Source organism: Caretta caretta, chromosome 7 (assembly GCF_965140235.1).
Source record: "Caretta caretta isolate rCarCar2 chromosome 7, rCarCar1.hap1, whole genome shotgun sequence".
Lineage (NCBI taxonomy): Eukaryota > Metazoa > Chordata > Testudines > Cheloniidae > Caretta > Caretta caretta.
The window spans coordinates 35,933,823-36,078,001 of record NC_134212.1 but is presented as its reverse complement, the minus strand read 5'-3'; the positions used below and the strand labels follow the sequence as shown (position 1 = coordinate 36,078,001).

General features: G+C 41.2%; 1 protein-coding gene across 2 annotated transcripts; it reads left to right on the top strand.

The window, feature by feature from the left end:
- Window positions 1-42,852: 42,852 nt before the first annotated feature.
- On the top strand, window positions 42,853-109,788 carry HDAC11 (histone deacetylase 11). Of its 2 annotated transcripts, XM_048858466.2 has the most exons (11): window positions 42,853-42,957; window positions 46,375-46,523; window positions 50,647-50,747; window positions 62,787-62,813; window positions 68,998-69,114; window positions 78,882-78,924; window positions 82,845-82,921; window positions 84,721-84,783; window positions 88,670-88,766; window positions 102,586-102,764; window positions 106,686-109,788. In XM_048858466.2, coding segments are annotated over exons 1-11 (1,098 nt in total). In that variant the 5' UTR covers window positions 42,853-42,955; the 3' UTR covers window positions 106,929-109,788. The 2 variants fall into 2 exon arrangements, with proteins under 2 accessions (XP_048714423.2, XP_048714424.2); XM_048858467.2 differs by lacking the exon at window positions 62,787-62,813.
- The last annotated feature ends 34,391 nt before the right edge of the window (window positions 109,789-144,179 follow it).

Here is a 144,179-nt window from a genome sequence, read left to right as displayed (position 1 = left end):
AATTTAGGATTCTAATTTCCATTGAGTCCCATGGAATTTAGGAGCCTGGCAACCTACTTAAATCTAGTCTTGTTTTTCCCTGTTCCAGTAAAAGTCCACAAAAATAGTAGTATATCCTTTTTGGGGTGGGAGAAGGTATTCTGGTATCTTCAAGTATACTATGGTTTATTGAGTAATTTAATTAGGTATATGGAAGAATGGGACCATGTTTTCAGTAATGGTGTTTATTTATGTAGAGTATAGAGACATTTGTATCCACATGTATGTTTAAAATAATGTTAAATCAAGTGTTTTATTTCAAATGGGAAGTTAAAATGAGAGGTATGATTCCAGCATGGACTGTACAGGGAAGCTGTTCATTGTGATTCTCAACTGGTAGTCTAGCTGGGCTGCTAAATTAGTCAATAAACAATACTTAGAAGGTGCCAAAAGGTTTAAAAGTACTATGTAAGTGCAAAGTAGTATTATTAAAAACTTCATCCATTAAAAAGTTCATCCATTGATTACAGAATATCCCCATTCGGCAAGTGAAATATTCTTCTACATTCTTGGATCCATAACCTCCAGTCCATTCAGCTTTGACAATTTCTCACTGTCCTCCATATTTCCATCTTCACTGACTGCTGATACACTTAAATATCAGATTTTGAATGTTATGTTTAATATTTTAGGCACTTCCAATCTGTTTTATTAAAGGTCATTAATACTGGTGTATACCCCAACCAGATTGTTGTGTTCCTTTGATGATTTATTATTACCCCCTCCCTCTTCTTCTATTTGCATTCTCTCAATATCATGCATTTGTTCACCTCACCCCTCGCTAGAGGAATGTTCTATTAAGGGACATTCTTATTTTAAATGTAAGTTTCATACTCACCTTTTTGACAACCTGTTTTTAAGTCTTTTTTTTTAGAAAAGACTGCTGTTCTGTGTTGTGACTCAGACTCTGCTCCTGAAGACTTGTGCATGCGCTTAAAGTTAAACATGTGTGTATTTGTAAGATTGAGCCCTGAGTATTTCCACAGAAGTAATCTATTTGTGGAAGTACGGATAACAGGATCAGGCTCCATACTTGCTATTTCCCTTATATGTATATTAAAACTAATATGTGTAGTAAATATAAATGATCGGTAAGTGGTACAACTAATTTCCTCAGCTGTTAGGTGAAGGTCTGGACACACTGAGTGGATTTATGATGTAAGGTATGGGTCCAAATTAGTCTTCTTGTAAGATTAGTCATATGACATATGCCCATGTAGTGCATTGTAATAGAGCCGGACTCACCCAGCAGTGTGTCCTGCTGGTTGTCCTTGGGAATTAGCTCATCAGCCTTTGGAGCGCCATCTGGTGATCTGCCTTACCCCTAGCCCCAGTCCCTCCCAGGACCCACTGCTACCCCCTGGCAGTAAACCCCTAACAATCCCTGCGGGTCTCCCCTCCCCAGGGAACCCCCATCCACTACCCCACAAGACCTCACCTCAGTCTTGGCTACTGCCAGTCATCGCTTAGCCCCGCTCCTCAGGACAGACTGCAGTGGATCAGCCACTCAACACAGGCAAGGGGGCTTCGACCTGCTGCCTTGGTCTACCCGTGGGCTGCAACCCCAGTACCTAATAGGCCCTAATCTAGACCTCACAGCCTGGGGGTTTCCAGGCCAGAGCTTCCCTGCCCCCAAGGCCTTTCCCCCCTCAGCCCTACTCCAAACTAGGTATTCCCTCAGGTCCCTGCAACCAGGCCCTTCCCTCTCAGAACACAAAAGACTCTGGCAAGGCTTCAGCCTTGCAGCCTCTTTATAGGCCCAGCTGCAGCCATTTCCCCAATCAGCCTAGCTTCTCTTGCCCTCAGCCCTGGCTCTCGCCCAGGGCTGGCTTTTAAGCCCCACAGGGCCAGAGCTCCAGGAGAAAAAGGTCAGTCTGCTCGGGCTGCCCTGCTGGTTGGAGCTCCTTCTCCCTCCCTTGAGCTGATGCTGGTTGGAGTGATCCTTCCCTGGATTGCTGCTGATGCTGCTGTTGAGTGGGGGGGGCCTTGCCGGCCTGCAGGGAAAGAGCCCCATTCGAAAGACTAAGCCTTCCATGGCAGGGGCTGCCCCCACTGCCGCAGCCCTGCCACCGGCTGCAGCATCCCTCCCCACTGTTCCCTCCACCAGCACCGCGGAGGCCCCTGCTCCGGCCCCCCGAGTGTATGCCCAGGTGGCGGCAGACCCGCCGCCATCTACTACGTCATCTCTCCCAACCACTGTCACTGTTGCCATTCCTAGCGGCCGGGGCCCCTTCCCCACCTTGACCAGGAAGCACGGAGTCCGTTGCCTCCTGATGCCCGCCTCGCCCCATGCAGAGACCTACGTGTGGGCGTTGGCGAGGGAGGTGGTGGGGCCCACAGCCATCATGGCAGCCTCCAAAACATATGGCAAGGTTGTCTTCTTCCTTGCCTCGGAGGCCGCCGCCCAGGAGGCGGTGGAGAAGGGCCTGGCGGTGGGGGGCATGTTCGTCCCCCTGTAGCAGCTGGAGGACCTGAGTGCTCATGTAGTCCTGACCTCCTTTCCTCCCCAATGCTGCCCTGCTCTACCCTGAGGAAACCAATCTCCATTATCAGCCCTTTCCCGCTGGGCTGCAAAGACCCCGCCCTCTGTCATGTCCTCTCGTTCTGCCGGCAGGGGCAGCTTCAACTGCTGCCGGCGGCACGTGGCGAAGAGGCGCTTGAGGGGTCTTTCCTGGTTCCCTACGAGGTCCCCTATTAGGGGGCCCACTACTGGGTGCATTATTCCACGGTGGAGGCCTGGTGCTACCTCTGCCAGGTGATGGGGCACGTCCAGAGGGACTGCCCTTTGGCCCGACATGGAGGAGTGCCCGGGACCCCTGAATCCCGGCAGGGCGCCGGCCCCATCATCGCCAGCATCCTTGGCTGCCAAGCCCCCAGAGCCGCCCCTTCTCTTTCCCAGCCCACCACTGCTCCTGCTCGGGCCCTAGGGGTACCTCCCGCAGTACACCCAGATGAGCGGGAGAGCCCCATTTCTGCTGCATGCACTCTGGCGGAGCCCGTAGAGGAGGGTGTGGTGGGAGTATCGCCGGGCATGGGAGAGGGCCCGCCCCAGAGGGAATCTGCCCCGCCCCCGCCCCCGTGCTGCCCCACAGTTGCCTCCCCGAGTCATCATCCCTGCCCCCAGACCCAACTCCTGTTACTCAGCCCGCAGACAATGCCATGGAGGTCTGGACCCTGGTACAGGGAAAGCGGGGCAAGCGGAAGGCTCGAGCTCCGATCCTGCCATCCGATGCGGAGGCCCCCCAGAAAACCAGGAAGGGGGGCACCGCTGCCGAGCCTTCCGCCCTGCCCATGACTGCATTCCATCCACTGGTGCCGGCTGGGGAAGATGTGGCAACACTGGAGAGGAGCGCCGCCCCCTCAGTCGGGGTCCCTCCCCACGGAGGCCTCCAATAGAGCCCCTCCTGCCCCTTTAACATCTGAAGCCCCTGCGAGCCCCGAAGCGAGCATCACTCTGGGTGCTGGCTGGGAGGGCCCCGGGGTGGTGGGAGGTGATCTCCCCTCCATCTATGAGGAGATCGAGGCCCTGTGTCTGACCCCAGTCACCCAGCGGGAGGACGACCCTCTGCCAGCGGGCCTCGACCTGAGTGACCTCACCCCGGCCCCCCGTTTCCCGTGCTCCCTCCCCATAACCACTGCTTCTGCTCCCGCCTCCGAGGGTCCCCTGGACTCTTCAACCTGCCCGGTTGCAGGTGGCGCTCCGCTGACGGCCGCCGAGCCTGCTGAGGCAAGGGCCAGTGCCTTGCGGCTGGGACCCGAGTTACCAGGGGTATCCCCCATTGGCGTGGGGCAACTGACTTCCTTCCCGGGCGGGGGCCCCACTGAAAATTGCCCACCTCCTGATGCCATGGCTATTACACCTGACGTTGAGCCTGAGCCCGGAATCACTGGGGATCCCCTCCCCATTCCTCAGATCCCTGAGCCAGACTAAGGGGAGCCACCTCCCGGCAGCCCAGTTATTGGGGCCCAGGATCCTGCCTCTGTCCCTCTCCCCGACCTTACTCCTGACCCCGTCCCTATCCCCTCCACCTCCCGCAATGCCATTGCTGCTCCTGGGGCTGTCTCCTTCCCTTTCCCGGAGGGTGACCCCCACAGAGCGGCCTTTGTGTTTCTCTGTCCCGACCCACTAGGGGCTGCTATCTTCCCTCCGCCTCTCCCCATTGAGCCAGGGTCTGAGGCGGGCCACGTGGCACCAGCCCATCGGGCGCTACGTCAAGGGTCCGCCCCTTGCCTGCCCATCTTGGTGGGCCACGGGGCTGTGCCAGGGGCCCCACCGGAGGACGATGGGGGCCAGAGGCCCCCCCCCATAGGCTGCAAGAAGAGGTGTGGGAGTTTCTGAAGACATCCCTGGCTCCCGTAATAAGGTGCAGCTTGCTCTCCAGCGATGGGGGGACTTTCATCAAATCCTCCGCGAGGGCCCTCATGGGGGAGGGTAAAAGGACTGGGAAGCAGGGTGCCACAACTGACCACCAGGCCCGCAGCTTCTGTGACTCCTTGCTCACCTTTGGGGTAGGTCACGGTTTGCTGCGCGGCCCACTGGGGGCCGTGAGTGTCCCTGCCAGCAAGGATCCCCCCCAGCCCTCCTCATGGCACCTATCACCTTTGCAACACTGACCACCGGGGACTGTAGGATGGGTCTTCGCAGGTCCCAGGTGCTCCCCTTCCTTCAGGAGGGAGGGTACTCTGTGGTTTTCCTGCAGGAGACCCATACGGATCTGGCCACCGAAGACAGCTGGTGCCTGGAGTGGGGGGACAGGGTCGACTTTAGCCATCTCTCAGTTCGTACGGCTGGAGTGGTGACCCTGTTCTCCACCGACCTACGGCCAGAGGTGCTGGGGGTCGCGGAGGCTGTGCCAGGCCGCCTGCTGCATCTCCGGGTCCATATGGAGGGGCTCGTGGTCAACCTCGTTAACGTCTGTGCCCCAACATCGGGCCCGGAGCGGCTGCGATTCTATCAGCAGGCATCCGCCTTCCTTGGCTCCTTGGATCCCCATGTGTGCCAATCCTGGGGGGGACTTGAACGCTGCCCTTGAGAGCGGGACCACTCGGGGACTGAGCAGAGCCCAGCTGCTGCGGACGTCTTCCGGGAGATTGTCGAACATCACTCCCTGGTGGACGTCCGGTGCGACCATCACCCGGATGATGTCTTGATGTTTACTTATGTCTGGGTGGAGGCCCATCGGTCGTGCCACTCCTGGTTGGACTGCATCTATTTGTCACTGTGACAGGTGTCGGTTGGTCCTCCGAGCCCCTAGCGGCGATGGAGAGCAATGGTCTCCGTGGCAGGCCTCGCCCCACCTCCTGGGCATTGGGGAATTAGCAGGAAGGTGTGCCGGCCGGAGTCAGTAGCGCGCCCCTCAGGCAGGGGAGCGCCGGCAAGAGTCAGTAGCGCGCCCCTCAGGCAGGGGAGCGCCGGCAAGAGTCAGTAGCACGCCCCTCAGGCAGGGGAGCGCCAGCAGGAGTCAGTAGCGCGCCCCTCAGGCAGGGGAGCGCCGGCAAGAGTCAGTAGCACGCCCCTCAGGCAGGGGAGCGCCGGCAAGAGTCAATAGCGTGCCCCTCAGGCAGGGGAGCGCTGGGGTAGGGGAACGCAGGCCCACCCAACTCCACTACGTTCCAGCCCAGGGCCCTGACAGTGGCAGGAGGCGAAGGTCCCGCCGCTGGGTCAGCGGGGCGGTCCGCGCCCGCTGACCAAACACACCCACCCCTCGGTGTAGTTGGGCCCCTGGGCTACTTCCTATCCGGTCTCTCTCAGGCGGGTCGCTCCGGTCCCTCCATCTCCTCCGGGTATTCCGCTGCGGGCAGCTCCAGTTCCTCCATCTCCTCCAGGTATTCCGCTGCGGGCAGCTCCGGTTCCTCCATCTGCTCCGGGTATTCCGCTGCGGGCTACTCCCGCTCCCCCTCGGTATCGGACTCACGCTGGCCCGGGCTGCAGTCCGGCCCCTCCAGGTCCTCTGGGTATTCAGCGGCCAGCAGCCCTGGTTGCCACAGGCCTTCCTCCTGGTCAGGCTCCTCCTTGCCGAGGGCTTTGCCTGGCGAGGGAGCAGCCAGCCGCCTGTGTCTGTCTCCCTCCCTGGTGCTCTCCTCCCTGGGCAGAGGGCCCCGCCCTTTGTACTTCCTGTCCCACCCTTCCCCTTCCGGGGATTGGCGGAAGCTTGGCCTGGCCCCGCCCACTCAGGCTCAGAGGGTGTCTCTTTACCCTCTGGTTCGGAGGGGAGCCACCCTGGCTCCCTACAGTCATGCTTCCACCTTTCACAGTCCCACTCCTCGAACATCCAGCCAGCCCTTTTTCAGATCACCACCGTGATGGCCTCTCTCTGAGCGAAGAGGCTGGGGCCAGCCTATTGGCATTTTAACAACAGCTGATGGAGGATGTGGGCTTCATGGCATTCTTCCGGGAGTTCTGGCTGGCCTGGCAAGGGCAGCAGTGTGCTTTTCCCTCGGCACGGCGGTGGTGGGACCTGGGGAAGGCGTGCGCCCGGCTCTTCTGCTGTGACTACACCCGGGGCGCCAGCCAACGGAGGGATGTGGTGATAGAGCAGTTGGAACGGGAGGTCTTAGAGCTACAGAGGCATCTGGCCGCCAGCCCTGAGGATCCATCCCTTTGCGTGCCGGGAGAAGCGGGAGGAGCTCCAGGCCCTCAATGACCATTGGGCCCGGGGTGCTTTTGTTCAATCCCGCATCTGCTTCCTTCGGGAGATGGATCGCGGCTCCCGCTTCTTCTATGCCCTGGAGAAAAAGAGGGGGGCCAAGAAGCACGTCACCTGCCTTCTGGCAGAGGACGGCACCCCCCCTCACAGATCCGGCAGAGATGTGCGAGAGGGCCAGGACCTTCTACGCACACCTTTTCTCCCCGGATCCGACCGATCCTACCACTTGCAGAGTGCTCTGGGACGGACTCCTGACAGTCAGCGCGGGTGACCAGGACTGGCTAGAGCTGCCTCTCTCTCGCTCTCTCTCTCTGACCAAGTTCTCGGAAGACCTCCGCCGCATGCCCACCAATAAATCTCTGGGCATGGACGGGCTGACCGTGGAGTTCTACCATGTGTTCTGGGACATCCTCGGCCCAGACCTAGTCACCATCTGGGCCGAGTCTTTGCAAAGTGGGGTCCTCCCTCTCTCGTGCAGGCGAGCCATGCTTGTCTTATTGCTGAAGAAGGGGGACCTCCACGACTTACAGAATTGGCATCCCGTCTCGCTCCTCAGCATGGACTACAAAATCATAGTGAAGGCCATCTCACTGCAGCTGGGGTCCGTGCTGGAGGACGTGATCCACCCAGACCAGACCTACACCGTCCCGGGTCATACCATCTTTGATAACCTGTATCTGGTCGGGGATCTCTTGGAGCTTGGCTGTAGGGATGGTCTGTCATTCGCCCTCCTGTCCCTGGATCAGGAGAAGGCATTCGAAAGGGTGGACCACAGGTATCACCTGGGTACTCAGCGAGCGTTAGGCTTCAGATCTCAGTTTGTGGGTTTTCTCCAGGTGATATGCACTTCCACAGAGTGTCTGGTCAGGCTCAACTGGACCCTGACCGAGCCGGTCAGCTTTGGGCGGGGAGTACGGCAGGTGTCCCTTCTCAGGCCAGCTGTACGCTCTGGCGATCAAGCCCTTCCTCTGTCTCCTTCGCAGGAGGTTGACGGGGTTGGTGCTCCGAGAGCCAGAGTAGTGGCTGGTCCTCTTGGCGTACGGCGATGATGTGCTCCTTGTGGTCCAGGACCTGGGCGACTTGGCACGGGTGGAGGCTTGCTAGACCGTGTACTTGGCGGCCTCCTCTGCCCAGGTCAACTGGGTCAAGAGCTCTGGCCTGGTGGTCAGGGACGGGTGGCAGGTGAGCTCCCTCCCACCCGTGCTTCAGGCCATCCGGTGGAGCGCAGGTCCGCTGCTCTATCTCAGCATTTATGTTTCTGCCACGAATCCGTCTCTGCCAGAGAACTGGCATGGTTTACAGGGCAGGGTGATAAAGCGGCTCCGGAAATGGACAGGACTACTCCGGTGCCTCTCCCTTTGAGGGAGGGCACTGGTACTCAATCAACTAGTCCTGTCCATGCTCTGGTACCAGCTCAACACCCTGGTCCTGGCTCTGGGCTTCCTCGCTGACCTCCAGGCAGTGATTCTGGAGTTCTTTTGGCCAGGACTGCACTGGGTCTCTGCAGGGGTCCTCCATCTCTCCCTGGAGGAGGGAGGGCAGAGTCTGAAGTGCCTACGCACTCAGGTCCATGTCTTCCGCCTCCAGGCCCTGCAGAGGCTCCTTTATGGTGCAGGTAGTCCGGTGTAGAGAGTACTGGCGCACACCTTCCTGCGCCGATTCCGAGGTCTCTGGTACGACCAGCAGCTCCTTTATCTCGATCTGAGAGATCTTCCGTGAGACCTCTCTGGGCTGCCGGTCTTCTACCAGGACCTCCTCCAGACCTGAAAACTGTTCTCGGCGACCAGGTCAGCGGCGGCCACCGAGGGAGCAGATCTCCTCACAGAGCCCCTGCTACACAACCCCCAGCTCCGTGTGCAGGTGGTGGAGTCCCCCTCGGTGCACCAGAGGTTGGTCCTGGATGAAGTCAGAGTCGGAGACCTCCCGGATTATGACCAGGGAGACTGGCTGGATCCCCTGATGCTCACTCAGCGTATGGGGCTCTCCAGGCCTTGTACTCCCTGGCACGTACTTCAGGAGGTGAGGGCCGCTTTGCCACCTGCTGCTCGGGCTTACCTTGACTGGGTCCTGCATGAGGGCACGCCCCACCCACCCTCCACCCCAGGCCCTCCGGACCTTTTCATTGGGCCCTTGCCCGGTGGACCCAACTGGTCCCCCTGCCTCTTCTCCGTGAGCCGGCTGTACGACTTGCAGCCGGTTCATTTCCAGACTGCGCCAAGGAAACACCTATACATGCTCGTGCTCTACACCCTTTACTTCCTCACCCTCGCGTCCCACCCTGACACAAAGTGGCAGGACCTCCTGCCACCTCTAGAGGGTGAGGAGTCCCGGTGGGCCAGCCTATACTCCACCCTGGTCCCAAGGCCCACCGGGGATATCAGCTGGCGGCACCCTCATTGGGCCGTGAGCTCGGGTGTGTACTTGGCAGATTTACCCCTATCCCAGATACCTGCCCCTTCTGTGGTGTGAGGGAGACTCTGGCACACATTTACTTAGAGTGTGCCAGGTTGCAGCCCCTATTCCGGCTTCTCACAAATATTCTGTTACGTTTCTGCCTGCACTTTTCCCCTCACCTCCTTCTCTATGCACTCCCAATCCGTGGCCCCACAAAGTCACGGGACCTCCTGGTCAACCTCCTCCTGGCCCTGGCTAAAAATGCCATCTATAAAACCAGGGAGAGGAGGTTGGCTGATGGGGACTCCTGTGACTGTGGGGCCTGTTTCCGATCCTCTGTCCATTCATGTATCGGGGCAGAGTTCCTCTGGGCGGCGTCCACTGGCTCCTTTGATGCCTTTGAGGAACAGTGGGCGCTGTCCAGGGTTCTCCGCTCGGTGTCCCCGTCAGGCTCCCTTCTTTTAACCCTTTGACCCCACTCCTATCCCTGTTATTTCATTAGTTGTCCCCCAGAATCATTTGGTTTCCAGGTCCTGTGGATTCTCCCCTTAGGCTGGGGGGGGGTGGTCCTATAGCAGTGGGCGGGCTTCCACCCGCCCACTTCCCGGAACCCAGTAGGTACATGCATAATGTGGTAAAGATCACGATCAAGACATACGCTTTTTCTTGAAGAGTGGCAACACAGAGCATAGGTGGGTAAAGAGGAAAAAATATCAAAACAATTAGTGGGCTAATATTCATCCTTCCCATTATTTATACTATTACTAACGTTGGCTGAATAGTCATAACAAATAATATATAAGAAAATGTTTACCTTTGTCATTGTTCACAGAATTCCTGAGACTAGTGTTTGTTTTCTCAAATTTAATCCATAAAATAGTCTATGAAATGATTTGAGAAGGTTATTTATAGCTTGGTATTTGAAATCCAAAATAGCAAACTGAGTTGCTTAGTTGTGATTGGTCACAAGTTACACTGTATTGGTGTTTCTGTTCCCTAGCTCAAACCCTGATTCATTCAGGAAAGCATCATTATTCGGCCAAACGCACATGTTTAATTTTAAGCATGTGTTCAGCTCCCATTAAGTATGTGCTAAGTCCTGTCCTGAATCAGGGCCTGGAAGAACTTAGCTCCTATAATCATGTGAGTATGGGTGTGCTCACAGAAAGCAAATTTAAAGTTCACTTTCCATGAGTATTCTAGTGCGCAGCCCTAAAATTCACTGACTGTGAACATAGACGTCCATAGGACAAATACAAAAGGTTTTAAGAATATGGTAGAAGATTTTTGTTTTAAAATTGAATGTTTATATAGATGTGTGTACAGAGAGATTCCCACTCCCTCTGCAGCCCCTTTTAGCCATGTGAAAGCATTGGAGCAGCTCTGAGGGGCCCTAAAAGCCCTGGTTCCAACTTAGTAAGACAGCCATAAGACTGCCTTCGAGGGACCTCTCTGCAAGTCTATAGGGTATCTGGCTGGAGCAGGTGAGGCTACAGCTACCTGCAGAGATGCTGGTCACAGAAAGCAGCCTTGTGAGACAGCTATAACTTAGAATGGCTTTCAGGGCTGTCTAAATTACACCAGAGGCCTGGAGCACCCCAGGATTGGGGAGGGGTTAAGGTGACTTAAAGATATCATAGTGTTCCCTTCCCCCTGGGCTACGAGTTTTGGTGCAGCACAGAATCTCCCCCACAATATTTATACAGGCATGCAGTATAACCTGACCTCTCCCAACTATATTCCATTTGCTCAGCACTTTTTATTATAACTCCCAGCTTTCAGTTGCTTATGACTTGGTTGGAGTTTTACCTTTTTGAGCTGAAATTTTACAGGCTTAGTCTCTTCATGAGGGATAATTATTTTTTTAAGCTTGATTTAAAATGGTTCAGTCATTTTTGAGTACAAGTGAAAATAGTCAGTTTTGCTGTAGTCTCCTCCCCTCCCCCACCTCTAGAGCCTGAGGTTTTTGAGTTGAAATTTGGCAAATTTCCCAATCTAGCAAAGGACTTTTTAAGCACATCCTTAAGTAGTGTGACTTAGTGTTACTCTACCATGCCTGTTTTGTATGTATTGCTCTATACTGTATATCAGGCCAAATTCTACTTGCTTTACTCACACTCATAGTCCCATTTATGGTAAGGCAGTTTTGAAATCAGTGGAATTAGTTATGTGAATAAGGCAGTTAGTATTCGGCCCATTCTGTCTGAACAATGTGCTATATTTTGTATGAATGTTTTGTTAGAATTAAAAAACAAGTCATGGAAATAATTTCACACCTGAAATTTTAGGCCACAGATTGCTCGTATACAGAGGCACATTATTCTTAAAGTCCAACAGTCCTGATATAGAAATATAAGAACTTTGTAAACAGTTGTGGGATCATTGCCAGTGCCACATGGTTGCACCAAGATATATGAAATCAGAAGAATTATGTAGGTTCAGAAAGGTAAGGATAATTAGTTATATAATTTTGCACAATATCCTATGCAATGCAGGTGGTCAGGAAGTATGATTGAACAAAACAGTTCCAGATCCTGTTAAATTTGAAAGACTCAAGATTGCCAGACCTGATTTGCCTATTAAAAATTTCCAATGTGTACATGCCACTAACTGTAATGTGTAATTCATATGCCCACTTATGTAAGTATATATTAATGTTAATTACAGTCAATGTGTAAGGAATTCCTAGGCTTTCATCAGCTTCCATTATGTAGATTTAAGGAAAAAAGATCTCATTCCTATGTAAATATGTCTTTTGAAATCGCTTTTCTTTCTTATGAGACTTTCATTCACTCATTCATTCAGTGAATGGCTCATTAATGTGAACTATAATCTGCATTGACAGGCACAAGGCCAAAGCAGTATTATGTAACAGTTTGAAAAGGGACAACTGTAAACAACCTATTTTAATAGCTGTAACATTTACACTAGAAAGGTAGATAAACTTGAAAGTGAAAAACGTTTATTTTTATCTGATGATATCCTGTTTTATAGTTTCAGCATTATGACTCTCATCCTGAATAATTTGAGAAGGTTTTACACCATCTGGGAAATTCTTGCAAGTGAAATGGATTGATATGATAAGAATACAGAATTAAAAAGAGAGAAGTTTCTCTTTTGGGACCTAATTCACCATACTTTGCACTCACCCAAGACTTCCACTGGTATCAATGGGAGATTTGGCTGTGCAAAGAACGGCAGATTGGGCCCCTACTTCACTGATTTGCTAATCAAGAGTGTTCCTTTCTTGATAATTTAAAACAAAGTAAACCCAATGTAAATCTAAATTTACATTCCTTATTAACATTAACTGAATGCTATAATTTAAATTTTTATCCACTTCCTCCCTTATGTATGGGGATTTATATATTTCACTCAAGCACCTTGCAGAGATACTTGTTGGGAAAAGCTAGGTAGAAATAACCACAGTGCCCAGTTTTATAGCTTCAATCGATCCATCATTAGATCTCTGCAAGCCTGAAGGGATGTTCTCACAATTCTTCAATAGTCAAATGAATGTGTAAAAAGTCTTATATAATAAACTGCTTATGCTAGCTTGATTAGCTGGGAAAGTGACTAATAATTGCAAAGGGAATGTGTTGCTTTATGCACTCTGTTTTTTTTTTCTTTTTTAACTTCTCATTATCAATATATATTTCAGTGTAGTAGTGAAAAATAATTCCCCAGTCCTACAATGAGAATGATGTAGGTGGACCTGGGCATTTGCACTTAGGCACTCTGAAGTCAAGAGGTCTTCAGTTGGATGCAGGAATCTGCCACCACAGTTCTCACTGTGGCATTAGGGCCTAAGTTATCATAAGATAACTAGTAAACGTTAACAGCTGGGACTCATTATATAGTTTACTCCTATATTATATAACATTGGGCTGACAGAAATAGTCCTTTGAAAACTATGGTCTGTGGTCCACTGGAGATCAGTGCAGCACTTTTACATGTTCCACACACTTGCTTCCCAGCGGTGAGGAGTGCACCATCATTTAAGGAGTCCATTTTGGGAGTTGTAACCCAGGATTTCTAGATGCTTTTGTTGAGTAACTTTAAAAAAAAAAAACACCCACTTTGTACCCTATGTAACTGCTTCGTGTCTTTTTTCGGCCAGTGTTTTTTTGGTGGTAAATCTGTGATTACATTTGTGTAGGACCACAAAATTGTAAGGGTAGCACACACACACAGGATGACAGAACCACACTGCAAAATGAACTGGAGAAATTAGAGCAGTGGAAAAAGCGAGCAGTCAGGACTTATTTCACACCAAAAAGTCCTGTACCTAGGGAACAGAAATGAATAGAATAGGTACAAAATGGGGAAGAGGGTGTTGTATTACTTTTATGTATCCATTGCATAAATGACACTATGTGTCTTTTGTTTCCTTAATTCTCTTTTAATGTCACTTTCATGTAACCAAGCTACCAGTCAGGTTACGGCAGGGAAGGTGTAGGTTCAGGATCAGGAAGGGAGATAGTCATGAAATGGTCTGTCAAAGAAATTGCCTGCAGTACAAAAAAGTTTGTGAATCAATGATATAAAACAAGTTACAAAAGAATATCAATGACACAGATTCACTGTAGACTGTAAACTTTTAAAGGCAGGGATTGTAGAGTTCTGTTTGTTTGGTAAAGGTATCTTTCTCTTTCGTAGCCCCATTGCAATAAAAATCTGCATGCCTCAAACATTTAATGAATTTGTTCTCACAGCAGTTATGGAAGCATTATTATCCCCATTTTGCAGATGAGGAACTAAAACACAGTGGAATTAATCGACTTGTCCAAGGTCTCACAGCAGGTCCGAGGCAGAGCTTGGAAATTAACTCAGATCGCCTCAGTCCTGGTCCAGTGCATTGACCACAAGGTCATCCTTCCTCTAGAACATTTTGGGTCCTGTATAGAATAATAATAAACTGTTGTACAAAATAAAAATTAAAATATTAGAATGGAAAGAAACCCCTAAAAACACAAAACCTCGAATTTCATACCTACAAAATCTGAAAGGAATACAGACATGATAAAAAAAATTTGAACTGTTCCTTATCTCTTACTGAAATAACACCAGAGATTACTAAACTAGAATTTATTTTTTAAACCTGATTTGCTTTTAACCACTGAAATCTGCTGTTAACTTTATGCAGACATCTGCCAATAAAACGCAGTCTTTCAAAATGTTCATGGAAGTTGAACACAAAAGACTATGCAATCACAGCTGAGAGACACTCATTTAAATACTCTGAATATTCATGAATAGTTTTGCATTATTCTCTCAGCTCTTCTTTGGTATGAAATTTAAACAACAAAAAAGGCATATTGGCTTTGAGAATGTTGATTAGCATATTTTAAAAAATTCATATTAATAACAAAATTTTAAAACCCACAACAATTCTTCACACACTGAACTGTTACCCTAAAGTAAAATGTATTTTAAACATTAGCCATATCCTAGAGGTTCTGCTGATGTTTATAAAACATTCCAGGTTCACATTATTAGTATCTCCAGTGTCAGCAGAATGCAGAGATTAAACTGCTGACTTTTATAGGGCTTGATGGTAGGCAAGGGACACCTAGCAACTTCTTGACAAAAGAAAAAAAGGGAACAGTATGAATGTAACTTTTGCAGCTTATGGAAGAAATAAAATGGAGATAGACATAAGTTATACTCAATTTCCATGTTTGCCATTTTGTTAAGTGGAACCCTGTGAACAGAAGCTGGATTTTGTTAGGGGATGAGATGGGAGAATGGGACTTAGCTAAATACACCAAAGTGTTTTAAATATTGTACAAGAGTTTATAATGAATGGAGAGTAGGTGTAGATAGCTCATGTTTGGGCAATGATACAGTTTCATTTCTCCTAGCAGGAGCCGCGCCATGTCTACTGGTTTATATCAGCAATGAGCATTCTAATATATGTTCGAATTTACAGTTCTTTGCAAATAAAGTGCCAACTTTGGAAAAGTGCTGAGCACCTGTAACTCCCACAGAAATCAGTTCTCAAGATATAAACATGGAGCAGATATCACCAATATTAGTTGTAAGTGAACATCAGCATGGTCTTAAGTAGAGATAATCCTTGAGAGAAAATGCCAGCTTGGAACATATCTGGATTTTGCAGCTTGCCCCAATAACTATTTAGATTGTAAGTCTTTGGGGGGCAAAGATCATCTTTTTGTTCTGTGTTTGTACAGCACCTAGCACAGTGGGATCCTGGTCTATGACTAGGGCCGCTAAGTGCTACAGTAATTATAATTATTGTCAATAATAATATTATAATGGATAAACTTCAGGCCATTTGAAACTGAGATCTGAATTTTGCAGCTTGGGTCCATCTTTAGACAAAAGACAGTTTTCCCTGTGATAAATTTGACCTAAAGTATATATTTCCCTTAAAGAAATGCATATTAATCTTGTATCAAAATTCTAGATATTTCCTTGAGAAATTCTACAGTGGCCAGAATGAACTAAATGACTTTGACAAGGAGTCATTCCTTGCCAGTTCTGATAATAGCTACAGTAAACAATATGAATGAAATGCATTTACAAGTTTATTTCACCTAGGTCAGCTTCTACTTTCAAGCTTGATTGGCTCTAAATTCTGTAAGCAGGCCTGTCAAAATTAAATACCTTAAAGGGCTTTTGAGGCTCCAAAGGTCACCCAGCTACCTAACCAGGAGCCTTTAATAACAACTTCAGAGGAAATCTGCTTAAGAGTCTTTAAATAGTTCACTGATTCCAAAAATAGCATACAGAGCAGTAAGTAGAGAGATCCGGAGATAATTTCATCTTTTTTGTGTTAAGGTATTTTCAGCATCTTTAAGTATAGGCTATAATTTCCAAACTAAATTGCCTAAAATTACATAAAATCAGTGACCTGGTTTTCACAATTCCCACAGAAGTCAGTGAGAACTGCCGGTGCTTGACCCCACTGAAAAGTCAGATCACCCACAGAGTTGGTCTTTCTGGGTTAGAGCTGAAACTAGTCATTCTGCATTTCCCCTGCCAACACTGTCACTGTCATACAGGTAGAAGACCAGTGAGACCATCTCTACACTACAAACTGTGGTTGACGTGAGTTATGTTGGCATATACTGACACAGTTAGTATATCGCTCGTGTGTGTACATACTTGATTGCTTGCGCCAGCACTTCACATGGTCACCAGGAGTGCTTGTGTTGATGCAAAGTGTGGTGCACAGTGAATAGATATTCCAGGGTACCATGAGCTGCCAAACAGCACAGTGCATTCAGGGATGTTTTTGCAGTTGTGGCATAGATATGAGCTGTATAGGGAACACTGGGAGCTGGAGTCAAGTGCCCTTCAAGCAACTTGCTCCATCCCATAATGCCATCCCTATCCCATGATTTGTTGCCTTTTTTTTTTTTTTAAGATTCCATGCAGCACAGTTCAGTGTCCACCGTCTCCGACAGAAGCCTGGAGCCCGCACAATTCTGTATGGTTTTCTTGAATGTTGAAAATACAGGATGCCTGATTCTCCAGTATTATTAGAGCCACAGGAAGAACCACAACAGTGGGAGACATGATGATTTGTCTGAGGACATATTGCTGAGGGACATAGGAAAAAACAGTTCATAGTCAGTGGTGGTGTTCACCGAGCAGCGTCAAATGGTGGAGTACCACATCTGGGCCAGAGAAATGAGCACGGACTGGAGAGATTGCATCATAATGCAGGTTTGGGTCTAGCAGTAGTGGCTGCAGAACTTTTGGAAGTGAAAGGCCACATTCCTGGGTCTGTGTGCCAAGCTCACCCCAGCCCTCCAGCGCACACATAGCAGAATGACAGCTACATTGTTAGTTGAGAAGTGAATGGTGATCACGTGCTGGAAGTTTGCTGAATTGTTATCAGTCAGTAGGAAATTATTTTGGAGTTGGAAAATCCACAGTGTGGGTCATTATCATGTAAGCGCGTAGGGCCATTAATCGTGTCCTGTTACGCAAGACTGTGACTCTCAGCAATGTGCAGGACATAGTGAGTGGATTTGCAGCCAGGAGGTTCCTGAAGTGAGTGGGGTGATAGATGACACTGGCATGCGTATCTCTAATTTTGCACCAGCCCACTTTGCCACAAGGGCTGTTTTCCTATGATTATGCAAGTGTGGGTGGATCACCAGGAACACTTCACCAGTATCAGTGTGGGCTGGTCAGGGAATGTGCATGATGCTCACTTCTTTAAGAACACAGGGCTGGTCAGAAAGCTGGAAACAGGGACCTATTTTCATGACCAGCAGATTACCATTGGCAATGTTGAAATGCCAGCCTACCTCGTGCTCCCCTGGCTCATGAAGCCATACACTGGCCACTTGGACCGCACTAAGGAAAGATTCAGCTACAGACTCAACAGGTGCAGAATGATGGTTGAATGTGCTTTTGGTAGATTGAAGGGAAGCTGATGGTGTTTACTACAAGATTGCATCTCAGTCAGAAAGCTATCCCAGTGGTTATAGCTGCCTATTATGTGCTGCGTAATATACATGAGGCAAAGGGAGAAAAGTTGCCACTAGGGAGGATGATGGAGGCAGAGTGGCTCGCTGCTAAATTTGAACAGTCAGACACAAGGGCAATGACAAGAGCCCAGCATGGAGTGATGCATTTGTGGGAGGCTTTGAAAGGGCACGTTAATGGTCAGCCATATTAATGTACTGTGCTTGGCTGTGCTTTGGCCCTGAAGGTTTGTGGGCTGGTAGGAGCTGTGTCGTGCCTGGTGTGCATTTAGACATATAATACAATGAACCAAAGAATGATTGTGTTTTGCTGTACGTTTATAACCATTCCACTATCTTTCACTGAAACTATTCATTATACCCAAGGTTCTTTCCCCTGAATCAGGCTCGCCCAGGCTTGACTAGCAGGACTGGTTAGAGTGGCAGAATCTTGAATGTATCCTGACTCAGGGCATAGCTGGACCCTGTGCTGCATGTCCCTCCTCTTCCTCGCTATTGACAGCAGGGGTCTGTGACTCTGGCTCCACCAAGGTATCCAGGGTGACCTGCAGGATGCAGGTGGGGTCTCTGCCAAATATGACATGCAGCTCATCAGAAAAGCAGCAGGTCTGTGGCTCAGCATCAGATCAACTGTTGGCCTCCCTGGCATAGCGTTATGTTTGTTGCAGTTCCTTCGCTTTCACCCAATACTGCTGCTGCTCCCTGTCATACCCCTTTGCCTGCATCCCCTGTACAATCTTTTTGTAAAAAGAAAAGGAGTACTTGTGGCACCTTAGAGACTAACCAATTGATTTGAGCATGAGCTTTCGTGAGCTACAGCTCACTTCATCGGATGCATACCGTGGATACTGCAGCAGACTTTATATACACACAGAGATCATGAAACAATACCTCCTCCCACCCCACTGTCCTGCTGGTAATAGCTTATCTAAAGTGATCATCAAGTTGGGCCATTTCCAGCACAAATCCGGGGGTGGAGGGTGAGAAAACCTGGATTTGTGCTGGAAATGGCCCAACTTGATGATCACTTTAGATAAGCTATTACCAGCAGGACAGTGGGGTGGGAGGAGATATTGTTTCATGATCTCTGTGTGTATATAAAGTCTGCTGCAGTTTCCACGGTATGCATCCGACGAAGTGAGCTGTAGCTCACGAAAGCTCATGCTCAAATAAATTGGTTAGTCTCTAAGGTGCCACAAGTACTCCTTTTCTTTTTGCGAATACAGACTAACATGGCTGTTACTCTGAAATCTTTTTGTAGATGTCCATTCTTCTACATCTGCTCCGCAGCTGGGCCTGAACAGCATCTTCTCCCACAGGCCCAGGAGATCCAGTACCTCCTGTCTCTTCCAGGCAGGAGTGTGTCTGGAAAGTGTTGCCATCATGGTCATTTGGGCAGCTGCACACAATAAGGGAGAGCTGCTAGATGTGGTCTCCAAGCTGGGAAGTCAGCAAAAAGCATTTTAAAAATATATGCTGTATTTTAAGGAGTTTGGGGTCTCTGTGACCTCGGGCAGTGGAGTTCACAGTTACGACTAAAGCGGTCAGTTTTGGGCATTGTGAGACAGCTGCTGGAGGACTGTTAGGGCCAACATAGGTCACAGAATGTCTAGACTCACACTGCATCAGCCATGGCTCAATGCCATTTGGGGAGGTGGTTTTACTGCATCACTGTAATGGCGTGGTAGGAGACAAATCTGAGTGTAGGCACATGCATAAATTGGTCGATGCAAGGCAACTTAAATTGCTCTAACTTTGTAGTGTAGACCAGGCCTAAATCAACAGGCTGTCAGTTTTCAGCATAGCAGGAGGTTAATGTTGGGTTGTCCCAAGGATCTGTATTATGCTTGGTATTGAATGTATTCGTTATTATCTGGAAGAGAGGAGGCATGGGGAAGGGATAGAACAATGAGTTTGGCAACATCTGCAGATGACAAAATTATTTTGGGTACATCAGTACGAGGGGAGACTGTGAGAACTTCAGAGAAACAAAACTAAGCAAATGGGCATCATGATGGTTTCTGAAATTTAGTGTTTGACAAATGCAAAATAGTGCATATTAGAAGGAAACATCTAAACTTCTCCCACACAATGCTATGTTCTAAATTACATGTAATTAGGAAAAAGACCATCACTGTAGTCAGTTCAATGAAAAAGTCTGTTCAGTGCCTAGCAGAAATCAACATAGAAACTGTTATCATACATAAAGAACGGGATAGAAAATGCTTAGAATATTATAATACCATTAAAGAAAAGTTAATGGTGTACCCACCTCTAGAATTCTGTGTCTTAGTTCTGGTCATCCCATCTCTCATGAGAGAGAACAGAAATGGAACATGGTCTAGAGATGGGCAATGGAAATAATTAGCGGCATGGGAAGACTTCTGTATGAGGAGATGGAAAAGATAGTATATATGTTCATTTTTGAATACTTTGGCAATCCTGATAATACTGATTACCAAATGCAAAAGCAAGTGACCATACAGACCTGAAATTATACCTGAAATGTTATAAAGAAAAAAATGGGTTTACAATGAATAAATTGAGTTTGATTTTAAATTTAGTTTTGATGTAATTTCTACCCAAAGAAAGTATCACTGGCTAACAAGAAACTGAGCTATTAAAAGGAATCTGGAATAATGGCTGAATCTAAGATGAAGCCTTTTGTTTTCATACCCCTAAACAACTTTTTTTCAAAGGGATTTGCACTTAAGTTTCTAATTTTGGCCTATCTCTAATAACAATAGACCAAATTCTGTCGTTGACTTTCTCATGCAAGTTGCAATGATTTTGACTTTGGTGGGACTAACCTCATGAATTGGCCCAATATTAGCATAGCTTACAGCTTTAATGTTCCACCCAATGTCTGGAAAGCTCTTTGACTTCTTCAATTTAAAGGAGCCCTAGAAGTGCAAAGTTGCCTTATTTAAGTGAGTATCTGACAATTCATTGAGAAATAAAAGATGATTTCAAAGCTACTGTACAGCATGTGGAATCTCTTCGTGAATTACTTTGTCCATGTCTTATGTGCATTAACGTTGTAAATTAATTACAAGAATGCCAATCTTAGTTCTGTAACAATAAAATGAAATCTCACACAGAATCTCAGTGGAAACTATGTTGTACATAGGCCTGGTTTTGTGGAAATTTTTAGGTTGACGAAAAATTTGTTTTTCAGTTATTAGTTTTTATTTGACAAATATAGTCTCTTTGCTTATAATTCACTGTTCTAACAGCTCCCAGCTTTTGATTGTTAACTATTATTTGAATAAAGATTTGTTATTTATTTGAATGTATGAGCCTCTGGGCCCAAATTAATTGACGTAACAGGCTGAAGGAAGAAAAAAAAGGAGTGAATTATTCAGTAACATTTGGCTTAATTACAATCAAACAACCCTTTCAAATTGAAAAAGTACTTGGTTAAAAGTGGAACACAAATGAGATTTTTCTTTATAAATAATTGAATATTCATCAGTGTTTTAACTTTAAAATTCCACCATTCAAAAAACAAAGACTAAAATATCCATATTGTAGTCTGCATAGCTTGAAATTTGCTTTATTTGATCCATTTCTGAACACATTCTTTTTGACTTTGTGCGGTTTTTTCCAGCACAGATCCTACACATATTTAACTTTATACACTGTGAGCAGTCTCATTAAATTGAGTGGCTTTTGTTAAAAAGATATCTTGTTTGGCTCCTTGTAGATTTTTTTTCTCCCCATTAGCATGTGTGAACCCAATCTTGCACTGAGCTATGTGCAACTTCAGGAGTTAGCTGGGATGCAGAGCTCAGTGCAGGTTCCAGGCCTGTATTTTTAAATTGGTAAAATTTGCATAAGAATTTGAATACCATGCTATAGCTCAGTCTCCCATTCCACAATTCTAGATCTATTTCTAGTAAAGGATATATTTTAAATAAAACAACTCAGTAACGGATAAGATTTCCCTACAACTTAAAAACAGTCTTTAAAATAACAAAATTCTTTACTAGAGAGGTAAATTGTGTGAATCTTTTAACTTCTGTTGGTGAAAGAGATAAGCTTTTGAGCATCACAGCTCTTCTTCAGCACTATGGAGCTTGAAAGCTGTCTCTTTCACCAACAGAAGTTGGTCCAATAAAAGATATTACCTTACCCATCTTGTGTCTCTCATATCCTAGGACCAACATGGCTACATCAATGCTGCAAAAAACCCTTTATTAACATTTTTCCAATAATTTTCCAAATTCTTTTTAAAAAAATCATATAATTAAAATTCAAGGCACTGATCCTGCAAAGATTTATGTACATGACTAACTTTACACATTGTGAGTAGCTCAGTGAATTGCTGCATTCCACATCATATCCTTTACTAGAAGCAGAGCTAAGATTGTAAAGTGAAGCACCCTTGGGAGCCGGAGATATAGCTTGTTATTAGAAGGAATATGTAAATACTGTCAGTTTGCAATACAAGCTTCAATCCTATGCTGAGGTCTGCCTGGGCAGACACCTGCACGTAGCTCATTGCAGAATCAGGGTTGCACAGGCTAATGAAAAAAACAATGCTGCAAGAGCCAAGCAAGGCATCTTTTAGCCAAGCAAGTCACCTTTTCGAAGATGGTATCTGAAACAAACGTACAACTTTATTTTTTTTTAATGTTTCCCTTTTTTAAATTTAAAAAAGAATAGCTTTAATTTTTGTATAATATTTTTCTTGACCAAAAACAAAACACAAGCAGAAATAAGCTCAGGCCTTCATTATGAATCAGAAATAGGATCAAAAGCCCAAAATAAAAAGGGCTACAATCAAAAGGATCATAAACCCAAATTAAAAAAAAATCCTTTGTAACTCTCCTTTAAGGGACGGGTAAAGTTCTTTTCTTTTTACATTGTGGGTTAACCCTCTAGGTTCCACTATTCAAGAGGACACTACAAAATAGATGAAAGACTGAAGGGGGGACCTGTGCTGTGGCCACTTTGCACTGGTTATGCCAAGGAAAAGTGGTTGCCAAGCCCCATCAGGGAAATACTCCGAATTCAGAGAGCTTCTCCTATGAACACAGAGCCAGGACAGACAGCTTGAGACCACCCCTTGCAAGAGCCACTGGCACAGGAGGGATTCTAGGGGCAGCCTAAGGTAAGGAGGGACACGGTTGATGCATTCCTGTGCTTTGGGTTTCTCCAGCCGATAGGAGCCAGTGCAGCTGAGACACAAGCTAGGGATGTCCTTAGGGCTTTATTAATATGCACTGGAGCTGCACTGACAGATTTACAAAGGGATTTAGGTAGCTAAAGATGCAGATAAGGACCTAGTCAGGGCCAGATTAACTCCCCTGTGGGCCGGGTGCTATTAGATGTTGTCGGGCCCCTGTATACAAGTCTTTTTCCTGGGAGGGTGTTTGGTGCAGGAGGGGGCTGGGGCAGAGGAGTGGGGTGCAGGAGGGGGTGTGGGGTCTGGGAGGGAGTTTGGGTGCAGGAGGGGATTCTGACTTGGGGTAGGGGGTTGGGCTGCAGGAGGGGGATTCTGATCAGGGGGTTGGAGTGGAGATGCAGGCTCCAGCCAGGAGGTGCTTACCACAGGTGGCTCCTGGCCGGTGGCGCAGCAGGGGTCAGGCTGCCTGTCTGCATGCCATGGCCCCACGCCGCTCCCGGAAGCGGCTGGCTGCTAGCATGTCTCTGCAGCCCCTGAGGGGAGGGGGGCAGCAGGTCTCTGTGCGATGCCTACGCCCACCAATGCCACCCCCATAGCTCCCGTTGGCTGGCTCCCAACCAATGGGAGCTGCGGGGACAATGCTGGGGGTGGGGGCAGCGCAGTGAGCCACCTCCCCCACCCCTGCCAGGGGCCCCAGAGAGGTGCCAGCAGCCAGCCGCTTCCGGGAGTGGCATGTGGCCACGGCATGCAGGCAGCCTGCCTGAACACTCCTTTTAGCAGCCCAGAGATGGCTGCCTGTGATTTAATTTTGCGGGGCCTCCCTTGAGCCAGGACCCTGGGCTGCAGCCCCTAAAGCCCCTGCCTTAATCCAGCCCTGCACCTAGTGGGATTTTGAAAAGCACCTGGGTTAAGCGCCTAACTTCCATTGACTTCAATGGGAATTAAGTGCCTAATTGGCACCTTTGTAAATCCCACTAGGCACCTATCTGCATCTTTAAGCACCTAAATACCTTTGCAAATTTGGCCTTCAGAAGTCACCAGCACAGGGATGAATTTGGGCCTAAAGGGCCTAGTCCTATCGACCTTACTCCGGTAAAACTCGAATCAAAGTTTCTAAGAGTTTAATTCCCACCTGTAATATCTACTTTAACATAGACAGGCTGATTTATCGGTAAAGTGTTTGATGGTTGCATAAAGTCTGTAAATCTAATAGAAAATCCAGCTGCAGACCTCTCACAGTTCAGCAGGCCAATCTGCATTGCAAACCTCTGAAATCTGGCTGTATGTATATAAGGAGCAGTCTCTGGATCTATTGAACTGGATACTCAACAAAGGGAGGCATCTCCAAAGTCTCATATTTGTATTGAAAGAACCACCTCCCTCCACCCAACACCAGCTCAGCGTGAGCATGCCGAGATAAGTGAAAGAATTAGCACAAAACAAATCCAAAACATATTGTACCATCCGGAAAGGACATAGATCTGAGAAAACATTAAACATAACTTAAGGCTGAAGCAGCTAGAATAACTTGTTCTCTTCAGACGCTGCAGTTTTGTAAACACTAGGGAGTTTGTTTGTAGTTACTTGTGATTTACATTTGTCAGCTAAATCAGAAATTTAAATACAAAATACAGCATACGGATTTGTGATGTCCTCAGGAGGATGCTGGGCTTGTCACAAATGAATGATTCTTTACGATGAGATAAAAATAATCTGTGACACAGTCTTGCTCCAATGTCATTCAGGTTATATTTATTTATTTATTTAGATTTATTAAAAAATTAAAGTGGGTGCTTATCCAAAACCTTAGTCACCTCTTCACAAGACCAAAATATATTGCAAGGTGCATCTGTTTGCCTGGGCTGTTGTGGAAGGTAGGCTTTGGTGTGGGTCAGCTTTGTTTGGTGGGAGGGGGAATTTGGTTTTTTTTATGTTTCGAAAGGGGGTTAGGCTGCTGAATGGAAACTGCTCTCGTTTTGAACTGGTGTCTAAATAATAAATAAATAGCATCTTACCCCATGACAGCCACCAAAACTTCAACCCCTTAAAAAAACCACACACACACATCTGCCAGAATTAAGATTACCTGTGCCTCTGGGGAATTAAACTGTAAAGTTCTAGCAACTCTCTGCTCAGCATTTGTGAGCTGCAATTTTTCAAAGGTTTATAACTCGGTCAAATTTTGGTGGGTTTTCACAGGGAGGGCATTTCAAGTCAGTGCTCCAAAGCATGGGGGGGGGGGCAGTAGAGCTTTTCAAAGGAAAGCGGGCCAGAATTTTGTAACATGGGCAAAATGACATTTTTCATTCGTGTCATTCCTGGAAGCAGCTGACCTGTTTTGGCTGGCATTAAATATACAGAGATATAGATTTAGAAAATTCTTCTGCCTGAGGCAAACATCTGTCATGGAAAATTTAATCCCAAATGGTTAGTTTGGCAGAGTTATAAGCAACTGAAAACAGAGTCTTACAATGGGAAGTGTCGGGCAATCTTAATAATAGGTGGTGCTACCGGCTCTGCCTAAAATACATATAAGATAGTGAGAGCATTATCTGTTCTCTTCGCAGCCTTGTTAAAAATATGGAAGGTGCATTGTAAAGCAGAAAACTCCTAAGCTGCTGTTTCTCACACACTGCCCGCGACCTACAATGTACAAATACAGCCCCAGATATTTGAACGTAAAAAGCTCCGGGGGGAGGGTGTTGTTGTTTTTACAACTGAAAACCTAGGCTCAGTGTTCTCTGCTGCCTCACTTGGGAGGCGGGAGAGCTGCAGCTCAGGTTACACAATTGTGTGGTGTTATTGGTAAGGCCCCGTGGATCTCATGTTTTGGTTGGTTGGTTGGTTGGGTTTTTTTTTAACAAAATCATGGAAGTGTCAAGGGCAGGAGTTCGGGTGACCAGACAGCAAGTGCGAAAAATCGGGACTGTCCCGATAAAATCGGGGCATCTGGTCACCCTAGCAGGTGTTGGAACTTCACAGGATCTGCCCAGCCCCCGAGTCCACTCCCTGAACTCCTGTGATTTTTCCCGGCAGCGGGGAGGTGAAAGCTGGTATCCCAGTTTCCACCGCCCTGCTGCGGTTGTGGCTGCTCATGGGGTTTTAGTGAGCCAGTCCCATATCTGAGTGCGGGGTGGATAGGTGGTGAGCCAGTCCCATCTCGGGGAGTAGGAGGTGACTGAAGGCAGGAGCGTGTCGGGGTGTCTCACCACGTGGGGCCTGGCTACCACTCCTGCTTCCTGACTGGCCAGCCAGTAGGGAGAGTGGGGTGGCACTAACAATATACAGCAATCAGGAGCCCCAGGCTGGCCCACCCGCAGCTTCTCCAGGCAGGCCCAGGGGAGACACCCCAGAAGCTGAGACTGTAATCTGCTGTTTGGAACATGAGCAGGTGTATGAGGGGGCCCTGCCCTGGCAGGGGGATCAGGGTGAGACCAGGATCCAGCCCCCTACTGGGCAGGGCCCCCTTCACCCTCCTGACCCTCTGCTGGGCAGGGTCCCCTTGCAGACATGCTCGTGCTCCAAGCAGTGGATCCCACACTCAGTTCCTGAGGTGTCTTCCCTGGACCTGCCAGGGTCTGCTGTGGGGTGGACTGGGGCAGGTTTCCTAATTGCTATGCATTGTCAATGCTGCCCCTCTCGCAGCTGGCCGGCCAGACAGGAAGCAATAGTAGCGGGCTGGGCCAGATGGCTAGCACCATGTGGTGAGATGCCATCCCTCACTCCTTGCAAGCTGCCAAATTAGCTCAATAAATCAATTTTTCCAACAGTGTGTGTGAGAGGGCAGAAGTGGGCATTTGTGCTTCTTCCTCTCCGCTGTCAGAAAAAACAGTGTTGTGCTTATTTCTTATTTCAGTCTGTGAAATTGTGATTTACTCATGGCCTTAGTCATGGTACAGGTCTTCCAAGGTCCTCAAGCAAAGCCTGCGAAGTGAGCAAATAATATTTAAAGTGCCAAAATCATTAAGTTGCCGTATCCTTCCCCCATCACAGTGGAGCGGCTGAGTTAGTCAGATTGGTAGGGGATAGACAGTCCCTGGGGTCCTGATGGGTAGTTGAGGATGGGAGGTTTCTACATTGTTTCCTTTATGCTGGCCAGCAGGGAGGTCACCCGCTGCCCCCCTTTCCTTTCATCCTCATATGCATGGAAGGGGGGTTATTTAGGTCTGTGTCCCCCTGAGTAAGTGTGTGATTGGCCAGTATGAGGTTGGGGGGGGGGGTCTTGGGAGATGATTGGTGCCCGTATCAGTCCCCTCTGAAGATAAAGGGTCCCTTCTGAGATCAGGAGGCTGTTTGGCTCCCACAGAGTTGCACCCACCCATCTTGCTCTTACTGTGGATAGTTCCCTGGGTGGATCTCCAGATATGCTATGGGCTTAGCCAGAGTGCCTTTTTTAGGGGGTGAGAAGGGAATTTACCTCTGGACAAGTTAGGCCCATGTTAGGTTGTGTTTTATACCTTCCACACAGCAGCCCGGAGGCCTGGTTGGTTATTTAGGATTGCTAAAAGGAACAAACAAACCAATATACTTCTCAAAACCTTTGTCTCAGTTTGTGTCTGGCATCCAGTGCAGATAGAATAAGTGGGTGACTAACCCATGGGGTGAACCTGAGCATGGGATGTGGGAGGGAGTGGCACTAAGTCTGATTGATTTGGAACAAGTCTAGGGGTCTTGTGCAGACTGAGTCAATCTCATGGGCCACCCGGCAACTGGGCTTGATCCATCTCCACTGTCACAGACAGCGTAAGCTGCATTAGTGGAAGAAGCTGCATGGAAGAGAATTAGGCTAGGGAGAGAGTAGGCAGTATCTGCATAGGCAGCTTGCTGTTGAGCACCCATAGGAGCCCATTGGTGGAAACTGCCTGGAAAATGTTCTGCATCAGCATATGTCTGGGTATACCACATTTGGTATGGTCCTGGCCTGCCCCAGTTCACATAGCAAGGTTGGGGTTGTAGACACTTGGTGTCACTGCAGCCTTCCCACCTGCTGGACTTCTTAGCAGCATCCTGGGTTTCTGCATTCTGCATCCTAGGTTTCTGTGCCACCAGCTAGCACAGCCAAAGGATGAGTTGATTCTACTGTGTCTAAGAACCACTGTGACAGTAGCACCGGAGGAGAATAAAGTGTATATTCCAATCTGATTTGGCAGCCCTTTGTCACAGTGAAATTAATCTTTTATAGGGTAAGAACAAATTAATGGTTAACTCTGAGACAGCAGTAGATACTGTCATCACTGCCGTGCGGATCAGAGAGAAGAAGCCAGGTGGGGAAGAGAAACGGAAGCCTATGCTACGCAGAGGGTCGCAGGCAAGGAGCTGAACTTTATTACCAACTGGTATTTTTCAGCTTTCCTGTAGGTGACAGAGCTAAGTCATCAATCCCCTGCTGATACCTTAAAACACCACAGGCCACCAATCAAGATGATGTAAGCTGCAATTAAACCAGTGTTAATACAAGAATTGCTGTAATCACTGTAACTAAATGTGTGGGTGCTAATTGCTGGTCATTGACGTACTTCAGATGATGAGCAGCCTATTAACCTCAGAAATGCAGAATGTGTATTACTTTCATGTTCTGTGATCAGCACGTGTCTTTGTTAAAATAATTTCCTGTGGAATAAAAATGAAGATGAAATGAGCAGTTCCTTCCTCTGAGCAATAAGAAAGATTTTGCTGGGATATTTGGAAAACGTGTGGGTTTTTATTTATTTATTTAATGATGTTCAGATTGATCATAGTGTGGAGAGGGGGAATTTCCCTGTCTCTAGTGAATTTCCATTCCCCTGCCTGGGCACTGCAAAAGCCTCCACTGCATTTTGGATTGCATGAGAATGCACCAAATCTAAGTCTTCATGAGACTCTCATCACTGTAGTATTTGAGTCCTTTACAAACATTAACACATTTATCCTCACAGTGCCTCTATGAGGTTTCATTTTACTGATCATAGAATATCAGGGTTGGAAGGGACCTCAGGAGGTCATCTAGTCCAACCCCCTGCTCAATGCAGGACCAATCCCCAAATTTTGCCCCAGATGCCCCCTCAAGGATTGAACTCACAACCCTGGGTTTAGCAGGCCAATGCTCAAACCACTGAGCCATCCCTCCCCCCCGAGGAACAGAGGCATAGAGATCACAGCCCAGATCCTGGTGTGTAGTATGAACAGTTTGTTCTGTAGTGTGGGTTGATTCTGGAATTAAAGCAGTGTACAGGGATATAGTAGCTACTACACCAGCGCCCCTCCCTATTACTGTGGCTTCTGTATGCATTTCTGATCCCTAGCTTCCCTAACAGCCTCTTGGGTGTATCTCATGTAACTTGTAGCCATCACTCAAGAATTGTCCTGTCTACTCCAGCCAAAGACTGCAAGCAGGATGCCGAAACCTCATGGTCAGTAGTATCAAAGTACACTTATAAAAAGGCTGCCAAGTACGATTCAAGAATGTAATTCTGAAATATTCTTAAGGTGTTCCACTTTTTTCACCACAATGGGCGTGGTCCTCAGGCTCTTTAAGTACTGAAACTCTGTAGTATTCTCGTACAAAAGCAGGCCCCATGAAAGAAACTCTATACAAGATATTGCATGCATATCCTAGAAAGTTTGGTGTAACAGCTGCAACCATGTTAGCATAGTTGACTCTCTCAATCATACTTTTGTCACCTCTATAGTTTAATGGGCTAACCTCTGAAGCTATAATTGGTGCATTTACTTAGCAGAACTGGTTGTAGGGAGCCACCGACTACACTGGCTACCTAGTTGTTTTGAGGTTCAATTCAAAGTATTGATATTAATCTATAATGCCTCATATGAATTAAATTCCAGTTACCTGAGAGCTGACCTCTTCCCAAGCTGTTCCATGACAGCTGAGATCGGCTGAGATGTTCAAGCTAACAATGCCTAGATTAAAATGTGTGTGGGCTGCTGATAGGGAAATTCAACTGGAATGCTCTTGATTCTGGAATTAATTTCCTTTACTGGTCTGAAACACTCAAGAGTGGTGACTTTTAGCACATGGCGTGAACCCCATCTGTTTACACAGGCTTTTGCCAAATGGAATGTGATATATTGCTGTAAAATCATGGGCTAGTTTCTTTATTTATGTTGACTGCTCAACTAAATGTTGATATTGTTTCTGCATAAATAGCTGTACATCTCCCTGAGTTATTCTGAAGGGTGCATTTTTATAAATCTAAAAATAAGTTCATAACAAAATATTCAATAAATGGTGAATGGATTTGCAAATATTTCATGTGTGTACTTTGTGTGGTTGTGTTCGCTTTCATCAGCACTTCATATTCTTTCCTGAATCAGTTATTTTTCTTATTTCAGTTGCAAATGTTATCTGAGACGCTGGTAGTAGAAAATTCATGCACCTCAACGTTCTTTTTGTATTGGGTTTTGATCTATTAAATCAATAAAGTAATTGCTATGTATAATTCTGCCTTATACTTTACAACCATATAGGCTTAATATGTTACATCTACATTTCAGGTAGGATTCTTACATTGGTTTGAAATGTATGAGCCATGTCCTCCCCAACATAAGCTTGAGTGTCCTCAGACCATTGACAGTAATCTTTTAAGGGATGTAGTATCCCTTCTAGAGAATGTTGTACTGCATAGAAATGTGTTATGTGTACATAGACATCTTTCCAGTGGTTCATGTTAATCTTTTCTCAGAAAACTTTTGGGTTAAACATTTGAATATCTCTTTCCCCACAGTTTGATACAACTGGGGTTCTACTAAACCACTTCTTGGTGGTGCTGGAAGTGCACTGTAAAAGTTCACTTCCTTTTATTTTTTCAAAGCTTTGATCAAAGGGAATGATGTATGTTAATTCCTTCTGAATAAGAAATGCATCTGAAGCTATACGGAAAAAGGGAATTTTGGAATATGGAATTTAATCCTTATCTTTTAGATTAAGAAAGGGTAGTCCTTTTTGAATATTTTACCAAAATTTTACCACATTTTCGATACCTGCTGTATACCAATCACCTGAGTTTTAATATATAGAGTTGGAAGTTATAGGAAGCTATTTTACATAGGAGACAGAAGTTGTATTTTACTTAATTCATCAGCTTTTTCCTATTCTGTATGCATAACAAAAGAATTACATAGCTCACCATTAGCAAAGGCACTATGAGGTAAGAGTGGAGAAAATTTCAGTGTAACTGAGTTTATCTGACTGTGTATTATTGTTTGCATTTTCTCATGTCTGAAAATTTAAAAAAACGTACACACTGTATATGATGTCTTTCATTCTGATGAATACCAAAGTGCTTCATATACTGCAGTATCCCACTGTGACTGATACTGGTTTTCCCTAAGAAACATATATAAATTTCTAAATAGGTTTGACCATGTATATCTATGTGAAGACAGATAAATCAGAGGTTACACATATGTGTGTGTACTTGTGTGTACTTATTTTGTCTTATTAAACTCATTTCATTTCCCTTCTTTGCATACCACTGCCCCATTAACTAGTTAGTCATGCTTGTAAAGTGACTTGCAAATTAACACTTGATTTGAAAACTTGTGCTCATTTGGAAAGAATTTCATTCCACTAGAAGCAATTTTAGCTGTCTCACTTTCAACAGAGATTTACAGTGTAAAGCAGTGAATCAAATCTTATGACTCTGTCTTCATGAGATGGTCTCCTTAGGGCCTTTAGCAGAGACTTAATCTTAGGGAATCTAAAATGGCTATAGTTCTATTTTAGATAAACCATAGCTGAATTTAGTGTAGTTTTCAAAAGAAGAATGAGGTCTAACCTGAAGCCATAAAATGGTAGTTAGTGCTATCAGGCTGTATTGTTTTAAAAATAGAGAATTTCAGACTAGATGAATGTCAACAAGGGAGGCGGATATAGGGTACTTGTAAGTAAAGATGAGACTATGAGAAGAGTAATGATGTCTTTGAGAAGCATCCAAACTATGCATTTCCAGCAGCTGTGTGCAATACTAAGGTATGAAATCTAGAGCAGCTTCTGAGCTATATAAAACAGATCTTTTTCTGCCCTGCTGGATTATAGAAATCAATAATTTTACATTTTCTACATACCATGGAAATAGGTTTCTGATCTCAATCATGTCACCACATAATAGATAAAAGCTTTCAGGATCAAAGAGATTAAAGTAGCATGGTTTTCCAAGATGTTGCTCACTAAAAGCTTAATTAAAGCTTCTTTGGAAATTCATGTAATGATGTGCTATGAAAAAGTTTACAGAAAAAATATCCTATACTTTGTCTTATGTTTATGTTTTCTTTATTAATGATCTGGATGATGGGATGGATTGCACCCTCAGCAAATTTGCAGATGACACTAAGCTGGAGGGAGCGGTAGATATACTGGAGAGTAGGGATAGGGTCCAGAGTGATTTAGACAAATTGGAGGATTGGGCCAAAAGAAATCTGATGAGGTTCAACAAGGACAAGTGCAGAGTCCTGCACTTAGGACGGAAAAATCCCATGCACCGCTACAGGCTGGGGATCGACTGGCTAAGGAGCAGTTCTGCAGAAAAGGACCTGGGGATTACAGTGGATGAGAAGCTGGATATGCGTCAGCAGTGTGCCTTTGTTACCAAGGAGGCTAACAGCATATTGGGCTGCATTAGTAGGAGCATTGCCAGCAGATAGAGGGAAGTGATTATTCCCCTCTATTCAGCACTGGTGAGACTACATCTGGAGTATTGTGTCCAGTTTTGGGCCCCCCACTACAGAAAGGATGTGGACAAATTGGAGAGAGTCCAGTGGAGGGCAACGAAAATGATCAGGGAGCTGGGGAACATGACTTACGAGGAGAGGCTGAGGGAACTGGGCTTGTTTAGTCTGTAGAAGAGAAGAGTGAGGGGGGATTTGATAGCAGCTTTCAACTACCTGAAGGGGGGGTCCAAAGAGGATGGAGCTCGGCTGCTCTCAGTGGTGGCAGATGACAGAACAAGGAGCAATGGTCTCAAGTTGCAGTGCGGGAGGTCTAGGTTGGAATATTAGGAAACACTGTTTCACTGGGAGGGTGGTGGAATCTCCATCCTTAGAGGTTTTTAAGGCCCGGCTTGACAAAGCCCTGGCTGGGATGATTTAGTTGATGTTGGACCTGCTTTGAGCAGGGGGTTGGACTCGATGAGCTCCTGAGGTCTCTTCCAACGCTAATCTTCTATGATTCTATTGTAATCTAAAAATCCATTGCTTTCTTCATATTTCCTTAAAATGTATTTTATCCCTCATATTACTTATAGCATATTTCTTTACTCTACAGATGTTTCATCTGTTTTATACGTAGATCTACCTATGAAAAATCTGATACCAGAATCTAGATTTATGATAATTTTACAATAAATTCCCTTTGATAGAACTCAAGGACACAACTCATGAGCCTGTGAAAGTTTCTTACATGTCATAATTTAAAAAAAAAAGGGCCATTCCCAAGTATTCCACGCAAAGATCTGAAGAGCACCTTCCTCTGTGTCCATAGGAAAGGGAATGAGGTCCCCTTCCTATATAGAGGAGACCTGCACCTGTTTCAGGGGCATGATAAAGTCTATTGAAGTCACTCCATTTCCATTTTTTGTACTGCAATCTGGTAGTGTTTGTGACATATATGGCAATTTCCTGCAATATCCTGGACAAACCTTACTGAATTATGTTTAAGTATCTTAGGAGTTCATGTATTAAAAAGGGAAATGTTTATGTTTTATGTGGAATTGTATGTAACTTATTTAAGGGGAAGACATGGCTAGTGTAAACCCCATGAAATGCTATGAACTCTTTAATAACACTTTTTAAATGTTATGTTAGGACTTTTTTAAACAATGGGCTAGACAAGAATGAACTTTTGGTTGAGTGGATTTCCTAGGGAATGCAAATTTCCACTTCTAGACCCAACCTTTTGAAACCACGCCCTGAGGAGAAACCCACTGTCTATGATGGGGGTTCTCAAACTTCATTGCTCTGTGACCCGCTTCTGACAATAAAAATTACTACACAACTGCAGGAGTGGGAACTGAAGCCTAAGCCCGCCCAAGCCCCACTACCCTGGGTGGAGGGGGCCGAAGCCTGAGCCTGCCAAGCCCCGCCGCCCGGGGTGCGAGGGTCAAAGGCCAAGCCCTGCTGCCCTGAGTGGGGGGGGAGGGACAAAGCCCAAAGGCTTTGGCCCCAAGTGGGGGGCTTGTAACCTGAGCCCCGCCACACAGGGCTTAAGCCGTCGGGCTTGGGCTCCGGCTCTGGGCTCAGGCTTTGGCCCTGGGCCCCAGCAAGTCTAATGCCATCCTTGGTGACCCTATTAAAATGGGGTCTCAACCCCCTGTGGGGTCCCGACCCACAGTTTGAGAACTGCTGGTCTATGAATTACCTATTCCCAGATCAAAGACCTAGGCTGCATAAAAGAGGGACTAAACTTCTCATGAGTGTTCTTGTTCTGAGCAAAAGGTGTTATGAACTTGTAACCAAGAAAAACACCTACATGTGGTTTGAAGGACTATTCACAGGCCAGAGCTCGTTAGAGTTAGGGTGATCTCTCTGGTAAACTAATTAGCACGTTTGTAGGTTCTTTTATTGTTTACAGTATGTTTTCTCTGTAATGTATTTACCTTTAGAATAAATATGCTTGCCCAGAAAGGGCTGTGTTGTAACTTAACTATGGGTAATTATACTGTTTATAGCCGCTGAGGAGAAGGCAAAGCAGGCCTGCTTAGGCAGTCTGACTTGCTGGGGAATTCAGTGTTGTCAGGGAATTGTGCAGCCTGGAATTACCTAGGTCAGGAGGAAGAGAGATGAGTGTCTCTGCCCACTTGGGCAAACTGATCCCACTGAAGGAAACCATCAAGGGCTTCCAGGAGATCCTGGCAGATGCCTACAACCACCTGCCGGAACAGGCCTTCTACATGGTGGGCCCCATCAAGGAAGCTGTGGCGAAGGCAGACAAGCTGGCCGAAGAGCACTCGTGAGCAACTGGCTCCGTCATGCCTCTCCCCCACCACATCCCCACCCAGCTCCCCAGGGCCTGAGCTGGAAGTCGTGTCGTGTCTGCAGGGTATATTTAAAGTTTATAGTTAAAGTTTCCAATAAAATATCTATTTAAAACATGGTGGGGGGAGTTACAGCTGGGGAGGTGGAAGCCTCACAGTAGATGCCCTTGCTGGACCATGGAGGGGATGTACAGGTGCAGTTACTCTGAACTGTGACAGTGTTATTTAGTGTTTAAAGAATGAAATTGGAAACCGTGACTCCTAGGTTCTGTTCCTGGATCTGCCACAGACTTGCTTGCTGTGTGACTTTGATAACACACTTGACTGCTCTCTCACTTGGTTCTCTCATGTAAAATGAGTGTTTCAGTGCTTACCGAGTGTACCTCCCAGCTCTGCTATGGAATTTTGATGCATGAATATAAGGTGCTGTATCCAGTAAGTGCTGATTAATCCAACGGTCATTTCTGACAGTGGATTCCTAATGCAAGTATGTTACTTGGAGGCTGACAGGTAAACCATTTACTCTAATTCTAGAAGGCCTAACCACCAAGAACAGTTTCATATTTTCATACTGTCACTAAACTGAAGGTTGGACTGATGGGAGGCTATGGTATGAATGAGGGGAAGGGGGCAAAAAAAAAAAAACTTGGAAAGCAAAGGTGAGAAAAAAATCTAAAGAAATCAGGGCAGATGCAGGAAGTTTTTTGTGTTGTGTATACATTTGGGAGACATTCAAAGTAACAGAATTTAGGCAAATTCCGGCTCGAAAAGAGATAATGGGTGAAAATAATTACACAATTGCAACAATTCTTAATTTGGCACTGCTATGAGATTGCCCAGTTGCTTCAAAATACATTTGTGGGCTGTTGGGAAGGTGACACAGAAGAATAGTTTTTAGCAGGGGTTAGTGCTTATGAGATACATAGTTCCAAATGTCAGAAGGCTATGGAATTTGCCATAACAGATCAAACCACTGTCTCAGACAGTCACCTGGATATTTCAGATGAAGTTGAAACTCCTCTTAATGCACTTACCTGAAAACTGAAAATCCAGGGATCCACACTTTAAAACTATGAGAGTTTGAGAGGCTGATGAAGATTTCTCATAGAACTCATTATGCTTTCAAAAGCATGTTGTCTCCAAAGGAAGATTTTGGTCTTCCAACACTATTGTTATTAAAGTAGTACTGATATTATTATATCCTATTATAATTTGGAGGTTGGATAGATAGAGTGAATGGATTTGATATTGGCAGAACCATCCTTATATTTTTGGGAGGTCATAACTTATGCTATCGCGTACAATGCATAGTTTTAGTCATATTTTCTCTATCTGCAGGAGCAAGATTGTTTTTGATGGTTGTGATGGGGTGGGACTCACCACTGCAGCGCCCCCTGCTGGATGTCCCAGGGATCATCTTTGCTAGCCAGTGTGCCCTCTTCTGGTGGCGTCTTGCCACCACCACTTCTGCTCCAGGGACCCACATCACTCCCAGGACCACCGTGTCCTCTTCATGACACAGCCCTCTGCCTGTACTGCACTCTGGGCTCCCCGCTTCCAAGGGAATGTCACAGTCCCTTAATCCAGCCATTTCCTCAGTGGTGAGTGGGGATACCCAGGCCCATCTACTAATCTGGGCCCAGGGACCCTGTAGATGGCCGCTGCTTGCAGCACCCCCTCTGACTCCTCAGTAGATTTCCCTGGGCCACTTCCTCACAGCCCCAGAATCCTCTTTGTCTTTGCCTCAGGGCCTCAGCCTGCAAATCCCTGCAGCCCACCAGGAGCTGCCTTTAGGTCCCTGGGTCTCTCCCTGCAGAACTGCTCTGTCCAGGGTGCTTGCTACCTTAAGCCTGCAAGAGAACTAGTCCACCTCCCTCCACAGGCTCCAGGGAATAACTGAAACTGCTCTGCTCTGAGTCTCCAGCCCTTCTTATATGGGCCAGCCCAGCCCTGATTGGCTGCTCCTCACAGCCCCTCTCTGATTGGCCACCTCCTGCTCAGTCTCCCAAGGGCTCTATTAAACCCTTAGAGCCCAGTGTGGGGTAGTCATACTATCACAATGGTATTTCAGATCATGCAAGTGAATCTGTGCAAATAGAACCCTGTGCTTATACAAAGCCCCCTTGAAGTCAATAGATGAAGTCAAGACATATAATCTGAAATGGCTTTGATGGGGTTCCATGCAAACACAGGAGTATGCCTACATTGGCAATGTTGGGCTCATAAGTGAGCAAAATAATTTCTCTCTGGAAGTGAGATGTTCCTTCTAATGTGCCTTTTGTGATTTACAGTATGAAATTAGTGATTTCCTAGATGACTGACCAAACCTTGAGAGTCGACAGGCTGATGGTTATTGATGACAACCATGATATATGCCTGTGCCTTCAAGTACATTGTAATTAATGAAGTCCTTTACCATGTTTTACTTGTGTGATCCAAAACTATTCAACTTGCACCTGTCTCAAGAGAAGCAGAACTGAATGGATGGTAGAGACATCAGTTTCACAGATTACATCAGAATATGGTGCAAGTTGGGTTGCAATCCACCTATTTGCTTATTTTTAGCATGTATCTGGCACCCTCCTTCCTGAAGGATCCCAAAGTGCTTTACAGACAGTGCTGTTATTCGTGATGTTTCTATTTCTAAGTATATACAGTTCTCCTATAGACAGGAGACATAGATTCGCAAAAAGTAAAGGAGTACTTGTGGCACCTTAGAGACTAACCAATTTATTTGAGCATAAGCTTTCATGAGCTACAGCTCACTTCATCGGATGCATACTGTGGAAAGTATAGAAGATCTTTGTATACACACAAAACATGAAAAAATGGGTGTTTACCACTACAAAAGGTTTTCTCTCCTTTTCTTTTTGCGAATACAGATTAACACGGCTGTTACTCTGAAACCTGAGACCTAGATTATGTCCCAGCTCTGTCTCTGATTTACTTATTAGCTTAATTTATTTGTGGCTCACTTTCCTTATTTGTAAACTGGAAATTATACTTACCTTCCTTTGTAGTTTCCCAATTCTCTTGTCTTGAAAATTCTATTTAGAGAGGAATACTGAAGCATGGAGGAAATCCAAAAGTCCATTGTCTGTGATCCTTGCATAGTCCATTTCCTATGGATATATTTTTGGGCTACTTAAAGAGTAAGCTATTCCCTTTATACATGAAAAGAACAGATTACAGTTTAGGCCCCAATCCTGCAAACACTTACATGTGATTATTATACTACCATGAGCAGTCTCATTGACTTCAACGGGGCTACTCATGGTAGTAAAGTTGACATGTGCATAAGTGTTTGAGGCTTTAGATTGTATGTAAGCTCTTTAGAGCAGGGGACCATATTTTGTACAGTGTGGGCTTGTACAGTGCCTAGCACAATGGGGCCTGGTCCATGAATGGGACTCCTAGGCACAACTGCAATACAAATAATACATAATCACAAAATTCCTAAGGTATAAATACATATTGAAATGTAGAGAATTATTAACGTCATTGCAAAACTTCCTAACCGAGGAGTTTGTTAAACAGTGTATGTCTTTTTTAAGTTAAATGTATTTATTGACCGCCTCTCATACCCTGGCTGATGCTAAAAAGCACCAACTTCCAGCAAGTAAGACCAGTTATGAAACTGCATCTTCATGGAGGGTTCTGTTCTTAGAGTGGTTCAAAAGAGCCCCCTCCCCCACGATCTCTATGTAGTGTTAGAAATGCCACTGTTATAGCCACAAGTGATAGACCAAAAGAAGACGGAACCGTTGGCAGGACCTCTCTATGCTATCAGCTCTGCTGGTGGATAATCCTAGGGATTTAAAAAAAAAACAAAACAAAAAACTATGCAAACCACTGTGGAGTGGAGCAGAGCAGAAGGAAAAATTAAAACAAAACCAATGAATTTCAGAGCTAAACAGAAGTTGTGGGAGATATTCCTTCACCGGGTAACTTTTTGGAAAAAGCTGGGAACTAAGTAAAACTTTCATCTTTGAGAAGTGTGGAAGGTGTCTGTGTAAAGATGTAGTTCAGATGAGCATGATTAACGGCAAATAGTATATGGGGAAAACACATACAGAATTCAATAAATAAAGAAATCAGCCTGAGTGTAAATTTGTTCTTAATTTAATTTTGAAAGCTAATTTATATGAAAATAGAACAGTTAAATACTAATTATATATGTAGCCAATAAAACAAATAACACTCAAATCCTAATTAGCGCTAAACATTAAAGTCATTAATAAGAAATAAAAGGTAGATATGAATGAACTAATGTTCTGAGGCATGTGCATAAGAAGTCAACATGAAAACAAATTATAATTAAAAGATAAAGTTAAAGGGATAAAATGTTTTCATAGGATAATGGTTTCCTGGTGCTAAATAAATACCAAGGTGAAATCCAGGCATCTGTGAAAACTAAATGTCAAGTTACAGCCAAGATATTTTAAATTGGAGACATTTTCCAGTACTCTCATAGAAGCACATTATTTCTCTTCCACCGAGAAAATGATAAATCTGTACTTTAGTCATTTGGTTTGATGGATATTGTTGCCATAGTTGGACTGTTGTTCATGGCTGTATTATTGATTAGCTGTGTTTGTACAGAACAAATTTGTTATGTGCATGTTAGAATTTGTTTTTTTACATTAAATTAAGTTATTGTTTCCCTCTCATGTATCAGGTAACTCTGAAATTAGCAATGGCTTGAATTTCCAAGGGGCCTCAACTTAACAATTAAATGTGCACCTCATGCATGCACGCAAATTAATAATGTTGGTCTGGTGGCAAGATCAGGCAATTGGTCTTCAGGCTCATGGGATGAAATCCTGGACCCACTGAATTAAATGGGAGTTTTGCCATTGATTTCAATGGGATCAGGATTTTCCCCCTGGTTTCTATCCCTGGATCTGCTACTGACATGTTGTGTGACCTTTGGCAAGTCATTAACTTTATCTGCCTTCACAATTTATAAATTGTGAAGCACTTTGAGATCCTCAGATGAAGAGTGTTATAAAGCTGTCATTGAAAATCTGGGAAGGATAAAGCCTTTATTCAACATCAGAAATGCACAGTGGGTAACTGACATACTTATGAAAATCCTAATATGGTTTTACTTCTCATCACATTAAATCAATTACTTTTATTCTGTGATCTTTTATAGTTTCCTTAATCCAGTCCACAGTGTAACCTTTCATCTTCAATTGATCTTTCATAATTCTTGTGTGCCACTAAAAGTCCAGTACCGAGTCCCAAGTGTAAGAGATCCTTTAAAAACAAACAAACAAACAAAAAACTAACCAAACATATTCATCATTGAAGTCCCATTGGGTGACAGCCTTGATACTGTCTATAGCCTGTAATTTTATACTGGCTAGTGGACAAAAGCACTACTGCTCTCTGCTGGCTGAATTGTAGCTGTTTGCATTCATATACATGATTGCTTCTCCTCTGACTATCTGGATCACAATGGGTAAGGGCCAATATAGCCCCTATTTTCCTTTAATTTAAGCAATAAAACATGAATCACAGAACACCCAAGTGGAAGTCATTCACGAAATACTTAATCTTTATTAAAATAATAAAGCTAGAGTCTCTCTCATCCCACTTGTATACATTGTGATAACTAACCTGTTTGCTACTGGAATGACTCACTGCAAAGCATACCTAACAATAGAGGCCTGAGATCTATCCCTATTGTTGAGAGTGCAGCCAGAGATGTATTACAATATCATGATGCGTTTAGGAATATATAGCATTTGTTATGCTGCACTTACCGATTGGCAAAGCAGATCAAGTCCCCTGCCTCTAGCAATTGCCAGTAATGCAACGTGCAATAGCCTGTGCTGGTGGGTGCTAACTCTGGAGTTCAATTTGTAGTTGCTCCTCTGCACCTCTTGTTCTAAAGCACTTCACCCTCCATAGATGCTGTCTAGCAATTATTTGACCTACCAGTGAAATGGCAGCTCTCTAACATCTCAAGAAACCCACACAACTTAGCACAGAAAAAAGAAGGGAGAATTTAGGTAGCCGAGTGTAATAATCTATCTTGCAATTTGGCCAAGAATTGTAATACCCACAAGTAGTGAGGACCTCTGTGTTACATCTCATGTAAAAGACAGCACAGTGCCTTCTAACCTCATGCAGGGCTTCAGACAGAGACAAACACTTACAAGATCTCTATCAAGCATTCTTACAACTACAATACCCACCTGCTGAAGTGAAAAAACAGATTGGCAGAGCCAGCAGGGTACCCAGAAGTCACCTACTAAAGGACAGGCCCAACAAAGAAAATAACAGAACGCCACTAGCTGTCACCTTCAGCCCCCAACTAAAACCTCTCCAGAGCATCATCAAAGATCTACAACCTATCCTGAAAAATGACCCCTCACTCTTACAGATCTTGGGAGACAGATCAGTCCTCGCGTACAGACAGCCCCCCAACCTGAAGCAAATACTCTCCAGTAACCACACACCAAAAACACTAACCCAGAAACCTATCCTTGCAACAAAGCCCGATGCCAACTCTGTCCACTTATTTATTCAAGTGACACCATCATAGGACCTAATCCCATTAGCCATGCCATCAGGGGCTCATTCACCTGCACATCTACCAATGTGATATATGCCATCATATGCCAGCAATGCCCCTCTGCCATGTACGCTGGCCAAATCGGACAGTCTCTGTGCAAAAGAATAAATGGACACAAATCTGACATCAGGAATCATAACATTCAAAAACTGGTAGGAGAAAACTTCAACCTCTCTGGTCACTCAGTAACAGACTTAAAGGTGGCATTTTTCAACAGAAAAGCTTCAAAACAGACTCCAACGAGAAACTGCTGAGCTTGAATTAATATGCAAACTAGATACCATTAACTTGGGTTTGAATAGAGACTGGGAGTGGCTGTGTCATTACTCATATTGAATCTATTTCCCCATGTTAAGTATCCTCACATCTTCTTGTCAACTGTCTAAATGGGCCATCTTGATTATCACTACAAAAGTTTTTTTCTCCTGCTGATAATAGCTCATCTTAACTAATTAGCCTCTTACAGTTGGTATGGCTACTTCCAGTGTTGTCTGTATATATATATATATATATATATATAATCTTTTTACTTTTTGTTCCATTCTATGCATCCAATGAAGTGGGCTGTAGCCCACGAAAGCTTATGCTCTAATAAATTTGTTAGTCTCTAAGGTGCCACAAGTACTGTGAGCTCGTCCTGTTCGTGGAGGAGCAGTGTCACGGCAGCCGGTCCCATGCGCCCCGTTGCCCCATCCACTCTCCCGTTGCCCCCCCTCGTGCCCCGCTCGTGTGGCAGGACAGGGTGGAGTTTTTGGGGAACATTGCGTTGGGATCAGGAAAGCAGGTCGGCTGTGGGTGCCGGCTCCCGGGTCCCGAGGAGAGACGGGCCTGCCCTGCGTGTGATGCTCTAATAAATCTGTTAGTCTCTAAGGTGCCACTAGTACTCCTTTTCTTTTTGCGGATACAGACTAACATGGCTGCTACTCTGAAACCTGTAGTAACTCAGGGTGACAGCCACTGAATTGCCAACAGGAAGCATTTAAAGTATGGCTTGGAAAGTCACCCATCCAAGTACAGAGCAAATCCAGCCTTACTGTGTAGAGTGACAGGCAGGGGCAGTAAAACTTCTGCTGGCAGCCTGAGTGGGGCTGTGATCTCTGTGTGACCCTTTCCTCCTGTACCTGTGTACAGGCCTCTTTCAGCTCTTTTACACTCAGCCTGTGCTCCGAGACAGAGCTGGAAAAGGTGAGCGAAGTGGGTGTTGCTTGCTGGCCTGCAAAGACAGGAGCCTAAGCAGCAGAGATGAAATTGGCAAAGTGTCACCCACAGTAAGGAAAAGGAAAACGGTGTGCGTGTGTGTCCAGGTGCTGCCCTTTGCTCCGAGCTGAGGTGTCCTGCAAAGGAAGGGGAAGGACCAGGGAGATGGGAGGAGATGATGCCTGTGCGAACTCGTCGGTGCTCTTGGGGCAAGACACTCTTACACCTCACACCTTCCTCCTCCTCCCCCCCCCAGCCCACCCCAGGGCCCCCTTCCTAGGGCCCCGCCTCTCTCCTCCTCCCAGCCCAGGGCCCCCTTCCTAGCTCCTGGCCCCCAGCCCGGGGCTCCACCCCCAAGCCCTCCCGCTCCCTTGCCCAGCCAGTGCCGCGCGCTCCGTCCTGGGCTGGGCTGGGCTGGGCGGGGCCTCTCGTGTCTCCTCCTCCTCCCGCCCGCGGTGTGAGGGGGGCGGCGCGGCGCGGCCCGGCCCCTCCCGCGGCGGAGCGCTGGCTGGCTGAAGGCGGCCGGGGGGATGTGAGTAGCTGACGCGATCCAGGCCGGCCCGGGCCTTGTTCGGCAGGCGGGGCCAGGGCCGGCCCCTCCCGGCGTGGCGCGGGCCTCGCACCCTGAGTCGGGGACAGCGGTTGTGGCGCCCCCACCGCGCTGCCGGGAGGGAGGGCGCGGGCCCGGGGCTGCCGTGCCCCAGGCCTGGCAGCCCGGCCGAGGCCCGCTGGGGGCTCCATCAGGGCCCCCCATGGTCGCGGTCTCCGCCCCGTAGGCAGGTGCGGTTGACTCAGAGCCGGTCCTGGCCGGGCTGGCGGGCACCGGCCTGCATCGCCCCGGGGGGCGGAGCCTGGCGGGGACCGTCCTTGCAGGTGACGGCAGCGGGATTTGAACCAGCACAGGAGACGCCAAGCGCCGGCTTCCTGCCGTAGGCCCCCACTCCCAACAGCCCTCTTACCTGCCCCGCCCTAGGGAGACGCTCCCTTGCTGCTCCCCTCCCAGCTTCCTCTGCACCCGCCTGTCACCCCTGGACCACTCCAGGCATCTTGTTTCTGCAGCACCCGTCGCTCCAGAGTCTCTCTCTTTCCCCTCCCAAGTCAGTTTCCTCCACTTGTCCAACATCCGCTTCTTTTCTCTGACCTGCTTCACGGTTTTGTACCACAGTCTCTAGCACAGCTCCTGGGGGAACAGCCTTTTTGTGTTGCTCTGCTTTCATCCATGGGCTATCTATTATTGTAGCTCATCTGACCATCCAGCTTTCCTCCCATCTCATAATCTCTTTTTCCCTTAGCTGTTATTCTTGACATTATTTTAATAGATGTAGTCAACGTGAAATCCGCTCAGTTTTAAAAATGAGTTAAAAGTAGTTTCAGATACTACAGCTGCTCCTGAGGAGCTGTTCATAAATTATGTAATACATTTTTGGTGATTTTCAAGACCATTTATAATACTTTGTAACACTGGAAATAAACATGCAAACTTAAGGACCCACCCACTCCTAAAGCTTTAAGTAATTTATGGAGAACCCAAGAGTACCCTTACCAATTTTTGTGGTTTTACAGCAGGATGGACTGATATCAATCACCATTTTTAATTATGATTTGAAATCAAGAAACAGGAAACTTTGATTTAAATAATTGATTTTAATTAGTTTTTCCATTTGTACTTCTTGTTTTCCTGAAGAAAGGTTGAATCTCATTGGCCAATAACCCTTAAAACAAGTTGATGTGCAGCTAAATATAGCTTTTACACTAAATTTGGTGCTTCATTTTGCTAAGTAGGAGGATACACCATATCTATACACATTTATTTAAGCAATATATATAGCTTAACATATATTTATTCAGATTCTTAATTTTTACCATTTTGTTATGTTAGAAAATGAGAAATGATGCATTTATTATTTACTAGATTAATTTGTTATTTGTGATTTGTGCCAACCTGCAATTGGATGGAAATTGGAATACAATTAAAAAAGCACAAAACCAGCATTTTAAAATTATTTTTATTAAGTAAACCAAACTGCGTTAAATGTTTTGGATACATAAGAAGAAAAAGTAAGTTAGCAAAATATGTTTTGCATTGAAAATAAATAATTTATTAATTACAGGTATTATCGTAGTTAGTGAATTGAACTGATTGTTTCTGGTCACCGTGTCCTTCAAGACTTTAGAATGAGTAGATCTCATCCTCTCACAGCTTGTTTTTATTCATAGATTGGAAGAGGAAACAAGCTTTTGTTCTTTTTAAGCTCCCAATTGGTTTTTTAACCCTGTATGAATTAATCTTTGAACTAAACTAGTTGAATAAACTGAAAAGAAAAATATATTCTCTCTACTACTGTCAAAAGCTGGTTGTAGCACTTCAACAAACTTTGGTTCCACGTGCTTAGCTTAGTGACCTTTCACCAGTTCAGGGATTTGACTTTCTTTTAAATTTTGGCAGCAAATGTATTGTTTAATATTTTCATTATTTAATGTACATGATTTTAATAGAATATAGTAAGTTTAGCCTTAACATTAGTTTTCCATAATTTCAAATTTAAATACTTTTCTTTTAAAAATAAACAGTTAATTTAAATAAAAAAATCCATTTTTTAAAAAATGCTTTTTCATCCATCCTGAATTACAGCCATATTTTCTTGAGGTTTTTGTGTGTGTTTAATTTCTCTCCATTGTTATGTGAAAAATAACCCACACAGACAAAAGGGAGAACTGATTATAAAAAAGTGTTTTTAGAATGGAGAGAGGTAAATAGTGGTGTCCTCCAGGGATCTGTACTGGGACCAGTGCGGTTCAACATATTCATAAATGATCTGGAAAAGGAGGGAAACAGTGAGGTGGCAAAGTCTGCAGATGCAAAATTACCCAAGAGAGTTAAGTCCAGAGCTGACTTCAGAGAGTTACACAGGGATCTCACAAAACTGGGTAACTGTGCGAGAAAATGGCAGGTGAAAGTCAATGTTGATAAATACAAAGTAATACATATTGGAAAACATAATTCCAACTATACATACAGAATGATGCCGTCCAAATTAGCTATTAACACTCAGAAAAAGAATCTGTGAGTCACTGTGGATAGTTCTATGAAAACATCTGCTTAATGTGCTATGACAGAAAAAACTAATGGAATGTTAGGAACCATTGGGAAAGGGATAGCTAATAAGACAGTAAATATCATAATGCTGCTATATAAGTTCATGGTATGCCCAAACCTAGAATACTGCATGCATTTCTGATCGCCCCATCTCAAAAAAAGATATACTAGAAAAGGAAAAAGGTATAGCAAAGGGTAACAAAAACAAGGGTATGGAACAGCTTTCATATGTGGAGAGATTAAAAAGACTGGGACTATTCATCTTATAAAAGAGGCAATGGGGGGGATATGTTAGCCTATAAAATCATGAATGGGATGGAGAAAGTGAATAAGGAATTTTTACTCCTTCACATAACACAAGAACCAGGGGTCACCCAAAGAAATTAATAGGCAGCAGGTTTAAAACAAAAGGAAGTACTTCTTCACACAACGCAGTCAACCTGTGGAACTTGGCCAGTGATGAAGGCAAAAGCTATAACTGGATTCAAAAATGAATTAAATAAGTTCCTGGAGGATAGGTCCATCAATGACTATTAGCCAAGATGGCCATGGTTGCGACCGCATGCTCTGGGTGTCCCTATGTCTCTGACTGCCAGATGTTGGGACTGGATGATGGGATGGATCAGTTGATAATTGCCCTGTTCTGTTCATTCCCTTTAAAGCATCTGGCATTAGCCACTGTTAGAATACAAGACACTGGACTAGATGGACCGTTGGTCTGACCCAGTGTGGCTATTCTTATATTCTCAACAAGCCAGACAATGGCGCCACTGCTTAACGTGGGGTGAGGTGATTAGATTTTCCTTTACCAATCATTAGGAACAGTGATGGTTCTATTTTTTTTCCCTTAAGGCCTCACAGAACTGAGCTGTATCATGAAGTCCCACCAACATGCTGGCCTATTGTATATTCTCCGGACTACAACATCACATTTATGGGATTGGAGAAGCTACATCCGTTTGATGCAGGGAAATGGGGGAAAGTAATCAATTTCTTGAAAGGTAACATAACGACAAGGTTACACTTACTATCCAACTTTTGTTTAAGTGGTGTTAAACTGACACTTGTGCAAAGAAAATGGAACAGAAGAAGTAATTGCATGCAGGCTCTGTACACATTAACTATAGTTATTGCTAATATAGACAATAGTTGATCTGCATTACTGTCTGTCTTGCTTTTACTTTCTGGGCAAACCTAGCTTTTTTCTTTTTAAATGTATCACCTTTGTAATACTTTAATGTATGTGAAACCACAAGCTTAAATCTCAGCAAGTTTAACTTACCCATAATGTTTCTTATGTAAATTGAGGTCCAAGCACTTTATACTGCTGAGGCTCTTGCAAGTGAGAATTTAAAAACTGAGACTCTATCTGCTCTGCTTCGACATTAAAGAAACTGTAGCAGTTTTCTTTAAAGCATGGGTTTACTCCACTGTCCTTGGCACTTTCTTCCCCACCAATATTTTGCAAAGAACTTTCCACCCCAGTTGTGGCTGCATTTCTGTGGTGCTGTGTGTGTGTAGAGTGAAACTCACATAATGGTTGTCAGTTTCACTCTGCCATTTGGTTTGAAAAACAGCAGGAAAAGTAACTAGTTGGTTAATTTCATTCTGACCCACTGCTTGGCAAAACTATAAGCAACAGCAAAAGTACAGGAGCTGCCTGTATAAAGACTCATGAAGGCAGCAATGCATTAGTAGGTTATTTTCAAATTGGAAAAGCTAGAAATATCTTTAATGGTTGCTTAGCATGCAAAATTCCAATCACTGCAGAAAGTTCCCAACTTTTCAATAACAGAGGATCAAGTGAATTTTTCAAACTGCCAAAGTACTTCACAAACTGTATATGGTAGAGAAGATCCCAAATGCATACCCATAAAACATTTATAAAAACCATATAGCTATTCTGTTTGTGCTACATATTTTAAAGAGAAATTATCGTAAAATTGTTTGAGAATCTTAAACATGTTTGTCTGTTCTGTTGGACTCTAACAGGGGACTCTTGTGCTTGTGCTGATTCAGGTGTAGAAGGCAAATGCCCTATGTTTTTAGAGTACAAAGCATCCTGGTGGTACTCAGTAAATTATTTATCCTCAGAACAGGTGCAATGCAGGATGAAAAAGTGCAAGTATACCAGATCTGTTCTATCCACATTTGTTAGAGTTCAATCCCAGTACCCATTTAATTTTTAGTCTCTCTGAGACTATCATAAAGAAGGCCAAATTAATGCCAGTTGACATACATATTCTGAGAGACTCCCTTTTGACATATACTATCAAACACTTGTCAGACACAGATGACCCCTATCCACAATAGACCACTTTAGCAACAGACTCTGTTTTGTTTTTCAAATCATAATGATGTAATGAACATTTTGACATTTAAAGTACTTAGTGTTCATTGTGGTTACAAATTGGTTACTAAATGTTTTCTTTCAGTACTAAATTACAAGGTGATAAGAGGGGAACATAAATTAATAAAAGGTTGTCTTTATACAATGGAAGCAGATGCTGTTTTGCAGTTCCAGTTACTATTTATTTTAAAGCTAACCCTGAAACTAAAACTGCACGATGGCTCCAATTCTACTGAAATGAATGAAAAAATCCTTCTTATGCATTGTGATCCTTGTAAACATGTAAAATACATGACTTCCAAGGGGAAGCACTGAGTATGACTAACTGTAACTGGAGCATTTTGGTTGCTTCAATCTCTCTTTGGAATGCTATAGCAGAAGAGAGAACATTCCACCCTGACTCTTACCACTAAAAAGAATTTTAATGACTGTCTTGCTGCATTAAATTATATATGGTGTGAATCTGACTTACTCTTGAGATTGCTGATGGAACCTAATATATTACAAATTAAGTAGCAAATGACATTTCAGGAAGAAGGAGACTAGCTGTGGCTTGCATATATCCATCCCTTACTATCTCATAATATTGTTGTGATAATTAATGTTTGAAAAGTGCATTGAGACCATCTGATAGAGGCATAAAGATTAGTGTGCTGAGAAGCACTAATATTACTGTTTACACAGATGAAAAGTTCGGTGCAGAAATGCTGTTGGGAATTTCAAATATAAGAATTAAGGTCAGAGCCTGTAAAACCTCAACACCTTTTCACCCGAGGAGTGATCTTACTTGGCCAGGTCAAAAACACGTGTCAAACACACCATGCCCAAACCAGTGGCCCACCCAGAGCCATGCCTATTCCATTGACATTGCCACATATTCACTCCTCCGTCAATAAAGCAACTCTGTCTCTGCACATGAATTAAATTCTTCCCCTCAGGAGCACACGCATGCACATTAAATGCATTCTGATATTCACCCCAGTTAATGAATTCTGGGATCTTTCCCAGTCCCCCTCTTCAATCAATGAATCCTGACTTCCATCCCCTCCGTCCACCGATGAATGAACACTCGGTCCTTCTACCTTTGTTGAGCTCCTCTGAGGTGGATGCCCTTCTGGACACGCTGGTGTTTCTTCCAGCTCCTCTGCTCCATGTGGACACCTCTGCTCTTCACTTTCCAGTTCCTCAAGGAAAAACTGATGGCCCCAGACACTTTGCTCCCCTCTCCCATTTCGTAGAAGAGAAGAGGCACTCTGTTCTCTGCATCCCCTGACTGGAAAACTGCTAGAGGCATTTTGGCTACTCTATTCTTATACTTACTTCTCCCTTCTTCAGGAAAGAAGTTGTTGCCTCCTTGGCCCTGCTCATCTAGGAAAAATTTCTACATGAGCTGGGTGAATGGGCAAGATGGGTTTTTCAAGCCTTGGTCAGTAGGAACACAAAAGTTCTACCAGTACAGACTTGTTTGTTTTATATCATGCCAGTGGAAACAAAATCAGTCAGATTGTAGTCTTTCTGCAGCTGCATTAAGAAGGCTTTTCACAAAGTGTAGCTGCTCAGCAGACATACTCTAGTACTATATAATATAAACAATTATAGAGACAAGGTGGGTGAGGTGATATCTTTTATTGGACCAACTTTTGTTGGTGAGAGAGACAAGCTTTCGAGCTTACGCAGAGTTCTTCAGGTCTGGGAAGAGCTCAGTGTAAGCTCGAAGGCTTGTCTCTCTCACCAACAAAAGTTGGTCCAATAAAAGATATTACCTCGCCCACCATGTTTCTCTAATATCCTGGGACCAACATGGCTACAGCAACACTGCATAAACAATTATGTGATGATCACTGGTGTTATACTTCTAACAGTTGATCACCATAGATAAAGTATGCATAACTGTTTTCCACCATGTGCGTTGCTTAGCCATCCCCGATGCACTGAAATGAAGTTCGGTATACCGTCCAGAAAATGTATCCACATATGTTCCTGCTTGCGTTAAAAATATCTCATTCATATATAATATATATCCATGTACAGATATCTTGGGGTGATATTTAGGAAAGCAGTAGTTTGTACTGGTAAAACTTAATTTTATGTAAGCTACCTATAGGTCACCAAATATGGAGAGCAAGTAATTGCTTCCAGGCTTCTGCAAATTAAATATCAATAGGGGTTTGACAATGTTAAATGTACCAATTAAGCCTAAATGTTCACTTCTTATCAGAACTCCCTAAGTAATTCTTCTTCGAATTTTGGCATTTCCTGCTTTGATGATTCAGTGAATTAAATGTCAGTGCTTGACTGTGGAATTTGCAGTAAAATATATTAAAGAATCAAGGTGAATAATTGCTGATACTAGGACCAGAGTTTTCAAATTCTATACATGTTTAAACTATCAGTGCCCTTTGGATATTTATTTTTTTGTTTAGCCTCATCTGTCTTCTATTTTAAAACCTTCACTGCCTACCTTTCCTTTCCAGTTTAAACAAAGAAATTAGCACTTTGAAATTATAAAGTGGTCTATGAGCATTATTAAATTCTTATAATTATTTTAGTTTTGTCCATAAACAATTTTGTTATATTATTTATATGTGATTAATAACTTGTGTAGAGTGTGTGTTTGAAGCATTTACTAGCACTTTGAATTAAAAGTCCATGTAATGCAAAGTAGGAACTCCAACACCTACAAGCCAGATTCTAAAATTGTAGGGAAAAAAATTAGAAAGTTCAACAATGCTGAATAACAATTTTTCTGCCTCCTTTTTTTCCTGCTGTTTCAGAAGAAAAACTAATTGCAGATGACTTGATTGTACAGGCACGAGAAGCTACTGAAGAAGACCTGTTGGTTGTCCACACAAGACGCTACCTGAATAAATTAAAGGTGCTGTACTTACTGGATATCTTTGAAATAAGCTTTTTGGAATTTATTTCAAGCAGTAGATGTCCTGCCACTGGCATAATGTTGCTTCCTTCTTCCTGGTCAGTGCCTGTCATTAATGAACCAGCAAATTCCAGTTCAGCAGTTTACCCGGGCTATATTCTGGATTTGCCCTCTAACTTTTTAACTCTTTTTTCAGAGTTACTGTTTCAAAGGGAGACCTCTATTTGTCATAGTGCACAGCATTTAAAAGTTCAGTGATAATTGTTGAAATTGGTATTGGAAGTCAAGTCTCTACATCAGCAGAGTTGACAAGCTGTCAGTAATCTTGAGATTATGTTGGATACAGACTAGGGTTGTGCCTATACCTTGAGGTGAAGGGCAACTGAGCAATGGTGTCACTAAGACTGCTATTAACTGTATCCTACAATATTTTACTTTCTTTCCTAGAAGTAAGTGACAGCATAAATGAGATCTAAACATAATCTAGACTAGAATATTTCTGTTCTGTATTTGGGGAAAAAACTGATTATATGTATAGTCTCATCATATAGTGATGATAACACTCTTTCTATTCCACTTTTAACTCTGGAGGGTGCTAAACACAATCTATTAAAGCTAGACATTTTTAAATCGGCAGGTCCAGATAATTTGCATCCAAGAGTTTTAAAAGAGTTGGCGTAGGAGCTCACTGAACCATTATTGTTGACCTTCAATAAGTCTTGGAGCAATGGGGAAGTTTCAGAAGACTGGAAAAAAGCCTATCTTGTACCAGTTTTTAAAAAGGATAGTTATAGGCTTATCAACCTGACATCAATCCCTGTCTAAATAATGGAGCGGCTGATACAGGACTTGATAATAAAGGATGAAAGGAGGACCACCATGATTAGTGCAAATCAATATTAATTAGATCCTGTCAAGCTAAATTGATGTTTTTTCTGATAAGATTACACATTTGGTTGATAAAGGTAATAGTGTTGATATAATATACTTAGACTTCTCTAAGGTGTTTGACTTTGGTACTGCAAAACATTTTGATTAAAAATCGAGAACAATATAAAATTAACATGGCACACATTAAATGGATTAAAAACTGGCGAAGTCTCAAAATATAATTGCAAACAGGGAATCATCGTGAAGCAGCTCTGTTTCCACTGGGGTCCCACAGAGATTGCATTTTTTATCATTGACCTAAAAAAAACAAAATTGTCACTGATAAAGTTTGCAGATGATACAAAAATTGGGGGAGTGGTAAGTAATGAAGAGGACAAGACACTGATTCAGAGTTATCTGGGTCACTTGGTAAACTGGGCGCAAGCAAACTATGCGCTTTAATATGGCTAAATATATGCATCTGAGAAGCACGGACTCTGAAAAAGATTTGGGGGTCATAGTAGATAATCAGCTGAACATGAGCTCCCAGGGTGATGCTGTGGCTAGAAGAGCTAATGTAATCATCTAGAGAAAAAAAATCAACAACCAGGTTATTTGAAATTTGTTAAATAATTAAGCAATATAAGCATGTTAAGGTATATACAAATATTTATATAATACTACAAATACAGATCACCAGAATGAGTACTATGTATTTTTTTTAGTTGTTCTCAGGTTCCCTTCAATATCTTTCCCAGCTGTGGTCAGTCTAAAATTGAAATATACAGAAGACAGCTATACACTGTATTTATTTATTTATATATATGTCTACTAACAAAGCAAAACTTAATGAAGTTTTCCTATAACTTCTCTGCTAAGCTTATTTGAAATGTAGATAAAAGTCTTTTATAAATGCCTCTGAGACAGAAGCATCCGCTAACATAAATCCTTCCATTTAGCTTTTCTGATTCTGAAGTTATATTCTCTTCCCTCATCTCCTTTGAAAATCTGCTTTTGCTACCTGTACAATGTTGCCCATGTATTCCATTCCCTTAGCTTCATGGTTAAAATCTTCCTCTGTGCCTTCCTCCCCTCTTGCCATGAGCATAGCCTCTCCCTTTGGCTTCCCGCGAGCTCTTCAAATTCAAGCATGTCCAATATGTTGCTTCCTCCTTTCTCACTTGACCTGTCATTGTTTATTATACGACATAAAGGACTAGGAGCGTGACAGGGTCCCTCCCTTCCAAAGGGTTTAGAGTAACACCACAATTGATAACAGACATAGGGGAAATAAGGGGAGGGAAGAATGATCATAGGGTTGCTTGTTTTTTTCTATGTAGTTGTCCTGTAGGATCACTCTTGTGTTTTTTAATATTTAATTGCTTGGTGGTTTTGGAATCAGAGTTGGATTTAATTTTTTAAAAATATTAAGACATGACCAACCCACCCTGTCCTTAAACAAATGCATTAGACCTTTGGATTCAGCTCAAAATTGCCCTTGTTTTTTAACTGCCTAATACTGCACCCATTGAAGTCTGTGGCAAAGCTTCCATTGACAACAGTGGTGCAGGATCAAGCCCTAAAACTCTCCCTGGATTTGTCCTAGCTTTACCTTGTAGACAGTATACATGTCTGCTTACCTCACCGTTCAGTGTGCTTGTTTAGCACCAGCCTGCTGTTTGTCCCATTCTATTGTCTTGCCACTGTTGGTACAAGATGTTTCTTATGCATAGTTCCTGGCATTTGGGACAGCTTTTCTTTGGCTCTGAACTTAGACTTTCCATTTATTTTTCAAAATCCACTTGCAAATGCCTTTTAAATCCCCTTATCCATCTGCTAGAATTTTTTGTTTTAACTTAGTAACTATATTTTCTCTGTAAAGCATTTTGGAATATACTTTTATGAAAGACAATGGACAAAATAGAGTTGTATTTTCAGTATATCAGAAAAATTCATAAGCCTAAAAGCAATTGGTAATCAGGCTACTACCAGCCGCATTATAGAATAATCTTGTGTAGAATGTAGACTACCCCTCAGCATGGTAAACAAATTTACCCTAGTCATGGAAAGTGTGGGAAGAGGATTAAAGGCTCTGATGGAAGACTCAAAATATAGAAGGGAAGATGAGAGAGACTGTGGTGCTACATAGACTACAGGACTTGGTTTTCCTTTACAGCCATGTCACCCTAAAATGTACAGAATCAAAAGCAATACTTTCATGTTAGGTTTTCCAGGCACTTAAACAAAGTGAGTTTTGCCCTTGTAGTTTGATAGCAGGAGTGAAGACTTTTGGTGGGCTGCTCTCAAAGGAGAGGGCTCAAATGTAGAATTTACCATGAATACTTCTATCACTTGGAATGGACTTAATGTAACTAGTTTGTTGTGTCTTATTCTCTTCTGCAATGTACTTAACATGTTGAAGTCATCCTACTAATTGTACTCATTTTTGTTTTTTCTTTTGCTCCAGGCAAAATGACTTTTTGGCAAATTTAAGTGAGCATAAGGAAATTAGTAACATTTGAAACACAATTAATTTCCTCCATAGCTCTAGGGTTCTAGTCTTTACAAGGGTAAATTCTATTTTATTTTAAAGTGCTATAGTAGTTAGAGTAAATGTTGAATAGAGCATTAAAATAGAATATACTATACTAGATGTTTTTCTACAAATAATAATTGCTTAATGGGTTCAGGTTTTATGTAATTTTAGGAAGGCATTTGTTTAGGGATTTCTTTGTGCCAGTCTGTTGAAAAAAGAGGCTTCATACTTCAAGATACGTATGTGGCACTGGAATACAAAAGAATAGAAAGACACAAGTGTGCTCAAGGGTGAGAGAGACCTTAATTACAATCTTGCTTGCCATCTGTATTTGAAGGCTTACAATGCCAGTTGATATCTCTACATATTAATACTGAATAGAGAGTGTTCACTGACTATTCTAATGGTAAAAAGGTTATTTTTGTTGACATACCTTTCTTTGAAAATGTACTAGATCAGATGCTGTGGACAGAATGAGATAGAATGTGAATTTAGAAACTCTCCAACGGTATTTGTAAGTAGAAAATAATGATCTTATATGCTGTAATTCAGAAGGAGCTGCTCTGAGTTTGCCGTCATTGCTTTTGGACAATAAAAGCAGGCTTGAAATCTCATTTTTTGAGCCCTGTGTTCATCTGCCTAGTGGCTCCCTTCCTCATGTGGTGTTGGTCGCTCATGTTGCTTCCTACTGATCTTTAAACCTCTTGACTCACCTGTTATAGTTTCACTTGGGGCTTCATGCCTTATTGATTCTGTTCTTACCAGAGCTTCTCTCAATATTGAGCCTTGGTTCCGTAGGACCACCCAGCATACATTTATTAAATAATTTCTTGAGGCAAGGAAGGAGGCACCACGTGCATAGCATGGTTCTAAGTGCCATAGAGGTGTTTCTAATATATATGCAGAGGACAGCTCTACAGTCATCGATCTCAGTGGACTCTGAGGTCTCAGTGGTCATAGGTAAGGATATGTTTTAGTCATGGGTATTTTTAGTAAAAGTCAGGGACAGGTCATGGGCAGTAAACAAAAATTCACAGCCCATGACCTTGACCTGTCCATAACTTTTACTATATATCCCTAACTAAAACTTGGGCCGCGGTGTTGCGGGTCCTGGGGCGGGGTGTGGCCCAGGACTTTCAGCGGTGCTTGGGGGGAGGCAGGCGGTGGCGTATAGCCTGGGACCCGTGCGGGAGGCGGGCGGCAACCCAGGACCCCCGCTGATGCTGGAGCAGGGCGGGTGGTAGCGCACGACCCGGGGCCCCTGCTGGTGCTGGGGGGTGAGAGGGTTGGCAGGGCTGGCAGGCTCCCTACCCAGCTCCGACAGGCATGTCCCAGCAGCTCCTCGGGGGAGGGGCAGCCAGCGGGACTCCACGTACTGCTCACGCCACAAACATTGGCTCCGCAGTTCCCACTGGCTGGGAACCACAGCCAGTGTGTGCTGCAGGAGCGGTGCATGCGAGCGTGGGCAGCACGTGGAGCCCCCTGGCCCCTCCACCTAGGAGCTGCAGGTACATGCCAGTGGGAGCTGGGGAGCTCCCCACACCAATAAGCGCTGCCCCGCACCCCAACTCCCTGCCCCAGCCCTGATCCCCCTCCCACACACCCAAACTGTTGCTGCTGGCCACTGCAGAAGTCACAGAGATCACGGGAAGTCACAGAATTCGTGACTTCCATGACCTCTGTGACAGACATGCAGCCTTAGTCATAAGCTACAGATTCTCACCTTATACATGATTAACAATTGACCTCCTTACCTCTCTGGGATGGTGGCAATCCAGGGAGAAATTGCAATTATGAATGGACTTCAAAACTGTAGTGATCAGGGTCACTCCTGTTTTGGGTCTGAAAACCTACTTGGGAGACTACACACTCAGAGTACTTTGTCTAGGAACCATAGCTACATATAAATGTTCTGAGAGAAAGTGCAGTCCTAAATATACTAAGGACGTTCGGAAGCCTAGTAGCCCAAAGGGTAATTATGATGGAAATGGATAAGCAAGTCACCCTATTTACAAACAATCAGAGGGTATCAGAACATTCCTTCTGTGCTGGGAAGCCCTGCTGGTGTTGGGAGTGAGTGCTCCTTGTCCCCTAACTAGCAAGAAAGGAAAAATTAGTTACAGATTAGGTAAACTGTTTGGTAGTGGAGTCAGATGAATTGTCCCTGAGCCAGGAGGTTGTGGACTGTATCTTTCTCAAGATACTAGATACCCGTACACAATGCCCCTGAACAAAAGGTAGTGGTGTTCAACACAAAGCTGTGGAAAGAGGTTACATTATTACAGAGACACGTTCTTTATCTATTTGTGAGGGAAGGTTGCATATGAATTCCTATTAATACTTCTGATAACAATGGCCCTGACCAGGCTCAGGATAAACAAAGATTCATTTATCTTCATAGCCCCCTACTGCCTAAAACAAATATGGTTTTCAAACATGTCTTGAACAAAGAAGGCTAGTTCCATTAGGCTAATAGTCTAGTCACATCTGAATGCACAGGATAATGGCATCTCTTCCTGTCTGTATGGCTCCTGCAGCTATAGAAATCAAGAGGCGTGACTTGTGAACTATCCCAAGTTCTCTTTGTTGCTTGGAAGGAGTTTGCTAGAAGGACTTACAGTTTGAAAGTGTAAAAGTGTTAAGATCTGGTGTGAAAAGGCCCACACAAAGTCTGCTTAACTGCCTTTTAACTCAGACAAGTGAAAGACAGATCTACAAATAGCAGATCTAAGCCCATGCTCTGATGAGCAATGAGAGCTGCTTATATTTCTGGAAATGAAGAGTGGAGTGTCAGTCATGAGAATGCTGTAGCAAAATTGAAGGTGAGATAGAGAGCCCCTGGAAAATTCCCAACTGTTGTGGGGAGACAGGTAGACATTCACTGTGTTAGTAGCAGCCAAAGAGGCTGACCTAAGATCTTTTGATGGGGAGAAAACAGGCTGAAGGGCAGTTGGAGGGGAGATAAGCTAGGACTGAGGAGACAGATCAGGAAGAACTCTTGTAAATTGAATTTTTAAGTGGAATAATTTATGCTTTTTAGTATCTGTATATCTTTAACTGAAAAGTTTTCCAGAGATGTATGGGTTTGCCTTCACATCCTTTAGTAAAAGCACAGTTCTAGTTGCAAAACATGACCCTGGAGATTTTCAGAGGCTTCATGGAAGGCTTTCGGACCCTGAAGCAATACATGAATTATAAAAATGTAGCTTTGATATTTGTATCCATCTTGCTCCAATATTTGTGTTATATAAAGAAATACTTTATCCATTTACTTCAAATCAGCACTCTGAAATTTCAAAAGGAAATAAGCAACAGTAAGCCTAAGAAATATTTGGCACCCTATAAATCTTACACTTCTGGGATGCACAAAATAGAAACAATTTACTGTTTTACAATAACATGTGTGAGTGTCAAGTACCAGAGGGGTAGCCGTGTTAGTCTGGATCTGTAAATGTATGAGTGAATACTGTAATAGAAATTACCTGTACAAAATGGATCACTCTTCTGCTTGTGTGTCAGTGGAATGCAAGGTGTTGTTCTTCTGGGAGTGTTATGACACATAGACTGTTCCACACCTTAGGCTGTAAGAGCAATTGATCAATTTATATAATTACAAATTAAGTTAAGTTTATCAAAAAACTTATTAACTTTTTGTATGTAGAAACCCAAATTGGTCATTCTTAGCCAAAAAACCCCACCAAGTCCCAGAAGCTCTGATTTCTAGTTTGATGTATGTCTTTTATGAAACACATGTTATTTACAACAGGAAATGGAGAGCAATCAATTATACAATTCAGTATAAAAATTCCATTGTCTGTGTTTGTTGTACAAACACACATTGTTTTGTTGCTATGAAATTATGACAATCTTTCAGAAACTTTTCTGTGGGTAATTTGCACATGGTATATATGCATCTGATGAAGTGAGCTGTAGCTCACGAAAGCTTATGCTCAAACAAATTTGTTAGTCTCTAAGGTGCCACAAGTACTCCTTTTCTTTTTGAGTTATTTCTCTGTGGCTCCAAATTCCTACAGATTTTTGTCTGAAAATCCCTCAGATCATGCAGCTGTGTCATTATGATGCTCACACTCTCTCTTTTTAATAAGCATGGTTGATATATCCTGTTTTTTTTCTCACCTTGACTTTTTTACATTGGTTTTTGATGTTAACTGACAAACTTTTTGTAATGGGCATTGGTTATTTACTTTTCTTAACTTTTATAAAAAGTTCTTGAAATCAGTTAATTGATTTTGACTGTCACCTAGACTCTTGGGCAAATAGCTATCATATTAAGATCGGTAGGAATTCCTGCAGAAAATATCGTTTGTAGGGTAATGAAGTGTGACTATATATATATGGAAATTCAATTAAGGAAGAAGGCTCAATTATAGATAAGTAAAACATGTACACTGAAAGGTGGTAGAGGTATTCTCTCACATTTGGCATTGGCTGGGGTTGTCATTAGTTCAGTCTAGTGTGCTTTACTACTCAGGCTTTTGCTTTGTAACTTTGGGCATCTGGCATTAGTCGCTTGGATACTTGCTTTACTGATCAGTACATAAGATACCTTTGTCAAGTAACTGGCATCTGGCGCCATAAGAATCACTGAGAAAAACTGTTCTCTATCTTAAGAATATTAATAAAATTCCATTTTTAAGAAGTAAGAGAACATTAAGGGTGAATGGTTAATCACTCAAGACAAGAAATGTCAAGATTAAAGTTCTATGCACAGTTTTAACTGTCTCTTGTACATGTACATTACGGTGGTCTTATTTACACGAGCAGATACCATTTCACAAATGCAATAAATATATACATTTTTTCTCTATAACTTCAGATAAATGTGCAACATTTTATAGTGCTGGGCATTACTTTGTGTATGCCAGAATTCAAGCTGTCTACATGAAAGATGCAATAAGGGCTTCTGGACAACCCTGTCTCATTTACAGCACACCTTAGATGAATGTAGAAAATATTGCATAAGATGACATTGTATTATGTGAGAAATGGGCTGTAATCATGCAATTAGAGCTGTGGTTCCCAAACTTGTTCCGCCGCTTGTGCAGGGAAAGCCCCTGGTGGGCCAGGCCAGTTTGTTTACCTGCTGCGTCGGCAGTTTCAGCTGATCGCGGCTCCCACTGGCTGCAGTTCGCTGCTCCAGGCCAATGGGAACTGCTGGAAGTGGCATGGGCTGAGGGACATACTGGCTGCCGCTTCCTGCAGCTCCCATTGGCCTGGAGCAGCGAACCGCGGCCAGTGGGACCCGCAATTGGCCGAACCTGCGGACGCGGCAGGTAATCAAACCAGCCTGGCCCGCCAGTGGCTTTCGCTGCACAAGCAGCAGAACAAGTTTGGGAACCACTGAATTAGAGTATACTGTAAAGTAGAAGTACAAGAGGGTAGAGTTAAGCTGCTAACTTTAACTGTACCACATCTTGACTTTTGAACGCTTATATATGCTATCTTAATCTTCTCTTCACATGCTTTTTTAATGGCATTTCCTAGGTTTCGTAAATAGAAAAAAAGAAATTCCATTACCTGAAACTGCTTTATTAGACACCACCCTAACACTCGTCTTGCGCAAAGTTCATGCTGAATTAAGCTTGTTAATAACAGAGAGGAAGAATTCATAACCATTTCATATGTTCCCCCTTTTTTGTCAAAATGCCGAATGAATGAAATTTTTTGTCAAAATGTAGAATTTTGAGAAATTTTGACAAGCTCCGATGCTTATCATGGAGACCCGCTTATTGAGCTTTCTATGATTCATTGTTTACTGCACAGCAACTGTGGCAGGGGTTTTATGGCTTCATGCTGGGCCTAATCCAATCAGGTGTTGAGAAGATATTGGGAGATTATTTGCAACCTCAGTTCCTATAGCAGGCCGTGGAAATAGAGTGCAGTACCTCGTGCCATTTTGCTCTTAAGTCTTATCCTAAAAACAAGGTTTTTCGTATATTTTCGTAGTGGAACATATCGTAAGAGAGTGTCTCATGGACATCACCCCTCTCATTTGCGATTATTTAACAGTACTGTAGCAATGACAACAACCACCTACATAGAAAAATAATATTTGAAAAATATTTATATATTTTTATCTGTCTTTAACACTATTTAAGCAGCTGGAAATAAGGAGAGCCTGTGTCTTGTGACCAGTGACTTCTGTGTAAGCCACCAGCAAGGGCTGTGCAGCAAACCAGTTGGACCACTGTTGGGAAATCTTTACCCATTTTAATGAGAAATGGGTCCTATGGAAGAGTCTGCAGTGAACTCATGCCCAGCATAACTTTCTTTTGCATAGAATGTAGGTAAAAGGTGTTTTAAAGATTAAAAAAAGCTGTGTTCAAAGTATAAAAAAGCTTGCATGAATTGCCCGCATAACACACTTAAATCAAAAGCAATTTTCACTGGAAGACTCAAAAGGCATTTCACATCAATGAAGGCAATTTCACTGTCAGTTTTCAAATTTGTTCTGTTTCAGTGCTAAAACTGTCCAAAAAAATCACAAGAATTGTATATAAATTTTCTCTTTATTAAGAGAATATATCTTATATTTGAGATGCATAGAATAACCGCTTTAAAAGGTTGAAAAATTCATATGTAAATCCCAGGAAATTTACAATATTTACCTCACAAAAAATTGAAGAATAATAGTTGAAAGAGTCAAAAATGGTATGTTATGATGGAATGAAAATGGTAATGTAATGTAAGTACTTAGGCAACCTTAACTAAAACTATTGCTACCATCCTACCTATGCAGATCTCTCCTGCAGCCTAACCTGCAAAATGAGAGGTGCAACTATGAAACGGCAAGATCTGGTGGTAGGTCTGTAGCCCTTATAAAGCAAGTAGTTCTGCAGAAGTTTTTAGCTGAAGCACTTTTTCCCCCCAGAAAAAAGTATAATATTACTTTAGTGCTTGATTTTCAGAGGAGCTGAGTGCTCACACTTCTTGTTGATTTCACTTGGAATTAAAGGTTCTCAGCACTAATGAAAATAAATTGGGCCTTTAGCTGTGTCTTCACTAGGAAAAAAACTTGTCTTAAATAATGCGAGTTAGCTAACACAAAATAAAACCCTAATGAAGACAAGGCAGTTTGTAGTTGTCACACAAGGTAATATGCAAGGTAAAGACTATGGAAGCGTACGGTTAACCTCAACCTAAGTCATGACAAAAGCAAACTGCCTTATCTTCACTAGGATTTTATGATGTGTTAGTTAACTCGAGTTAAAACACAGCTTTTTTCCTCAAGTGAAGACAAGGCCTTAGTGTCTGGTTCCTAATAAGATTCTAAATGTGTGGTTGATTGGCTTCAGACCTTTGGGTGTAAAACCTTTATCTGCTGTTTCCTTGAACTTGGTACTCTCTTCAGAAATCCACTCAAGATATGAATACCATTTTATTTTTAACATCTAAGATATTATTTTAATTGGCTTATTTTAATTAATGAGCTGTTAAAAATACTGGTTTGTAGTACTTGAATGCATAACATGAAAGATGGTATACCAAAGTTTGCTTTTGATCACTCTCATGCTGTCTGCTTTAATGTAACATCTCTCCATTGAAGTTGTTTTTCTGTTTCTGTTGTTTAGATTTAACTTTGATCTCCAAAGTCTTAGGTACCGCTTGCTGTAGATAGAAATTTTGGAAATATTTTAACCTTTTCCATTATAATAAATTGGTGTTTTATATAGGTTAAGGAACTGATCCTGCTAAAGATGGACGCCTCTATGCATGTGCTTAACTTTATACACATCTCAGTGAATGAGTAAATGAGATGATTCATACTGTTTAAAGTTAAGCAAATGAATAAGTCACGTCTTTGCAGGATCTAGGCTTAAGTGAAGAACTCTTAAAAGCTAACATCCTGAAATGGTGGTGCATACTATTTAGTGAGTCAAACTTAATACTGTCAAGTAGTTTCATTTGTGTGTCTTCGCAGCAAAAGAAAAGCTCAAATGGTGAATGGTGTACTGGGTCTGTCTAATACATGCTTTTATTTTACCTCTCTTAAACAGCAAGGGAGTGAAATATTTAAAAATAAAACATCAACTGGATTCTTACTCTCAGAAAATTACTTACTCCCACTTCTGAGCAGAATATGGTGAATCCTTTTAAAAATTCCTGTAGCATTATCGGCACAAAGAAGAATGGGTTAGGTACGCTTTGTAACCACAGAAGAGCACATAAGAGAAAAATGAAGACACATCGAGTGCAGTGTTTGCTGTCTATAGGAAACTTGCAGTTTGTTACTCTTATGGACACAGGACCCATTTTGACTGGAGGCAAGTTTCATAGTTACATGCAACAAGTATAGTGTATAAAGGAATGGAAATAGGATTTAAAAGTTGATGATGACTGAATGAGAATAAATGTCTACCAAAGAAATAGTTACATGTATTGATTTATAATATGTTATCTAGATAAGCTTAATGCAGAAAGTACAGTGGCTTCTAAGATTACTGTATAATGTCTGTCCTTTTGTTCCATATCAGAAGAAATTAATAAAGAGCGTTGTCATGAAGACAGATATTTCTGACCGGTTGACAGTTTGGAAAATTAAATTACCTCGAGTTACCATCTATTCCAAATGTTTGAATATATTTCTCTTTAATTTTTTTATACGCATACAGAACCATATCTTGGAGGGCTTTCAAGAGGTATCCAGGAAATCATTTTGCGCTTCTGCTATGCACATAAAGTACTATGAATATAAAATATTCATTATTTAGTCATTGAATTGTGATGTCTTGCTAGAGTGACTACATTGGCTACATGTTGTATGCAAATCATTATCATTATCCGTTATTACTCTCTACTTTTCCTTTGTAATTACATTTTGATTTTTTCTGTACACTTAGTGCTTTTGTTTGTAATGTTGATTTGATACTAAGTTATTTTTATAATAGGAAGTCTCTTTGTGATAGAATTGTGGCTTCAAAGTAGTATTAGACAGCTTGCCCCATAAGTACATGGAAACAATCTAAATTAGGTTTAATTTATTGGTATTGAAAGTTTACTGTGCTTACTCCAGTGTTGATTATGGAGTTAGACTTTCAAATTGTGGCATGCTTTTGCACTTCTAAAAAGCAGGAATTATGCTTGCAAGTACATATGCAGTATGTGATGAGTATGACACTTTCAAGGTGTGTGTGTGTGTGTGTGTGTGTGTGTAAATATGCCACACTTAGAAATTGATGCCGAGTGGGTGTAACTACAAATATTGCCACACAAGTAAAGTAGCATTGTGTGATTAGCATTCATTCTAGCTGGGCCACTTTGAAATGATGAACCTTGAGCTGAAAAACGCTATGAATTGAAAATTGTGGCTCAGTAAAGTTGTATTTCATAAAGGTGTAACTTTCACTAAGAAGTCCTCTAATCTTAATATTATTTTTCAGTTTATATGGAACACATGAATAATAAATATAAGCATTTTGATAGTGCCAATTAATAGAAATGTCCACCCCTCAATAAAAGACTGAGGCCCTGAGTAAAAAGACATCTCTGTCAAGTAGAGCTGGCCAAAACATATGATTTCCAATTTGCAGGAAATTTTGCATTTTTGAAATTTGATTTAGTTCCAAATCAGAATGAATCTAATTTTTTTTAAAAATTCTGTGAACCAGCAATCCTTCCCCTCCCTGCCTAAAACCCACACGTTTTGGAAATACTAACACAGTGTTTATATAATGAAATCTGCTCCCTAGCCAGAACAGCTGCTGAGTGAAATTGACATTCTCATCAGTTTCATGGCTGCTAATAGCAGCTGCTGGGGCTCCCATGTGTAGCTGGGTGACATTTTTTGGAGGAAGTAGTTTATTCACTGGAAAATGCAGTTTCGGTCAACTCAGAACTATTGCACATTTGACCCAGTAGTTTTGGCTGAGGAAAAATTTTTCAGGATCAGCGAACTGAATGCATGTCTTTCTGTTCTCTTCATAAACTTCAGCTCGCTGGCTAAGGTACTTGCCTAGGATGTGGGAGAAGCCAGGTTTGGTTTGACTGCCCACTCTGGAGCAGGGACTTGAACTCAAATCTCCCCCTTTTCTAGGTGAGGGCCCTAACCACCAAGCTGTTTTCTCTTCTAAGGTGAGTGTGTCTCAGTCTCTCCTATTGAAACTGTTCTGCTGTGCATAAATACTTAAAAATTAATTGGGCCACAGAGAGAATGTGAGAATAAAGCATTCACTTGGAAGGTAGGAGATGTGGATTCAAGTTAATCCTCTGAATCAGGCCGAGGGAACATTTGAACCCACATCTCCTTCCTCACACAGGAGTGCCTTAATCACCAGGCTCTAGAGCAATTTCCAATTTGCTGACAAATTCCCAACATTTTTTGGAACCAAACTGAATATTGCCTCTGATTTTTTTGGTTTGCTGGCTGAACTGAAAAATCAACTATTTGCCTAGCTCTGCTCCTAAAATCTGCAGTTCCAGGCTGGGGACTCCAGGGCTTTCAGACTTCTGGGCCAGCTAGAATCATAGTGAGCTGGCTGGCCTGGGAATCTGGATGCTCTCACGTTCCTGGGCTGGGGCAGCCCTTGCAGACTGCCCTCGAGCCACAGCCCTGGAAGCCTGTCCTGGGACTTCCAGGCTCCCAGTTCTACAGCAGAGAGCTTGGAAGTTCTGAGGGCAGGGCTGGCCTGAAGCTGCAGACAATGATCAAATATCTCAGAATATTTTGTATCTTATATCCCAATATCCTTTGTGTTGTTTTAGTCAGCCCCTCCATTGCAGTGAAATACATAATTTATTAATTTTATGAAATTAATATATTTATAAAAAGTGTTAACTATCCTGCCAATTATGACCAGAGCCAGTGCTTACATTCAGGACATGATTCATTTGATATTTTCATATATTAAAAATATTATGTATGTGTGTATGGAAAATTTCAGATTACCCAGTGATATATATTTAGTCGGCACTATAAGAGCAGCATTTACACTTGTTATATTTACAACCAGAAGTGCTCGAAACGTAATGAGAATAATTATTTTAAAACACATAAAGCTTAGCCTATAGAAAATGTGTTATTGTCCTAAAGGTTTGTGAGAAAAGTCTACAAAAATCAGGGGGTAAAAATCTCTGTGTTGAATTTATACAAAGAATAATAGTTACTGCTCCTTTTCAGACCATATGGAAGATCAAGGTCCAATTAAATATTTAACACGAGAACCATTTGGGTAGGATAAAATTGAAAAATAAGTTTCACAGCTCTCCTTTACCCTTAAAACAAACATATATGCCTGTGTTAGCCATTTGCTTTTAGAAGGAGGCTTATTAAACATAGTTATCTGGAATTACAGTAACAAGGGCTGTTTGCTATGAAGCAAATTCTTTTGTTAGATTTGTGCGTAGCAGCCAAAAACAAGTCTGACAAGAAATCCGTCATTCTACTGCTCAGTTCCTATAGAAAGCACATAGGAAAGCAGAATTTATCTCCTTTTCATTCCTATGTGTAGTTGCAGTGGGAAGCCTTGCATGGCGGATAAACATGATAAAATACTGCCCATTCTGCAGTGGGTGGTGTACATTGAACCAATACACAGTGCTTCAAACACTTCCTGGTCACCTACTGGAGAATTAAATGTACCTAGTAGATATGAAAGACTTGGGGAACAGCTACATCAGCAGAGGTACTGGAACTGTGTGCAGACTCAGGAAGCTAACATTGCCTTGGCATGCATTTAGAAAGTCAGCTTTTTAATTACATATTGGTCTAAAAGTCCCCCCCCCCTTTTTTTTTTAATGTAAGCTTCAGTTCAGCTGAAGTTGCTGGTACAGGTACGTTCGTTCACCAGGGCAAACGTTCCACGTGCCCAAGATTAGTGGGTTTTTTGAGCCCAGCCCATACAGATATCTTCGCCTCATAATGATAAATCCTGTCATACGTGAAAACCATTTAATCCTAAACAAATGAAAATACGTTTTGTAAAAATGCCATTTTTGGCTTTACAAATAGGATTCTGTGGACAAGTCATCCCAAACAACTTATTTAGAAGCTCTTTGTTATCAGACATTTTCCTATGAACATTTAAAGCATATCATGTATCATAAACCTTTACATTCCCATTCATCAGCATATGGACAATGTGCCCAACCGTTTGATAGCATCGTCATCAGCCAGGTGAAGAGCCTGACTTCGACTAAGTCAACGGGTGCTTGTTAAGGCTATGCGACATAGCCTGAATTTGATGGCATCGACATCATGGGTCGTTAGAAAAACCCCATTTCAAAAGAATGGCCAAACAATTACACTGTCTTGCTTGCAGCTGGTTCAGGGATGACCCACAGGTACCTTGGCAGGTCAAAACCTGGTGGGCAGATGGTTGGGTTGGTAACATTCCCATTTATACGTGTTTTATTGTTTCATATTTAGGGTTATTAACCTGATAAAGTCATTCAGCATGATGAACATGTACTGTAAAACACAATTATGAAGTGGTATATTCTTTTTTTCAGTTTCTATTGCACACAGCTAATAACTGTGAGAATGAGGGGTGGGTGAAGGGCAGGATAATAAATTTTGGAAGTAACAAGAAAAGCATCTGAGCATAGAATCATAGAATATCAGGGTTGGAAGGGACCTCAGGAGGTCATCTAGTCCAACCCCGAACTTCGAATGTATTTTATCCCTTTCAAATATTATTATACTCCAAAGGGTGGGGGGTGATGGGGACATTTAAATAGTAATTAAAAGTCTTGCTGTGTGTATTGGGGGTGGGGGGGATGTGAGCAGAACTGTGTCAAAATATGATCAAGGACACTAATTTCCTGACTCTTATAATCTTTGTGAGGAGCAATTTCAATAAAATGTATATTTTCCCAGTTTTAGCTGTATCTTTCAGGACTGAAGACTTTCCTCATGATTTATGTTTATCTTATGCTAAATATCTAGTCAAGTATTCTGTTAATTAGAATAAAATGAACATATATAGCATATACGAACATTGAGAGTTCTTGGGCTTTAATTACCTGAAAGCATTCTATAACTGCCCTTAACTATGAATGCAAAGCTTTGAGTCATCTGTGTAGTCATAAGAATGCCAAGATGGAATGATTGCATCATGATTCCAAATTTGTTGTTGTTATATAATACATTGATATGACTCTTTTTCGGTGCCCCATTTCTTCTTTTTCTGACCCCATTTTCCCTTTTCTTTTTTAAATGTTCATGTAAATAACTGTTTGCAGTGTTGTAGCTGTGGTCTCTTTCATGCTTTTCTCCTTAGCTGGCACTGTGCAAATGAAAGGGGTGGTATAGTAAGGCTATACTTTTCCTTGGCCAAATTACATTGTGGAGGAGATTACATATTGTATTATTACACATGGGTTACAGTGTGTTTACAGAGCTGGCCAGAAAACGTCAACATAAATTAAAGGGAGGCAAACATTTTTTGTGAAATGTTCTTACGTTTTCCAACTGTCTGTAATGCTTGACACCAGATTTTATAGTTGGCCAAATTCAGCCTAGTGCAACTCTATTTAAGATGCACTATGGGTGAAATTGGCTCTTTATATTTATAGTACCAACCAGAAGTTAAAACAGTTTTTAAATAGATTTTAGCAAGTCTTGCCACATTAAAAGATGATAGTGAAGGTAATTGTATTAATGATGGACAGCTGTTATTAACAGTTTCCGACATGGTGTATGCCATATGTTATCTTTGAAATTTATTTCAATATAAAAGTATAACAGACACTTAAGTGAACTGCTGTCAAAGTAAGCAATGCTGAATCTATATGCTTTTTATGTTTTAAACACCTTAATGCATAGCCGCTCCAATAAATGATACTTACAGTCTTCCTTTAAACTGGTTTTGGCCGTAAGCGGTCATAAGTTGAATACCAAAGGAGACTAAATAAGCATATAGGTTTTATTCTTTTGTTAAAATTCACCCACCAGTTGCAATCACACAACTGGTGAAATAAGAGAATCACAGAGGTGTACAGAATCTCTTGAAATTTCATTATGCTGAAGAGTGTGGGATCCACTCAAAATCCTTGTGCAAAGGTTTCCAATTTATTGACCTGAATATCTTTATGAAATATTGAGTAATAACTTGAAATGTAGATGTTATATATTCTTAACTTCGATTTAGGTTTTGAAATATATTTAGATGTGGTATAGCTCCTCACACTGTTAGTATGGATTCTTAGAAGTAATATCAGCAAGTTCTTCAATAGAATAGATCAAGTATTATAAATATTTTGGAAATAATTCTTCAAATCATTTTCTTAATTATTTAATACAGCATTTGCCTTAAAACATATTCCAGGAGTGTTTAATATGCAAAATAAATGTTACCTGATCTTGCATGAAAATAATCAAATTATTATGGATTGTTTAAGCTAAGAAATGCATAAAATGTTCATTAATAAGTGTTGAACTTCTTAGTTCAAATCTATTTGATGTATTCTCTTGACCCTTAGGGTTGAGCAATGTGGTAAGCACAGCTAACTATTAATACCATGAACAAATGTTGTTTTTGTAACATTTATTAGCCTATTTAAAATTTGGACATCACTGAAAAAATAATTATTTTGTCAAACTTTGGCAGAAGAATCCAAAATCTGACTTTTGAAACATTATGTTTCTCATAAATTGCAGTTTGAGACTTGCTGGTGTCTAAAAGAAAGGAAGCTGTTCAGATTCCAATATAAATCATTGCTATTATAGACATTGCTGTTTTTGTGGAGAGAAAATGTTGTATGTTAAAGCCACATGCTTTTGTTCAGTATATAGTAACTGTGACAGAACATTAAAGTAGTAGTTTGGAGATAAGGTAAATTATTCAGAAACTAATTTGTAATTATTCTTTATTTTTTTTTCTGTAGTGGTCATTTGTAGTGGCTACAATTACAGAAATTCCACCAGTTCTCTTTCTTCCCAATTTCCTTGTTCAGAGAAAGGTGCTGAAGCCTCTAAGAACCCAAACAGGAGGAACAATAATGGTAAGCTATTGATGCTTTTTTCCTACTGTCTTTCATCAATTTGAATTAATGAACTATATTTTTAAAAATTTAACCATTGCCCTTTTGTCATAGATTTTATAATTCAGAGCCGTCTGTGCTTGTGTACCAATGGATCTGTGATTGGGTGGGTTTATTAATCCTACACTGGACCAGGGCAGGAGGAGGGTTAAGGATCTGACCTAGAGACAGTGGCTAAATTCAGCATGACATTGCAATACCTAGCAGCTGTATCAAGATGAGAGGGCATGAAAAGAGAAACAACCGCTAAGAGAGAGAGATTTTTGACTCTACTCAGGATGTCATCTGCTCTCTCGATTCTTTTTTTCTGGTACCATAAGAAAAAGGATGTGCTGCTTAAAATGAGTTTCTAGTCTGAAATATAACTAGTGAGGAAGTGACAGCTTCTTACAGTTCATTTTGTGTATTCAGAAATTCATACCTGCTCATTTTAATGATTAAAATAAGGTTTTACTGCTGTGAGCACTATAGTGGGTGCACAGCTAAAATGGAGTGAGCTGTATTCTGTTTAATCATAAGAGAATTGTTTTCCAAGTTCCAATTAGTTACATCTGTTCTTCCTCACTGCAGGCAGTGGAGTTGCACAGGTGTCACTGAGGGCTTAATTTGTCCTACAGAACCTTTATTACAGATGGTGATATGCCAGATGGAAAAAACCCACTTGAGACTCTGAGCTAAGGCTGAGTTTGCAGGGCTAGTAGTTGGGAAAAACCATCTTTTTCATTGAAAACTGAACACATTTTGATACTGAAATCAGAGAGGCAACAACCATCGAACTCCTATGATATTTGTCAGAGTAGAAGCACATTCAGAAAGCAAGCCACAGTGCTTCAAGACCATAGTGGTGTTCCCTATCTCTTTTCGCAGGAACAGACTGTAGCAGCGAGTTTATAAGTTGACCATAAATGATCTTATCTAAGTTTACAGTTGATGTGGTAGCAGATTTTCACTGCATCTCCTGCATTTTCACCCTCCCCTGCCTTTCCCAAACTAGCTGTTACAATGAAGATCCACAGAATGGTACAGAATCCCACATTGCCATTCCTGAATTATGTTAAGGTTAGCTATAGAAGTGAATTGTCTTGAGGTTCAGCAGTGTACTTCTTTTTCTTTCAGCACTAGAAATTAGAATAAAAGATCTATTGCAACTCACTAGCTGATATGAAAGGTGGAAGAGGCTGGGAAGCTTTAGGGGAAGTGTAAGGCAGCAGCAGTATTTTCACAAAACTGAGAGGTTATCTATGTTAATTGTCTATCAGTGGGATAAAAGGCACTTCGCAGCAATCAGGCTGTACACTAAAAGCAAGATGCATTTTTTTTCAAATTCTTCCGTTGGTGAATCATATAAAAGATTAATTGAAGATGCAAATAACACATAAAAGCTTAAGGAGGGGTGGAGTAACAGAGGCCCCAAGACTGGGCAGGGGGAACCTCAGTCTGCCTAGATCCCAAGGTCGTCCTTCCTCCTTATCCCAGTGAGCGCATGGTCCAAGTGTGCAATTCTGGGTCTTGTTTACAACTGAAAGCTGGCCCTTTTAGCCTTTACCCATGCTGGACACTGGCTGCAAGTGGTGATGAATCAGTAATTTTAACAGCATTATATGAACCTCAAATCCTGTCGTTTCTATCCCAACTGAGCCTCCAAGAGGCTGCAAGGAAGGCAAAAAAGTCACCAGACCCCAAGCCACTCTGGCCCAATGGGAAAAATTCCTTTCTGATCCATAAAAACAGGCAATCCGTCTGACCCGTAACATCATAAGCAGGACAACTCCTTATCTACAACTAAGTGGACAGAGGGCGGGATAACTGACCAGAGAGTAGAGGCTTTTGAAAATCCTAGTGTAGTTTAAATAGGAGGGGGCACCCAGCAGCCAATCAGCTGCCTCCATATCCATTTGCCAAGCCAACAGCTAAGCAGAGAACTGCCATTTGGGGGGTGGCAGAGCTTCTCTTCCTGCCAGGCATGCATTTTGGGCTTCTCCCATTCCCCGCTATCCAGTCATGGTTCTCCCCTGCTAAAAGCGGTAAGAGGGTATTATTTAAAGCAAAATAGGAAATTAATTTCACACTTTGTTCAAGAAGTAAATAAAATTAAAAACTTTAAAATTAATTAAAATTACTAGCTTTGGAAGATGCTGTATACCCAAAAGAAGGGTTGATAGTACCATAAGAAAGGAGACTGCACTATAAAAATGGTGTGTCCGCTAAAATTTAAAATTCATAGAGTAAAGTATCTTGTCCCATGTGTTTTTTGTTTATGTGGCACAATTGTCTGTCAAGGCTTACAGCAAACAGTGGGCTTGCAGTAAGCTATATTAAGTGTTTGTTCAGATTTATGCATGTTTTAAGAATAGCAACATATTGTTGTATGTCAAGAAGCATTCCTGGTGTGAAGGAACATAACTACTAGCGCTGTGGAAAGGACTTGCTTGGTTTTCTAGAGTGTGGTGTCTTTAGACTGGACTTTTTGACATAATATGGGACACAAGGCCAAATTCTCCCTTTACATCCCTGAAAGGCATGTACATAGTGCCCATGAACGTGAGTGGGACCTGTGCACATGTAACCTAGGGCAAAATTTGGCCCATAGCTCTAAAGAAATGTTTGTGTCATTAATAGATACTCAAGAAGAAATTACCACAGCTGTCACGGGGAAAGCTCTCTTTGATGTTAATGAACCTGGTTAGGTTCCCAGAGGAGTTTGTCATTAATATTTAATTGTGAATGTATTATTAATTAATTACTGTTGAAAAAATACTTCAAATTAGCATTTGCCAGAGGGAAAAATCTGTAGTGTTCTTAGAATTCGATAACGACATAGTGTTCAGGCTGCACAGGGCACCATGTATTTTTAGAGTCTGCATTGCAAATGCAGTAACTGTAACTGAAGGAACTTCAGAAAATGATAAAATTACGTATTCTAATGATAAACAGCCTCAAGATGGGTATTTACCTTTTTTGGTTTCTAACCTGGGCTGGATTTGACCCAGCGGCCTAGAGATGGGAAACTCTATATCCCCATTACCTGTCTTTTGATCCACTCAGCCTCATCCAAGAGTTCTCACATTGAAGTCAGAATGCTTTCCCTGTCAAGTCAAGGTAGACTTTGAACTGCCTTACACTTAACTTCTTTTTTTTAGCCAATTTAAGTTTAAAAAAAAATGTAAGCAATATTACCCAGGGCACTGTTCTGCCACTGACCTGCTGTCTGTTTGGGTAAGTCGCTTTACCTCTCTGTGCCTCTGCTTCTACTCCCATCCTTTCTTTGTCTTTCCAGTTTACTCCCAATCCTGCCAAAATGTACACACATGCTTTAACTTTATACTTGTTGAGCTCAGCAGGCCTGCTGACAGTACTTAAAGTTAAGCATGTGTGTAAATTATTGCAGGATTGGGGCCATGGATTTGTAAAATCTTCAGGGCAGGGACAGTATCTCGTTATGTTTGTAAGAGTGTCTTGCACAATGGGGCTCTGATCTTGGTTGTGGCCCCTAGATGCGACTGCAATACAAATAATATTATAATCAGAATTATTCCCGTTTTTAATTTTTAGGGTAATTGCCAGTATCCTTTTTGTAAAAATTCCATCACAGGAAGGCAGAACTAGCGACATTATAACTACCCTATTATTTAGATGAAGTATAGATGATTGGGGGGAAGCACTATAATTTTCTACACACATGCTTATTTAATAAGATAAATCTAAATAGTGTTTGAATTCTTATTTTCAGTATTGTTTAGCATTTATTCACAAAATTTTCATGTTTTTCTTCCCAGGTTAATGCTCAAAATGTTATGTCCAGTACAGGGACTAATGATAATACTATTTGGCACTTATATAACGCTATCTTTTCAAGCACTCTATAAACATGAAAAAAATTAATTGCCTTCCCTTGTTAAAATTTCTGCTCACTAGTGCTGTAAACTGTATAAATTGCTTTCCCTAATTCTGCAAATGAAATGTCATCTTTGTTTGTCAAGAATCTCCAGTTTCCTGCCAGTTGTTGGAATCAGTCATCTAGAGGTATTCAGGAAAGAAGTAGAATGGATAGCTGGTGGGTGGGCTCAGACAACAATTTAACGTGTATGATTGTCTACTGTGAACATTCAGAAATCACTTTTGACAATATGACTTAATTAATTTTAAGCACAGAATGGCATCTTAATTAATTGTCTTTGTGAAAGATTCATTTGCTTACCAGTCATTGGTATTAACCATCTAAAGCATTTTGTAAAGTTTGAATCGGTTCTCTACATAATCATGCTCAAATGTGTTGCAAAAACTGTTTGATGATTTTCAAGACTTCAAGTTAAACAGCATAATTGCTTAGCCTTTCTGATGTGACTTACATTTTCATAATGACACAAAATACTCTGACCAGTTTAAAATAGGTACCTATATACGTACACATACATTTGGCAGCAGCGTTGCTAACGTAGTGGTGAAGATGAGAATTAAATAACATTAGTAGATCATGAAATCAAGTAGCAAATTGGGAAATTTAGCAAAGGAGAAAGATTTTACATAAATTTCTAACAGAGGTGAAAAAGTGGCAGAAGAGGTCCTGATTCTCCTATGGAGATTACACCCATCCTGAAAATAAAGGTCCCATTTCCCTCTGCTCTCTGCTGTGGGTTGTGGAATAGGATGGACAGCTTCTACTACCAAGTCACCTAGGCAGTGCTGGGGCCAGTGGTACTCTCCACATTTTTGTACTGCTACAAGTTGTTGGGTTTTGATTAGGGCTGTCAAGCTATTAAAAAAATTAATCGCAATTAATCACATGATTAATCGTGCTGTTAAACAATAATAGAATACCATTTATTTAAATGTTTTTGGATGTTTTCTCATTTTCAAATATATTAATTTCAGTTACAACCCAGAATACAAAGTGTATAGTGCTCACTTTATATATATTTGCACTGTAAAAAGAAAGAAATAGTATTTTTCAAATCACCTAATGCAAGTACTGTAGTGAAATCTCTTTATCATGAAAGTTGAACTTACAAATGTAGAATTATGTACAAAAAAATAAAACAATGTAAAACTTTAGAGCCTACAAGTCCACTCAGTCCTACTTCAGCCAGTCACTCAGGCAAACAAGTTGGTTACAGTGTGCGGGAGATAAAACTGCCCGTTTCTTGTTTTCAATGTCACCTGAAAGTGAGAACAGGCGTTCGCATGGCACTGTTGTAGCTGGTGTCACAAGTTATTTACGTGCCAGATGGGCTAAGGATTCATATGTCCCTTCATGCTTCAACCACCATTCCAGAGAACATATGTCCTACTAATAATGATGGGTTCTGCTCGATAACTATCAGATTTTGGAAGGCACTTCAGATGCTTAAACCTTGGGTCGAGCGCTGTAGTTATTTGTAGAAATATCACATTGGTACCTTCTTTGTGTTTTGTCAAATCTGCTGTGAAAGTGTTCTTAAAATGAACATGTGCTGGGTCATCATTCGAGACTGCTATAACATGAAATATATGGCAGAATGCGGGTAAAACAGAACAGGAGACATACAATTCTCCCCCAAGGAGTTCAGTCACAAATTTAATTAACACATTATTTTTTTAACGAGCATCATCAGTGTGGAAGCATGTCCTCTGGAATGGTGGCCAAAGAATGAAGGGGCATACGAATGTTTAACATATCTGGCACGTAAATACCTTGCAACTCTGGCTACAAATGTGCCATGTTGTCAAGGTTCCTCCCCCACTCTGAACTCTAGGGTACAGATGTGGGGACCTGCATGAAAAAAACCCCCTAAGCTTATCTTTACCAGCTTAGGTCAAAACTTCCCCAAGGTACAAAATATTACACCCGTTATCCTTGGAATGGCCGCTACCACCACCAAACTAATACTGGTTACTGGGGAAGAGCTGTTTGGACGCGTCTTTCCCCCCAAAATACTTCCCCAAAACCTTGCACCCCACTTCCTGGACAAGGTTTGGTAAAAAGCCTCACCAATTTGCCTAGGTGACTACAGACCCAGACCCTTGGATCTTAAGAACAATGAACAATCCTCCCAACACTTGCACCCCTCCCTCTCCTGGGAAATGTTGGATAAAAAGCCTCACCAATTTGCATAGGTGACCACAGACCCAAACCCTTGGATCTGAGAACAATGAAAAAGCATTCAGTTTTTTAAAAGAAGACTTTTAATAAAAAATAGCAGTAAATAGAAATAAAGAAATCCCCCCTGTAAAATCAGGATGGTAGATATCTTACAGGGTAATTAGATTCAAAACATAGAGAACCCCTCTAGGCAAAACCGTAAGTTACAAAAAAAATACACAGACAGAAATAGTTATTCTATTCAGCACAATTCTTTTCTCAGCCATTTAAAGAAATCATAATCTAACACATACCTAGCTAGATTACTTACTAAAAGTTCTAAGACTCCATTCCTGTTCTGTCCCTGGCAAGAGCAGCACACAGACCCTTTGTTCCTCTCCCTCCTCCCAGCTTTTTAAAGTATCTTGTCCCCTCATTGGTCATTTTGGTCAGGTGCCAGCGAGGTTACCTTTAGCTTCTTAACCCTTTACAGGTGAGAGGAGCTTTCCCCTGGCCAGGAGGGATTTCAAAGGGGTTTACCCTTCCCTTTATATTTATGACACATGTGAACTCCTATTCTCACTTTCAGGTGACATTGTAAATAAGAAGCAGGCAGCAGTATCTCCTGTAAATGTAATCAAAGTTGTTTGTCTTAGCGATTGGCTGAACAAGAAGTAGGACTGAGTGACTTGTTAGGTGCTAAAGTTTTACATTGTTTTGTTTTTGAGTGTAGTATGTAACAAAAAAAAATCTACATTTCTAAGTTACGCTTTCACGATAAAGAGATTGCATTATAGTACTTGTATTAGTTGAACTAGAAAATACTATTTCTTTTGTTTATCATTTTACGGTGCTAATATTTGTAATAAAAATAATATAAAATGATCACTGTACACTTTGTATTCAGTGTTGTAATAGAAATCAATATATTTGAAAATGTAGAAAAACATCTAAAAATATTTAATACATTTCAATTGGTATTCTATGGTTTAACAGTGAGATTAATTGCAATTAATTTTTTTGATTTAATCGTGTGAGTTAACTGCGATTAATCAGCAGCCCTAGTTTTGATATCATAGGGTGTGAGGTCTGCCTTTCTTTTTAACATCAAAAAATATCTTGACCTTTTTTGACCGTGTTCTCTCAATAACTTTCCTTCTCCTCTCTGGTCTTCAACTTCTATTTCCTTTTTCCATTACACTTTAATTATATCCTACTTTCACTGTGTTTTTCTTAAAGATTGAAGAAGAATAAATTTGAGCTTAAATGTATTGGTGTAACAGTTTCTAATGCTGTTGGACAGCCCAAAGCTGCCTTGAAAAGTGGAAAAAGTAGGCATACTATCTGGAATATTATCCTTACTTACATTATTCATAAAAGATTGCTTAACAAGGAGTGCAGAGGGAAAGTGATAAAGTCATTGTCCAAATTTTGGGATCCTGATGAGATGTGTCCTTTTATTAATATGGATAAAAGCAGCTGAGGTAGAAACAAGTGTAACTTCTTTAGTATTTATTTCCAGTGCCCAAAGTGGAAAAGGCAAATGTAGACCAGTGTGTGAAAGTGAAGACTTAACTGTATGTGGACTTTAGTTTCCTCTTTATAAGATGCCATTCAAGTCTAAAATAAGCAACTTGAATATAGTGACCTGCAAATTGGTCAGTGACAAATAGGGTGAAATTCTGCCTCAGGTACATCCATGCAACCTTGTTGGTTACAATGGGAAGGCATAGGGATAGTTGAGGATAGAATTTGACCTGTAGTTTTTCAGCATTTGTGTTACAGTGGGGAGGAGGGAAAGAAAAATAATTATCTTGGCCCAGGAGTGTCAGAGGGCCCTTGCCATGCTGCTTAAAACTCTTTTTATTTCCCTAGTAATGGGTTTCCTCTGAGTGCTATAGTGGCTCTCTGTCACTGCCTCTGGCTAGTCCTGCAGCACTACCTGGGAGCCTTGCACTGATCTCTGCTGTGTGATGTGAATCACGATAGACAGTTCTGATGTCATTTCATAAATGGTCTATTCGGTATTCATAAATATGGCTATCTGGAAGAGCTTTGCTCACTTTGCAAGCTCTTGGGGCTGGGACTGTTGTGTTTGTATAATGCCTAGCATAGTGGGGCTCTTACTGCTACTGTAATACAAATAATAAATAACAATAGTGGCCATTTTTTGGTCATGATTTCCATTACACTATGTTCCAAGCCTTCTCTAGCTCTCATCATAGAAATATCGTTCCAATTCTAAAAAGCATAGTGTCTGCCTGCGTCGAGCACTAAATAAAGGCCTCAACTGTCCATGTGCTCTGTCCATGCATCTGTCGAAGTGGGTATTCACCCATGAAAGCTTATGCTCCTATGCGTCTGTTAGTCTATAAGATGCCACAGGACTCTTTGCCGCTTTTACAGATCCAGACTAACACGGATACCCCTCTGATACATATGCTCTTAAGAATTCAGAAATAGAAAATATGTGCCTTCTGTTGCTACCAGTGCTGTCACTAGTGTTATCATCAGGGTTACTACTCCTTCATTAGTCCTTCTTGCAGTCTGTGATGGTTTTTGACTTTGTAGGGATCTTTTTTTTTTCATGAGAAATACCTGGGGAAATACACTGAATGAGGAGGTAGTGGAGAAGCACTGTGACTTGTGGGTCCTTCCCTTCAGTAATTCCTCCTCAAGATCTAATCTGGATAAATTGGCAGTGTTTGGGTAGTAAAATGGCCCCCCCGCCCACTGATTTCTTAAATATTAAGTAATTTTCTGGAGGTATCCAAGGAACAATTTTACTGATGGAAGAGTTCCTTGTCTCACTTTGAAGCTTTCCAGTTCCCCTTGCAAATGCAATTTTCATTCCATCATTTTGGGGAAATAATTTTATTTTATTAGAAATTGTAATATGCCCTTTAAAAATATTTGACACTTGAAGTACCTATAATTTATCACTCATCAGTGTAGTGAAAGAAAATAATGTCTGCCTTCAAAAGCAGAAATGCTCCTTTAAGACTGTCTGCTCCTTGCTCATAATATTTCACATTTTTCTTTTAAAAGTTCAAGTTTCCTAATTCCAGCATAGTGTGCCCTTTCTTTGTTGATTCTTCCCCTTCTTTGAATGACATTTGGGTATGCAAAAGAGCAATGGTCACCATTTCCCAGGTATCTGAGGAAAAGGATTGATGACGCTCAACAGTGTAAATGTTACTTTGTAAAAAATCCCAGGACGCTTTGCATATTGCAGGTTTTCTCACTGGAAACCTTAAGTGTATCAATATGTTTGTAGTTATTTAGAGCTTCTACATGTGTTGTTGGGAGGATTGTTATATAAACTGGAATGATACAAAAAGGATTGAACACTATTTATTCTTACTCCTATTGTTACGTTGGAAGTTTTATCAATTTGAACAATTTTTTCTGCACTTTTCAGTTTGGCTACTAGTGGTCCTTGTTCATCTCTGCATAGCAAAGTTAATTTTAGATGCACAATCTCAAGAAAATGAAATATAGACCTCATGTTAAAGGGTCTCTTCCAGCATGCCTTGCTCTGGTAAAACTTCCATTGACTTTAATGAACATCTCTAGAGACCTTAGAAATGCCTAAGGGGGGGGTACAGGATCAAAACCTAAATGCCATAGTTTACACATTCCTGAAATTCTTATTGCTTTTTTCTTAAAGGCAGGAAAGCTTGCTGTTGACAGAGGCTGGGCAATCAATGTGGGTAAGTACAAATGTAATTAAGCAAATGAAGTTTTACCAACTACTCTAAAAATAATTTATTTCCTCTCAACGTGACCTGTATACTGTTTTATAACAGCCAAACCTACCTCAAATGTAAATGTCCAAAGTTAATTTTAGAGAGGTTATGTTAATTTTAGAATTTCAGAGAAGAGAAGAATAACTTTTAGAGATGAATTTGAGAAGAAAATTAATTTTAGAGAAGAGAATCTTAGTTTCGTAGTCTACTATAATCCATATTGCTGTTTTGTGATTAAACAAAACAATCAGATTCTTCTAAGAAAAGAGAACAAACAATGGAATGCTAATTTGTGGGCATAAATCCTAATCGTTTTGTTATTAACTAAATAAAGGTAGACAATATCAGTAAGTTTTCAACTCTAGGATACAGTGATTGAAGCAACAGAAGCTCTTGGAATGAGACATCTAGGAAATTAGGGAGGAAAAAATGGGATTTGGAAGAAAAATTACATGATTTATTGCAATCGGTTTTAAAATTTTCATTAAATCGTATTTTTAAAAAATCAGACATGTAACATCAAATACGGCTTCAATAGCAATATACAATGAAATATAGTATGTTTTATGTATATGTTATCAACTGAAATCATAACAAAATTCAAAACCTAAAGAAAATCCATATTTATTACCAGAATAATTTTTCAAATGCCATATAATAATCAAATCTCTAATTACCTTGAATTTGGTTTTATATCATTCACTGTCATCATTATCCTGTGTTAAGCGCACCATGGAAGTTTTACAGTTGCTTATTAAATAAACACCTAGTGTGAAATTCACTCCAAGGTCAACACATGGCCTGTGCACCTCTTAAGTCACTATTTTGGAGAGGAAGGATGGTCCAGTAGTATTAGTACTGACTGGGGTCATAGAAGACCTTGGTCCACTGATGACATTGTGTAAAACCTTGGGCACTTAGTTTCTCTGTGTCTCCATTTCCCCTCTGCAAATGGAGATAATAGCATTCTCCTATCTCACAGGGGTTTTGTGAGGAGATAACCTTATTAAAGACTGTAAGGCATTCAGATACTACAGTAATGGGGGACATATAAGTACCTAAGATAGGTAGATAGGGACTTAAGTCATGCATAGGCAATCTGGCCCTCTGCACATAGGCAAATTCCATCCCTAGTTTACAGACAAAGATGACTGTGATTTTAAAAAGATATGTTCAGGTAATAAAATTTTAATAGAAGTTTCACAAATGATTTGTTGTTAATTACTTAAATTATATATTCATTTTCCCCAAAAAAGTAAGATTTAAAAGATACGGTACTTTTTGTGAGAAAATAAAATTGTTTGAAACTTACTCAGATGAAATATTTGCTGGGAACATAGAGGATCTTAATTATGGGCACAAACGCTATGAATAAGAAAATGTTATTTGCTTCTAGTGCTCTGTTCCTCATCCTATATTGCAAGATAATCATTGTGGACATAGTTTGTATCCATACTTGCCAAATTAAGAACAACAATACAATATGGCACTTCTGAATAACCAAGTTAGCAATTTCACTGTACCCTTGTTGTACAACTAATGTACAGTATCTGTAAATTTTAGAGGAACATAGAGACCACTGACAGTCTAGTTTGGCATCCTGCCTCCAGCAGTAGCCAGTAAAGAAGGCTTCAGAAGAAGACAAAAATAAAGTGGAAAAACATTTAAAACTTAAATCTCTTGAAGAATAAATTCAGAGTTTTCACTTTACCTTAATGTTTCTTCCCATCTCATTTGGAGAACACAGGTTTTTTGGAGGAATCTTACTGGGCTGTAGGAAAATTCCTTTTACTCACATATAGAGATTCCTGTACAGAAGTTCAGTGTTCCAACCTATACATTATTGACATTTAATATACACTTAAATGATGCTAGATTAGAATTGTTGAGAGATTCGTTCTGACTGTAGCATGATTCAAAGTTCTTTTATTTCCATAACTTGCCGCAATGCAGTTTCCCTTCAGCATCCCAAATAAACAGAGACCATATCGCATTTAACTCAACTGCAGGACTTCATTGTTCTGTTTTGTCAATGTCCATTTCTGTTTCACTACAAAACTGAAATATTTAATGCATTTGGTGAATCTACAATGTGAAAAAATAAAAGTTAATGATATGAGAAATGCAACATGTTTTTTATGGGCACATACATTACATTGCTAACCATCAATTATCAGCACATTTGCATGCAAATCCTATCATGAGGTAAATAAATAACACGGGTACCCTAACTACACTATTTTGCTAAATAGATGTGCAATAATTTTGCCACAGAAGAAAAAAGCACTCCAGAAAGAGATGCGCTACACTGAAGTCAGAAATATCCATTTCTTTAATCAAAGAATCTTTGGTCTCTCCCAGCCACAGAAATCTTTGAAACGTATCATATTGTAGTGAGAGCTTAGTTACAGTAGGTTTGAATTTGTTGTATTTTTAACCATTTGTTTGGTGTTTTCTAGTAGGTCAAGTGGAATGACTGAGATTACTTCATTTAAAAAGAGACTTAATTGTAGTAATAATAAATTATAAAGGGTATAGTGGAAATAAATCTGGCCTTCTTTCTATCCTTTCCCAATAATAGGGCAAAAGGAGGAAGGTCAGTGACTGTAGAAGGAATAGTCAGGGTTATAATTAGCTTTTGGATTTCACAGGGGTCACAGATGTTAGATTTTTCCCCACCTTTTTTTACATTTCTGTGACATTTCTAAAGATGGTGACTCCCACGTAGTGAGCGTTTGGGCAGCCATCATGTCGTAAAAAGAAGAATCTGAGCAAATTTATACTTCCAGAGAGAGAGAGAAAAAAAAACAAATTTGTTATGTGCAAATATAAAATATTACCTCTTTCATTCTTCTGGACGCATCTTTCTGTTGTTTCTTAGTATAATCCTCTAGTCTACAGAGTAAACATCCAGTATGAAAAAAACAAAGGCAGACATGCTCTGTGGAAATTCAAATGAAATTATGTTTGTCAGTTATATGGGTCAGATATATGTAGCATGTTTATCAGTAAAGTGTTAAGGATTTTTACATAAAATGCATTGTATTTGTGATTAAAAATAATTAGAGCTATATGGTGAATGTTTGGTATATATGATTTTAAAGAGTAACTCTTAAGATCCATTCCTGATCTTAGTGTTGATTCAACACAATATTTTGTATCTATCCTACAATTTAATGTCCCATGGATGAAGGAAGGTCTTGGGTATATTGGCTGCGCTGACTGACAGTCAGAGGCTGTTGCTGACCCATGACTTTCAGATTGAGAAGGACTTGTCCATCCCATCCCATCGCACAACCGCACAAGTTAATTGGGTACATTGTGGGGGTTTTCATCCCCCCCCCCCCCCGTAGATAATTCATTAGGTTATTACTGTGGTAGAAGAAGGTAGTATTCTAGCATGCCTGTTGCCCTGGTTGCTGCCTCAAGTAGGTTTACCCTTTGCAATTTGATGAGTTGAATTGGCCTCCTGCTTTACTCTAAACTAGAGCACATGGCTCCGGGTGGGTGGGCCATGGATGCAAAGTGCCTTACCACAAAGTCGTGGGTTCTAATGTAGTGTATAATCTCCTTTGAGCCTAGTTCTTCATATGGTTGCAAGATTTCCAGGTTCTCGGGCCACATCACTTCAGATTGGGACACATAGTGCTTCTTTCTCCTGGGACCTGATAGGCCAAATATATAAAACATGAAGGGGTGACACTGAATGTGATATGCTACCAGGACAATGGGTTAGGGGTTTTCGATGCTTTTTTCAATTTAAAAACGTGATGGTCATTGCTTAAGTAAACAAACACTGACCTTACATTTTGCAGTGACAGTGTTTTCCATAGTATCTAGCTTTTTAGCCTAGTATTTCTTTAAAGTTACATTTTTACATTTAGGTGGTGGCTTCCATCACTGTTCAAGTGATAAAGGTGGAGGATTTTGTGCATATGCTGATATCACACTGGCTATTAAGGTAGAACATTTAAAAATAATTTTCTCTTACTGTTTGTACAAATGAAAATATTATCAACATAAATTTCTTAAATCAGTAGTCTAACTTACATCTTAATAAACAGGAGTAAACAAAACAGTCTGTAGACGGATCAGTATTAAAATAGTCTAGGGACTGATGCTGCAGCATTTATGCATGCATAACTGTCACTGATGGGGGCAATAATTGTGTGGAGAAGGCTGCAGAATCAGAATACTGCAGGTAAATATGACTTAATACCATTTTGTTACAATTCTTTCTTTAAAATAAAAATACTTTTAAAAGTATCATAGATTAATTGTCTTTAAATGTTCAGTGGGAACTGTCCTGGTTCTGCAGTTGGCAAACTTGACACCCACGTGGGGCTCCACTGATTTCTACCTAAGTTTGCACGGGCACAGGTATCCGCCCTCAGGATCTTACCCTTAATGCATTTTGTCTTCCTAGATAAAAAATGTTAAGTCTTCGAAAATGATCTTACAAGGGAGGGGAAAGAGTTTGAAATACTTGATTATATTTAGTATGGTATGTTCTATAAACAAAGTATATCACAATATATTTGATAGCATGCTATAAAATACTACCCGAAATAATTAAAATGTTAAGATATAAACAAATATAGTACACTATATGGTGAAGTGCCCTAACTTTTTTTGTATGTTAGTTTACTGATTTGCAAAATCCCTTAATCTGCCCTGGGGCTCCCAACTATTCCAATGCAAATTGGAAATTATAACTCTTCCATAATTTGTACAAGTACTAAAGACATTTTTTACTATCCAGTAGTTAACAGTAGTTACTATTATGACTCAAAGAATTTTTTAAAAACGTTAATGTGCTTTCTCAGCCATATGGAATAGCAATTAATGAATTCCACTACTAGTATATAAAGTGACTTTGTAAAATAAAGTTGGATCCCTACTACAACGTTCTCCAACTTTTTAGAGAGAGAGAGGAATGCTCTTTATGCACATTCAGTCTGCATCATTATCACAAACCAGGTAATATATTTATCCTACACAATCCTTTAGAAATGTAAGCCACTGATGATGTGATAACCTGCACCACCTCTTTCAGCTCTGAACACAAGTAGAGGGAACTTTGTTTTTTTCAATTATAAGATTTGAATCTGAAAGCTAGCCTATAAATGTAAAAGCGGCAAAGAGTCCTGTGGCCCCTTAAAGACTAACAGACGTATTGGAGCATAAGCTTTCATGGGTGAATACCCACTACAAATGTAGTTCATGTATATAATGTGATGCAAATGCATGGATTCTCTTTGTGTATTGAGTCCATGAGCGTCTCAAGATAATGGTTTTCAAACCATAAAAAAACCTCTGTGTGTTTTATGTAATTATTCCTTTACATATTGTTAAGTTTCCATAATAAAGTGTTTTAAAAATATCTAGCCCTTAATTTTTATCAAATAAGAAATAGAATCATAGAATATCAGGTTTGGAAGGGACCTCAGGAGGTCATCTAGTCCAACCCCCTGCTCAGAGCAGGACCAATCTCCAATTTTTGCCCCGATCCCTGAATGGTCCCCTCAAGGATAGAACTCACAATCCTGGGTTTAGCAGGCCAATGCTCAAACCACTGAGCTATCCCTTCCCCCAAAATCTTTCAAGGGGGCATTCGGATTTGAATACAAATATATACACTACATTCTGTTCAAAAATAAAATGTACCATGCAAGTATCAAGCTTCCATTCTAATCTCTCATCTACATTCCTAACTGTAGTTTTTTTTTCTCTTTCTTCTGTACTTACCCATGATTCCAGTTTTTATTTGAAAGAGTAGAAGGAGTGTCTAAGGCCACTATTATAGATCTGGATGCTCATCAGGTGAGTGATTCACATGTTCGTTGCTGTAAAAAAAAAAAAAAAAAAAGTTTTACCAAAAAGCAGAAATCCTCAAAAATACAATTTTTCTAACAACTGTATTATGGTAAAAATGTAAGTTACAGAATGCAAAGATAACCTCTATTGGAAAGGATTTAGGAAATAAATGTGTAGCATAGTAGGCGCAAAGCACCCCACCATAACTCAATTAATTACCTGACCTTTAATTTCTTAAGTTGATATTATTATATAATTACAGAAATAGTTTCTTAGTTCACTGACACATAAATATAGTCCCAATTTTTTTAGTAAGTTATTGGAGAGCCTGCTCTTATCTATTCATTTGTCTGCTAATCAATAGGGTGCTGGTTTCTGACAAAGTGCCATTGGGATTCAGGTTTGGTTGATGATTCCTTCAGTGCTGATTACTGTGCATCTTCTCTAGGTTATATTTAGTAATTAAATCAGTCGGGTTTTCTGATTGTTTTATAGCTTTTTCTTCATGCATAAACTATTTTTAATCCTCATCTATCTAGTTCTAAAAATTTGTTTACCTAAATATGTTCCTCTGTGATTAGCGTCTAAGATTTTTTATTTTTCTTTTTGCTCCTCAAGCTTCATGTATCATTTAGCTTTCTTGTATTACAGTGCATTAAATCAAAACTTTAATAAGAAATCCTTTTGAGCCCATTGAGTTAAGATCCATAGTAGGGGTTCTTTTTGTTGCACCCCAAGCTAAGTGTCCTGCTGCAGCCACCAACTGATCAGGTTTCTTCAGACCATAATTATTGATTAACTCAGGATTTGGCTTTGGAGGATCAGTTTAGCAGTACATACTAAACCTTAGGACTGGGAAACCAGAGTTGTATTTTTGTACAGTGAGTAGGATTCAGAAAATTATACCAGTGTTGCCATTGCCAGGAGTTTGAAAAACATGAGTCAGGCCTCAAAATATCATTAGGGGCCTTTAAGAAAAACACCAAATATCACAAGACTTTCAATAAAATCATGAGAGTTGGCAATACTGAAAATCTAACTCTGTCACTTTCCCTGCATGTGGTAACTTAAATGGAATTTTCACTGCAAATCAGTTGTATTTTAAACAATTTTTCTAGAATTATTATTTCAGGTAAGCCAGGGAGTGGTTCCATGCTCTTTGAGGCCAAATTCAGCAGTCCATCCCTAGTCATTTAATGCTCTTGAGTATGTGCTTAAGGCCCTTGACTGCAATTGGACTTAAAACTAGGGGTGTCAAGCGATTTAAAAAAAAATAATCCCGATTAATGGCATCTCTCCCCTTTCCCTGGCCCCCAAATACTCAGTAAACCTTCATCATCTTCTCACTTGCTTCACCTATTTGGATAATGATAAATTTTTATTTTATGTGGAAAAATAAAGCCTCACTTTTTAAAGCAGACACTCTTGGCCCTGGAATGCAGTGTAATCTAAAAATACTGTACTGTGAACTCAGAATGAAGCTGACAACACAGACCTGGCCAAAAAAATAAGAAATCTGACAAGCCAAATTAAAAAGGATGAATGAAGAAAACCATTGCCTACTCTATCAGTCAGCAGCCAGGGTAACCCTCCAGAGGTAATTAACTTACTCTTTAGAAAGATACCTCAATAAAGCAGTGCCATGTATTACTACTAATTTACCTCCCCACAGATTTAGTCAGTAAAAATTAAGATAGATGTGGTCCGAATAACTAGTTATAGAAAATCATGGGATCATCACTTACTGTGTTTGATTATTAATTACTCTACACAACCCTGGTGTTTGATTATATTTTATGCTCCTTAACTGTGGTGATAAAGGTGTCTTAATAAAATGTTCGCTGTTGCAAATTTAAGCTGAGTTGTAGCTCCATCATGTGGCTAGAATGTAGAAATATTTTCTCGTCTACCTACGGTGATGCAGCCTAACAATCGTTGAGAATTGTTCAGCATCCCATAAGAAACAAGAGACTCTTAAAGATAATTATAATTAATTCAGCATTCATAATCATTGCAGCAACTTTTACAGGAGATGAGTTTGACCTTCAGTGCTTGTAATGGGAAGACTGACTTCAGGATAATGGAGTACACTATATACACACACACATACACCCCTTCTATAGAAGGAATGATTTACTGTGTGTACTGAGAGCAGCTCTCATCTCTGGTAGTAGGATTTTCAGCAAAATCCTAATAAGGGCTAAAAAGTTTTTTGTGTGGATTTGTTTTATAAACCTGATTAGTCCATACTGTAGATTGATTACCTTTACTGTTCAGCAATAAAAATTATTTATTTTAGAAAAGCTGGTAATGTACTAAAACTGCTTTTAATCAGAAATGTATACCGTATTTTAATGTGGTGTTAATCCAGTTTTGAGGCAGTTTCATTGCTATGATGAAACGTAATGATCTAGAAGAATGTTATCTTCCATCATGTCTCTTATCTGCATGCTAAAATTGGCCATGAAACAAGACCAAAGATTATGTAATGTAGTTACTTTGTATTTCTGAAGGGATCTTTGAAAGGGTATCAAGGCTCCTTGTTAAAATGCTTCTCAAGAAATCTCTGACCTTATAGCTGTTGTGCCAGTGATCTGTAGATTATAGGCTACATCAGTCCCTCCCACAGTTTTCCTTTCTTTAGCAGAAGGAGTATGTGAGGTAGCAGACTAGACAAGAGTCCTCTAACTGTGCAGATCTGCCAGTGTCACGAGGAAGTTCCATAGATCTCAGGGAACCCACTGAGCCCATCAGCCTTGGGAACTTGACTCACTCCAGCACATTACTGTCATTAGTGCCCCATCTTTGTACTACCCTCTTCTTTGGGGCCTGGGAGTAACAAAGTAGTGAGTAAGAGTTCATGCTCAGCCACCTCTAACAGGCCATATTGGTGGCACAAAAACATGCAGTGGAGCATTCGTGTACTTCCCACCACCCTTTCACATGTACTAGCCACTTTTAGCATTGTAATGGCTTTTTTTCTCTTGGGTGTCTTCAGGACTGGGAACCACAGCAGAGATACAACTTTGCAACTGAATTTTATCAAGCTAACGTTAAATTACACAACAAAAATACTGAAAATATTATTTTCATGGATTTACTCCTATACTTTGAAATCAAATAATTCTGATTACCGTCTTGCTTTCATTCCTTACATAGACTCTGACAAAATTTAACCTATTTTATCTTGAGAACCACTAATTAGAGATTATTTTATGCTGTCTGATAGGAGTGCAGATGAATTCAAGGGTGTGGAAAAAGGAGATGATGATCAGAATCTGATTTTCCCTTTAACCATTCCTCTCCCCTACCCCAAAGTCCAATATTTCAAGAGAGATTCCTGGCTTTACAATGGTAGAAGGTAGAATGTAATATGTTTCTCATTACATTTTATTGATATTTTACTTTTGCAATCTTTCGTGAAGGTTAATTAACTTTTTCAACATTTCATTGATTATCAAAAAAACCTCTGGTCTCATTTTACATATTCTCAGTAGCTGACAAGCTTCTGGAATATAGTGTGGTTAAAGCCTAGAGCTTGGTCTGATTTCTATTCTTGGCTTGGGTACAGACTTCCTTGTGACACTGAGCAAATTGGCTGCTCCGTTCCTTAGTTTTCTTGTCTGCACAGTGGAGATGAAAATACTTCTGTATCTGCAAAGGAGTATTGTAATGCTAATTTCAGTAATATTTGTGAAGCACTTGGGGAGCCTCAGATAAAGATGCAAGTATTATTATTCACAACATCAGAATAACCTTTAAGGATATAAACAAGAAAAAGTATCTAAGACATTAAACACTGTATCATTGTATTCTTAATTTCCTTAATGCTCATAGATTCTTTAATACTGTGTTTGCTTGCTAAGATCAACCTATTGAAATTTTCTTATAGGGAAATGGCCATGAGAGAGACTTCATGGATGATCATAGGGTTTATATTATGGATGTGTACAATAGATATATTTATCCGGGGGATGGATTTGCTAAACGTAAGTACTTTTCAAACTGACATGATCTTAAAGTATTTAAAATGTATTTACCACAGAACAGTTGCTCCATTCACCACTGAAATGCTGCTCACTCTGATGTGAAATACAGCAACACAAAAATATTCATGAACTTAATGTAAGAAAATTCCCTTTGAGGATGTTTGCAAAAACTTGCAGCAAGTATTTGAACTTCAATCTATCATGGTTCTGATTAGCCATGAGTCACATGTTATTGGTTCTGGTTCATTGGCTGGCTGAGATTGGACCCCTAGTGGTCAAGACGGAGGGTTAGAAGTCATTTAAGGTATGTCTACACTACGAAATAAGGTCAATTTTATAGAAGTCGATCTTTAGAAAGCGATTTTATACAGTCGATTGTGTATGTCCCCACAAAGTGCATTAAGTCAGCGGAGTGCATCCTCAATACTGTGGCTAGCATCAACTCACGGAGCGGTGCACTGTGGGTAGCTATCCCACAGTCCCCGCAGTCTCCACTGCCCATTGGAATTCTGGGTTAAGCTCCCAGTGCCTGATGGGGGCAAAAACATTGTTGCGGGTGGTTTTGTTGTCGTCAGTCTCCCCTCCCTCCTCCCTCAGTGAAAGCAACGGCAGACAATCGTTTTGCGCCTTTTTTCCTGGGTTACCTGTGCAGATGCCATAGCATGGCAAGCATGGAGCCCGCTCAGCTCACCGCTGCTGTTGTGAGCATTGTAAACACCTCGCACATTATCCTGCAGTATGTGCAGAACCTGGTTAGGAGATGCCAGCACGAGGATGATTGTGAGGAGGACGTGGACACAGACATTCCTGAAAGCATGGGATGTGGCAATTGGGACGTCATGGCGGGATTGGGGCAGGTTAATACAGTGGAACGCCGATTCTGGGCCCGGCAAACAAGCACAGACTGGTGGGACCGCATAATATTACAGGTATGGGATGATTCCCAGTGGCTGCAAAACTTTTGCATGCATAAGGCTACTTTCATGGGACTTTGTGAGTTGCTTTCCCCCAGCCCTGAAGCGCAGGAATACCAGGATGAGAGCTGCCCTGACAGTTGAGAACCAAGTGGCGGTAGCCTGTGGAAGCTTGCAATGTCTGACTGCTACTGGTCAGTCAGGAATCAATTTGGAGTGGGCAAATCTACTATGGGGGCTGCTGTGATCCAAGTAGCCAATGCAATCACTGACGTTCTGTTATCAAGGGTAGTGACTCTGGGAAATGTACAGGTCATAGTGGATGGCTTTGCTGCAATGGGGTTCCCTAACTGTGGTGGGGCGATAGACGGAACACATATCCCTATCTTGGCACCGGACCACCGTGCCAACCAGTATGTAAATCGCAAGGGGTACTTCTCAATGGTCCTGCAGGCACTGGTGGATCACAAGGGACGTTTCACCGACATCAATGTGGGATGGCCGGGAAAGGTGCAGGACGCTCGCATCTTTAGGAACTCTGGGCTGTTCGAACAGCTGCAAGAAGGGACTTTATTCCCAGACCATAAAATTACCATTGAGGATGTTGAAATGCCAATAGTTATCCTTGGGGACCCAGCCTACCCTTTGCTCCCATGGCTCATGAAGCCATACACAGGCAGCCTGGACAGCAGTAAGGAGCAGTTCAACTATAGGCTGAGCAAGTTCAGAATGGTGGCAGAATGTGCCTTTGGATGTTTAAAAGCTCGCTGGCGGTGTTTGCTGATTAGGTTAGACCTCAGTGCAACCAATATTCCCATTGTTAGTACTGCTTGCTGTGTGCTCCATAATATCTGTGAGGGTAAGGGGGAGACGTTTATGGCGGGGTGGGAGGTTGAGGCAAATCGCCTGGTGGCTGATTTTGAGCAGCCAGACACCATGGCGATTAGAAGAGCACAGCTAGGCGTGCTGCGCATCACAGAGGCCTTGAAAACCAGTTTCATGACAGGCCAGGCTACGGTGTGACAGTTGTGTGTTTCTCTCCTTGATGCAAACCTGCCTCCTTTGTTGACTTTAATTCCCTGTAAGCCAACCACCTTCCCCCCTTTGCCAGCTGTGATCAAAGTCATTATTGTTTTGAAACCATGCATTCTTTCTTTCTTAATTAAAAAAAAAGAGTGAGATAACTGACAAGGTAGCCCGGGTGGGGTGCGGGAGGAGGGAAGGACAAGGCCACATTGCTCATTGTAGCCACACTGCAAATCAAAGCTGTTTGAATGACAGCCTTCTGTTGCTTGGGCCATCCTCTGGAGTGGAGTTGCTGGGTGCCTGGAGCCTCCCCCCGCACGTTCTTGGGCGTCTGGGTGAGGAGGATATGGAACTTGGGGAGGAGGTCAGGTGGCCATAGAATGGATACAGTGGCGGTCTGTGCTCTGTTGCCTTTCCTGCAGCTCCACCAGACGCCTGAGCATGTCCATTTGCTCCCGCATTAGCCTCAGCATTGCCTCTTGCCTCTTCTCAACACGCTCACCTAATGCTTTCCTGGCCTCTGACACTGAGTGCCTCCATGCATTCAGCTGTGCCCTATCAGTGCGGGAGGGCTGCATGAGCTCGGAAAACATGTTATCGTGAGTGTGGTTTTTTTCGCCTTCTAAACTGCGATAACCTCAGGGACGGAGATGATAGGGGGAGCAAAGAAACATTTGCACCTGCAGGGGAGATAAAAAGGGAGAGTAAAATTTAAGATGATACGTTTCTGAGAAAAAAAGTGTGATTCACTGTGAAAGAATCTATCAATTCACAGCAGAGAGCACGTGTGCTTTAGGTACAGGGTCGCATTTTGCCTTTTATATTGAGTGCCTTCTGGTATGGTGACGCATCACACATAGCTGGGCAACAGAATTCAGTTTCCAGGCAGCCATGGTAGGCCAAAGGGTACGCGGGGTTGGCTTCTTCCGCTTTCATAACGTGTGGGAATGGTTTCAAGCTGCAGCACCCTCCTTTCCCATAGCAAACAATGCTGGTTGGGTTTGCCATTTAAAAGGAGGGGCTGTGGTTTTCGGGTGGATGTGCAGCACACCCTCCCCCCACTCCAGCGCATGGCTATTCTCTGGGATGATCCCTTCACTCCTCCCCCCACCGCGTGGCTATTCTCAGGGATGATCCCTTTTAGCCAAGCACAAACAGCCCAGCATGAATGGGGTCCTTTTACTGTTGCCTGACAAAAATTCACCTATTTCAACCAGGTGACCATGAATGATATCACTCTCCTGAGGCTAACACAGAAAGATAAAGTCGGACTGTCGCTTGAATGCGACCAAAACCCAGGACCATTCGCTGCCATGCTTTGTGTTGCAATGGTTCCAGACTACTTGCTACTGGCTTGGCGTGGTAAAGTGTCCTACCGTGGAGGATGTAATAAGGCTGCCCTCCCCAGAAACCTTCTGCAAAGGCTTTCAGAGTACCTCCAGGAGAGCTTCATGGAGATGTCCCTGGAGGATTCCCGCTCCATCCCCAGACACGTTAACAGACTTTTCCAGTAGCTGTGCTGGCCGCAAATGCATCCCAAGTCTTCAAGGCAAATCAAACATTAAACAAAATTGCTTTTAAACCCTGTACTGTAGTTACAAATGTGCACTCTCCAGAGGTGCCTTCTCTGACTTCAGAGTCCGGGAACCTGCCCTGGGAGGGTATTGGCTCCAGGGTGATGAAAAGGTCCTGGCTGCCAGGGAGCACGGATTCACCACTTGCCTGCTGTGTATTCTCCTCCTCCTCATCCACAAAATCCTCCTCCCTGTTGTGTGAGACTCCCCACTTGCAGGTGTCCATGGACAGTGGTGGGGTAGTGGTAGGGTTCCCCCTAGAATGCCATGCAGCTGATCATAGAAGCGGCATGTCTGGGCCTCTGACCCGGAGAGACTGTTTTACTCCTTTGTCTTTTGGTAGGCTTGCCTGAGCTCCTTAATTTTCACACGGCACTGCTGTGTGTCCCTGTTGTAGCCTCTCTCCACCATGCCCTGTGCGATTTTGGCATATATATTAGCATTTCTTCTTTTTGATCGGAGTTCGGCCTGCATAGATTCTTCTCCCCATACAGCAATCACATCCAGTGTCTCCCATTCGCTCCATGCTGGAGCTCATTTCCAATTCTGGGACTGCAGGGTTACCTGTGGTGCTGAGCTCGCCACGCTGACCAAACAGGAAATGAAATTCAAAATTTCCTGGGGCTTTGCATGTGTACCTGGCTAGTGCATTGGAGTTGAAAGTGCTGTCCAGAGCAGTCACATTGGAGCACTCTGGAATAGCTCCCGGAGGCCAATACCATCAAACTGTGTCCGCACTACCCCAAATTCGACCCAGCATGGTCGATTTTAGCGCCACTCCCCTCGTCAGGGAGGAGTACAGCAGTCGATTTTAAGAGCCCTTTAGGTCGACAGAATGGGGTTGGTTGTGTAGATGCATTGCTTATAAAATCAATCTAACATGGCTAAATTCGACCTAACTCCATAGTGTAGACCAGGGCTTAGTTTGTTTTATGTTTTTTTAAAGGAGAAGTTGTAGTTACACTTCTTTCTTTTGGCCAGTCTGTGCTAAAATGATTTATGGGTATAGCTATACCAGCAAATCCTTCTAGTGTAGATGCAGTTTATATTGGCAAAAGTGCCTTTGCTGATTCAGCTTTTACTAGTTCCATGAGCATAATAATCTATACCGGCAAAAGCACTCGTAGCAGAATAACTATGTCTGCACTAGTGCTTTTGCTGGTAAAATCACACCCCTAAGCAACATTACTATATTGGCAAAAGTTTCGAGTGTAGACTTGGCTGTTGAGGTACATTTTATTTTTTCAAAATTTGGCTGCTTTTTAGAGTTAAAACAGTAACAGGAACAGTTTGATTTGTTCCATGTATTTTTCCCATCACATATACATAGTGCGCTATTTTTGTGTGTTCCTTCCTACATTATCACTGCTGGCCTTCTGGTCTTTCTTGTGTGAGGCTTACCTCAAAGTAATAAGTTTAGGTCAGTGTGCCTATCTTAGATGCCTACATCTGCAGACTTTATTTTTCATCCTATTTACCAAGTATACTATCCATGGGTGTGTTCTTGTCTTAAGGGCATCTGCCCTAATTTCAGTCTGAGTACGTTGTACTGCCACTGATTTGAGATTTCTTCTGCCTGGGTCATTATTCAGTGTCCTAAGGGCATCTGCTTTTTGACATATGTTCCACTGGATTGAGGCATGTGCATACACTGAAGAGAAACAATAACAATAATCATTAGACATTGGCAAAACAGAGTGATATTTCAGCCATACTTGGCAGCAACTAGATGTGAAGAGACAGGTTTACCATTAGCATCATAGGTTTGTTACCACAGAAAGCTGCTGCAGAGGTATTTAATTAAAATATATAATTTAACCTAAACACGTAGGCACTAGGCACACGTCTTTTGAGGCCATAGGTGAGGCACCTGTCCAAATAGGCTTCGGCTGATGCTAGATGCTGTAGAATCTAGGGATAAAACATTATTTCATGGTTGTTCTAACATAGATGATGCCACCCTGGCATTTGTCTATGAAATCTCACAAGGGCAAACATTTTGCAGATGAGAAGTTTCATGCCATGCCAGCAGTCTAATATACAGGAAAAGCTGGATGGGCAACATATTGAGGGCACAAAAATGCACAAAACCAATTGGGAGAAATAAGTGAAATTATTCATGTTACTTTTTGTTAACTCTACTTAACAGGTCTATATGACATAGGTTTGGACCTATCATAAGGCAGATACACCCTGTCAGCCCCTAAGAGTGGTATGGCCCCAGGACCTGAGTCACTGAGGCAGACCTGGGCTTCAGGACTGTTAAGGCCCAGTGTTCAAAGTCAAGGTAGCTGCCCTTCTTCCCAGGGCAGTATGGTCCAATGGCCAGAGTCAATAGGGCTGTCCAGCAGTTCAGGACAGTAAGGCCTAGTGGCCAAAGTCTATGTAGTGGCCTCCGGTGGCCCAATTCACCTCCCCACATATTGGCAGTGTCCATGGTGGGTCGAATGGGGTAGGGGCCCACCAGGTCCTGATCCAAGGCCCCAGGGAACTGACATCTAGCTGCTAGGTCTTGGTCAACAGTCACTACTGTACCATTCCCAGGTTCACTTCCTACACCTTCTTCCAACGCAGGGAGTCCCTCGGCAATCTCTGCCTTGTCTCCGTTGGCCTGAGGTTCGGTAGAGGCACAGTCCTGGCTGGCCTCTGGTGGCTCCGGCACTCTCCCAGCTGGATCCTGCAGCACACATCTGCTCTCATCAAAGGTCAGCCCAGACTGACCTGAGCTGCTTCCGCTATACTGTGGTTCCAGTCGGAGCATGCCCAGCTGGTGTGAGGAGCCGTGGCTTCCTCAGCCCATAGCGTCGGGTTAACCCCTTCCGGCCCAGTGTGGGTCAGGCATACCCCATAACAGAACCATTCAGATGAGGCAGTTGAAGCACGAGTTGAAACTCCTATGAAGAACAGCGTATCATGACCTCTAATGAGAAGTAATGTTTCTTCCAGATGTTATTAGAGGAATTCAACTATATATAACTCGCTGTGCAAAGCAGTGGTTTTGTTTTGGTTTTATTGAGAATTTCACTACATTTATAATTAACTGACACGTTGATTTTTAAAATGACAAGTTCACCAAAAAGCAATAGAGTCCTTCCTCTAATGGTACCTGAAAATTCATTAAGAGTTCATTGATCATCAAGAAAAAAATCTTTAGCTGTATTTTAGGTATTCTCAGTAGTGGATGAACCTCTGAAATGTAAGGTGCCAACATTAGCTGGTCTTGTTAGTAAGCCATTCAAGAGACCATGCAAAACATCAGAATAGGCTGGACGTGCTATTGATTTAAGGACAACTGTCACTACTTAGAATTTTATATATGTTTTTGTTAGACTAAACATTTTTTAACAAATGGTTCATTCAGGATTAGCTAACTCTGTGTAACTAGGGATCATGTTGCCTGCAGAATTGTTATTTATATAACCTTTAGAAAATGAGAAACCTCTGAATACCCTGTAAGCATTGTGAAAAGAAATAGAATACTCTCACAATTCTTAGACACTGGGTATTTGGTGTTTCACCATGGTGTATCCCTTAGGTATAGTGGCCTCTCATAATTAATTAATTGGCTTTTTAAATTAAAAGGAAAAAGCCTAAATTTGGATTGATCTTTTGATTCAGTTTGATAAGATGCAAATGTCTGTGGCAGGCTTGATTTGTTTACAGTGTCAGAGTGCAGTGTGTAATTTTTTCTTTCTGCTTACTTTTTTTTAATATAACTGTCACTCTGATAAATAGCATACTTGCTTAATTTGGATGATTGACAAGGAACACATGCAATGCAGTACATCTTTCTTTATTTTTCAAATACTTAACTCCAGTGTTTACACAATAGCATACTCATTTCAAAGTATTACATCAAAAATGTTTGTCAAGGGTACATCATGTCTACCAACAGAAAAATTACTAACAGATGAAGTTAAAACAAAATTGGTCAGTGCATTCCTATACTTATTTATCAAATAACAATGTTTTCTAAGATATGGAGTGTAATTCATTTATAACTTTTCCAAAAAAATGGAGCACGTGTGTTGATTTTAAATGGCAACTCTTCTGTAGCTGTATTTAGAAAAAATGGTGTGAATTGTTGTGTGCTACTCTACATTTCCTGCTGTGTGGTCCTTTGTTCAATTCATGCTGCCTCTTCAATTTATTAACTAAGCATATCAAATTTATGTTAGTATCCTGTTAACATTTTGCATGTTGCTTAATTGTAAGACTTTTATTAAATAAGTGTGTGTACAGTACCTAAAAGGTGACATTCGTCCTAGTATAGATGGTCCATTTAATCATCTACATACAAGTAGAGTTATTTTTAGGCCATGAATATATGCCTTAAACCATTTGGAAGGCATAGGCTCTCTCTGCACTGGGGTGAGTTTCACCCCAAAGCCTCTGAAAATAAAGACAATTGCTAAAGTTGTCACAGTTCTGTTTCCACCAGACTTGGTATTTTCTTGCTAAGATGGAAAACACAAAGACTTCTAGTCATACCAGCCATACATATCCAATCAGATGCTTTCCCCCTGCGTGTAGCACTCTCACTCATGCCAATTGAAATGTGACTCATAATCAAGATGAGCAAAGTTTCCCCTTCAGCTCCTCTTCTTCACTACTAGAAACTACTCCTGGGGCTTCTGAGCAGTCAGCTAAGTTTTCCTCCTCTATCTATCATTACTCCTGAGGGAATTTTGTACCAAAAAAATTAAAATTCTGCACCACAATATTATGCACATGATATTTTAAAATTCTGCAAATTTTATTTGTCAATAAATAACTGTGGCTCCAGCATGACAGTGGGGAGGACAGGCCCCTGGCAGCATTGAGGTAGGAGATCACCCTGAAGCCCCGACCTCCCCCGGTACAGGGACTCGGCAGTGAAGCTGTACCTGACCCTGATAACAGTGCAAGGGCTGGGCCTGCCCCAGAAAAACCCCGGGACCCTGCCCCTCTGCAACAGGTGCAGCAGTTGTGGGTGGGCAGGCTCAGTCCAGCAGGATACAAGTGTGGAGGGGCTTAATGTGGGGGGATCCAGGTGTGGGGTGAGAGGTTTCTGTGTGGGACAATCTGGGTGCGGGAGGCTCAGTGGGAGATCTGGGTGCACGAAGGCTCGTTGTGGGGTTCTTGGTGCAGGGGCAATGGGATTCTGCAGGAGATCTAGGTAAAGGTGGTTGGGGCTCGTGGGTGGGGGGCCTCTGGGTGTGGGGAGATGGGCGTTGGCGGGGGGGTGTCTGGGTGTGGGCTGTTCATTGGGGGGGCCTGGGTGCTGGGGGAGTGGGGCTTGATGGGGTGAGGGTCCCGGTGCAGCTGGTTGGGGCTCAGTGGGGTGGGGGTCAGGTGTGGAGGGCTCGTTGGCAGGGTCCATGTGTAGGGGAGTAGGGCTTCTCATGGTGAGGGTTTGATGGGCTTGCTTAATGGGGGAGCCCCAGCTGCTGCCAAGGGGATGCCGCATGCCAGGTTTCTGCTTCCCCTCACGATTCCCCTATCCCCTTTTCTTCTCCATCCCCCTCCCCTAACTCCCCCATTCCCCTTTCCCTTCCCTATTCCACCCCGTCCCTTCCCCACTGCCTCTTCACCCCCACCTCCTCACCCCCCTTTCCCTCATTTCCCCCATTCCACCTTACCCAGCCTCACCATGGGCACTCAGTATTGCACAGAAAACAGGAAGGCTCCTAGCACACAGAAGGGGAGCACGACTGGCACTAGGACCCAGGAGGAGGCATTCAGCTACAGAAACAGCAGAGCCGAGACTCAGCCTCCATCAGTGGGCAGCTCTGTGCTGGCAGAATGGGGAGGGGGGCAGTGGTATGTAACCCTATGTGCCCCCCTGCCTTGCCTCTGTTTGGAGGGGGGCAATCCCCGCCAAAAGACTTTACTCATGGTTGCCCCCTATGCTTGTGCAGCTTCCCTGCCATTTTCTGCAGGGAAACGCAGGAAATCGGGGCGGGGGAATTTTCTGTGGGCGCACAGTCATGCAGCATCCCCCCAGAAATATATCATACTTGTATGGTTCCTGTTATTGTAGTATCTGAGTGCCTTAAAGTCTTGATTGTATTTATCTTAACACCCCTATGAGGCTGGAAAGAGCTATTATCCCAGTTGTACAGTTGGGGAACCAAGTCACCAAGATGCTAAGTGATTTGCCCAAGGTCACACAAGAAGCCTATGGAGGAACAGGGACTTGAACCTGGCTCCTCCAAGCTCTAGACCAGAGGTGGGCAAACTACGGCCCGTGGGCCACATCGAGCCCTCAAGACCGTCCTGCCCAGCCCCTGAGCTCCTGGCCCGGGAGGCTCACCCCGGCCCCTCCCCCGCTGTCATGCCCCCCCATGCAGCTATGCCACTGTGCGGGCAGCGGGGCTGCAAGCTCCTGCCACTCCGAGTGGCATGGGAAGCGGGCGGTGGAGGGTTTGGGTAGGGGGTCCTGGTGGGCAGTCAGGGGACAGGGAGCAGGGGGCGGTTGGATGGAGCAGAGGTTCTGGGGCTGTCAGGGGTCGGGGAACAGGGGGGATTGGATAGGGCGTGGGAGTTCCAGGGGGCCTGTCAGGCGGTGGGGGTGTGGATACGTTTGGGCAGTCAGGGGACAGGGAGCAGGGGGCTTGGATAGGGGGTGGGGTTCTGGGGGGCAGTTTGGGGCAGGGGGTCCCAGGAGGGGGCAGTCAGGGGACAAGAAGCAGGGGGGGTTGGATAGGTTGGGGGTTCTGAGGGGGACAATCAGGGGGTGGGAAGTGAGAGGGGGCAGATAAGGGGCAGGGGCCAGGCTCTTTGGGGGGCACAGCCTTCCCTACCTGGCCCTCCATACAGTTTTGCACCCCGATGTGTCCCTTGGGCCAAAAAGTTTGTTCACCCCTGCCCTAGACTCATGCCCTGACCATCCTTCTTTGTCCTGGTGACTGCTCCCTCTTTTACTCACTGATCTCTTTGCAAGCTCCCTAACATCACTGTGATTCTGGTGTGGTCAAGTGGGTAGGAATAGGAGGTCAGAACTGCTACTACTTTGCTCTAAGCAGCAACACATCCCAAGGGAGCAGCCATGATATGAGGAAACCAGGATCAGTGAAATTACTAACAAATTTGGGAGAGAAAGTGTTGAGGGAAAGGAGTGGGGAGGAATTGGATCGTTGTGAGAAGAGGGCCATTGTGAAAGATTGAGGGAGGAAAGTCAGAGAGAGACAGTGAGGAAGGGACAGGGGAGAGAGAAAGCAGGTGTGAGAGAGAAAAGAGGGAAAGGAAACACTTCAGGGACAGATAAGGAAAAGATAGTCTTGTGCTGATGCAGAAGACTCTAGGTCAGGACCACTGGGTTAATTGGCACTGGAACTAAGGATGCTGGGGGTTGCTGCCGCTCTCCCTGGCTTGAAGTGGTTTCTATCATGTACAAAGTTTACAGTTTGGTTCAATGGCTCTCCGCACTACTACTATACAAATTGTTCCAGCACGCCTGACTGGGTTCCATTCTCAATTCTGGTATTAAGTCAACGTGTGACTTCAAAACAGTCATGCCACCTCTTTTTGCCTCCATTTCCCTTTTGTAAAATGGGAATATTGATAGCAGCCTTCCTTAATATCCACAGAAGTATTAGCATTAATTTCTTTTTAGAGAGAGAGAGAGAGAGAGAGAGAGTCTGAACCAGAAAAATCTTGTGTGTTCACACTCCCAAAAATGTCACTTGAGCTACTTTGAACTTGGCAACAATACATAGTGAGCAATTAAACATTGTAATCTTAGGTTGTGTTTGCTGAAGATGAGGACATGGTACCTGAGAGCTGTGGGATATCGGTCCATGATTGTCAGAACTGACATTTAATGGTTTAATCAGAACAACACTTATCTTTCTTTCTCTACTAATTGTTTCCCTCCTCTTTTTAAACTCCATCCAGCTATCACATTGTTTCCCCAGAACGTGCTAAGTATTGTCCATAGTTGTTGTGATGGGTTGGATCACAGAAACCCCCTGGGAACTGCCACCTGATGTGCCAACACTATTTCTACCCCTGCTTTCCCTGCCAGCTTAGGACGCCAGCACCCGGGGTCTGAACCACATACCCCAAATCTGCAGATTTAACTGAAAGCAAGTTAAGAAGTGTTCCTGCCTTTAATACTCAGATGCCCAATTCCCAATGGGGTCCAAACCCTAAATAAATCTGTTTTACCCTGTATAAAGCTTATACAGGGTAAAGTCATAAATTGTTCACCCTCTATAACACTGACAGAGAGATATGCACAGCTGTTTGCCCCCTAAGTATTAATACATACTCTGGGTTAATTAATAAATAAAAATAAAAAAATTATTTATTAATAAATAAAACTTGGAACCACTTAAATCCTACTTTCTGTATTTAATAAAATCACAAGTAGTAACAGACAGAACAAAGTGAATTACCAAGCAAAATAAAATAAAACACACAAGTCTATGTCTAATCAAACTGGATACAGATAAAACCTCACCAGTTCCAGTAAGCTTTCCTTTACAGACTAGTCTCCTCCTAGTCTGCGTCCAGCAGTCACTCACACCCCTGTAGTTACTGTCCTTTGTTCCAGTTTCTTTCAGGTGTCTTTGGGGGTGGAAAGGATCTCTCTTTAGCCAGCTGAAGACAAAATGGAGAGGTCTCCCTGGGGTTTAAATAGACTTTCTCTTATGGGTGGAGACCCCCTCCTCTCTCCTATGCAAAGTCCAGCTACAAAATGGAGTTTTGGAGTCACCTGGGCAAGTCACATGTCCATGCGTGACTGAGTTCCTTACCAGCCAAGCCACATCCCTAGGAAAGCTCAGATGTGGATTGGCGTCTCCAAGTTCATTGTTGGGTTAAGGGCTTCTTGATTGGGCACTTACTGAGAATAGTCTTTTCTCAGGAAGCTGACCAACTGCTTCACTAAAACCTACTTAGAATCAGACAAGTATACAGCCAATATTCATAACTTCAAATACAAAAATGATACATGCATACAAATAGGATTAAGAGATTCAGTATATCATAACCTCTACAGAGATATGTTACATGGCATATGTATCATAAAACATATTCCAGTTATGACATATATATATATATACACACACATTCATAAGCATATTTCCAAAAAGCCTTATGGGGGATACTGTCACAGTTGTATGCAGGAGTACAGCTGTGCATAATTTTATGAATATTCATGTAACAACAAGCACAGAAATCATGAAAAATAATATCAAACAAAGGAAGCAGAGTATGAAAGGAATAAAAGAAAGATGGAAAGACAGAACAACTGCAAAGTTGGATGAGGACTGGAATACAACAATGAGCCTCATAAAGATTATTAGGACAAATTATTATCGATCATTATAATTTTTGTTTATATTCAGTGGATCTAGAGCACCAGTTTGTTTTGTACAGCACCTACAGGATAATGAGCCACAGTCCCTACCTTGAAGAAAGTCTGAAATGGATTTGATTTGTCGATTTGTATTTTAATGTATTTGTAAGTTATTCAAAACTCTCTGTGCACATAGCTAGGCTATAGAATCTTGTGTGTCCTTTCTCTTACCCTTATCCACCATCCACCATCCGATGTTTCTCTTCACCCATTTGTAGTTATTTAACTTAAATTAGGCCCCACTTCCACAATCAGTTCTGTGGGGGCAGACCCATACAGAACCCTGCTGACATCAAAATAATCAATTAGCATGAATTAGTGTTTGCCAACACACCTGATAAGGATATTTGATGGTAAGCAGTTTTGGGCATCCATACAGCACTTTGCACAGAGGGACTCTTGATTCTGATTGTAGCCTCTGGGTGCTGCTGTAATATAAATGAATATTAATAATTTATCTTAATGGTCTTTGTTTTACCAGCCTTTCATGCCAGCATTTGTCCTGCACTGCAATTAAATTTTCTTTACATCTTTATTTTACTACTTTCAGGCCTTTGTGTCTTTTGTCAGTTTGATGATATTCTTACTGATTTCCTTCCCAGTTGTTGAATATTTATGGGATAAATATAAATGGAGATTACTTTTATTCAATAATAGTCCCTCTGTATTATGATTTCTTTTATTCATTATGCTTGTTTTTTTTCTTTTAAATGTAAAATGTTCCCAGGTTGTAGTGTTTAATTTAGCTGCAGCTTTTTGGGGGGCGGGGAGGGGAGAGGGAGAAAGGTTGCTAGAATGTTTTTAAGTTAAAATCTTATGAAATTCTGTATATTTTCAAAATGTTCATAAATTGTAATCTTTATGCTTTTCATCTTGCTTCTCTCTGAATCTTGCTTTTTCCTTCACAGCATGTTCTTTTGTTTCTTTGATTCAGTATCATTAAACCAGTTTTTTTTTAGGAGCCATAAAGCGGAAGGTTGAATTGGACTGGGGTACAGAGGACACAGAATATCTTCAGAAGGTACAAACACATGTGGAAGGGGCATTAAATGAATTGAGGCCAGACATCATCATTTATAACGCTGGAACTGATATCTTGGATGGTGATCCACTGGGAGGTCTTGCTATTTCACCTCAGGTTTGTATAACAATACAATATCTACAGACTTTACGGGGGGGGGGGGGGGTTCCCCCGGTGAATACCGGTATCAATGGCTGGATTCACCACAACTTTGCCCCCTTAGCTCTGAAGCTTTGGAACCTCCCCAGAATCTAGTCGCATCCTTCCAGTTGATGGTTCTTTTCTGCTGAAACTTATCACCCTATTCCCAGATCTTGAGCTTCCCCTCCCTCTTGTCTTGTCTTTCCTCTCTTAGTCCCCAGGAAAGGACAGACATAGCAACTGCAGTTTTGTAAGTTATCATTTTCTAGCATTTAATTCATTAGCTGTCCTTGTTCTTGGCCCAGAGCTTGCAAAACCTTAAGTGCAGGCACCAGGGAAGGAAAAAAGAATAAGTTGATATGTGAATCAGTCCTTCCTGCTGAATGTTTTCAAATTTCATAGAAATGTAGGGCTGGATGGGACCTTGAGAAGTCATCAAATTCAGCCCCCTACTTTGAGTCAGCACTAAGCAAATGTAGGCCATCCCTGACAGGTGTTTGTCCAACCTGTTCATAAAAACATCCAATGCTGGGGATTCCTCAGCCTTCCTTGGAAGCCTATTCCAGAGCTTAACTACCTTTAGAACTGGCAAGCTTTTCCTAATATTTAACCTAAGCCTCCCTTGCTGCAAATTAAGCCAATTACTACTTGTCCTAGCCTCAGGGGACATGGAGAACAGTTGATCACAGGCCACTTTGTAACAGCCCATAGCAGTCTTCATCCCTCTCTGCCAGGGCTGCCACAGTCGGCAAGTAAAGAGCGTGCAGAAGCTGGTGGAAGAAGATGGGGCCGGGCAATCAACTAAGTGCTACCAGCAATGCTGTGGCTTAGCTTCTGGCACAGTTCCCCTTTGGATTCAGGGATCCACGCTTTGTCCTGTGTGGGCTGAGGCAGTTCTAAGTGTCCGTAGATCTGCTCTCAATACATGCTTGCTGATAACATGCAACAAATACTGCTTTATATACATGTTTGTCTTAGGAAATTTTCTAATGAATCCGATCCTGAGCTCTGAGAAATCAGCTAAAATATTTTGGGATACAGACATTTCAGAAGAAGCTTTAATAATGACATCGCATGCGATGGGATTGGTGTTTAGTGTCTGAGTGATGATGCTCATTTTCCATTGTCATCGATGATAGAAGAGAAGCTCAGTATTTAATGCTGAATTTGTAAATTGCAAAGTGTTAAGCAAGCAAAGAGTCATCAGAATAGTTCTTATTATTAACTATTCTCTGATGTAAATATTTAAGCAGGCTGAAAAGAACCTATTGAGAAATTAGTTGCACTGTTGGTATTTTTTTTAATGGTCTTGGAATGCAACTTCTGCTCTGTCAGGATATACTATGTGCTGTACTGAAATATATATATTTCATTTAAAACTATTCTTCTTGAAATGGGAACCAAGATTAGCAAAGGACTATTTTAGCTCAAAGTGTTTGGACTCCCGTACAAATATTTTCTACTCTCAGAATGTTTGAATCAAACTCCCAGTTGTAAACAAAATAAAGATAATATTATGCTTAAAGCACATAAATGAGTATCTGGAGATCTAGGTTATATTTTTGGCTCTCTAAATTGTGTGATACTGGACAAGTTATTGAATTGTCTTTCTGTGCCTCAGTTTCCCCATATTTAAGATACGGATTATTCCTTTGTGTGAGAACATAAGAACGGCCATACTGGGTCAGACCAAAGGTCTATCTAGCCCAGTATCCTGTCTTCCGACAGTGGCCAATGCCAGGTGCCCCAGAGGGAATGAACAGAACAGGTAATCATCAAGTGCTCCATCCCCTGTTGCCCATTCCCAACTTCTGGCAAACAGAGGCTAGGGACACCATCTCTGCCCATCCTGGCTAATAGCCCTTGATGGACCTATCCTCCATGAATTTATCTAGTTCTTTTTTGAACCCTGTTATACTCTTGGCCTTCACAACATCCTCTGACAAGGAGTTCCACAGACTGACTGTGCATTGTGTGAAAAAATACTTCCTTTTGTTTGTTTTAAATCTGCTGTCTGTTAATTTCATTTGGTGGCCCCTAGTTCTTGTGTTCTGAGAAGGAGAAAATAACACTTACTTATTTACTTTTTCCACACCAGTCATGATTTTATAGACCTCTAGCATATCCCTCCTTAGTTGTCTCTTTTCCAAGCTGAAAAGTCCAGTCTTATTAATCTCTCCTCATATGGCAGCCGTTCCATACCCCTAATCGATTAGGTTTAATTCATTCATGTTAGTAAGGCACTTTGACATCCTTGGATAGAAAGTGCTCTAGCCATGCAATGATTGTTGTCCCTTTTTAGATTTCTGTGAATCACAGAATCATAGCTACTGGGTTATCTAGCTCATCCTTCTGCAAGTTCAGAATTTTTCCTTATAGTATATTTTTCTACATCTGAGTCTAGTCTGTTCTAAAATGTACCATTTGCTGAAGCTTCTAATATTTCACTTAAGAATCTGCTACACCGGAGTTGTTGCTGATGTTCAGCCTAAATTTTTAATCTTAATTTCATCTCGCTATTCCTAGTTAAACCCTTTGTCCTTGTACAGTACATTTAAACAAACAAAAAATCTTTAGATAGATTTTAAAAAACAGTTAAAATAGCCAAATTTAAATATTCATTTTCACCCTTTTTTCATTTTTCTAATTTTGTTCCAGTATTTTTCCCTGATGCATTTATAAGGGATGATCTTATTTTTCTTAAGCCCTTTGTCTAGCACAGACTCATTTTATACCTGTTTTGGCCGCTTCTTTCCCCACAGTTGTGATTTTCAATATTCTTGTTTAGTTCCTTTCCCCCTTCTCTATTTATAGTAATTTTTTAACCTTTTGATTTCTGAACAGTCCATTGTGAAGCTACATTTCTTACTTTTATTATTGTCTTGGAGAGGAGTTGTAGTAGGTTGGTTGCACCTTTTATTGTGCGTCTTTTAGGATTATCCTTACTTTGTCCATACTTGTGGATTTTAATATGCTTTCTCATTAAGTAATTCTGAATTTCCCTTTTCCTCAAAGGTGGTTTCTTGAACCTAGTAAACTTTGCTTCTCTGTTGCATGCAGTAAAGAATGAGTTCAGTGACAGTATAGAAGCTCTTGATCCCTAGTCTGTCCTATTATTCTCATGTTTTAGAATGTTCCCCTCTGTTAGTAAGAAATAGATTGGGATTGGTGCTCTTGTTGGATTCTCTACTGTCAGGATCATGAAGGACCCCATTCAACTGTACAGTACGTAGATAGGTTCTTATAGTAGTCATATTGTACCCTTTTTGAAGGGTGAGGAAAGATGATCTTGTGATTAAGACACAGGACTTGGACTGGAGATCTGGGTTGAGTTCCTGGTTCTGCTAGGAATGTCTTATATGATCATGGGCAAGTCGCTTGATCCTAAGCATGCGAGTAGTCCTCCTTTATGTAAGTATGTGCTTGTATGCCTTTCTGAATCAGGGCTATGATGTCTTATAGTTCTCTATCTGTAAAATGGGGATAATGCTTCATTTTCCCACCCCTTTTCTGTGGTGTCTAGGTTTTCTGTGCAAGAACTATCTTACTATGAGTCTGTACAGTACCTAGCACAATGGGGCCCCAATCTGTTGTGACCTCTACTCACCACTGTAATACAAATAATAAATAGTCTTTGAAAAGTTCATGTATAGAAAGCCAAAGCATACTGTTTGATACACTACTAGAGGGATATTTAAATAATTTAAATAATTGTTTAACAGATTTTCATTGTATTCCTGTTAGAAAATCAAGCATGTAGATCACATAATGGTAATTTCTCATGTATATAAAGCTATAAAAGCATAAGCTACAAGCTACAAATCCATACCAGTAAAAATATAAACTAAGTGACATTCATATAATTTCACTTTGTTTTTCATTTTTGTAAATATGCAGGGAATTGTTAAAAGAGATGAAGCGGTATTCAGGGCTGCCAGAAGCCACAGAATTCCTATCTTGATGGTGACATCTGGAGGCTATCAGAAGAGGACAGCACGGATAATTGCTGATTCTATTCTTAATTTGCACAACCTGGGGCTTATTGACAAGGAGCTAGCAACCAGTGAAGCTAAAAACCCCAAGGTAGAACTGATGATTAGAGAATCCATTTTAGATTTAACTAACCTGTCATTACAGTGAGACAGTACTGTGTTTTAGAAAGAAAATTCACTAATTGTATAGTGTTTATACATAGGAACAAAAAGTCTCCCCTGCTCTGTCAGAGTTAATATAATATAACATGAGAGAGAGAGATTTATTTGCTTATAAAACATTAACAAAGTAGAGATACTAGCTAGTCCCAGAATGATTGCAAATGTCTAACTTGTTTCTGATGCACTCTGGAGTAGCTATGGTATGAAAGGCGGCAGATCTTTGAGAATTAATTTAGAGATATACTCAAGGGCAGTGTATTTCTGTTTGTAATATATAGTATAACTAGCTTTAAGTGTTTCTCTTATTTTTATGGAAAGTCTACTGTGTTCTTGAAAGGATTCTAGGGGTAGGCTCTGAAGATGGTCCCAGGCCACTTAGTAATGGTGCAGTTCTTTCAGTAGATGGGAGGAGGGAAATTTTAAGCCCTGAGCAGAACCATTTGAATGAGAGGGCTTTTCAATAATTGCAAGGACAATAAAAATGCAAATTGAATTGTTTTTGTGCTGTACCTACATTTTCTTGATTTTGATAGTACATTTTGGAAATGTACATAAGTAGATAAAGACTAGCAGAAAAAGGAGTGGTATTGAGAAATCAAGAGAAAGAGAGGAACAGACAAGAGAGGTGTGAAGGGTAATGTGACAGTTGTGACAATGTGCATGTAGTTTTGGCAGAATTTTCCACAATACTCTAGTACCACTAATTGTGCACTTTGGCATATTTTATTGTAACATTAGAGAACCATGTTGATCCAAACAATTGTCAGAAATCCTTCCCCCATTTTCTGTATATTTATTATTCCTGTAATAATAATGAGGATTGTGCATCACTGTTTGGTAAATGTTCTGCTCTAAATTCAGCACCTCTGGTTAATCCGACGACAGCACATCATTCAAAATGTTAAAGAATCACAATCTCTCACATTTACATGCACTGGAAATCTTTCCAAAAAATAAGTGAATTTAGAATTCAGTACACTAGTGATCAAGAATTTATTATCCAAAAATAAAAATTACCGAGTGATCATCTGAAAACTAGGGGTGATAATTTGAATTAATTATAAACTATTGAGTTTCCTCTCTAACTGTAGATATTAGAGTCCAATTTTATTAATAAATTGTTTAGCTACATTCTTTGCAATTATTATGGACACTGCTGTCAACTTTTCCTGTCAAGAAAAGATGAAAAATAATTCTGCATTATATTTTATCATTTTCTAGCCCATGTTTAAGTTTGGTACTGGGAAGTGGTTAACAAAAATATATCTATTCGTATGTCCATTAAACCATTCCTAATGCATTTGTAAAAACAGAGATGCAAATTAGATGAAACATTACTGGATGTTCCAAATTATTGGAAATAAAGGAATGATATTTTACTTTTTAAAATGAAGATAGTTGTGCAATTCACCTTTAGTTATCGATTCAGTGCTAATGTTTGTATAAACGTTCTTATGTGTAATACTGAGAAAAATTGTCAATTGTTTGACTTCTTAAACCATACCATCTTACAGAGTAAATGAATTAGTTTATATTTTATTCCCTTTTCTTCTACTGACTAAAATCTTCCTCTCTAAACAAACTAAAAATTTGGGTAAGAAATGTTCAGGTCCTATAATATGCAAATGAGGGCCAAGGGATTGGTTCTTAAACTAAGTTTCTTGTCTCTTTAAAAATAAGGGCTTTAACAATAGAGTGGTGAATATTCAACATTTTTGCATCCTTAGACAGTCAATAAAGAACTTTAATTTTAAAAAGTGATGTAATTTGAAAAGGTAACCTCTGAGGCACCTCTAAGTTACACCATGGTTTTCAGAAGTATAGTGGCCCTCTTACCATTATTATTGTACAGTGTAACAGCAGGCAGTGGGTTTTTGTTCTATTACAGTGTTGCACTTTTCACTTGCTCAAAGATTTGGCAGTAGACATAGCAGTAAGATGCTGTCACTGATAGTAAACAAAATCACATACTAATTCAGACATAAATATACTGTGAAATATCTAAATAACACTTACTTAATTACTTAATTACTGAGATATATTAACTACAAAATCTTGAAATCAGGCTTTCTTGGAATGCCATGAATTGTCAACAAAATAATTTATTCAGTGAAGAATTAGGTGCACCTATTAAATGTAAAGAATTTGATCTTTGTATTAAATACTGTCTGTGGCATAGGATCATTGTTTTCTAAGTAGTATAAATATTTTGGAGAAGCCATTTTTCTTTGCCTTCTAAATGTTCTCTTTATACAGTGCTGGTTTCATGACATGAGTAGGGTTTCTGTCTTCATATGAAGGATGTCAACTTTTTTCTCTTAGTGATAGAATCAGCATGTAAAGTACTTAAGTAATGTTTAGTTGTAATCGAAATACTTACCTCAGTTAACACTACTTCTCAGACTCTTGAGTCTACTAGTTTTAGAAAATTGTACAACTCGCTATAAATATTTGCTTTAAAATCTATTTGGCACACTGCACTAATGCTGAGTTACAACACTGTTATTAAAAAGCACTTTTAAAATTCTTACTGTAAGAATATTCAAAGTACTATTAAAATGTTGAGATTTATTTTTACTGATGTCAAGTATCAGGGGGTAGCCGTGTTAGTCTGAATCCACAAAAACAAAAACCTTAAAGGTGCCACCGGACTCCTTGTTGTTTTTACTGATATATTACTTAAAAATGTTCCTATACTTTTTTATAATTTTTATAAAATTACATTTGTATCAAGCTAAAACACTGTAATAGTGCCATATGGTCTTTTCAAAAACGTGTTCTGTTTGTGTTTAATATGTTTATATTACTCTCTTGGTGGAAATTAAAATGAAGTTGGATAATGTTGACTGACTTTTCCTCCTGTATTCGTCTTTCTTTTCCCTTCCCCTTTTCACATTTAGTATATAACGGAAATCTCAGCAAAATACACTCAGTATCAGCTTTAAGGAAGTTTGGAAGTTAATTTCATCACGTTGCTTTAAAAATGAAAAGGAAATAGTTTAGGGTGAGACTTTCAAAACAGGTACAGGTGAGCCTGCAGGGAATCCATACCCATTTTGATGTAGGATCACAAGTCCCATTCAGTGCACCTAAATCACTTAGATCTTAGACACATTGAACACTCTTAATCTATCCAAATCTTCGGGTACTTACCTTTCATGTAAACAACTTTTTCAAACATTTCAAATAACCTTTTTCCCCATAAGCAGTCCCTTTGATCACAGTGGAACTACTGACAAGCATAACATTCTCACATGCATAAATATTGACTTCTGAAATAGAGTATTCTAGTCCGAGAATCATATACCTGATCCTGCAAACACTAACGCTTGTGCTTCACTTTACATAAGTGACACATCCCATTATACTCTGCCCAAGTGTTTGCAGGATTGGTCCCATAGTTAGCCCACAGCAAACACTGTACATGCACTCATTGGCATTTTGGCATTTTTACTACTAGCTTTCAAAAATGAAAGCAGTATGTTTTCTCTCTCATGTCTTAGAAAACCCCCAATGGAACGTATTTGGTAGAACCACCGAACTGCTGTGACTGATGTCAAGATTTAAAGGCATTTTTTCATTAATGTGGAAGGAAATTATGTTAAATGGTCTTGTGACTAAGCCACAGGATGAAATTTAGTTGGTTCTGGGGCACAGTCCACCACTGACTTTCTGTGTGACCTAAACAAACTTAATTGTTATGACCCAAAGGTATTTAGGCACATAACTCCCATTGATTTCAGTGGTAGTTAGGAATCTAAATATCTTTTGAGGATCTGAGCCTATGTATCTGTTTTCCTGTCCACAAAGTGGACATTTTATTTACATCAAAGGTGTGCAGGGAGGGTAAAAGAACTGGCTCATAACTTTTCTATATCTGTGCTGGAAGGAAGGTCTCCCTCAGCTTGTGCAAAACGAGGAACTGAAGTTAGCTTCATGGGTCCAACAGCCACACAGTAGGAGGGGGAGAAAACGGGGCAAGCTGGAGGATTGTCACACAACTATTCCTCTGTTTGGTACTTTGGAGTTGAGTCATTAAAGATGATACAGCCCAAGATTCTGTTATCCTTTATCGTGTGCCCCTTCCCCCAGGGGTCTACTACATCCTGGGGGAGTCTGGTTCTGCAGCTCCAACAGAGTCATCATGCTGTCAGGGACCAGAAGGGTGGGTCTCTGGGGGCAGAGCCAGAGATACAGAGCCTCAGTAAGGTTGGTGCTGCTGGTTTTTGGAGGATCTGCTGGGTTTGTGAGAGGCCCTGCAACATACACGATTGGGATCAGGGGAACCCATGCCTCTCCCAGTGGAATAATATGGAGAAAACTCCACAAGCAGGATATCATGGAGATTCCCTCCCCTATGGGTTTTACTGCAGGAGGTGGTGATCTGGACTCTAAACATACATAAAGCACTTGGAGATTCCCTCCTGGCAGGCACTGTAGAAGTGCACTCTTAGGTTAAGATTATTAACCTTAGAGAAATAGATGAATTCTGAATTTAAACTATAACTCTTGAATTCTCAGCTGCATGTATTATTATTGCAGGAATCTCCAGATAATACAGATTACTTATAAAATAAATTGGGTGTAAGAGATGAGCTGACTGGTTCATGTACTCATTGCCAAAAGAATACATTCAGCAGGACAGTAGCCTCCTGGATTACTTAGTCACTGGTGTGTTTTAGAAAGATTTATGTGAAATGAAATCCTGTGATTAATATATTAAAATATAAATTAGTAATTAACCTTTAAACCATTTAAAAGTTTATTAACTGGACTTCTGTTGCAAGCTCAAATTAATTGAGGTATCACCTCAGCCTCTTAAAGTAAATTTGCAATCTGGGTTTTCTCATTATCATACTTTGCAAATATAAAGAAACTTGATTCTCTGTATAAATTTGGCCCAACATTACTGGAAATATTAGTTTAAAACATTAGGGAACAAATTTTTTAGCATTATAAACCATCTCCAAATCCTGTTTAAGTCTGTATCTTATGGAGATCCCAAATTTTCTTCTAATTTCTAAATTATATTCTTAGTTCATACCATAACTCCTGTGTTAAACTGTGATAGCAGTATAGGTATTTAATTGCAAACCAATGTTTTACTCAAATTACAGAGATCTCCATTACAGCTTTTCTGTTAGAATTATCCTTCCAAACTGATAACTCAACACTTGCCAAAATGATTCTCCGAATGTTCCCAAGACTATCTGTCTTGTAGAATTTATATGAGCACATATATCACCCTGGCAAGTTGCCACTTTAAGCAATCTGTCATGACATGTATTTCCTCTTAATTATTTTCAGTTTCATTATTTACAATTTTCTACACATTTTATTATCTTTGGTTTTCCCAGTTTAGTTTTTGTGGAAAATTCACCAGTTCTGTGACATGTTACATAGATACAGATAATAAGCAATATTTGTTTTAAATTCCATTCAGATTTTCTGGTGCCAGGCTAGATTAGTTAGTAATGTCTTCATTTTCTATGTCTTCTTTATTAATTGTAACATTAATTTTATATGAACACTCCCACACACACACATACACCTCTGAATATCCTCCCTACTTGTTTCAGTATTTAACATTCAGTTTTTAGTGTTTTCTTTTGTATTTTACAACTCATATTCCCTGTAGATTGTACGACTATTGTCTTTAGGTGATGAGTTACTGGGCTACTTTCTTGTAAAACTTCCAGTGATTCTCTGAAATTTATTAGTCAAAAATTAGTCTACTTAATTTTGGCTGTAACTTTATAATATTTAATTATAACTTCCCCACCATAAGAACTTAAAATATTTCCCACCAATCAGAATATTGATCACCAGAAATCTGTAGATTATTACTATACGAGGGATTGGTAATGTTATATAAAAACATTTCACTTCTATGATGATTCAGATCCAGTCTGGAAGCCCAATCCTGCAATAATTCCATGCTCCATGTCCCAGATCTGAGTGCTTACAGGATCAGCCCCTTGATAGTAACCAAAAGAAACATTTAATGGCTGTTCAGCCTGTGTCAAATGTACAGGTCTCAGGTCACTTCCAAGGAGCGTTTCCACATCACACAAAACCACCACCATAGTTTTAGAACTGTGCAAATAACCAACTTTTTGGTTCAACTGGCAGTTCTGAAAAATCAGAATAAAAAGTTGCTTGGGGTAGATCTGAAATGAATTTTTTTTTTCAATATTTCAGGCACAAAAAAAGTTTTTAAAGAATTCATTTAGAATTGAATGAAACATTTTGTTTAGATTGTCAGAAATTTTAACAGTTTTTAATTTTTAATAAAATTGAAGGAAATTTTGTAATTACAAGTTTTTTTAATCAAAAAAGCAAACACTTTTGTTTTGAAAATGTCAAAACAAAACCTTAATTTTTTTCACATTTTTTGCCTTTTTCCTACATGAACATTTAGATGAAACTGACATGAATTCTCAAAACATTTAATCATCACCAAATCTGCACTTTTTCATGAAAAATTTTGGCTGAAAAATTTTCTTAGTTTTACGTAATGGTAGCCATTGGCACCTTCATTAGCATTCAAGAGAAGTCAGAGAAGCCAAGGTTTGAATGGACATGAAAAATGAGCTATTCTTTTTGCTCCTAAATGTATTTTATCCAAATCAAGGTTGAAGCTCAGTGGCAGGGCTGCATCAGGGGAGTTAGAATTGTTTGTATGCTGTACCTGCTTTGCAGAGAGAGGACTTCACTGTTCAGAGATTGAGATTCCAGGGCCAGACAGGACCACTGTGATAATCTGGTCTGACCTGTGTGATCCAGGCCACAGAACTTCCCCAAAATCATTCCTAGAGCAGATCTTTTAGAACAATATCCAGTTTTGATTTTAAAATGGCCAGTGATGGAGAATTCATCACAACCCTTAGTATGTTGTTCCAATAGTTAATTACCCTCGCTGTCAAAAATGTATGCCATATTTCCAGTCTGAATTTGTCTAGCTTCAACTTCCAGCCATTGGATCATGTTATACCTTTTTTCTGCTAGCTTGAAGAACCCATTATCAAATATTCGTTCACAATGTAGATACTTATAGACTGTAATCAAGGTACCTCTTAACCTTCTCTTTGTTAGATTCGAGCTCAACCTATTTAGTTTATCACTATAAGGAGGCCTATTTTCTAATAATTTAAGCATTCTCCTGGCTCTTCTCTGAACTCTCTCCAACTTATCAATATCCTTCTAGACCTGTGGACACCAGAACTGGACACACTATTCCAGCAGTGGTCACACCAGTGCCAAATATATAGGTATAATAACTTCTCTTTGCCTACTCCAGAGTCTTCTGCTTATGTTTCCAAGGCTCACATTAGCTCTTTTGGCCACAGCATTGCACTGGGAGCTCATGTTCAGCTGATTATCCACCTGCACCTGCAAATCTTTTTCAAAGTCACTGCTTCCCAGGATAGAGTCCCCCATCTGGTAATTATGGCCTACATACGAGATGTCAAGCTGGTACTTTTCATAAGCACTGGAAAAATCAAAGTTCATGTATTTATTGGAATTTAGTCCTCACTTTCTCCCTGCAGATGTATTGGGAGATGATATGAATCTCAATAATGTATATAGCAATGAGTTCTATCCTGATTAATATCTGAAGTATTCATTAAAATAGACCCGTTTCTTGTGGTACTAACTACTAACAACCAGGTATGACAGGAAGATTTTAGGCCACTTTCCCACTTGTCTAAGCCATTAGAGGTTTAATTTAGTCGGTCTTATGCTGGGGTTCAAATTTAGTTATAATTGAATTTCACTCTGTCAACTACCCAGTCATAGCCCAATGCTACCCAATAATTGTAGTCTGGGGCCAGGACTAAGATTCTTCTTGGTGTATTAAAGTGTGTATCTCTGTCAGTTGCCCAAAATTATTGATTAGAACTCATATGAGGACATAATACTATAACCTTTCAGATCCAAGAAGTGTCCATGTCAAGAACAGTTAACATATATAGGACCTGTTCTCTTATCCATTCCTATGGAACTCGCTAGTCTTTTGTGTCTGCTGTGCAGCTGGAAGCTGCTGTTTGGTATGTAGATGTCAATTTTGCATTATGTGTTGAACTTTGTAAATTTCATTACATGCTGCACCAGTTCAAGCTTAACTGATGATAGCAGTGGCAGGAAGTATGTAGAATACTTCCCTAGTGTAGAATAACAGTGTGCGGTCATACAGGCAACTTTCCTCTGAAGTACCTCTCATGCTGCATGAAAGGACTTTTTTTATGCAACAGTGTGTATCTGTCTAAGTACGCAGGGACAAATTTAGATTTGAGGTTGGCCCAAAAAGTCAACCTGGAGCAATTAATATTGCCATTTCTGTCCTATTTTTCTTGGTTGGTTGGTTGGTTTCTTCCCATACAGTAGGTACCAATGTTCTTTTACTGAAAAGAAAAAAAGTTTAAAGTTTTGAAATTTAACAGTGATTCACACAGAGACATCACCTGCAAAGTGTGAAAAATGGTTCATTATCAACAAAAATCAATTTTTCATTTAAAAAGATGAATTAAGGTCTATTGATCTTTCTGTAGTACCCTAAAGTGGCTCCATGTATGGGGAGCAGTTTGTGCCGTACACGCATGCTGCTCCCTTAAATTTATACTTGCCTTCCAGTGCTGCTAGTGTAATTACTAAAAGAAAAAGCCAAAATACCTTTTATAATGAAGAATGTATTACAAGGAAATGAAACTAATGTGGTGGGACAAAAATATTGTTTGGCGTAGATGCATCTTCTCAATATTCTTGTACTCACCTAATTTTTCCAGTGATGACTGCCAATGATCAGTTGCCTATCTGGCCCTAATTATTTTTTAAACTTTGCCTTGGTAGTTCCCATAATTCTACATTCTGGACCATTGAAGTTAAGATGCAAGGGGATCACCTCCCATTCCCATACCCTCTCCGAGGCAATTATAGTGTCTGGTTACATGAAAAAGTAAAAGTAAGACAGTATTCAGGAAAGACGAGAAGAATATATTTTCTTTAATGTGGCAATTGTTGTTGCTTCTTTACATCCCATACGTTTTATCTCTGCTTTTTATTTTCTCTTCCTAAAGGTGTGGAATTTAGAGATTTATTTGTAGCAAATTCCATCCCACCTTCCAGCCCCCATGAGCAGTCCCTGCTGCTCTAAGTTTTTTGTAGTTCGGTTTTCTCCCTCTGTGTGTTCACTATTCCTCCAGTTTGGATGATGTCCTCATTTTGATCACTGTTAAATTTATGTAATAGAAACAACCACACTGGAGCAGACCAATGGTCCAGCTAGCTCAGATTCCTGTTTCCCTAGCACAAAACACTTCAGAGGAAAGAGCAGGAAACCTTCCGCATAGGTCCCAAAGCATCTTTTTTCCCAATTCTTGGGGGGTTTTAGGCCAGGTTTAAAGTTAGGTTGGCCCAGCTATGTCACGCTGAGATGTGAAAAATACACACCCCCTGAGCGATGTAGTTAAGGTGACCTAACCCACAGTCTCCACAGCTCTTGGTCAACGGAAGAATTCTTCCATCGACCTAGCTACCACCTCTTGGGGAGGTGGATTAAGTACAGCAACAGAAGAACCCCTCCCATCATTGTAGTGAGTATCTGCACTGAAGCACTGCAGCAGCTCAGCTCCAGTGTTTCTAATGATAACATAAAGCCTTAATCCAGGGATCGGCAACCTTTGGCACATGGCCTGCCAGGGTAAGCTCCCTGGCGGGCCGGGCCAGTTTGTTTACCTGCAACATCCGCAGGTTCAGCCGATCACAGCTTCCACTGGCTGCGGTTCATCGCTCCAGGCCAATGGGGGCTGCGGGAAGCGGCGGCCAGCACGTCCCTCGCCCGGCACCGCTTCCCACAGCCCCCTTTGGCCTGGAGCGGCAAACTGCGGTCAGTGGGAGCAGCGATCGGCCGAACCTGCAGACGCGGCAGGTAAACAAACCAGCCTGGCCCACCAGGGGGCTTACCCTGGAGGGTCGTGTGCCAAAGGTTGCCAATCCCTGCCTTAATCTTTACTATTATCTGTGGATATTCTTGTTCTCTTTAAAAATATTAAAATAATGCTATAAAGCAAGTATGTAGGATCCAAAAAGGTGCTGTCTGTTTGATTAAAAAAAACAACCTTCTGGAAATCCTGAACAACCTGAACTAGCCTGCAATTCACAGGAAGACTGACAGATGTTTCACTGTTCTTACTACAGAAACAGACTATGGGCTACCTAGAAGTTCTCCTTTTTGTGCCAACAAACACAAAAAAGCATTAATCCTGTCCTACCTTTCCCAGTTCTCATCATTTCCCTTAGAGTTCATTTCACTGTAATTACGTTCAGTTTGGATTGAACATTCAATATTGACCATAATTTTGAAATACGGACTTGTTTACACATGAAAGGTAGGGTGCAAATTTAAAGTAGATTAACTATTCCTGATTAACTCCATGTGTGGATCAACCACAAAGTAAATCAGGAATAGCTATTTGGGAATAACGCTATAAAACAACAGTTTTGTAGAAAACAACAACTCCTGCTCAAAATGTTCAGAATTTTTAATGTAAATTAATATTTGAGCCAGTCTCATTTAAAAACAACTCCTCTCCCCACCTCAAATAAAGCCTAACCTCCTGAATCAAAATGGTGGCTACCTAAAGTTTTCCTAAACTTCTGCTGATTTTCATCATCCTTCATATGCAAAGAAATCCTTTGACCTATCAGGCCAAGTATCTCTGGTAGTTTCATGTGATCATCTGATCTCAGTAAGAGACATGTAAGTTGATGGTTTGTTCTCTGTCATTGCTGGTAAGTATTAATTAAACTGCTGCTAAACTTGCTGGTTTTAAATTAGCATGGGTTTCACTGAACTTTTTTTGTTCCTTTATTTTTGCATTGTCTTGCACCCCTTGTGTTTAGCTTTGGTTTTGGCTCATTTGAATGGCAAAGGTGAAATGCAAAATTAACTGATAAATTGAGTTTAAACTCCTGGCATTATAGGGCTCATAATTTGTGAAGTTTCACTTATCCAGAAGGCCCAACTCTGTGATCAAGGGTTAGAAGTTTAATTTCCAAGTCATAAAACTGCATCTCAAAAAAACTTGTACCTAGCTAGAAGCATCAAAAAGTTTTGCTTTGACAAAAGGTTTGTGGGACTCATAGGGTATGTCTACAGTGCAATGTAAGCCTAGGATTAGTAGAACTCAAGTTACCAGTCCCTGGGTTTGTTAACCTAGGGCTTGACTATCTACCCTCACTTGTAATCCCAGGTTAGGAATTGTTGAACCTTGGGGTTCCGGTATATATGCTGCATTATGCAGACAGGAGTCCAACCACCCATATCCCAGACTTCCTAGCGCCCTCCAAAAATGTGGCCACTTTAGCCGTTTGTTTGTGGTGTAGTGTGGGAAAACTTGACAGTCCACCAAACTTGACTGTCCAGAGGACAAAGAAAGTCCTCCCATAGGATTGTGGGATACTTTTGGTGGACTCCCAGAGCACAAGTTCAGTGGGGCTGCGTCTACACTGCAAAGCAATAGGGCTTGAACCCTGGGTCGCAGCTTGACTCAGGCTCAGACCCTGCATCCCCGTGGGACCCTGGGTAGAAGTCCTGGGTTAGTGTGATTTTACACTGCAGTTTAGACATATCCATAAAGAGCTACATACGTCTGAATTCTGATCCATGTTAGAAGACAGAGCTAGCAGGATGCCACCTGGTTACAGATTTTGTTGTGAAAGGTTTGCATTGCACTAGTAACAGAAGTTCCTTATCTTATTATGCATATCATTGTAGGATTGGGCCCATAAGGTATAACAGTAGAAAAGAGCAATACAAAATATTTAATAGAACTTTTATTTCAGAATAAAGGACGTTTGATTTTATAGGCTGAGAGTATTCTATTGAAAACATATTTTTCATAGGGTATAAGAATGTGGATACTTCGATGGCTTTGTTAGCTACAACACAAACATAAGTTTGTTGCTAGCAATCTACACACACAATGTTTCAAATTATATGTCAATAGGAGATTTCATATTTTGATATTTTATGGACTGTATAACAGTTGTAACCCATTAGGTTTGTTCCATTTCTAGTCTACAGCTGGAAATGAATTCAGCTAAGAATTATCTAAAGCCTGTGGTTCATGAAAATACCCTCATACTGGCCAAATTTCACTGGTTTCAAGTTCTTACACAATCCGTTTTTGAACTTCAGGGTTTAACTCGTAAAAGATATCCACAAAGCAGAGTCTCAGGTTTATAGCACAACTGATTATAAGAAACACCCCACAAAGAAATTTGAAAATTGCTACAGCTGGATTTTTGCCATCTGAAAATTGATTAAAATCTGGAGCTTAAGCAAAGGAATTGATAGCAAGATGAATATGCATGGGGAAGACAGGCCATGTATATAATTGTACAGTCAGTATATGATAGTATAGTCAGTATCATATGAGAGTGGCAGCCTATTGCAAGCCCCATCCAAATACTGGAAACTATTTTATAGCATCATTGGTACATATGGACCTTTACAGACACACGCAAGACAAAGAACCAATTTTTGATCTGTTACACTATTATAAATCTGATTAAAGTAATATCCTTGAAGTCAGTGGAATTGCATTCACACTGACATAAATGAGAGCAGACTGACCCAAAGGCCCTCCTCTGAAGAACTTATTATACAAGGACCTGATTGTGGAAATACTAATGGACATAGTGCTTACTACCCCGTGTAGTGCTATATCTGGTAATGATTACAGGCTCAGGTTCTAGGGACTCTTTATTGTCTTCACTGGGACTAGTTTAATGGGAAAAGGATGTGTGGTTAGGTCCTAAGTTAGACAATGTACAGACAGAAGGTGGCGAGGCAGGAGATGCAACAAGCTCATGTGATTTGGATTGCTTATGTTTGACACGCATTTTATAGTTACAGGAGAGTGGGAAGGAATTAGTTTGGTTGCGTTGTAATTTTTATGATGTTTTATATTGTAGGCAAGAGAGTCTGGTTAAAGGTGGAAAGTTAACTGAACAAAGTGAATTGTCAGGAGGAGCTTGCAAGGAAGAGCATATGTACGTCTTTGTGGAAAGGAAAAATGTAGTACATGAAAATACAGTATTGTGCAGAGGCTTGAGATACTGATATTAGCCAGATATTGATCTTAGTTATGCTAAAGTAACGTCCGATCAGAATTTGTGTCACCATACCAAAGATGCAAGATAGAAGCAAGATACTAGATAAAAGGATAGGTTTCAGAGTAACAGCCATGTTAGTCTGTATTCGCAAAAAGAAAAGGAGTACTTGTGGCACCTTAGAGACTAACCAATTTATTTGAGCATGAGCTTTCGTGAGCTACAGCTCATGCTCAAATAAATTGGTTAGTCTCTAAGGTGCCACAAGTACTCCTTTTCTTTTTTAGATAAAAGGAGCAAAAGATACTAGATAGAAATATTGTGGAAATAATATGACAGATCTCTGGTATGCTTTATTGCTTTGGATTATAGGAAAATACATTGTAAGGCAGATTGTTGCTTTACTGCAAATTACTACAGACAACCAGGACATAGTTCAACAATCCTCCCTGTACATTTTTGAAAGTGTTGGCGGAAGGACACTAGAAGTTTGCTGTATTTTACATATTTGCAAAGAAAAGGATTCATTTGACCAAAATGTTTTTCAACGTGAAGTTTCCCACAGTAAACTTCCACCATAATGCCAGGTGTGCCATTATTTCACCAAATTGTCCCGACATTTTAGTTGTTTTAACGTTCCAAAGAGTCCAGTGAAAGGAATTCTAGTAAAGTGAAATAGCAATAAATTTGACTGTTGGCAAGTCAACACACTGGCTAGATGCCAGCTGTGGGACTTGCCCCAATACAAACTTCTTAGTAGTAAAGTCACTAAGTTAGTTAAACTACTAAAATCATAATTACTCAAACTTTTATTTTAGCACAGAGGCAAATAATTGCAGTAACTAACAAACTGGCACATTCCACAGAACAAAGTGTTCTGTCCACTGTCTTCCTTGGTATTCCTCCCCATTTGCCAAACCTATCAGCCCACATAATTTTTTCCCACTTGGGTATGAGGATGTTTTAGTTCTTAGGCCCTGTCTGTTCTTAATTTAGAAATCATGTTAACTGAAGCAGGGCTTGTGTTAGAAAAAAGCTAATGTGCTTTGCCTGCCCAGTGCCTCATAACATTATGAGTGTCTTGACTTAGACATCTGTATCGACTAAGGATGAAAGTGGCAAACAGGTCAAATGTTCACTTTTTAAGAAGCTCTTTGTCAGACTTAGTTTTGTTCCATTGCTGCTTTCACAATGTTATAGGTTCCCTTCCTGCCCCTCCCCGCTCGCCCACAATTGCTTAGTTTGCAGGTGGTGCAGGAGGTGACATACCAGTAACCAGCATATTCCAGTTATCTCTTCTATCACCGCCTCTTTTCCCCAACCTCCTTTTCCCCTTAGTTGCCAAATGTAATTGCAACACTTGTTTGCCTGAGATATGTCAGATGTTGCTTAGCAAAGAGAGGCTATAAGAGAAGTGGTGTGGGCCATGTCTTCTTCCATTCTTTGGGAGATGAAATCCAGACTGAAGCCTGTACATTGTACTTCATTTTAAGACTCTTCTTTTTACTACTCCCCGCACAGGTTCCTGGATCTTGGAGTTCTGAAGTCACTTTTGAATCTTTTGCCATGGCCAGCTATTTATTCTTTCTTTCTTTCTTTCTTTCTTTCTTTCTTTCTTTCTTTCTTTCTTTCTTTCTTTCTTTCTTTCTTTCTTTCTTTCTTTCTTTCTTTCTCACACACACAGACAGCCAGCTATTTATTCTCTCTCACATGCAACTCTATCTTGTCTTAATCACTAGCCCCACACATTGTAGCTTAGGTCATCTTCCCCTAGTCAGTGAAATGACCCCAGTACAATGTGCCAAGTGAGAGAAATTTACTCTGGTTGCCCGCTCTTGAAGCAGCTACCTTGGGGATAACTTTCCTCTTCTTGCTGTGATCCAGAAACTAATAAAATGATAATTCTGGATTCAATCTTTGACCAGTCTGGTACTGCTGCCAGGAACTGACGGCATTTGCTGAGTTCAGATAGATCTAAGATTTAGGAGCTTGCTGCTGATGTGTTATGCCAGTTATTGTTGTATAATTGCAAACATATTCTTTCTTCTTTTGATATTTTTCTCCTAAGGATGATAATTTTCTTTAACATCAACTAGATGGCTCTGCAGGGCCCAGCAGATCAGAAGCAGTAACAGAGGGGCTGATCCTGAGAGGTGCTGGACACTTGTAACTTGCATTGAACTCAGTGGGAGTTGCAGGTGCTCAGCAACTCTCACAATCAGGCCCAGAGCTTGCAAACTGTGTCGTCCCAGACTCACACCCTCCAGAATGTCCAGTGCTTTCAATGTATGTGACATAGTTCAGCTCATGCTGCTAGTCCTGTGGGGCTTTGAGGGGGCAAGTTGTTTTTTTGAAGGCCTACTGGATTTCCTCTTCCATACCCCTACTTCCCTCCTCCTCCCCCGCCCCTTTCTTTATTCAGACCATACTCTCTACTCATAGGGATGGAGGAGGCTCCCTCCAGAGCCTGCTAATGATCTTGGAGAGCTACATGAAGTATTAGTTTCTATTGGAAACTGAGCATATTGGGCCTGGTTCTCATTAAAGCCCCTTTACACCAGAGCAAGGGGCAAAACTGGAACTCAAGTGGTGGGCTGAGTGACAATCTGATTCCTTCCTGCTCCCAGATCACTGCAGCAATGCTGCTGCCCTTTGCATGGGGCTTGTAGCAAAGCCACAATTTAGCCCTTATTTTAATACAGCACTTTGTACCTATACAATCTGAGTGTGCTGAGTATAACACTGTAATTTTTTTCTGAAACCAAATTCAAAATATTGTGGGAAAAGGCAAAGCTCCTTTCATGGGAAAAATTGAATAGGCATAGGAAATAAATGTGGTGGGGCTGTGGATCTGAATGGGCATGATGGGTCCAATTCCGATTCTCATTGCATTGGTTTTACCCGAGACCATCATTTTGCCTGGAGTTGAATTAGGTACAGCAGTCGCGGAAAGACAGCCTGTTGGAGGAGATATTGAACACGTTACAAATACAACACTTACGTTTTGCCAACTCAATGGTATGTGGAACCACAACACTCTTCATCTGTTACTTTTTCCTTCCACACGGAATCCTAGTGTTACAGATAATTTGTTAAATTGCATATTCTAAGATATAAAGGTAGTTAATTTTTTCCACCAATAAGAGCCAATCTTTGGATCAATTCTGTATATCTTTCCAATTCTGATGTAATTCTTTTTACTGAAACCTCAAGAGATTTGACTGTTTTAGGTGAGTAATGAATATATAGTCATTTTTTCAAGTTTACAAGTCTTTCTGTGACATAAACCAAATACGGCATTTTTAAAACATATGGTGGAAATTTCTGCCTTCTTTTTAACGTCTTATAATTAAGCATTAAATATATCAAATCATGTGCAGATACAGTACACTGTAAGTGCTGAGGAATCTGTCCATTTTCTGTCTATTTTGAGATCTAAAGAAGTTTGCAACAAAACCTATAACCAAAAGGTGAAACCCTCAGTGATAAAAATTTGTCAGTTGTTCCATGACTTTGCCTTGATTTGCATCGCAGGCAGAGGAGAGAGAGCAATTTGAATTGAAGAAAAAGTAATTGCTGGGTCATTAAAATAGAGGGCGATGAAAAGCTCATTACAAATAAAAGGCTGCGGCTTGCCCTCTACTGCCGTAGTGCACAGGGATGAGTGTAGATGGTGCAGGAAGCCTTTCTTTGCCCCCAGGAAAGAAATAAGGCAGGATCTCTCCGTAGCATTCACACTATGCTCACTCCCCCAGCTGCCAAGACATGAGTCCATAGCCTAGTTAATTCATGTGATGACTATTCTTCCCTGGCCTCCCTCTTTCCCACCTTTCACCACCACAGTCCATCAGAGGATATTGCCACCAAAATAATTTTCCTTTTCTGTGGTTGTGACCTTAACTTCTTCCCTTCTCTAACTTCCTGTCTCCTTCTGCATACAGCTAATGGGTAAGGTTTTTAAGAATGGGGGCTTAAAGCCAGGATCTTCAATCCGTACTTAGGTGCTTAAAAAGTTGGCCTGATTTTACCTGAGAGCACCCAGCCGCTCGTGGTGGCTCTTCTTTATGTTTGTACAAGGCCCAGCACCATGGGTTCCCAATCCAGATGGGGCCTTTGGGCACTGCTTTGATATAATGTTTAGCAACAATAACCATGTTTTTAAACTGCTTAGATTTTAAGTTGGTGTTCCTTTCAAATAAAAATCAACTTCAACAAATTATCTGAAGCAGACAGAGCTATTTTTGTGGGTGTTTTGGAAACTAGTATATTTGACAGTTCTTGGCTTGAAAATGTTATACTTGTCTCAGACTGTTACCATAAATTATGCCAGAGTCACTTTACAAGTCTCTTTGCTGAGACCATATCCTGTGGTAAACATGGAAGTGCAGACGAATAAAAACCAGGTTTAACGAAGTGTTACTACAGGTGACATGACTACCATAGTTCTTATTTTTCTGTGATATTCTAGCTTCATTTTGGCTGCTTTTAAGAAATGATGATGTAAAAAGATGCAGAGCTGCTCCCTTCTACATGGGGATAAGTGAAAGAGAAAGGTTCAGAAGCAAATACTATAATAGGTTCTAAAACACTGGATAGTATCAGTTAGAATTGTTGTCTTTTTTCAAAGCAGCCATAGTTAATTATTTGAACATCATGAGATTTGAGCAATAATGTATTTCAAATATTAGTTGCTGATTCCAACGATTTCTAGTATAAAGTTTACAAGATAGTGCTTAAACTGACTGTCAGCTGCAGTCTTAACTCAGGCCCCAAAGCAGCAAAACACTTAAGCCTTAGCTTAAGTTGAAGCATGGGAGTAGTCTTATTGAATGTGTCCTGACTTTAGAGGAGCTGTGAACCCACAATTCCAAGTGAAGTCAATAGGAGAGGCAGGTGGCCAGCTCCTCTGAGATTCAGGCACCTGATATTCTGATCTCATCAGTATAAATCAGGAGTTAACAATGATAAAGTCAGTGAAGTTATTGTGGTGAAAAACTGAAAAGTTATTGTGGTGAAAAAGACATCAAGAGCCTGATTTTCATCTATGTACATCAGCCGTCATCATCCCTATCTTTAAATGTTATCTGTAACAAGTTCCTAATGTAATATTTGGGGGAGGTGCTATTGGAAGTTGCTAAATGAAATGTGGATGAAATTGAGCCTCTCTTGGACAAATTATGTTAGCTTCAGGGAACACCATCTCTGAAATTCTCTCCGAGGTTTATTTTCTTAATTTTTATCATTTCCTGAGTCCCTCTTTCATCAGATAGATTTGTTGTGTTAAACTGTTGATTGTTTGTTTTAGCAATACTAAATATAGTTTAGAGATTACGGAGAAATGCTTTGGGAAAGGAGAGGGAATTTAAACTGTAGATAACCTGGTGGGAGCAGAGGATGAAGTCCTGCAAACAAATGTGCATGATGGTACTCTCAGCTGTAAGAACTATATCAGTGCCGTGAAGATCATGTTGAGGTACATAAAACCAGAAAAAAAATTCATGTCTAATCCTTTTTAAATTAAGATTGGATGATTTTCTAAAAGATCTGCTCTAGGAATTATTTTGGGGAGTGGCCTGTGCTATACTGAAGGCCTTAGATGATCCAGTGGTCCCTTCTGACCGTAGAATCTGCAAATATAAATCTATTGAATGGCGTTGACAGCTATAAATACTGAAAGTCAAAAGAATGTTTTAAAATGGTAGAAAAGTAAACGAAGCAACAAGTTTTAGCCGTTCTTATACTAAAAGGAGAAAAACCAAATTTTTGGCATTCATTCTACTTCCCTTACCCAGTCCCATGCATGCTCTCTGTACCTTGTAAATAAATATATTGGATTATAATAATCTTATGACCCTTATTTTTTATTTTTTTCTAGATTTAAACATTAAGTTGGAGGCTTACAGTTTTCAAGTTATGATGCCATAGGGAGAACACAGCCTTGTTCTGATTATTGGAGAGGTAGCTATACATCCCACAAGTTTGGTTCACAATTGATTCCTTACCACACAACCTTTGCATAAAACTACTTATTTATTGATGTATATGTGCATCAAGTAGATTATTAGCTAATAAAAACATTTCTCCCTATGCGTTGTAAAGGTGATAGACACGCAAAAGATAAATAAAGCAATGCATTTCCTCCACTGGACTTTTATTATGAGTAATTTTAAATTTTCTTGCTATTGATACATTTTTTAATTCTTTACTTAGAAAGTTATTGATGCTGCAAGAATTATAAGAGTTCTTAATATTAAAACTTGCTTGTTAAGGACACTTTATTGACAAAATGGAAAACAGCAGAAGTAGGGTTGCCAATTTTGGTTGGACTTATTCCTGGAGTTTTCATCACATGATATAATCTTTAATTAAAAATTAATCTTTAGTTCCTGGAGACTCCAGGACAATCCTGGAGGGCTGGTAACCCTGAACAGAAATTAACTTAGTCTAGTTTATTTGTCTGTAGAACTGATATATAATCTACTCAAACCAATCTTAATTAACAGCCGGAACAGGTATTAATAGTACTTAGTAACAAACTCTATGATAAAAAAAGAATATACTAAAATGTGCAATGTATATGATAAAAGACAAGAATCTTCTTTATATTTTTTCTGGCCTATATTCACTTCCTCTTTAGGGAGCAGAATATTAAAATAGGAATTGATTAATGATAACATTATGAGAAGATATTACACAGTTTTCTCAGTCCATCAAGAAGATTTCACGTAGCTTATTGTGATTATCAACTCGTGGTGTTGTATCTAGATACTGGAATTAGAGTTTTTCAGATTAACCATATCATCACTGTGACCATGACCACAAAACACCATTTAATTGACCAGATTTATATGCTGTCGTGTAATGCTTTGTGTTTATCTATATATACATCCATGAAGCAACTGTTTTCTATATAGATTTCCCATGTTGCTTTGCTCATTTCTTGCTTGATTTATTTAAAAGAAATAAAACTGTGTGACCATCACTGGTTAAGTACAAACAAGATAAGCGGTTATCATAGAAAGGTCTCCTGGTTTTCTGAATTTATCATTCATTAAATGGCAAAGTTGAAATAATTAGGAAAGTGTGATTTAGTGCCATCTAAGGGTTTTATTCTTATTTGATGGTGTTCTGACATATGCACTTTGGTTTGTAAGTGTTGGGAATAAGTACATATACATGCAGAGATTTGCTGTTTGTTAGAAGTTCATAGTAACTGAATTAGTGTTATGAAAGATGCCTTTTATTATAGCTTTCCAAGGCAATATGGAGGGCCCAGTTCTTCTCAGTAATACTTATGTAGCTCCATTGATTTAAGTGAAGATGGTCTAAATTATTACGCACAAATTCAACAAGGTAATTGAGCTCATACCTAACTTTAGGAATGTGACTAATCCCATTGATCAGCCTGTGCTCTTTTAACTCATTCCCAAAAGTGTCTAACATAAGCCAGTAATAAGTCATGGGTAACATTTTCAAAGCACCTAAGTGATATAGGTGCCTAAGCCCTATTAAAATCAGTGGGATTTAGACTCCTAAATCACATAGGCACTTTGGACCATTTTACCCTACAAGTATTTATGCCCTATTAACAAAAATATTTGTTGTTCTCTGCTTGGATTGTGACTTACAGTAGCAAAAGGAAGCTAATTCGAAAGGAAGGCTGAGTTTCTGCCCTCAGTTTATCCTGTTCTGCCTTGGAACTGCACATGTCACACTATGCATGGTATTGGACTGCTTGTAATATCTGTTTGAATACAGTAGTTAAGGTTGGAGTGTCAGCCTTAACTATGAATCTCCTTGCTTGTATTGGCTTCTCACAACTATGTAATTACTTACCGTAAATGTGGGGGTTTTCCTATTAATTTAATTTCTCACGGGGTTTGTAGACAAAGAAAAATTGCTCATACAACAGTGTGAGAGCTGCGTCTATCATTTTGAAATGTTGTGGTTCCTTGTCTCTTGGGGCTACTGAACAGACTCAATAAAGGGTGCAATCTCATTGTACCTAAAAGTTACAAAGGGAATACAGATCGGTCTCTGTCTTAAAAATCCTTATGAAATATTTGGGGGGAAAGGTGCTGCACATACACACTGCTATAACTGTGCTTTTAGAAATGAAGTGACCTGCTCAGGTTTTTCATTGAAAGGTTTTACTGGATTTTCAAATAGATAATATACATGTCCAATTTTTCTGAAATTGTTGCTTTACAGGGGAACAGCTAATGGGAAATAAAAGGTTGCCAAGCCTCTAATTTGGGTGCATATTACTTTATACATGCACACTTTTGTTTGCTTTGTTTGCTCACGCAAATGTTGTTTGTACAGGCAAAAGGTATGTGCAAAATAAGCATGTTCAAAGGTAGAGGTTGCATTTTACACACAACCTACTGAGCCAAGAGGCTCTGATTACAGGGGTTAGTATTGCATGGCTACGCTGATGATGGATTATAGAAATATTTACAGGCAAATCTGATAGTAAGTGATTTTAAAAAAAAACAATTCACCATCATAGTCTGACTCCATTAAACTATGTAAGTGTCTAAATCAGGTATCAGGCCACAATAGATGTCAGCCCTTCACAAATATGGTTATATTAGCTCTGTCTTACTTTTAAATACTCGAGGCCCTTGCCTACTGGTCTGAAAAAATGATTAGCTTGGAAAACAAAGCTGAGTCACTGGATAAGGAGTGCAGAAAAAAGAAAAAATAATTACCACCTCCATTTCTTGTACTCTTATCAATTAAAAATTGAGAAGCTGTATTCTGTAATGTAAGAAAAGTCAAGGTTTTTTAGGCTTCAAAGAAGCAATTTGCAGGTTGTTCACAAATAGAGAGCTATGCATACAGTATCCTTTCTAGGCTTAATTTCCTCATACTCTTTATTGAAATTTTTCAGATTACAGGTAAAATCAAGATGCCAACCCTTTGGCCTTCCCCAAGGATTACCATTCACTACTCTTCAGGCCCATTTAATGTACGATAATACAAAGAAGAATCTTTCACATCTTGTTAGGCTTGTGTTTGCAGTGCATCTTTAGTAGCCCCTATCGTCTTATGCTATTTTGATATACCTGCACTACCTGGGAGCAAACAGGCAGATATGACTACATGTGATTCTGTTCTACACTATCTGAATCATTAGCTGATTAATTGCGGCTCAGTTAAAAAAAAGGGTTGAGAGATCATAATCCATTATCACTGGGGTGCTTTGTCAGAAGGCTTAGTTTAAATGAAAGTCCTTTCTTTCTCAGATCAGGGCAGGGAAAACTTCAGCCTAGGTATGGACAATATAAATCTATGAAGTAGTGCTAAGGACGATGTCAGCGGTGTTGGGCTTGATTTATTATATATTTCCCTCACAAGGATGATGTTCAGAAAGTTGGATTTGATTTCATTTTCACCACTGAGAGATTTCTAGTAAAAAATAAAAATTACCATACCATGGACATGACAAAACAATCGTAGATATGGCAACGGCTACACTTCTTGGAGTTTTTATTCATGGTATTTATTGACTATACGCAGTGCAGTCTTTCAGCATGCGTTTCGGTAAACAAATTATCTTCAAGAGGCACTGATCCTGGGAAATATGATTGTCCCTCCAAATTGTACGTTGCCACACAGTTCTATTCATGTTGTAACACACAGTGTTAGGAAGCTCATCTACATGGGTTTCAGACCCAGAACGAGGTCTCATAAGGCATCCAGGATACATTTCAACCACCCTGTAAGAGGGAAATTGTGAATGTTTGGGAGACCTTCCCTTCAGAAACGTGCAGTTCCACAATGTTGTTTTAGTGCAAGTAATCAGACAGTGATGTTTTAAATCAACAGACGAGGGAAGATGGGGTCATTCTTCTCATAGCAGCTAAATTTCTAAGTTTGAAATTGGAGTAATATCCACTTAGACTTTTATTTTCTTCTGCAGTTCATCTTGGAGAGATGAATGCTGTCATTATAGCATTATAGACAGACTAAATCATTCTGAGATAGAATCCTCTGAGTCCTTGACCTGGAAACTGTAAATCCGTTCTTTCTATAGATGGAAAACAAATGTTTGTCTTTTACCACAGATATGACCAGGAACCTGCCAGTCTTCTGCACAAGAAAAGAGAAAATCCACTGACTTGTGGGGAATAAAGGCTAACAAAGGTTTTAGTGAGGCTTGGGAGAAACAATTCAGCTGTTTGAGTGGCCTTCTATTGGCTGATTATAACTTTAAGATTTTTTCATGTTTCTGATGACCGAGGTTAGAGGGAGAGCCTGAAAAGACTGGCAGATTCAAAGAGCTGGCTCTGTTCCTCTCATTGCTTAGAAAAAATCCATTAGACAAAAAAAAATCAAAAACAAAATTTGCTACTTTGCATGATATCAATTGAGTACTGCTTCCTATGCTCCCACAACAGTAGTTTGATTTTCTTCTGCACTTGTCCATGGCATTGTTCAGACTGCTTTGCTGGGAGACAATATGCTTAATGTTTCTCATGATCCTGCAGAAGGTCAAATCATTTCTGCTTAGTAGCCAGATGAATAAGTGAGCATTGCATCTAAAATGGCTTGTTAAAAGCTCCCTCCTGCCATAAGATAGCAACATAGTGTTCTGTTTTACTCTGTTTAGGTTCCTACACTGCACCCATCATCATGGAATCTTCTGAAACAATCTCTTTTCCTTTTAAAAAATATAATTATTAAAGAAGTAACCATGTGGAAATACAGTGGAAATACTATTAGAAGCTAAGCATATCAACAACAAAATATGGAGCTGCAGTAGCTGAGGTTTCAGAACATGAAGGCTGGAAGGATTTTCCCTTTGGGTAGTAGTAACTTGTATCCCTGGAATCAGAGTTTGCTGCAAGCTCTGTTTTTAAATAAATATGTACAAAATTATTCAAAATTATTATTAAAAAATTCCACCTGCAAACCATTTCTGAATGTCCTCTCAAGTACCCCATCTGAGCTCATTACGCCATCTTAAAGGAGCAAGAATCTTTTATCACAATTGTATTAATATGCCATCTTAGCCATAGGCCATAGCGCACAAGTTTTTTACATAGCTTTTCCTACTACCCAGCACAGGCTACAGGCTTCTGGTCCACTCTTGCACTGAAATCAATGGCAATTTTGCCTTTGGCATATAGTATTTGGCATTTGAGCTGTTTTCATTGGCTACACAAGACACCTCTTATGTTTTTATTTGCTTATTGGCTGAGTATAGTTCTTTGACTCATGTTCCCAATGTGAAGGTAGAATTCATAAATGTACAAACTCTAAAGTAACACCGGATGCCAATGGCCCCAGCTAGCTGCTGTAGCAGTCAGGGAACACTTGGGCAGGTAAGTCTAGCCAGGCCTTTTTTTCTCTCCCATGTAAGCACTTTTGCCAGCTACAAGGAAGGAGGTTGGTGTAGGAGCCATTATGCTGGCTCTTTGCCATCAAAGCATTCTCCTACACTGGAATTATCCTTCCATGGCCTGCTGCACCACTCTTAGGACTGCTTTATGTTGTTGGCGTGGAACAAAGCACCTGGAATATAGAGAAGAATATGGGCCATTATCATCTCTAGATTTCAAGAGCACTCGTTTAATCCCTGACCATATTGTTTCCTGCCAGTTTACAATACTTAAGATGAAGAGTTAGTCACATTATGAAGCAGAGAAATAGAGTTCTATGTATGTGATATGAAGGGATCCCTAATTAAGCATGAGATGGTTGAGTTGTAGGCTAATTATCTTTCCCATTTGCCATCTAATAGGATTTTGTAACTCTTGGGGTTTAAGGTTTGTCTGTTTTTGCTGTCCTTCATTGTGAAACCTGGACAGCTATGCCAAAGCCAGCAATGAAACTAAGCACGTTAAGATAATAAATCTCTAATTAAAAGACAGTTATTTATTTTGGATGAACAAGTCTGCATTGTTCAACAGGGGTGTGCTTGGGATAATTGGTTATTTGGAAGGGTAATGCCCTAAGAACATGAATTCCTTCTTAATAAACTTTAGTTGTGGGAAGAGTTGAGACTGAAATGTAAAAAAACACAAGCCTTTCAAAATATTGTCTGTGAGAAAAATGTATGATTTAGTGTTTCCATTTGCACAGAGGAAATAGCAATACTTTGCTTGACCCATATAATAAATTCCCTTTAAACTTTGTCATATGATTTACTCCTCCAGGATGCGAAGCAGTTGAGGGAAAAATCAAATGTATTAAAATAACCTGCTCAGTTAGGCATAGGATCAGATTTTATTTTATTCCTTCTTTAGAGACTTAACTGTTTGATAAAAAAAAAATTCCTTAAAAAAAGGAAAGTCTAACAGAATTTGAAAACACATTTGCACTATACTATTGAATCAACAGTTAGCATTCTGTATTCTTATGCAAAGATACACCTGCAACTTTGAGACTTACAGGAAGTTAGCAAGCAGAATGCCTTTAGTGCTTGACTAATGTCTTGCTGCCCGTTAACAACATATTGTCTTTGAAGTGTATGCTCTCCAGCCTGTTATACAGCAGTTGCTTCCCCATCTCTGTATCATACTGAAAATTCTGGTAATTTTATTTTAGCAAAATGTATCTGTGGTTTGTTCTGATAGATTAAAATATGGATATGAACAAGACCTATGTATATAACTGGGAAGCACTAAGAGTCACAAGAACTAGATCTGATAATGATTTATAATATATAAGTGTAAACATGTGGTAAGCAATCAGTGTTGGTTAACCTTTATAGTTCTTTGATTGGTATTCTACTGGTCATGCCCAGAAAATGGAGAATTACAAATTTTTATTACAGGTAGCCTCACTTTCCTTTTTTGCTTAGTAAATATTTGTGATGAATATTTGTAAATGGAAATCTTAATGTATGTAGAGAAATTTTAGGCTGTCTTTTCAAAAGTGCTCTATGTCAGTCTTGCTCTGCTCCCACTGATGTCAATGGAAGATTTCCCATTAACTTAAGCCAATGCTGAGCCCTTATGAAACTGCTATCCCTAACCTTTAGACCTGAGGTCTGAGTGAGATTGGGTCCAAAGACTAACTGAATTCTGGACTATCATCCTTAAAGTATGACAGCCTATTTGGTGTGTCACTTGAAGGATAAACTTATGGTTTCACAACCTTCTAAAATAAATCCCAAAAAATAAAAGGACTACAAGAAATTTTAGCTCAAACCTAATCTTGGAGAGATTTTTCTCTGTAGATTCCTATGATAGATTCATTCACTACCATGCATTCATTTATAGATACAGGCAGAAGAATTCTGAATGTGTTAAAATCAGAGACAATCAAGATGCTTTTAGAACATTTGTCTAAGATGAAAATATTTGTAAGCTGCTAAATTGTTTCCCTGATTCTTGAGTTGTAGGATATCAGGCAGTAGCAACATCTGTTATATTGGTGTCTTTTAAATGGAAGGCAGTGAATTCTCAATCCATCCCTAGAGTAATTCTGCTGGGGGTGAATTTGGCCAGTTGTAAGATGGCTCCTATGTCCTTACGTCAGGAAGAAATTTGGCCCTGTTTTAATTCTGAGCACAGAAGCATTCCAAGCTCAATTACTTGCATCAACTAGGAGCCAATGTACCACTTTCAATTGCCTGGGCATATCATCCCAAGACACTTTGGATTTAAAAAATAAAGGTGTTGAAGCCAATAACTAGATGAAAATATTCTTCCTGGAAAAAAAAATACTCTCAATCCTGAAGTCAGTGGGACTACTCATGGGCTTAAAGTTAAGCAAGTGCTTTGTTGGATCTGGGACAGCATGCTCATCATGTCACAGGACAGAGCCCTGTGTGGGTTTGTTAGTTTGTTAGTATAATTTCACAATAGATTGCTCAGCCAGGCTGTGTTAGGTATCAGATAAAGTCAAGCGACTCACTATTTAATGTATATTTACACTTTTATTATATTTATAACAAGCTAAGTACACTGCAATTTCTAAAAGAGTAGAGTTTAACAAGCTACAATCACCTGAAAACATTCTTGGGATGAGCATAATCTCCTTCACAGCATAGGCCTCATTATGGATCATAATTGCATAGCCCATCTTGCTTCCTGTAAATCATCTCTATGTCCCCATTGCAATCTCACCGCCATTTTTTAGCTAATCATTTCCCCACAGGAAAAGCCTGACAAACCAGTTGACTGGGGAAAATGACCAACTTTCCCAATGAGCCAGTGATGAACCCAACCAATTTAAATGGGTTTGTATTTTTTTGTGGGGGACCTACGATGTCAGAAAGATAAAATATTGCATTGTTCCTTTTCAGGATACCCCTTTCAGAAGATATGTTTTCATTCTGGCACACCGTCATCCTTAAATCCTCAAGGCTGTCCTTTCTGAATTAGTCACTTGTCAGAGGAGGGCCCAATGTTTTTAGATTTTAACCAGAGGAAATATATCTTGAATCTGTGTTGAATTTGGAAGTCTGATTTGGCTCAATTAAAATGTGATTAGGCCTTCTGTCTCCATTGTAGGAGCTCTGGAGAAACATTTCATGTTGAAGGCTGGCCTGCTGATTTTGGCTGAAATAAAGATGGAGAGAAATGTGCTTTGGTATGAGAAATTCCAGCACTCCCACTAGGTCAAAAAAAATTCTCTAGACTGTAGCATTTCATCAAGTGCCCCATTAATATGTCTCAGTGCATCACAATCATTAGAATTTGGAAGGCCACCAACTTTACAATGAGCTAGGATATTTATTATATACGCTATGTGGTATTCTTTTTGTGGAGATATTTGTTTAGAAGTATATTACCCTCTCTAGTTATAGGCTGTGAACCTCTTACAGATTGGATGTCAGTGATTTTACTCTATGCAGTGTTGTTGTAGCCATATTGGTTCCAGGATATTAAAGACACAACGTGGGTGAGGCAGACCAATAAAAGTTATTACCGCACCCACCTTGTCTTTTTAATGTTTTTACTGTACATTAAGTACTGAATTTTCTTAAACCAGAGTAAATCTAGTGTAACATCATTAACTAGAATAGATGATTTCAGAATTACACTGGTGTAATCAAATAAGGATCCAGCCATTTAAATCTGGGCCAAAAAGGGAAACTTTTCTTTGAGCTATAGAGCTGACCCAATACAAAACAAAAACTTCATTTACAGAGGAGCATAGAAACCTTTAGCTTCTCAGAGGCTTCTAGCTGATACAATTGTGGGCTTTGTGATTTATGTCACCTCCAGTATATCTGACCTTTACAGGAACTCTTTCTTGCTGGTCTTTTTATGTTATGAATGTTATTTTTCCAGATGGAAATATTTAAAAATTGACGTTTCATTTAATCAAATGCAGGCTCTGGAGTGCACCTGTTAGAGATAGGTTCTCTGATCTAAAGGTGGACGAACCTTTCCACAGGAACTTGGGATAATGGAAGTGATACAGCAATGATTTAGAAACTAGACCCTGTGAACTGGCTTTTTTTTTTTATTCTGAGACTATTTTGCGGGTATTTATTCCTGTTCTACTTGCTGTTCCTTGGAAAAACTAACAGGATTTGGATAGAGAATTTAACTTCTGCTGTCTAATGTATTCTCCTGAAAAATATGTATCAAAATATGATGACATAGATTTCCACTGGGTTGAATACTGACCTCACGATATACAAGAGAAATGGGATGGGGGGCGACACAGACACCTTATCCTAGCATATGGCAGCTTCACATTGGCCTGCCTAATCTTTATAGCAGGTGGTCTGACTCCTGTTTTTGTTTATGTGAAGTTTCATGATCATGATTTGTAGATGAGGATGAAGATGGAAATCTTGGGCTGACATGAGAGGAGACACAGTGTTTCTCAGAGGCCCTCCCCAGCAACTCCACTGTGTGGTCCCACAGACCTGCAGAAGTATTAATGCTATGCCCCCTCCAGTGTGTCCCCCTGTATTCTGCCCTTCTAGATGTGATATGCATCCACAAGTCCATCTATTGTATGTCCATGGGATGTATAAGTAGGGGCATAGCGAGCAGATCGAGGGACGTGATCGTCCCCCTCTATTCGACATTGGTGAGGCCTCATCTGGAGTACTGTGTCCAGTTTTGGGCCCCACACTTCAAGAAGGATGTGGATAAATTGGAAAGAGTCCAGCGAAGGGCAACAAAAATGATTCGGGGTCTGGAACACATGACTTATGAGGAGAGGCTGAGGGAACTGGGATTGTTTAGTCTGCGGAAGAGAAGAATGAGGGGGGATTTGATAGCTGCTTTCAACTACCTGAGAGGTGGTTCCAGAGAGGATGGTTCTAGACTATTCTCAGTGGTAGAAGAGGACAGGACAAGGAGTAATGGTCTCAAGTTGCAGTGGGGGAGGTTTAGATTGGATATTAGGAAAAAGTTTTTCACTAGGAGGGTGGTGAAACACTGGAATGCGTTACCTAGGGAGGTGGTAGAATCTCCTTCCTTAGAAGTTTTTAAGGTCAGACTTGACAAAGCCCTGGCTGGGATGATTTAATTGGGGATTGGTCCTGCTTTTGAGCAGGGGGTTGGACTAGATGACCTCCTGAGGTCCCTTCCAACCCTGATATTCTATGATTCTAAAGTTGATGGGGAGCTGTTGGGACTCAACACCTCTAAAAAAATATCTGGTCCTTGATGTTGCAAGTTAGGCACCCAGAATCTGAGACACTCAAAATTAGTAAACACTTTAACATTTAGGGCTAAGTGATTTGCCCAAGATCAGACAGCAAGTTAGTTGCAGAGCTGACAATAGCACTCAGGGCTCCTAGCTCCCAGTCCAAAACTTTAGCTTGTAGAGAATATTGCCTCATTACTCTTTGGAAAACAAATAATAATTTTACTAGAGGTGGGTTGATCTACCCAGCACTCTTAATTTAGACCTGCCAAATCAAGTGGGCTTTTCTGTTCATTTAATTTGTTCTTAGATAAGTTGGCTTTTACTTCTCACTGTATATATCCAGCTTATACTGTCATATGTTTAGAGTCTACTAAGGAGATGAGTGCTTTATAAATGCCTAAAGAAAGATAGCTGAGCTGTGTTTCTCTTAAATGAAAGTAGGTCCTAGATCTTATTGTGCAATGTTTTAAAGAAAACAGAGCAGCACTAAAAACAGCCTGCAATATTAAGTGCAGCAGTTAGGTTGGATGTCAGGCTCATCTATGAGCAATCACTCAATAGGACTCACACAATGTTACAAGTTCTCAGGCTGCATATGCTTTTCCCTTTGCTTTTACGCATCCATAAAAAGAAGTGTCTGAGAAGATGGATCCATTTTTTATTCATCCACAGGCACACAATGAGCTGTTCCTTTTATTTTTCTGAGAATGGAGGTGGAAGTTGCTGAGCAACAGGTCTATCGGATGCAGGACATGGGGGAAAAAACATCAAACTTGAGGTCAGAAAGCCCAAAAAGGGGGCAGAGGGACTGTCAGCCAGCAACGTAAAGCAGGACTAGTACCCGCTTCATAGGCCCGGGGTTCCATTGTGTGAGAGGCAGTCGGTGGGCTGAGGGGGCAGTGGATAGGCCAGGAGTGGTGCTGGGGAAAGATCCTTATCTTTCTCTTCCCCTGGCTCCAAGCAGGGATGCCTCCACACACATAACGCAGACAGAAGACAGTATTCTGGCAGCGTCTGTACACATTTCCGTGCTCCACCACCCCATGATGGGTACATAGTTAGTGCTGCTGTGGAGGCACAAAGCTTCCACAAGGATGGTTCTATGCTTTGGGGGAAGCCTGAGATCTGCAGGTTTGTATGCCAGACCCTCACTTTCCTGCTTGGGGTGGTCAACCCTACAGAAGAATACAGAGGTGAGTCAGGGTAACTTCATGGCCATCTGATGCCCCTCCTATTGATGACGCTATACAGAGTTACAGTCTGCCCTATTGTTAATAACAGGAACAGAGTTAACATGTAAATATCACATGTACCTCGACATATCAGACACACCTGAACAACTGAATTTTTTCAGCTAAATCCTAAAACTTATTTATATTCTGCCATGAGCTTACTCCAGAAGCATTTGGAAGCCTTTCTTTGTGAATCAGTTAAATGTATCTCCTCCAAGCTATGGAAATTCTCCTGTATACTGAGCACCAAAATACCTCGTTGATTGGAAAGAGGGAATTTGCTGGCGTGAGTTACAGAGCTGGCTTTGTTCAGTTCGTATAAGTTGTTGAGAGCTGTCTACGCTTGAATCTAGTCCTGATAAAGTGATATGATAACCCTTCGGAAATATGATACGTTAGAATGTGCAATCAGTTCATATGCAGTGGTGACATTTGGATACACAATAGATTGCATAAATTAGTGTACTTTGGTGTTTATCTATAACACACTTCACATTGCTGATATGCAGCAGCTTCCTCTATGAATACCTATTCTTCATAAATATATGCTGTCTGAATAAAAAACATTCTATATGGAAAATCTGGTATTGTTATATTAATATACAGCCAAATAACCTCATGGAGATTAAATGAACACGGAAAAATAATAAAATAATCCTGAAGTGGATGTATAGTGCTGAGGTATGATCTCTATGGAAAATGGTGAAGAGGAACTGTGTCTTGAAGGTACATTTTTTCCATTTTATTAGAAGCATCTTCATGTATACCTCAGAAAGCTTCCATCTATGTTTCCTCTGCTTAATGCTGAAAGTAACACCATTTCAATTACAGCTACGTGTTAATTTTACCAATTTCCATTGCTGCAATAGTAGTCAAATCTGTTCCTACATCGACTGAAGATTGAGAATCATTTTGGTGCAAAAGCCTCTTGAGGTTTTCATTTGACTGAAAGGCATCCAGATGGGAAACATATTTTTGACAGACAGATGCCTGAGATTTGCAGCCCTAAAGCATCTGAGGTCAAAACAATGGAAGAAAAACACAATCTTGTTTGGAAAAAATGAATTTCTAATATGAGAAAAACCACCAAGGTTCTGTCAAGGGACATGATCAAAGGCTTATTTTTAAAAATACTGATTCAGTGACTGATTAATGAAGACTGTGTTTTCTTAAAGTCACAGCCAATGTCTAGAGAAGCGTGGTGAAGATTTTAACAGAAAAGTTTTCTTCATGTTTTGTAAAGACATTTTACAGGTTTTCTGTAGTATTATTTATTAGTCCATAAACTTTTCAGATTGATGGAGTTTAACTATCTCTGAATTTCTTTTAAAGGAATGAGGCAACAAAAGAAAGTAGTGATACCATGATATTAGTCCAGTTAGCCAATCATTTTTCAGAAATGAAAACAAGTACTTATGAAATGATCATGTTAATGCAACTAGAGACTGAAACTCATTACATACGTAGTAACAAATGTACATTGTTTAAGTGTTCTTTTTTTTACAAGAACATTTGTATGTTTAAAATTTAGTGTAACATTTTGTTAAACTCTCTTCTGTGTCCAGTCCCAATAGTGACAATTTTTGCTGGATTTATATTAACTGCAGAGTTAACTAAATTCCCATCCATACACAAACACTCTTCATTGTGCTTTTGACTCAAGTTGGCTGGCCTGGTGGGGTTGGAGAGTGGGGGTATAGGGTACAGCTGGAGTTAGCACAAGTCATCAGCTGCTAATCCAATCACATTGTGAAGTTTGAGTGTTATTTAGCAGCATAGCTGCTCTCAAACTAAGTTAACTCAAGAGGATTTAACTTGAGTGTAGATAACTTGAACGTGAGTTAACACTGCCTTATGCTCAATAAATTCTGTGAACCTTGACAAAAAATGACTAAAAACAATCATTAATGGGCAAGTTACCAAATCAGCACAATTTCATGAGTTGTAAGACACTGAAATGCAACCTCTAAGGTAGAAAATTTAATAAGGGATATCATCTCTCAACTACTCCCCTGGCTAAATTAAGGAAGCACAGCTAGCCATTACCTCACCAACTAGGGGGAGTGGGCCTACTAGCTATAAATATGGAACATCAGTAAGTGCACCTTGCCTGCATTTCTTCCATCCCCCAGCTGCTACCCTCTCTAGAGACAATGCAGTTCTGATGAGATATGGAAGAGAATACGCTGTAAGTTTTATTAAACATCTTTTCCTTTGTAGCTATGTTTCCTGCCTGCACTGCCAAAACATTTTTGCTTGTTTGCAGTAATGTATGTATAATTTACGTTATTATGTTCATGTTCCCTCTGAATCTTCGGCATTGTAAAATGTGTGAATAAGTGTTAGATCAATAATTCTTTATGACTGCACTGGGAGTGCTCTTCTGGTTATCCAAGGCACATTACCAAAGAAATGTCTACTATAGGCAGATTGGTTTGGTCTTCATTTATGGAGCGGAGTTGGGTGAACAGCTCATAATTTATTTAGTAAATGAATGGCCTTTTTGCCTACAAATAATTTTCTGAATGAACTCACTGTTCAGAATTGTTTAATGAACGTTTTGTGCAAACTAAATTTCAAGCTCTGGATCAGTTGTGACTAGTTCACTAAGTGCTAGATTTTTGTAATTTGATATCTGAGCATTATTGGTCACACCAATCACATGGTATTGTTTCCTGTTCCCTGAATAGATGTCATGTGTAATCTTTATGAACATTTGCTTCCACTCGAAATGAATTCCATGTCTTCAGGGCCGGCTTCAGGCAGAAGCATTCCACGCAGGTGCTTGGGGCGGCAATCTGCAAGGGGCAGCAGTCCGTGTGCCATGAGGGTGTTTCCGCGGTGGCAGCAAATCGGTGGCAGCTTCTATCTCTTCAGCCGCTCGCGGCGGCGGCAATTCGGCGTGCTGCTTGGGGTGGCAAAAAGGGTAGAGCCGGCCCTGCATGTCTTGATTAAACAGATTTTAGCTAAGGGCAAACTATTTACCCATTCACCAAGCTAATGCCTAAGCACTGCTCTTCATCCTCTGAACAAAAAGTATCCTCGTGAGTTTTTCCAAAAAAGCTAGTACAAATGGGTATACATATTAGTGTCTGAAATGTTCAGGAATAGTTTTGTCTCGCTAGATGTGTAGTTCTAGCTAGGACAATGAGAGGAATGTCTCCCTTACACCCCCAGGGCCTCACCTGTCCTGTTGTATTAAGTTCAAGTCAAGTCTAAGGGTTTTTTTTCAGTGCAGTGGTATAACCGTGACTTTCCTTTAAGGTCTGAGGCTGTGTCATATGGGAGAGTGCTAGCCAGACGAGAGGCCTTGAGGTATGTGGCAGAGGACTCCATTACAATGGTACTGTCAAATGCCTTTTAAAAATCTGAATATCCACTACTGACCCCCTCTGTATGTTCATTTATTTCCCCCAGATTGAGCCAACAAAGGGCCAGATGCTGATCTCTGTTAACAGATGGAAAAACTGGATTAACAGGAGGCATTGACTCACTGGAGTTACTCTGGATTTACACTGGTGCAAATAGATCAGAATCTGGCCCAAAGTGTTTATATACTTCTGTTTTTCCAGATGTTTTATTTCATCTCCTATTAATACTTTAGGAACGTGCCTCATGGACTCCTTTTCTTGGAGATTACAGTTACATTTTCTTCGCTCTAGTTCTTCACTACCTCTCATCTCCCTCTGGACCCATTACATTTTGTTGACAGGCTATACACTATGACATTGCTTAACTCTGACCCATTTCCTTAGAGTTCATTCTCCTGAACTGCATCAACAACAAAGTGGCAGCATATTGAGTATAGGAATGGGGTGGAAGGCATAAGAGAGAAATGAAGGTTTGTGTATGCAATTGACTATGGGACTCCGCAAGAACAGCAAAGTTTCTCTGGCAAATCAAATTGGAGTGCGCCAGTGGTAAAATGCCAGTACCCTACCTTCTCAGCCTCTGCCTGCTGCCCTGCCATTTGGAAAAGTGTCAGTCCTAGATGAGTCAACACCATTTTATTGACAAAGCAGCCAGTACTGAAACCTCATGTGCTGAAATACTGTGTATTAGGAAGTGATGTGCCGCTATTCCAACGGCCAACTTGTCCATACACTTTTAAGCAGATGGAGCAGGAGGAACTTTTCCCTCAAACCCTTTGTTAATTATATTACAATATTGCCTAGAGGCCCCAGCTACATCAGGCCCCATTGTGTGAGACACTAGATGTTCTACTTCCCACGCATGCGCTATGGGCTAGTGGTGAGCGCTCTGGACTGGGGCTCAGGACACATTATTTCTATTCCCAGCTCTGCTCCTGGGGAAGTCACTTCCCCCTCTCTGCCTTTGTTTCCCCATCTGTAGAATGGTGGTAATGATACTAAACAGCTTTGAGATGCACTGAGGAAATTGCCACATGTGAGTTAGGGATTATTATTAATTGCAGTCCCTGTATTCAGGGCAGAGCAATTTTTACAACTATACCACAAGCACCCAGCTATGTTTTTAAAACAATAAATACACATAGATTTTATCCGTTATTGCTACATTTTAAATCACTTTGTAAGCCCCTTTGCTATGCTCCAAGTGCTATCAGCATTGCTCCACTGGTTTATGACATGATGTCTGACATGGACAAGCAGCATTGACCAGCAGGAATGCTGTATTTGTGGTGGAGAGTGTGGTAATTTGCAAGATTGTGGTCAGGATTATAGGCATGAAGTGGATCAGAGTATGACACACTAAGGTTTGTGTTGCTGCTCCACAATGGTTTGACGATTTAGGAAGGGAAATAAGTGAGCAGCAAACCCAAAATTGGCCACTTTACCCCAAGGAGCTGCAAGGAAGGGAGAACAGCTGCCAGCACTGTTTGTGAGAGAGAAAATGCTTGAATTAAAGCTTGTGTTGAAACCAGACCTAGTAATTCTTTCTAATGTGCAGGCCTGTCAAGGCTCTTACAGAGCTTGGGCCACGCAGGCTCAGAGGCAATATGCACCAAATTCCACTGCTCCCTACTCCCTCCCTACTGCTTGTTTGTACCCTTTTGAAAATATTTGTTCTGTTTTGCTATCAGTAAAATGATCACAAAACAGAACCTCCAGTCAAAGCCACTTTCAGTTTCAGAGTGGGGTGGATTGGTGGTTTCAGATTCAAGTCTCCAGATTTGAACCAAAAAGCTCTCAGGCCAGCTGACCTACCAGGACTCCCACCCTACAGTACTTGGGGGTTACAGGGGTGAGTACTATCCTGACATTGGGCCTTTTTGTCCAGAACTGTCATGAGAATAGCAGGAGTGTGTTGCTGTTGGCTTCGGAGCTGAACCCAAACTCCAGCGCTGCTTTAGCCTTGATCCTGAAACATAGTGTAAACATAATATGAATCATCTTCTGTGTACCACTTCCCTGGTCCTCTTTTAGTGGGATCTTGGGGCTCGTGGAGGCCAATGCATTGCCTCAACTTGTCTGGCTGCAGTGACCATAAGGGACCATTCATGCAGTCAGGGAAACCAAAGAATATTTCAGCCTTGCCTTTTACCCAGGCTACACACCCAAGATGTCCCCATGGTAGGTACTGTGAGGGGAAATCCTACAGACTGTATGCGCTCCATGCCACCCAGGGATTCTCCTGCATTAAGAGTGTGACTGGTTCGGTCACAGAGACCGCCTTAGGACTGTCACCTGATGTGCTGAAATTGCCTCTGAGCCCATTTTCCCTGCCAGCTTGGGACTCCAGAACCCTGCCTTGTTGAGCCACACATGCTAGCCTGCTGCAACACAGACCCAGGGTCTGGGCCATGCCCCCAAAGCTGCAGACTTTAACCAAAAACAGCTCAGCTGGTTACCTCTTCAGCACCCAGACACCCAGCTCCCAATGGGGTCCAAATCCCAAATAAATCCATTTTACTCTGTATAAAGCTTACACAGGGTAAACTCATAAATTGTTGGCCCTCTATGACACTGATAGAGAGATATGCACAGTTATTTGCTCCCCCAGGTATTAATCACTTACTCTGGGTTCATTAATAAACAAAAGTGGTTGTATTAAGTATAAAAAGTAGGATTTAAGTGGTTTCAAGTAATAACAGACAGAACAAAGTAAGTCACCAAGCAAAATAAAGCAAAAACACGGAAGTCTAAGCCTAATACATTAAGAAACTGATTACAGGTAATATCTTACCCTCAGACTAGACTCCTTCCTAGTCTGGGCCCAATCCTTTCCCCTGGTACAGTCCTTGTTAGTTCCAGCAGAAATCTTAGGTGGTAAGCAGGGGCTTTCTCATGAGTGGCAGCCCCTTTTTATAGCTTTTGCACAAGGTGGGAGTCCTT

Bases quoted from the DNA above. Each gene is read 5' to 3' on its own strand.
- HDAC11 (XM_048858466.2), top strand. The intron at 50,748-62,786 runs GTGCTGTACTTA...ATACGCATACAG, and splicing joins GCTACCTGAATAAATTAAAG to AACCATATCTTGGAGGGCTT. The intron at 102,765-106,685 runs GTTTGTATAACA...GTAAATATGCAG, and splicing joins GTCTTGCTATTTCACCTCAG to GGAATTGTTAAAAGAGATGA.